This window comes from Bolinopsis microptera, chromosome 2, assembly GCF_026151205.1.
Source record: "Bolinopsis microptera isolate Bmic1 chromosome 2, MBARI_Bmic_1.0, whole genome shotgun sequence".
Taxonomy (NCBI): domain Eukaryota; kingdom Metazoa; phylum Ctenophora; class Tentaculata; order Lobata; family Bolinopsidae; genus Bolinopsis; species Bolinopsis microptera.
The window spans coordinates 9,289,153-9,401,996 of NC_087073.1; the positions used below are offsets into that span (position 1 = coordinate 9,289,153).

Genomic DNA, 112,844 nt, shown 5'->3' on the forward strand with positions numbered 1-112,844 from the left:
AAATGAGCTTTTGTCATCATTACAGTCTTATATGAGAGCGAATAAGTTACATATAAACATGTCCAAGTGCTGCTACATACACTTCAAACCCACCATGGCAGGTTCTAAGTCAGAGATTTTATCACACCCTGAAGTTGTACTAACTATAGACAACTTTCCAATCAAAAAGGTTTCATCCGCAAAATTTCTGGGTGTTATAATTGACGAGAACCTATCATGGGAAGATCACATTAAAGCTCTTAAGCGAACTCTAAATCATTCCACATCCACTTTATGTAGATTTCGCTGCTCTTTTCCAGAATTCCTACATCAACAATTATATTATACCCTGTTCGAATCACAACTTTCTTACTGTATATCTGTATGGGGTGGGGCAGCGAAGCAACGTATAAGCTCAATATTTACTGCTCAGAAGTACTGTCTCAGAGTACTATTTGGTGATAGGCTGGCGTACCTTGATAAGTTTAAGACTTGTGCACATACTTGTGCACATACTTTTGGATCTTTTACAGCAGCAAATACTGAACTGAGGGCCAAGGCTCTCCGTGCTCTCTATGGCCTCAAAGGCAATATCGTCAAAGATGCCCTCTCTCACCGTTCCCTAAACATTCTATTTGACTCTCTAATAAAACCGATACTGCTCTATGGCTGCCAAATCTTATGTCCTCACTCAAAAACCATGAGATACCTCTCCAAAACAGATAGCAAAGCCAACCCCCAGCATACTCTCAGGTACATCTCACAAGACCACTATGAAAGATTCCACCTCAAGTTTATCAAGTGGTCCTTGTCTGTCCATTCAAAAGCATCAAATATAGGCTGCTGGGGTGAAAGTGGGCGCCACCCCCTCTTCTTTGAAGCCTGCAAACTTGCAATAGATTTCTATAGTCGTCTTGAAAGCACTGAAAATGAACTTCTCTCCGCTGCATTTCACGAGCAGATTATGCTGGGCCTTCCATGGTACACCAACATCTCTAATCTTCTCACCAAATATAACTTCCCCCACTCATCCTCTTCAAAATCCAAGCTCTCTACCCAAATCAGTCACAACATGAGGGAAGAATTTGTGGATACCTGGAAATCTGCCAAGGCATCCTCACCTAAATTAGAATTCTACAATCAAATTAAACATGATTTTGAACCAGAAACATACTTAGGAGTGGTTAAGATCCCCGATGCTCGGAAAAGCTTAACAAGGTTTCGTATTAGCTGCCACAATCTTTACATTGAGAGGGGCCGTTACGAAACCCCCCTAGTACCAAGAGAACATCGATGGTGCACTTTTTGCTTTTTCAGCAAGGGGCTTAAGCCTATTGAGGACGAAATTCATGTTCTAACTGACTGTTTACTCTACTCCTCAGTTAGAGAAAAATTTAACTTCCATCCCAAAAATATTACTGACCTAGCCGGTTTGCTATCCGATAAAACACTAGACCCTACAAAATTTACTGCCACAGCAAGAGCAATCCATTCAATTCTCTCTGTGAACGAAAATTTTACAGCCTACTATAAGAGCCCAGATTTCCACTCAAATACTGGCCAATGCATAATGCTATAGGACCTCAAAAATAGTATTATAAAACATTTCTATTTTATCCCTACACATTTGTAAATAACTAGAATTGTGTAACCTTAAATTATTTCAGAATTATAACTATTGTGAATTCAATAAAATAATTATCACTTTTGTATCCTTGTATCCTTGTATCCTTGTATCCTACTAGGCCTATAGGAAACCAGAAACTTGACCAAAACTTTTTCATAAAAGAGCACACCAAACCGATATTCAAACATAACAATATTCTAGCTGTACAAAATCTCTATACATACCGTGCAGTTACCTCGAGCTCTACAAGATAATGAAATTCCGTGCTCCAATATCTCTACGTATGAGGGTTACACATGTTCGTCAAGGAAACCCTGCCTTCTAATCTGTCAGGCAGACCCACCTGACAACCACAACACTAGATCAACTAAAATGTTTAACATCTTAACCCCAAAGTTCAGAATGACTGACTTTACTACTAGTGTAATGTGCTTGCGAGGAAAGCTAAAACATGCGCTATTAGCTGTTTCACGTTGTAGCCCTGCCGCGCACTAACTTGCGCGGCTTCGTCATTCGTGGCTTTCGCCACAAAACCACTTGTGCAATGACAGGGGGTCACGACGTGGTACAAATAATGCCACATTGGCATAAAACAATTTTAGTTGCGCATGTTCTGAGACCAGAAATGGGACAGTACTTGGACTAAAAACGGGTGGCAAAAGGAACCAGTTGCCTGTAAGAGCTTTACTAGTACCCAAAATACCGCTTCTAAAGCATCACCCCAAGCCTGATATCAGCTGAACACAAAAGCATAAATTGTTTCAGGATTTTCACAACAAATCAGCTTGCACATACTATTGAATATTGCATATTAGGATGTAAAAGTTTTAATACATAATGTATAATATAATACACGTTAAAAAGCTCGATTGAAATATCTGCTTAAAACACTACTACATGTTGTAAAAAACAATATATTTACAAAACAAAACGAGGGGAACACAGAAAAGAGAAGGACATATTAGCATAAAATGCCCGCAAGGCCTTCTACTAGTAATAGAAAGCCAATCAGACATAGATTTCGAGCAAGCTTGTCAGGCTTGTTACTTCACTTGTCAGGGCTTAAATATTTCAAACAATATACACGTATAATTACAGCAATGGTCTAAGGTTAGACACCCTCAACAATTTACAAACCAATTAAAAATAAATCAAATAAAACAGTAACCATTTAAAAAATCAGGGTCGAATTGATAAAAACCCCTGTGTTACATGTGCGCATTGATGATACAGAATTACTGTCCCAAGGTAAGATAGAACATTCTAAATGCCCACTGCAACGATCCAGGCCTTTCTCTTTAGAGCGTTCCGCATAGCATATCGGCACTTTAAGGCGTGTTTGAAATTGAGACCCAGTATCTTGCTAGTTTTTTGACGTACTTATACTGTAGGTAATATGTTGAAATAGTATACCTCCCCCGCGGAAAATTTCAAGTCTACCGGATTTGCAATCTCTTTATTGTACTATCATGTAAATGCTACCTTTCTTTGATATCATACATTATCGATCTAATCAAAATTATCGATTCAACTATGATATTTTTATTTCTTTAGTCATTTTTCCAGTCTACTGCTAATTTTTTGAAATTTTATGAAGACTTTTATCAAGTTTAAAGTTGTCAGCCTGTATGTCATAAATTTAACTTTACTTAACTTAAATACTTTACTTTATTTAAAGATCTCACGGCCAAAGAAACGTTTCAGATGTACTAATACCACGAAAACTGTGATAGTTCAGTTCAGTGTGAATCACAATTTTGCCTTATACAAATTATAAAAGAGCAAGCCTGTGTTCCCATCGTTTTGGCAAAAGACGGAAAGATTAATGGAAGGATTGACGGACGACTTATTAAGGCACACCTACCTTGATCTCCAAAATTTATTTTTCATCTTTGTTCGCTTTTGTACATTTGGATTTGTAACTATATTATTTTTAAGGTGATAAATGGATAGAAATCACAGATGCGTGTTTTGCAAAACTACCCAAGTGCCCGGGTTTCTCAACAAACTTGTTTGACTGTTGACGAATGGAGCAAAAGAAAAACTTTAATTTAAGTTTTATGGCATAGCATAAGTGATAATTGTCCATTGTTAATGGACTAGCCCGGCGCGCGCTACTACGTAGCACTTAATTTCCTCGGGCTACATTTCGAGAAGAAAGCGACGCGCGCACTACTTCGAAGAAATTTAGACGAGCTTAACATACAACATACGTCAAAAGTGATAAGTTTGTATCGCGATACATAACTGGGCCGTGCCGTGCATCCAATAATGCTTCTCGCAACCACGTTGGATCGGCAACCTTTTTTAGATTGGTATGCAAAATGCGCTACCGGGCCTCGCCGAGCTGCAAAAAATGTCACCTGACCATGTGTTTTCGTGCCACTGCGGGCTTAACGGGTGATACTCTTAAAATATTTGTTTCAAATATTATGGACCGTCGACTGTCGACGAGTCCAACTCGTCGCGCGTCCTGGTATGTTGTTTCGCAAGCGTAAGGTCTCTGCATGCAGGATAAAGCATAAGTTAAGCGCAAAGAATTGACATCGTCACATAAGACCAACGTCATGAACGTGATTAATTTCACATTACATTGCCGTGTGTCTACGCGTACTTGGTACTCATGCGTGACGCGCTCGTTTCACAAGTAGAGAGGGCTCTGGTTAGAGCTATTAGTGATTAACTTTTCAACAAATTTCTTTTTATTAGCAGCGCTCGATCCGACACTATAATTACAAATATAATTTTATAGGACGGTTCGGTATTACTCACTATTACTGCTTAACGGATGATACTCGTAAAGTCAACCGGGCTAAATCACTTTATACAGTTGAATTAATTCAAAATGTTTCTAAAAGCGCCTTGCCATACGTTGTATGACCCGCCGCGCACGAGTGCGCGGCTCCCCTGTATCGTAGAAACGCTAGTGAAACAACAATGGGGGTCACGACGTGATACAAAAAGCGCCCTCGACAATTTAAATCAACTTGGATCGCGATCGATGTAATTTTAAACACTGTGCATTGGTTCTAAATCACTCGACACTCCACATGACATATATTTTGCAAATGATACGTACTTTTTCATTATAGTACTAGTATAAGTAGCGCGTGCCGCTTTCTTCTCGAAATAGGCATGTGCTACGTTTAATTACTACATTTAGTTACCAGTTACTGGGCGGCACCCAGCCTGTAATTCCCACGAATTCCTTGTCATGTCATGTATGACAACTATTACCAATCAACTCACAACTATACCAGTATACCAATCAGCTTCCACTCATCCAGCATGCATTGACCAAGGCCAATCAAATCCCAAGATCACTGTCACGTGTCAAAACAATTATGTTCACCTTCCCACCGGAATCCACATTTATGTTTAAAACTGATTGAGTGTTCACTGTTCTATAAATAATAACTATAAGTAACATGACAATTTTAGGCTTAATATAATTATTGTCGGTGTTTTCATAATGAAAAAATGCGGTTTATCGAGATCGAGAGTCATCATATTGGGTTTCTTGAGAACGTATTCCTTTTTCGAGTCGTGTAGTACGAACCTGACAAGTGAAATTAATTGTATAATTGTCGCACTTGTTGTGTTTTAATGTTGGCATTAATATTAATAACTTATTTTTACCTGGGGACCTCAGGCCGGCTATTATGTTTATTAACATAGTAGAGATTCGGCGAATAGAGATTAGGCGGAATGACAGGCTGAGCGCGGCCCAGTAAGCCTTGAACGACTATTAAAAACACGTGATCGAGACAGTTTTTTGCCAATATCATATATATCTCGCCAGGGGACCATTTTAACCCTATTGCATATGTCATGGGGGCGTCCGAAAATACATCGATTCAAGTTTAGAACAATCTCGAAGATCGACTGTAGAGTGATTTAGCACGCAGACAGACTGCACGCTCGAAATTCTCTCCTTGACCGAAATTTCGCAGTTTTGACTGAATTTTCGATAATTAGTGACCAATCAGTGAGGTTGGTGAAAGTGACAAAAGTCACCATCAAGGTACTGGAAGCTGTATATCCGGATAAAACTTTGATGGAATCAAAATATTGAATATGTCCTACCGGTAGGACATTTTCAAATTTCAGCTTATTTCCGCGACCCAAATTTCACTGTTTTGACTGAATTTACTTCAATGACCAACTCACTGATGATGGCACCTGAGACACGATTGAGGTACTGAAAGTAAGTGTCGAACTAGAGTCCAGGTAGCGCACTTGAGTTCGACAGAGTCGAACAATGATACAAATAGTTTAGCAGCTCAGTTGTAAAAGTAACATGTTCTATTTATCAGTAGACTAGAGCGCTGCTATCCTAACCTACCATTGGTGGACGATCATGTGACCAGCAGCCAAGTGACCTCAAATAATGACTAATGTGCGAAACTGCATGGATACGTCAAGACTACGACATCCTTTATTGAACGAAAAAGCTTTTATCCATTGAAGTCATACAAATCGAAGATATATTACATGTCAGTCCTATTCTTTTTTCTTTTCTGCACCTCTTAACCATTAACCAATATTGCTTATAAATAGCAACTTGTATCTTATCAGTCATATTGTCAAACCGCAAAAATCGTTCGAGATGAAATTATTTTATGCTTCTTGCATCTGGTTGATGATATTGATAATCCGATTTGGTTCTATGAATATGACTAAAACGAATGGTGAGTAATAGTTCTACCACAATAGCACAATATCTAGTATGTGGAATATTTGAATGGCTGTCAAGTTGCTTTTTTTTCTTTCTTTTCTTATCGACAATTGATAATGATAATTTTTTGCTATATTTAATCGAAAGCAGCTAAATCATCAACTTGAAATGGGAATGAAATCAAGATTTTGGAATAAATTGGTAATTTACAATTTTGCTGGTTTTGATAAACTTTTATCAGTCTGAGTCAGAACTTTTGGGATATACTTATACTTATAGGCCTATAATCTATATAGGTATACTTATACAGTATACTGATACGGGCGTACACATAAAATCGTTTGTTGACAGCGGAACTGTGAAAGTTTACTGCGGCACTTCTGCAACAGTACTGCGAAAGATATTGTACATTTCCGTCAACCCTTTTTCAGAATGTCCTGCGTTTTTCCCCAACGTCTACCACAGTGGACAGTACTGTTGTAAATCAAACAAGGAGAAGGTCTACACTCCTCAGGGTACCAAGTGTGACGGCAGTGTGATTAAGAGTGACAGTTTGTGCTGCGACGGAAACCAGTACAGAAGGTGTCCCAGTAAAAATTGTGAGAGCTACCAAGCACCTGAGCTAGGACAACTAGGTGAGTGTTTGGTTGATCGTATTACTTAGAAAAATTAAAAGGAAGGGGATATTATTCTTTCAGTTTCACATTTCACAACCGAGGATATAGTCGATCAGAACAAATTGTGCATATTACATACCTTAACGGACGTAATTGACTGGACATTGCCTGAACGAACATAATTCTGAACGGACAATAATATGGACGCTCGATGGCATCTCACATGTTGACATACGGCTTTTTAATAACTCTTAGTCATCTGTATAAAACTTCCAGGCAGTCTTACTCCAAGTTGTGAGATCCAAAATGATAGAGGCTTTCTCAAGTACGCCTGCAAAGAACCAGAGAACTCAACATCATATCCTAGTAAAAATTCTTTTTTACATGGTATCTACAAGTGTGTTAACTCATCACAATTCTATAAGATCTTCCATGCCACACTCGGCAGGTATTATTTATATATTTTCTCCGTCTTCATGTCTGTATCTTTGTACTTATAATTATCCGTATAAAAAGTTGTCAAACACCCAATTGTTGATGTGTGTTACCAATATCTACATTATCAAATAAACTGACACAAAATGGGAACTGGGAAGGCTTTGATATGTTGATTTAAGTTTTTAAACTTCAGATCAAGAGGGACTATTCACCGTATTACTAATATTTGAAGCACTATCCAGTATAATAATTGTCTAACATTGTACTCAAGATCACAATGTTGTAATAGCTACCTGTGTTATATTCTCAATTTCAGGACTAGCTACCCTACAGTCGATGAGCTATGCAGAAATGACTTACATCACTACCAAGCCTGTGGAATAGAATCGGCAATTCGTCACATCAAACCTTTTTCTAGTTTGGCAACCAGTTCGATGGCAGGTAATGATTCTATCATTAAATTAAATTACCTTATCGGACCTTATTTGGACGGACATTACAGGAACGGACATAATTATGAACGGACATTAATATGAACGCTCGAAGGCATCCAAATCCATCAAAAATCCGAATTTTTTTCAATTTTGTTGACTTTTTTTTAATTTCAGCAAATGATTTTTAAATCCATTTTTATACAGTAAGTAAGAAAAGCAGTCATTAAGCAGTAAAAATATGTGTACATGATCAGTGTCTAATATCACATGTATTGTTTTTGTATATTAGAGCTTTAGCCACAGGTGGGAGGCCGACAAAGGGCCAAGGGGGGCCCCGATTATTAGGGGTCAGATCATATGACGTATAATTAGTGATGTGACGTATAATTTGTGATGTGATCCATCAGTAGAATTTAATTGACCCAGAAATGAGCTAGATATAGGGTAGAGTTCACATGTCAATTCTGAAAATCATAGCTGTACATTAAGAAGTAAACATGATCTGACTGCTCGACTCGTAGATCACATAAGGGACGGGATCGGAGCTCTTGCTAAAGGGGGTTCTCGTATGGATGTGATGGTTCTACAGATCGGGGAGTCAGATTCATCGTATTCGCCACTAGCAGGAACATGAAGACACTGTCGGAGCACTCAGTTTATACTTTTCAGATAAACTGTTTGCCAGAGCTGCAAGGCTTGTTGTTGTATTTCTTGCTTTTGTTCCAGTGGCTGATGTCGAGGAAGTCTTCTATGAAATAACTTACTATATGCAGACAAACTATCCTAAGCTAATGTATATAGTGAATTATTTAGAGAAGACTTACCTTGGGTCAGTCATTGTGGACAATCATTATCCTACAAAAAAATGTCTATTGTCTTGTTAATTTAAATCAAAAGTACGGAATTAAACTGGGCTAAATATAGGGTAGAGTTCACATGTTCTGTAAATCATAGCTGGTGGATCACATCACTAATTATACGTCAAATCACTAATTATACGTCATATGATCTGACCCCTAATAATCGGGGGCCCCCCTTGCAGCCCCACAGGTAGGTTGGTCTTCACGGAGCCCCACGCATATCATCTTCATCAAATGGGTTTTTGTGCATGAAATAGTCCATGCTTAAAGCATCAATGATTTCTAGTTTTATGGAAACCTTTTTTTATCAAACTACCCCGCACTGTTTCATTACCTCCCCGGATTAATATGAACTATAACTGATAACAACGTCGGACAAGGTCCTTGGCAACACGATTCACCGTAATATCTAGAGGCTGGAACAAGTTTGTCATGTTGGCGGGGAACTATGTTGTTGAGTGCCATAATTTCGTTGACTTTTTCCGCCAAGTGACCCTTGAAAACATCATATACTAGTAGAGTTTTATGTGCCTCCGTCAGACCAATTGGAGAACCTTTCCGTCGTTAACTTACGGCACAATAAAGTTCTCATAGTTGTCATATTCTGGACAAAAAGTTCGAAGTGAAAATTTTTGAAAAAAATTCAACGGACTTTAACTTGGACGGACCTTAAATGAACGGACTTTATTTGAACGGACATTAAGATGAACGTTAGGGCCTCCAACGTTCAAGTAATGTCCGTCCAAATAAGGTCCGATAAGGTAGTTAATATACATGACAATGTAAACACACGTTCCGCTTGGTATTTACATAGACAGACACCTCGTGCACTGTGTAATGTGAACTCACGGCTGTCTAGGGGTCATCAGAATTAGATAGGTTTGTGTGCCGTGTTTACTGTCTCTATAATAAATACACAACTTTCCCAAACCAGGTGAATACCCATGTGGATATCTTTGCCTGACAGAAATGTATCAAAGCAAACAAATAAAAGTTATCATTCACATGGCTGACGTCTACTCTGACGGGAAGTTTGGAATTCGTTCCTGCGACGGGAAGAATGACTGCCTTAATACAGACCTCGATGAGGCTTTCTGTAAAGATCAAAAAGACTCTGAGCTGTGCGACCTAATGTGCCCCATATTTGAAAATTGCAGGGACGAACAGTTTTGTAATGGTTTTGAATACGGTTTTCAGTGTGGGGACTCTCCGAAGAACGATTACAATTCTTATGTTACTGCAAACTTTGTGTGTGACGGAGTAAAAAACTGTCATGATGGGAGCGATGAAAAGGATTGTGTGATCGATGAAATGACAACAACGTGCTTCAATTTAAGAACATGGGTTATAGTTCCGCTTCATAATTATACCCGGTGTGCCGCAAGAGTTCGTACCAGAGTTGATTTGAATTTGCCAAACGAAATAATACAATTTTGTGACGATTACATTGACCAAACCAACTGCTCGGACCCATCTAGAGTGGGTATAGAATGCTCAGTTCGTGGATACAGTACCACTGTTGCTAAACAGATCATCTGTCTGAGATTGCAGAGTATAGATAGGAATGAATTAAACATCGAAACCATAATTTCCATCAATTCCATTCCAGAAATATGTGACGATGGGATCGATAAAGCATGCGTTGAAAGCAGTGACTCCTGTTTCATCCACAAACACCTCCTATGTGATGGTCACCCAGATTGCGGTGATGGTAGTGACGAAACTCTGGATCTATGCCAAATTATGACCACACAGAAATGTATGAGAAGGCATCTTTCCCAGGTTCCAAATAACATTATTTACCCTTTTGCATGGGTCCACGATGGATTATCCGACTGCAAGGATGGTGAGGATGAAAATCTTAATTGGCCAACCTGTGGAAAGGGGTCAACATTCTACCTAGTAAAACACGATGAATCTGAATGTGACGAGGTATTCCTATGTTACAACTCGGACCAAAAGTTCGTAAGCTTTTCCAACCTATGTGATAGGAAAGAATCTTGCGGTAATGAGAATGATATCTGCAGTGTGTCGAGAATTCAGTCTGTACCATTTTCAACAGCCATAAGAGATAGCAAGATGCAACTGAGAATGCTTCATTGCCTGAAAGGACTTATTGAAATATCAAATCTTATTAACCACCATTGTTCAAAAGCAAGTTTCCTTTTCCCCGACACAGACATCTTTGGACGGAATAAAACTACTGAGATAATTCTCCCAGACGTAAAAAAAGACTGCAAATACTTTTATGGAGAGTATTATGTTTTTTTAAGCTGTTTGGGACGTTGCATAAATACAACCTGCCCACTTAAAGGATCAATTAGGTGGGACTCGTGCAGAGGACAATTCGATATTGACAAAATATTCACCCAAGACAAAGGGGGTAAACTTACTTTCCTGATCAAAGATTTCAAAACAGGAAAACTCGGCAATGATTTATTCCTTTGTGAAAACAGCAAATGTATCACTTACGACAAAGTGTGCAACCTAGCTGATGATTGTGGAGATAGTTCAGATGAGTCAGAGTGCACTAACCATTTCAAATGCCAAAAATCTGGCGTGTACCTTCCAATCACCCAGAAATGTGATATAACAGTTCACTGCTCCGACATTTCAGACGAATGCAATGAAAGTTGTGGTCAAGAAATTGTCAGCAGCACTTTTCTTAAGCTTGTTGCTTGGGCCATTGGCGTGTCAGCTCTCATCTTAAATTTCTTGTCAGTGGTCATGAACATTTCTAGTATCCGAACTACCAAATCAGAACCTGCACTTCTTAACAAGAGCTTGGTTATTCTAATCAGCATGGGCGACTTCTTGATTGGAATCTACCTTACCATGATTTCGATTTACAATTCTTACCACAATATAACGTACTGCTCGATTCAGCTAAACTGGCTTTCTAGTAACACTTGCGTCGCTCTAGGAATTTTAAGCACTACCGGCTCCCAAGTATCCCTACTATCCATGACTACTCTGGGCTTACTGAGAGTTATCGGTACACAAAACGATTTCGCGATTCCTAAAGAAATCACACAAAAAAGTTGGATGAAAGTGGTTGCAACAGTTTCCTCTATTTTATTGGTTTCATCAGTAATTTCGTGGCTGCCTTTAGTTGAACAACTCGAAGATTTCTTTGTGAATGGTGTCAAATATGAAGACTCAAACTCATTGTTTATTGGCTGTCCGGATAAATATGTACACCGAGAAATACTACAAAAGTATTATGGCAGGATAGCAGCTGAGGACCTCACTTGGGCTCAAATAAAAGTTTTTGTAGACGACATGTTCTCCAATGACTATGGAGGGATTTCTCGTTACAAACTTTCGTTCTATGGAAACGCACCGGTTTGTTTATTTAAGTATTATGTAAAAATTAAAGATCCTCAGCTGGGTTTTGTTTTCGCGATCATTTGCCTTAATTTTGCCTGTTTTGTGACTATAGCAGTTTGTTATGTTGCAATAGTTGTTAAGGCAAAGAAATCTGCGAGCACACTGAAAGTGAAAGGCAATAGTAAAAAAACCGGAGGATTGGACAAACCGGCGAGAAAAAGAAACGCCAAACTACAAAGAGTTACTCAATGGATTATTTTCACGGATTTTGCATGCTGGGTGCCGTTCATTATTACTTGCTGCCTTCACTACGCCGACATTTTAGATGCAACACCGTGGTACCCCCTATTTTCAATTCTTGTTCTACCAATAAATTCGGTGATAAACCCTCTTATGCACGACATCAGTCTAAGAACATCACTTCATTCCAACTTAAACAAATTCAAAGATAACACCTTCGACCTTTTCTCTTTAACGTTAACAAGAGCTAAGACCAGAATTTTAACTATTCTTGATTGGACTATGGGATCTATGGATCATTCCAGTTCTAGACAGGAGCAGGAGCAGGAGCAGGAGCAGGAGCAGGAGCAGGAGCAGGAGCAGGAGCAGGAGCAGGAGCAGGAGCAGGAGCAGGAGCAGGAGCAGGAGCAGGAGCAGGAGCAGGAGCAGGAGCAGGAGCAGGAGCAGGAGCAGGAGCAGGAGCAGGAGCAGGAGCGGAGCGGGAGCGGGAGCGGGAGCGGGAGCGGGACCAGGACCAGGACCAGGACCAGGACCAGGACCAGGACCAGGACCAGGACCAGGACCAGGACCAGGACCAGGACCAGGACCAGGATCAGGACCAGGACCAGGACCAGGACCAGGACCAGGACCAGGACCAGGACCAGGACCAGGACCAGGACCAGGACCAGGACCAGGACCAGGACCAGGACCAGGACCAGGACCAGGACCAGGACCAGGACCAGGACCAGGACCAGGACCAGGACCAGGACCAGGACCAGGACCAGGACCAGGACCAGGACCAGGACCAGGACCAGGACCAGGACCAGGACCAGGACCAGGACCAGGACCAGGACCAGGACCAGGACCAGGACCAGGACCAGGACCAGGACCAGGACCAGGACCAGGACCAGGACCAGGACCAGGACCAGGACCAGGAGCAATAGCTGGTTTATCATTAACATTTACATATTTGGCTGATCCAAAAACAGAAACCGATTTGACAAATAATTTGTAATTGTGCGTTCACTATCTTACTATATATAAAGCGGCTCCTCCACAGCCCCTTCATTTTCACTTTTTCTTTACACTCATCAAACACCTTAATGGTAACGGATTTTCTATTTGGATTTCGGACTTTGACCTTTAGCTATGCTGATCTGACATTATCTCACTGTAATATAGATCTATTTTTTGTAAACCTTGTAAACCTTGTAAACCTTGTAAACCTATATGGATGTGTTTATCCGTACCATTTTACTGACACCAGGGCATCAACTTTAACGTGACTTTCCGCAAAAACCGTAAAAGATATACAACTGAAACTTTTTTGACTGGGTCAAATGCTTTAATGGCTTTCAAATCAGCATGAAAAAATAAAAAATTGGCCAAGGAATAGGAGTTTTAGAGCCCAAAATTTGGACCCCCAAGTGGTGTCAAAAACGCGAATTAAATAGGTAATAATTATTTTAGTCTCTTGAAGTTGAGTCTTGACACCATTTTAGGGTTATACGGGTTCCTGCTAGTGTTATATAACGTTTGAGGTTATTTGAGACGAGGTTAATTGCCATTTTTCATGTTTCAGACTTGTAGCTTTTCAAATGGCATACTGTTACAACTCATGCGAGGAATATGTCACAAAAGTTTTAAAATTCGATTGTAGGATGCCACGTCCTTCCAACATTTAATTGTTTATAGTTATACCCATGATTCTGGGTAACATGCTAGCAGCTAGAAACTCCATAGCTCCATTTTTACAAGTTGCAAATGCAATCTCAATAAATGAAAATCATAAAATGTGGATTAGGAACTGAATAAAATATGCGAAACGAAGTTTTTTAAATTTTTTATCTCAAACTTTATTTTACTTCGGACATTCCAACAGCCACAATGTTACACAAGTGTAACTAGCCAATTACAGGATTCAGGAAGCCGAAGGATTCAATTAAAATTATAAATTAGGCCAGTGCACACTGCACAGTGACGGTTAAGGTTGTGTGTACCATACTTTAGCTTTCTTCGCCCGAGACTTTGCTGCAATGGGTAGCTCCTCAGGCTCATATAAACTACATGACTCGACAACTAATTTAACACGTTCTCTAGATCCCAGGAAACCTTACTGGCTGGGGCCTAACTTCGAAAGTAAAAGAGATAGAGACTTCCGGTTTTTTTGCAAAATGTTCGCCTTGTAAAAATAACGTCACCTCCCCAGGAGGTTTTTTTACACTTACAGGAGGAAAATTAGGGACATTTTATAATTTAACGGGTGATAATAGGTGATACTATTACATATTACTCGTAAAATATTTGCTTCAAATAAGACCGTCGACGAGTCCAACTCGGCGCGCGTCCTGGTAGGTTGTAAACCTACAAGATAGATTATAAACCTACAATGTAGAATTAGATTATGAGTTATCCCAAAAAGTCTTATTTTGCAGGCCTAATATTAATAATAGTGCACAGCTTTAACTTTACGGATTTTTGACTTTTGTCCTCGGCTCTTACTAATTCGCTCGCCCAAAAATTTCACGTGACTTTGGTTTTTATGGCAGCCGTACAAAACGGTTTTACATAAACCCTAGTAGTAATCCCAACCCTAACCATAAACCCGAAGCTATCCATAACCCTTACCACAACCCTAATCCTGACCCGAGCCCTAAACAATCGAATTCATGTTTTACTAGCCTGTCACGTGACCAAAACGGTTTTTTGCCGCCATAACTCTCCAGGGAAGCATTTTACCCATACGTCATGGGGGGTGATTCGGAATCAGCGTCCAAAATACACCGATTGCAGAGATCAATTTCATTACCATATAAGGGCCTTTTCACCAGAATTTGGGCAAGCGATTAAATTTAGTAAAAGCAGTTCTCCGCAACAAATTGCGCATTTTCCTTTAAATCTGAGGGCCAAATATTACGTTCTTTATTTACTGGGCGGCGCTCAGCCTGTCATTCTGCATTCCGCCTAATCTTTATGTTTATGAACATTATATTTATACTTATATGTTATAGTCGTCAACATATTTTTGAAACAGTTACACAGGGTACACAGTAGTATAGGCACAGTACCTATTTAACGAAATATAGGGAATATAACATCAAAAATTTAACATTTTATGTAGCAATTTAGGTGTCCATTAATGTCCGCTAATGTCCGCCAAAGTCCGTATATGTCCGCCAAAGTCCGTCTATGTCCGTCTATGTCTTGTACTTGTAGCGCGATGCGTTACTGTGCCGCGCCGCGCACTCAATGAGGCTTCTCACAGCGACATGCGCTACTGTGCCGCGCCGAGCTGAGATGAATTGACATCGTCAATTAAGTCTATGTCCGCCTATGTCCTGTCCTGTCCTGTCCTTTTTGGATTTTATGAGACAAGCGGACATAGACGGACGTGACACCCCCCCCCCCCCCCCCCCCCCCCATTACAGTTTGATGATTACGTAATATTGCTGTCAGGAGGGGGGGGGTTGGGTCTTGATTACGGGGGGTAAAAATTGCTAAAATATTAACGGGTGATACTCGTAAAATATCTGTCCAACTCGGCGAGCGTCCTGGTAGGTTGTAAACCTACAACTAAAATATTGATTACGTAATATGTGAACGACCCCTTTTGACAAAAACCTAATTGTATCAGGTTCTTGGTAGCTGACACAATAGCCAAAACACATCACGAACATTGGTTCAAACTTAGCCAGCGGTGTAACCTTGAGAGACAAATTTATTTGCTACTAATTGTATTAGTGCAGCTGAGGAGGATTATTTTTAATTTAAAGGAAATAGTAGTATGTATGATATAACGATCGATAAACAACAATTGATAAGACCAGATTTTGATAAAATAAAATTGTCAACATTAAAATACAATTTCAATTTTTAAGAATAGTCATGGCAAGCACGATGTTCGTACTTGACCCAGGACCCCTTGCGTGTTGGCCTGCTTGAGGAAACATTTAACGAATTTACCCAAACGAGCTGAAGTTTGAAAAATTGTTACTACCATTTGGACGCATAAAGCTTATCGTTTTCGTTGAACCAAAATGCTAAATGCATATGAAATATTTTCATTTTTCAATATGTGTCAACAAATTTAGAATTGTCAAATTACCAAACTCCTGTAAACCGATGAATGGCACGATATTGAAAATAGTTCAGCCAGGAATATGATTCACGATGTATGTTGTGATCCATCAACGATCAATATTTATTCTTGAGATGTTAAAATATCTGTGTGAAACATTATGGAACATAGCCAGCAAAAATATTGTTAGTCGGTGGTGACATGCACAAGCGAAAGAAGCAAGCTCCATAGTGTTTCTTTATCTATTATATAGCTGTTCTCTCTGTTAACAACTATAAAGTGGATGAGCAAAAAGCACCGGAAATGACAAACAGCATTCATTGATTCATTATCAGCAGGGGAAGCAAGGGCAAGGTTTCGATTAGCGCACGGACAATAAGTTCTGAGCTCAGCCACAATCAGCATAATCAGGGACTGAATCATCCCATAGAATCATCATTGGATTAGGGTTGGCAAGTCTGCCAGATGGTTGAGAAAGTTTGTTGTTGTAGGCAAAGTGCTTGCTGTTGTGCACTAAGAAGTGGATGTGTCCATGGATTCGCCTTTTTCAATACTAGCAACGATCTGTAGAGGTTCCTCCGTTCGAGCCGTTTCTTGCTAAAATAACTCTCATTAAAACAGTGAATGTAAATCTGACAAGGTGCAAGGTAAACCATCAGAAAAATGAAATGCAATAGGCACTAATTTTCACAAGATGAAAATAGAAGTTTGCAAACCTCAGTTTCAGTTTCATCTGTCTGCTCCCCGTCCAATAACTCAATAGTCAACTTCGATCCTTGTTTATACTGAAAAATAGGAAGAGTTTACGGCGCTGTTAAATCTTAACGAATCACATGATCAAGTTATCATCGTGCTTAATCTATTCTTATTCAAGTTATTTTAGTATGTTATTATCGTATTTAACTTCTCTCGAACAATCACATGTTTACATTCAAAACTTACAAAATGTATTTTGTAGAGGTTGTGCTCAGACAGGAGTTGTTCAGCGTCCTTCAAGTAGTTGCTCTCCACAGTTGCCCGAGTAAGCTGAGTAGAAAGGCTGCCCCCAGCTCCTCCTAATGCTCTCTGTTTCAAGTAACTGCTCTTTATCTGGTTACACATGGTGTCTGTTGCAAGTGTGTGGCTCTGGAAATACGTTGTTAGTTTTTCATCAAGAATATGAGTCAGAGTTGTCATCCAACATTAAATAGAATAAAGATCACAAATGATTAAGTGGCAAACATTTAGCGGTGAATTGTGGGATATACTAGATTAGACACTCACCTGTCTGACGATGTTTGTAATGAGTTTGTCGAGAGTAAAGGCAATGTAGGAATTAACACCAAACATTTCACGCAGTTTATCCTCGTAGACAGCTGGCTCTACATTACAATCCAACAGATCTTTAACAAGGGACAGAAAGTGTGTGTAGTAGTGCTCCACTGGCATAGGATCTACGGATATAAAACAGTTAAATGTTTGAATTTCGTGACCTTCTGTGTGTTGATATTCAAAATATTTCCTACAATCAAGTGGAGCAACCACACTATAGCAACCACACTATAGGCTCGCAATTGTTCATATATAATATGGCGATTGTATAGTAAAGATTGTATAGATATTCAATTTTGTGTTGTACGATATCAGACAGATACATCTGTATTGTATACATTTAGTTATGTATACAGCTGTAAAATTCACAGCTCAAAGTGCAAAGAGTCACAGTTGAAACAATTCTTTCTATACCCAGCCGTTTTTGCCGCCGGTGTACAATGTTTTGAGACGATATAATCTGATTATGTGCTTAAATTTCTATTTCAGAAAAATAAAAAGTCTCGTGCGCGAACTCCTTTCGTTGAATTTGATGCAACGCGCGCTCCGTATTTAGTATCATATCTGTCACTTTTGGTACCACGCATTTGGCTGCGTTCCTAGAAGTTCGTATTCCGTTGCTACAACTTACTATACCGAGTTTTCAATATCAAATTCAAAACGTACTTGGTTGCCGCATTTTGATGGCTTGAGCAGTTGGTTCTTTTCGGTTCTTCCTGTCTTTCAATTCCTGCTCCACTACAGCTGTGTTGTATGTGTAGATTTGGAACAATCTTTCGCACAAAATCTAAGGCAAATTCGATGTTACAAAATACCATTTTTTAATAGGGGTACTATGTGAGCGAGATAAGTTCGCGTAAAATTGTTTATTCTAGAAGAGGAAATGCTAATACAGAAACAACTGATAAACTTACTTGATGCTGTCTGAGAAAGGCGTACCATTGGTCGTTCGTGAAAAACAAGTTGTAGGCGTCGGGCTGAAATAAAGCTTATTTTATCAGGACAGCCTACACAGTACACTTTGAAATAAGTCTAACCTCAAGTTATACGAACGAGAGACAGTAAGCCTACAAAATATACATGTATGATCTCACTACACACACAGAGTTTTAAAAATATCATAAAATCCGGACAAAACAAGATTAACTCACAGCATCACTGTCTCCCGGCGTCAGTTTAACTGATTTAGCTGGTCTGTCTGCTTTTCTGCTGGACCTGCGAGTTCCCCCCTTGTTGGAGGCCCGAGACCCACGTGACCTCGTCTCGTCATCCTCTTCTGAGGAATCCTCGTCGGTATCATGGTCGTCATCACTAACATCTCCTGATGATACAAATTAAAAGATTTTTACTAAAATTCTTAGAGGGACAATAACTTTCCCGAAACTTTCAGTAAAGTTTTTAATGCGAGACCAGGGTGGCAAAACACTTCAAACTATCGTGCTTGGAACAACATTTCCAAACAAACCTCTAGGAGCAAAGAAGAAATCTTGTAAGAATCCGTTCAAAAAGAGTTTCACTTTCGCTTTCTCCTCGTTTTGTAGATGACTTTGTCTACGCAGGTGATGTATGATCAGTGCTCGAGCGTCCTCTAGAATATGATGATCTTTGTGGGTGATGGTGATATGTGGGCCGGTGACCGTTTTACTTTGATCTGTTACTTGTTCCATTCGCTCGTCATAAAGCGTCTCTATCTGAAATATAGGGCTAAATAGTAAGCTAACCTAATATCCGCTATTCATATCGAGCAATTCGTTACAATTAGAACAGAATGTTTCAATTATATGCCAAGAACAAACGGTGTTTAGTCTGTATACCTCCGTGACAAGGTTTTTAGGTCTGATCGACTTGATATCAGTCTGCTTGAATGTGACACTCTGATGGTCCAGTGATTTGAGGTGGTACTTTTTACACTGTTCGTTCCAAATCTTACTGAACTGCCGTCTTGCTTCACACCACTCCTCGTCTTTACTCTTCAACCTGGTGAGAGTATTTATTTTTAAGGGTTATTTATAGAATTTATTACCTTTCATAATTTGTAAATAAACGATATGGTCAACCTATTTTGCACAAAATAGTTCAAACAGCAAACAATACACATCAATCTTACCTTTTGAGAACAATAGGAATAACAGCTTGTGGCGATTTCTTCAGCCCGTCTATAATACCACCGTGTTTGTCTCCGTATATCCGCTTTATCGCTTTCCTCCCAATAACTTCAGAAGTTCCTCCTAGTTTGTTATCGAGCCTAAACCTGGCCACTTCTGAGAGAAAAGGGAGAAATATTGTTAGTTGTCTGGTAATCATGTCACAAAATTAGACACATTTCATTGGAATTAATTGTCAAACGTAGCAGTACGCTGGTTCAGACAGTGGAGCCTCTGAACTATGTTAGTAATTACCATCAGGAGTGAGTTTTGCCATTTTCTTCTGAACAGCCTCCAGCTGTTTAATGCACGCTAGATTGGTTTCAATCACCACATCCAGCTCGAATCTCTCATCATCACACTTGTTAATATACTCCTCGTACGTAGACTTCTTAGCTCCTGAGAAGGTGCTGTCTTCAGACCAGCAGGGGTAGGATCTCCAGGTGTCGTTCAGAACCTGTTTTTGGGGTAAATGATATCAATTAATAATTTAAAAAGATCTCTGATTGCTGGTCTTACGGTTATTAAAACATTCTGTCAATTCGGTAAATGATTGCAAATGTAATTAAGAGTAGAGGGCGAACTTTAAAATGAGTGGAAGTAAAGATACCGACTAATTTACCTGTTTGCACAGTTCAGTTCTGCCCATACATTTAGGAGGAATGTAATTAGGAGGATGTGCTCGGTACGAAGCACCGTACCGCTTACACGACGCGTAGTTGATCTCGAGCTCCCCTACCCTGTTTTTACGACCCTGATCAGTGGGAACTGCATCTTTGTAACCCACATAGTTCTTAAACCAGGCGAAGAGCTCCGGAAATTTACCGATAAAGTGCACCACTATGTGGACTATGTCTGTAGCGTTGAGAGTTTCTTCTGTGTATAACACCAAGCATCTGATGAACGTGGAAACATTTATTAGAATTGATAGCTTGCAGAAACACTTTTGGTTTTGACGGATAATTATGCTTTTTGTAATCGAACACCAAATATTTTCCAAACACACATTTATTGAATATTGAGTACTTTATGGATTGTGTGAAGTAAATAAAATCAACTAGTTACCTCAGAAAGTTCTCGTACACCTCCTGACTCTTCAGAGCCTTCTTTACTCTATCAAAGAAATCCTGCTCAGAATAAATCACTATCTTCTCGTCTTTAACCTCGGCTTCCTTCTCTATCTTACCGATGTGAAGTCGTGGTAGCTGTTTTGCAGCTTCGTTTGGCAAAGTCTGGGCTGGCGCTGCACCTGTTACAAAATTGTAAAACACATTTTCCAAAAATACAAAGTTTACTTAAGCTATAAAACAAATTTACTTCAGAATAAAGCTGAAGAATAGCTACTTGTACTGTTAGACATATCATCTGGACTGCTCAAAATAACAAACTGACCAGGAGCAGCTCGCTTGAGAGGGGGAGGTCCTGCACTGTGCTTGGTTTCAGGACCGTTTGTGGACTGTATGCTCATCTGTTTAGTGTGTTCCTGCTGGAGGTGAGCAGCTACCACGTGCGCTTCAGGGAGGAACTGGGAGAAGTCCTTGAGCAGATCAGGCTGGTCCTTGAACAGGACTCTAACTTTGTCAAACACCTGGTGGATAATCAGATTGTAGGACCTTATATTCAAGTTAATATTTCCTTAAAATAATATCTCAATTGTAGCAGTGAACTTGGAGTAGCTTTATAACTTGGAGATATTATTTATCCCTTGTCAACCATCAAGGGAGAGGTTTACATTACCTTTTAAGGAATAAAATCCAGTATAAATACCACAGACAATACAACAATACGGTTACATGCTACTAGCCCAATACAGTACACACAGTACACACTACACGGTACACACAGTACACACAGTACACACAGTACACACAGTACACACAGTACACACAGTACACACAGTACACAGTACAGTAAACACTAACCTCAGTTTCACACATTGGGCCATGTTGTGTAGTGTCCTTCACCGTCTTCTGATCCTTCTGGAACGTGTGTAAAATCTCCATAAACGTCTTGTAAACCTGTAATGTGTTGAGCAAATAAAGTCAGAGTATCTCTTTGCCAAAAAGCCAAAATTTACTCTGCTAAATTTAATCAAACGTAAATTTGTGCTTAGGGTCCGGGACTTGCAATGTAAATTAGTCAAAAAACAAGCTGAATCTTCTGTTGCTTTGATTCGTAAACAAAATTTTGTGAATGAATTATTAAAGTGGTAAACCATCAAATAAATCCCAAAAACTAAATAATCTTTCCTTCCATTGCTGGTAGTAAGATACAGTGTTAAAAATTCAATCGTATTTAGTCGTATTTGGAATGAACAATTCCTAAATCCTATGTTAAAACAGTTTCTAAGCACCTCAGGTTCGGTCTGGAACCGTGTTTTTATCTTGTTGACGTAACTGATTGCTTGGTTGAATTCAGGCTGGGCTGGAAGCCCGTTTGCAGAACCCTACAACGATAAAACATAAATAGAACTAATCGATTTACATTTTAAAGTTAAATTGTATGGTTCTTAAACCAAGTTTTGATACGTCATGATTAATAATTATTATATAATATGCGTTAGCTGAAAAAAATCAAGAATTAAAATATATTACATTTCAGAATATAGAATTGATAGATACACCGAACTAAACCCACTTGAGGTTTGGGAGGGGGAGGTAGCGGTTTAGGAGGTTGTGGCAGTACGGGAGCAGACAACTGTTGTACAGTCTGGGGTGTAGTGGAGGTCTGCTGGAGCTCAGGTCGGGGCGCAGGGCGTGTGATGGGGGTTGTAGAGGGCACTGTCTGCCGGTCACTTATTATGTGATACGTCTGAAAATAATAGATCGTTTTTAAAAAGCCTTAATTTTCCTCCTGTCAACCAAGTCTGCTGTTGATAATCGCTAGATGCTAAAGTATAATTTTTATTTCACGAATGAAATTCGAAATAAAGGGTATAGGTACTTAAATTAAAAGTATATGAGAATAGTTCCTTACCGACACTCTGTTTGGTTGTCCATTGGGACCACCATTTGAGGAAATATTGAGGGTAACATTAAAAGCGTGACTGTTACTACCAGCACCGGTAGCTGGCTGCACTTCGATCTTATATCCAGGAGGTAGGAAAGTATTGAAACCCGATATCAGTTCCGGTCTTCCTCGGAAGAGGTTGGAGACTCGTGTTATTACTCCTGGCGTATCAATGCTGGGGTAAAAGGGATTTACTTTTTAATATAACATTACAGCGGGAAAAGTTAATTAAAGTTTTAAAATGGAAGCGAGCTATAACACTATCTTATGAACATTGACAAACCTCTGAGACTTGAACTCCTTCATAATGTCCAGGAAGTTGTTGTAAACGTGTGGCTGATCCCCAAACTGGGCCTTGACTTGGTCCAAATACCAGAGCGCATCATCAACCTTCCAAGGACCGATAATATCAATATCGTATAGTGAATAAAATGAGAAAATGCTCATCACATCTACGTAATTTGCTCGAATTTAGTTTAACCTATTATCAAAATGAACAATTTAAGGGAGTTTCAGTTTGGCTATACGTGTTGCAAATCTGAATATTCTAGTCGTAACAAAGACTATCATGACTCTAAAGATATCAAGGAATTGAGACTCACCCGAAGACGTTGGTACTGTCCCTCCTGTCTTGGAGCAGCAGTGTTAGCTGTCTGGGGTCTGGCTGGCCTAGGCCCTGCTGCATTACCACTGAAACAAAGTAAGTGAGGTTCCAGCCTCAAACAAGGGATGGACAGGAATGTTTTAAAATGTAAACGAAATAAGAATAAAACAACGATCTGATACGTTCGATGATATCAGATATCCAAGACCGCACTCACTGGAATTCCTGAGGTCTGACATGAGAGTTAAGGACGGACTGTACGAAGCCATGATTGGAGGGAACCACAGGATGAGTAGCTGCAGCGTAGTCCAGTCTCCCAGAGTGAGGAATTCCTCTACCATCTGGAGGCCGCTCTCCTTCCCTCCTGTTTGCTGGATTCATCTCCTACATTAGGATGTTAGTCAGTGAAACCTCGTACTGATTCAAATGTAATTAAAGCACCTTCAATCTGGAATTTTTACAATAACATCAATGGTGATAAATTTAGAACCAAACGAAACTTTAGAAAAGATTTTCTACAGATTATTCTACAGATTATTCTACAGCAAATTTTCTACAGAATCGATTTAATTATATAAGACCTCTTATCGACGGGGTAAATATTTGTCTTATATCATTAAAAGCACCTGGAGAAAATGCCGTTCAATAATGGCGGCACTCTAAAGCTTATTTTATGGTTCTAGGGTCATAAATCATATTATGATACGAGTGATCTCAGCTTTCATTTGCATATCAGTGAGCAAAACTTGGTACAGCTGATGAAGAATGAAGTGCAACGGTTTGTAGAAAAGTCACATACGACGAGAGAAATTAGAGTTTATCTTAATCCTGAGTATCGAATTCATTATCAGTAAGCTTAGCATACCGTATTTAAGTGAAATACTCAAATTCTGTTTCTCTGCAGCCAGTATGATGCTATATTTTTCAAGTTATCAGCAGGGAAAATTAAGTGGAAATTCTAAATGAAAACTGAAGGTGGTCTACGACCGGGTAAAGGCCTTGCCAATTTCTCGATTGCATTGATAAGGGACAAATATTGCAGAGCAAGTGAGCAACGTCCTTATCAGTATTTTGTTATAATGATAGGTTAATTTGTGATAATAAGGAAGCCACGTCTCCATATTCACTCATTTATCGTACATTGCTTTTAAAAGATGTTGGTGGTCGTTCTCTTTGGATTTTTGCTTGCTCTATTAGAAGGGGTACCAACTCCTCAACAATGCTCTCGCGATAGTGTTGATTTTTGGGGGGCCGATATTGGATTCAATACTGCTGGAAGTTTGGAGAAATGTGAAAAAATATGCAGAGAGATGGCTACATGTGCCTCTCTGACTTTCAGGTCAGTCAGTCAGTCAGTCAGTCAGTCAGTCAGTCAGTCAGTCAGTCAGTCAGTCAGTCAGTCAGTCAGTCAGTCAGTCAGTCAGTCAGTCAGTCAGTCAGTCAGTCAGTCAGTCAGTCAGTCAGTCAGTCAGTCAGTCAGTCAGTCAGTCAGTCAGTCAGTCAGTCAGTCAGTCAGCCAGTCAGTCAGTCAGTCAGTCAGTCAGTCAGTCAGTCAGTCAGTCAGTCAGTCACATGTTAAGATATAAGATATGTTCTAAGAACAATATTGTTTATTCAGGGCGTCTAGCGACTCCTGTTGGCTGAAGAACAAAAGAGGTGGACTCAGAGGACCTTATGTAAAAGGTGGACTAGTCAGTATGAACATGGATTGCGGAGACAAAAAGTTTGACCAGTCTTGTATCGAGGAAAACACGGATTACTGGGGAGCTGATATTGGAGGGAGAAGAGCTCTCAACTTCGACCAGTGTGAGACCTTCTGTAGAGACGCCGAGGAGTGTGTCTCTATCACTTATAGAGCTGCTGATTCTCAGTGCTGGCTAAAATACAACCGCTTTGGAGCTTACGGTCCTTCGCCAGGCGATGGACTTACAAGTCTGAATATGAACTGCACAGAACCTGCTAAATCTGATGGTGGCTGTAAAAGGATTGATGTCGATTTTTGGGGGACTGACATCCGTTATAAGAAAACTGACAATTTGGAGGAATGCGAAAAGTTGTGCAAAGATACTGATGGGTGTGTTTCATTGACATACAGGTATGTTTTTCTTATTGCAGGAAACCCGTGAACTTAATTTCTTTCATATAGGCTTAAAATTTGATAAAATTAAAGATCCTATCTCATTTATTTGGTTTCAGGACTTATTGTTTATAGAGTTAATGAACTGAATTTCAGATCGTCAAACAGATTCTGCTGGCTAAAGAACAAAAGAGGTGGACTCAGAGGACCTTATGTAAAAGGTGGACTAGTCAGTCTCAACATGGATTGCGGGGACACAAAATCTGATCAGACTTGTATCGAGGAAAACACGGATTACTGGGGAGCTGATATTGGAGGGAGAAGAGCTCTCAACTTCGACCAGTGCGAGACCTTCTGTAGAGACGCCGAGGAGTGTGTCTCTATCACTTACAGAGCCGCTGATTCTCAGTGCTGGCTTAAATACAACCGATTTGGAGCTTACGGTCCTATACAAAATGACGGCCTCACAAGTTTGAATATGGACTGTGCAGCACAACTTAGCTTTGAAAAAGGATGTGAAAGACTTGATATAGATTTCTGGGGGGCTGATATTGGGTTCCAGACTACTGAGAGTGTGGAAAGTTGTGAAGAATGGTGTAAAAAGTCTCTTGGCTGCGCTTCTCTTACTTATAGGTTTGTTGATTTTATCTTTTAATTTTGTCCAGTGATATAAACCTAAGCAAAATCCATTTCGATTTTTCGTGGGTCTACTTTGACACTGGTTATCATACAACATATTAGTTTTAATTTGAAACTTTGATCAACTTGAATTAAAGAGTTTCTTACCACTTTTATCCCAAATCATGGTTTTTAGGGAAAACCATAAACTTCTCTATTTCATATGCTAATTTCAGGGAGTCTGACTTCTCTTGTTGGCTGAAGAACAAAAGAGGGGGACTCAGAGGACCTTATGTAAAAGGTGGACTAGTCAGTCTCAACATGGACTGCGGAGACAAAAAGTTTGACCAAACTTGTATCGAGGAAAACACGGATTACTGGGGAGCTGATATTGGAGGGAGAAGAGCTCTCAACTTCGACCAGTGCGAGACCTTCTGTAGAGACGCCGAGGAGTGTGTCTCTATCACTTACAGAGTTGCTGATTCTCAGTGCTGGCTAAAATACAACCGTTTTGGAGCTTACGGTCCTTCACCAGGCGATGGACTTACAAGTCTGAATATGGATTGTCCGACTGAAGCATAAATATTCGGACAAAACTGTCAGTCGGAAATGCAAATTAAGTGAATTGATATTTGATACATTCCTAATGATAAACTTTATATTTTGACATGAGATCTATCAAAATTCACAAAAATTAATAATATTTTTTCTGATTCTATGTATAATGTATGTTTTATCCTTCCAAAGATTCAAATCTCTTTTTGAATGGGCTATTATTCCAATAATAGATATTGTGATATCAGGCAACGATGAGATTAAACTAATCTTCATTTTGAAGTCTTATACTTCAGTAATATGGTATCAAGGCTAAGGCAAACTGTTCCCTATCCAACGATTTCGATCAAAACTAAATTCATAACAAATCACTGGTTTTTGGGCTAGATATTATTATTAAAATGAGGATTAGAATTAAAATCAAATTTACACAGCAATTACACCATGGGATAATTAAATAGTTTAAAGCAATAAATTATGATTATACAATACAAATTTATGAATGAAAATTAATAAGTTACAATATAGTTGATTTTTCGATAAAATGTAACCATTGGAATATAACGAAAATTACATAAATACCCACTTTTAAAAATGAAAATTTATGTACCAAGATTATGGTTGTGAGATGTGACTTAATTAAAAATCTAAGATTATATGTTTGTAAAAATTCACCGTTTATTGCACCAAAAGTTGACATCACAACAATGTGACTCATAATTAATGTTCCTATCTGAATATTACATCACTTAATAACATATGCCACAAGTCTGCATCTGGTATCATCATCGACAACATTCCTTAGGTATCTCGAATTCAGCCCGCCACTTCCGACTAGAGCGTTATCCTCTTTTAATTTGTAATTTGTATGAAATGTAATGTATCCCCAGTTCCACAATTTCTTTGACATATCACACGATGGCTTACCACACCATGATATTGGAAGTGTCTTAAATTGTTTATTTTCATCATGTCTCTCAAGGGCAAAATGAAGTTTGGGTACAATTGAGCGATCGTCAATAACCTCCAAACTATTCCATTTCATACAAAATGTATCGGGATCATTCTTTTCCATTGAATTTATTGATAGCATAAATTTATGCTCAGCTAAATCAGGATCAGACACTCGGAATCTGAAGTCTCCATCTTTCAGGAACATATTTTGGACAAACTCTGTACCACTGAGTTCACATATAATAAAGCTTACATTCGGTTTGTCTGTCTTTGTGACAAGTTGTTCACTGTTTTGAACAAGTTCTGCCAGTTTACTAGCATTTAATGAGGACTTGACAATATCAACATAATCATAGTACATGTTGCTCCATCCACGACGCTCCTTTACTGCAATAATTTTTTTGACAATCCAAGAAGAAATCTTAATATCATGGCGGCCAAAGTGTCGTAACTTAGTGTAAAGTCCATCAAAAAACATGTAAAGATTTGTGATACTTTTGCATGATGCCATCTTCTCGAATGAAGCAACGAAACTACAATTCCAATGTTCTTGGAGAGAGAACAATTGAACTGGAATAACAGAGTTGAACCGTTTACTTGTGCTATCCTCAAGCAAGTGGATGTAAAGCTTACAGTCTTCTTTGCTAATGTCTTCCAACTTTTTTAAAGTAGAGAAGAGTTTAGCATGTACATCGTTTCTGTTCAAATAGCAAATACTCAGATTAACATTCTTAAGAATGTATCTACTGTTATCATCCAGCCTGTCCAAACCTTGTTTCTCAAGATGTGCAATAAGCATATTCACCAAAATATGAACATCAGATTTTACAATTGCTACAGACGTGTTAATGTGAACTTTTGTCAATGATCCCAAATCAGATAGGAACTGTTCAACGAAATTATTTCGTTTAACGGAAGAAATAGCTCTCATTTTGGTTATAACTAAGTCCAGAGAATATCGCTTCTTCAGAGCAGACATCATATAAACAGCTTCCTCGACAGCAAATAAGATATCAGGATAGCTACTCTCACTGTCTAGTTTATCCAGATAGGACACGAAGTACTTCTCACATCTGGCACTCAGCCAGGAGATTTCAAACACATGGCTCATCTTGTTCACATCTCTGAAGTTGTCCAGGTTCATTGCCTCCACCTCTCCAGTGTAAGAAGCCTCGATAAAACAGTCAACCGCCTCCCTGCTAAAGTCCTCGACGTCAAGTGATGTCAAATGAAGGTCAGTGGTAAGGTTGTCAATCACAGGACTGTTCAAGGACAATATGATGGAGTTTGCTTTGATTGGAGACCCCTCTTTCATGTTAAAGGTAAGGTTACCGTGACTTGGCGCTCCAATGTGATGTTTTCCGAAATCTGCTGGTACACAAACTTTGGGGGCCATTTTTAATATCACCTGTGAAAATTAGGTCAATGATTACTGATTAGTTACAAATCGTTCGATCGATCTTCAAACTTCGTTTAATCAGATACGTAATTAAGGCCAGATAGAGGATCAGAAAGTTGATTATATATTCTTTAGTTATGTTTTTTTAGACTTTCATCATGGTGTGCACCTTAAATTTCAACCGAAAAATGTTACAACAATCAGACACAGTAAATCATTAAACAAGAAATGCGGCCGCTTTTTTTGTGGATGGCCGCTCAATTTCCCGATCCGTGATGGCGTATTTTATCATATTCCATACAACCTGGAGATCCCAGTTTTAACTGTTTATAAGCATGCAGATATAGCGGAGTGACAGGCCGAGCGCCACCAAGTTAATATAATTCCATATTGAATTTGAAAATCGTGTATATAATTTCTATGTAACCATATGCTTATTGTTTATGCAACCTGACACCCGACACGGATCTGTGCAAAATAGTAATAGTAACTCAAAATAATAATAGTATGCTATCAATTAGTGCCTAGTGGGATATGTACAATGTGAAATTAATAATGTACTTGGTCAGTTCAGACTTCAGCGCCGCGCGCCAACAATTATTTAATTCAGATTTGTGCGCAAAATAACTTTGCGCAGGTAGTCACGTGGGCGATAACAGTGCGCGAGGGCAGGTACGGTCGCACACTCGCAGGCACGGTCGCAAAGCTACCATATATAAAAAAACCTCAATCGCTAACCCTTGTCCTTGACTCTTTTGTGCCTTCGGCACTTTGAGTCATGGATCGGGAAAAAATATAAACTTCGAGCATAGAATTGATTCAATTATTAAAAACCGATTCACTTTGCAACTGCATTGTCCATTTCCTCACCTTAAAAACTTAATAATGGCGGACAGTGAGCTAAATTCTGAAAGAAATGTAAAATAAATTAGCAATATTCAAAATAATCTCGTATCTTGTATCTTGTCTATAAAAGAGCTCTAGAATTCATCATAACACCGCAACTTTACGAGGAGGAACTACTCGTATTACTGCTGTTTCTTGGACTCATAACATGTCCAATACTATCAACTACTTTAGATAGAATCAAGACATCAGATAGAGAAACTGCCCTCCTTGAAGTTCTGGAAGAAATACTGTGAGCTCTGGAAGGTTCTGTTCTAATAGACAAGTTGGAGATACAGAGGAGAGGCTGGAGGAAGTTTGTGCTGGAGTATTAACGTTGTGAGGGTTATTTTATCAACGCTATATCTGGGGGAAAATCAAAATTTAGGCAATGATTTTTTTAATTATCATATTATCACGATATGTTATTGAATTCTTTGCAACCAAACATTCTGACATATTACCACTTTATGAACATTAAACAATCATCATTTCACTTAATAATATATGCAACAAGCCTAAGCTACATCTGGTAGAATCAGGAATTACACAAGCAGTATATCTCGTACTTAGCCCGCCACTTCCAACTAATGCATCATCCTCGTTTAGATCGTGATTCGAATGAAATCTAATGTATCCCCAGTTCCAGAATTTCCTTGTCATACCACACGATGGCTTACCACACCATGATATTGGAAGTGTTTTGAATCCGTTATGATATTGGAAGTATCTTTCGAAAGCAAAATGAAGTTTGGGTACATTTGAAGGATCACCGAGAGACTCAAACACATTCCATTGCATACAGAATGTTTCGGGATGATCACCTTGCATTGCGTTTGTAGATAGCAAACATTTTAACTCAGCTAATTCGGGGCTGGTCACTCGGAATCCTAAGTCTCCGTCTTTTCGGAATATATTTTGGACAAATTCTGCACCGGTATACTCATATAATATGATGGAACCTGTGCTTACATCCAGTCCATCTGTTTTTGAGACAAGTTTGTCACTTTCCTTAACAAGCTCTGCCAGTTTCTTATAATTTACTGAAAATTGATATATCTTGTCCACATAATCATAGGCCATATTACTCCATCCACGACGCTCTTTTACTGCGATAATTTTATCAACAATAATTGATGATGCAATCTCAAATTGGGCTTGCCGTATTTTAGTGTAAAGTCCATCAAAAAATATATACAGATTTGTTACACTTTTGCTTGATGCCATCGTCTCAAAGAAAGCACTAAAACTGGTATTCCAATATTCTTGAAGAGATAATAATTCAATATGAGTTGCAGAGTTGAGACGTTTGCTTGTGCTTTCTTTAAGCAAGTGGAGACAAAGTCGGAAGTCTTCTTTGCAAATGTTTTCGAACTTTTCTAAAGTAGAGAAGAGTTTAGCATGTACATCGTTCCTGTTTAAATAGCAAATACTCAGATTAACATTTTGAAGAATGTACCGACTATTATCATCCAGACTGCCCAAACCCTGTTTCTCCAGATGTGCAGTAAGCATATTCACCAAAATATGAACATCAGATCTGACAATTGCTATAGACACGTCAATGTGAACTTTTGTCAATGAACCAAAGTCAGATAGGAACTTTTCAACAAAAGCATTTCGTTTAACGGAGGAAATAGAACTCATTTTCTTTACTACTAAGTCTAAAAAATCTCTTTTCTTCAGAGCAGACATCAAATAAACAGCCTCCTCGACAGCAAATAAGATATCAGGATAGCTACTCTCACTGTCTAGTTTATCCAGATAGGACACAAAGTACTTCTCACATCTGGCACTTAACCAGAAGATTTCAAACACATGGCTCATCTTGTTCACATCCCTGAAGTTATCAAGGTTTATGGCCTCCACTTCCCCAGTGTAAGAAGCCTCGATAAAACAGTCAACCGCCTCCCTGCTAAAGTCCTCGACATCAACTGACGTCAAATGAAGATCAGTGGTAAGGTTATCAATCACAGGGCTGTTCAGGGACAATATAATGGAGTTTGCTTTGATTGGAGACCCCTCTTTCATGTTAAAGGTAAGGTTACCATGACTTGGTGCTCCAATGTGATGTTTTCCAAAATCTGCTGGTACACAAACTTTGGGGGCCATTTTTAATATAATATACCTGTGAAAATTAGTTCAATGATTAGTTACAAATCGTTCAATAAATCTTCAAATTTTGTTTAATCAGATTAATAAGGCAGGTGAGAGGTTCAAAAAGTTGAGTATCTTTTTAATTGTGTTTGTGACATTCATCAGTGTGTGCACCTAAAATGTCAACCAAAAATTAGTATGTTACAACAATCAGTAGTGTGAAAAGAGCTATATAAAAAGAAACCAATATTAAGATTCAAATAAAATACAAGACTGAGAAAAACAAAGTACCGTATCGTGGCCGTCCTGTGGCCGTACTGTGGCCGTACTGTGGCTGTACCGTGGGGCGTGGCCGTATAGGGGCCGTTCATAACTTTATAGGCCTCATTTTAGCCAAACCTAATTTCGCAATTTCACCATTATACAGCATACTCTAGTTTAGTAAATATGTAAACATGTCGTAAGAATTGAGCTTCTCCAAATATAATTGTGACAAATTGAATAAGTATGTCTTTAAACCAATTTTTTAACATATCCATGGTTAATAACGAAAAGTGGTTTTACATTGAGCTGAATTCTGTAAGAAATTTACGTTGACTTGCAATAATATGCAATATTTGGAATAATCTATTATTTCTTGTCAAGAGCTCCAGAAATTCATCATAACACCGTAAATTTACGAAGAGGAACTACTCGTACTACTGCTGTTTCTTGGACTCATAACATGTCCAATACTATCAACTACTTTAGACAGAATCAAGACATCAAATAAAGAAAGTGTCCTCCTTGAAGTTCTGGAAGAAATGCTGTTAGCTCTGGAAGGTTCTGTTCTAATAGACAAGTTGGGGGAAACTTGTGTTGGCGTAATGTTGTGAACATTAGATCTCTGTGGTTTCAGATAGGTCGTATTATCAAAGGAAGGTAAAGTACGATTAGCTGATCCAATGTTTTGTACAGGATTTGTAGGTTCTTTAGTCGACGATCTGCTTCTTGGAGGGGGTTCTAGTGTGCTGTTCTCCTGGAGATCACAATATCACTATATGAAGGTGTAGAATGTAGATGGATAATTGGATATAGTAAACACAATTTTACATTGACATGAAAGTGGTAAAGACTGAAGGTGCATACACTTACTGAATCCGTTTTCAAAGCATCAAGCCTCTTGTAGCAGCAAATGCATAAATTTCCCATCTACTTTTGATCAACTTTTCAATAAACGACAGTTAAAATTTTTAGAAAAAGTAAAACGCATGGTTCAAATCAAACTAAAAGACAGAAATAACGGTACCATAGAATAAAATTGCTTATAGATTCTCCTTATTATGATAGCTAGAGACTTAACATGCTTTTAAGTGCCTAATCATAAACAATCAGGAAATGCTCACTTGTATAATGTACCAGTATGTATCTGATTCAAGAGTTGCTAAGATTAATATGCCATTATTTATTCTTGGATTTCACTTTATCTATTGCAGGCAATACACTCATAAAATTATTTTATGAGTGATCTGCTTTTCTTTCTCACCATCTTTTTAGTCGAGCTAGTCTGTCCATATTTAAGCGCCTTATTTTCTTGCCTTCTATCATAGGACATCCTTCTGTCCCTTTCCATACGAGATTTTATTTCGTTCCCACGATGATATTTGAGAAGGGAATTTGTCCTCTTGGAACTCTTGACATCTTTCTCAAAGTTTCTATTATCTTGATTCGTCTGTCTGGAGTCTAACATAGTCGAGGCAATACTGACTGTTGCGAAAGCGTTTAAAACTTCTTTCCCTGATTTATGTCTGGATTTGGTTGAATAGCTGGACTTGCGTGACAGTGTAGGAGAGACAGAAGGAGTTCTATCGGTTTTAGATTCGTCGCAAATAGAGCTGGGCATGAGGAACGAGTCTGTAGAGACACTGGGCTCGTCTCCGTCCACAGTCGATAAAGCGTTTCCTTCGCCACTAGGATCTCCGAAACGCCGTTTTAACTTTTCAGTCATCGATCCTTTGTGATCGGTAACGACAATGTCTGGAACATCGTGTAGAACAGGAGCACTAAAAGCTCTTGTCATGAGATGACCATCTTTAACTTTGAGAGTAGATTTATTAGCAGGTTTGTCTGGTGTAGGCTGACTGTTGAGAATACTCGTTGAGACATCCGATGATGTTACAGAAGGAGTTTTAGGAATGACAGTGGTTGGTGAGACTGTGGTTGGTGAGACTGATTCTTTCTCTGGCTTCCTCTCAAGGTACGGTAAGAACTTTGCAGTCGGACCCTGGATATTTTAAACAGGTTAAAATATTTAATTTCTTTATCACCTAATATAACGAAAACCTCTTAAAATGCATATTCATTATTTATATTTATTTGTGAATGTTAGGTATAAATTGTAAACACTCACATCAGATTGTGTGAAGTCGTCTGTATCGAATTGTGTCTTGAGGTTTTCACGCCTAGTATAGCAGCATATGAAAAGGTTCCCCATTAAAGCATTAACTGTCAAAGACCATCTGATCGCTTGTTCTGCGGCTGTTTACAAGTATTGAAACCGGTCGAGCAAATGCTTCAGGATTCTTTACAGATCTACGATTCAGCAGCTGAGCAATTGTTGTTTCTCTTCAATTGTGCGAAGCGAAGAACTAAAAACACAACAGAAGCGAGCACAAAAGGGAAGCCAAGCCAAGATAGAAAGTCCAGGAAATGCTTGTTACAGACACTCAATATGACATTGTATAGTGTATGCGGTAATAGTTAGTTTAGTAGGTCTTTGTGCTGGACTTGATTTTCATGAGGAACAATCGACACGGAGTTACAAAATCTGGGGATCATGAGCTTTTAGACTAGACATTCAGACTTCCAGGACCGTAAGTCATTACTTGGCATGTATTCGAGTAATCGTAAGATTCTGAGACTAATTACTTTGACGAGAAACAGGATTATTTAAGAATGGTTAATAGTATAATAACAAGCTTAAGTTTTCGTTGAGAATGGAAATAAATATTAAAGTAGTATTGATTACCATTATCATAACAGTGGTCTCGAACGCTAAGAATATAATATCTAGACAATTTAGATTAGTATTTATAAAATGTTTTATAAACTACTGTTTTATATTATAAGGCATGATAAAAAATAAACAATGGTTGTTAAAATAGAAATTCGTTGGTTATAAACTATCGAGTTTTACTGGTTTAAAAATTTACAGTACTACTCGTTTTGTCCGGTAGCCATTATTAAATCTAAGAAGATGGGTTTATTCTACACACGAAGTTCAATACCTAATAGGCCACACATTTTCCAAAACAAGTAAGCAATTATTACAACAGTGTTCAAACTTCTAGTATTTTCAATCTATGTACAGTTCAATTATAATAATATTTATTGATGTAAGCTATAAATAAGCCATAATCTCATCAAGACACACAAAAAACTTCTATGAAACCACTCTGATAGACCATTTAGTTAAGTTATCATAAAGAATTAATATCGAAAATCTGAATCACAACAAAATAATTTAGAAAAGCTTACAAACCCTGAAATATTGACATCAAACCCATTTATTTAAGTATTTACAGACAACTCAAACAAGGTCTTTATAGTTTCTAACAACAGCCAGCATGAAATAAACTGACAATAGTTTAATTCAGGTGCAAAAATCACCGCATTTTTGTTTGACATCATTATTTAAATCTAGCCTTGACCTGCTGAAAAAAACAAAACAAAACACAAAAAACCAGAAAATACCGGGAAGAACAATAGACATAGTACTTGGTTTAGGGCCAGTAGAGTTATCTTGTTTTCCCACATGTGTAGCACATCTCACCACTGCAAAGAAAATGTTAGAGAAAACAACATAATAACATCTCGCTTAAAATAACAGATCAGCTACATTTCACCATCCACCTCTAAAACCCCAGCTAGACGGTACGTAACGCGTTACGTAACGCGTTACAAGATGGATTCTTTGTACTAACTACTAGCTAGACGGCACGTATTTTAAAATTCAGTAATGTTTCGATCACGTAACACGTTACGTAACAGCATGAGAAAACACTACAGCAGCACGCATTACAAAACAGACAAAGTCAGAAACAGACAAAGTCAGAAACAGACAAAGTCAGAAACAGACAAAGTCAGAAACAGACAAAGTCAGAAACAGACAAAGTCAGAAACAGACAAAGTCAGAAACAGACAAAGTCAGAAACAGACAAAGTCAGAAACAGACAAAGTCAGAAACAGACAAAGTCAGAAACAGACAAAGTCAGAAACAGACAAAGTCAGAAACAGACAAAGTCAGAAACAGACAAAGTCAGAAACAGACAAAGTCAGAAACAGACAAAGTCAGAAACAGACAAAGTCAGAAACAGACAAAGTCAGAACCAGACAAAGTCAGAAGAATAACTAACCCTGAGAGTAGGTTCGTTGGTGGTGCCCACATTCTCTGCTTGTCTCCGTTCTAACTCATCCCTCTTCTCTTCCATTCTCTTAATACTTCCTGGATCCTTCACCCCACGTGCCTGCTGGCCCTCATTTCGTTTCTCTGCTGCCTCCGCCATCTGCCTTCTCCGGTCCTCCTGGCATTATTTAACTGTGTTATCTCATGATGGAAATGCCAAATATTATGTTATCTACACTTCTATTATATAATAATCTAAACGGTACAGTACAATCTAATTCTACCGACACACTCAAGACTATTTGAAGACTATCATTCTGAAAAATAAACTGAATGAGATTATGTTTTACCTGAGATGGTTGGTTTACAGGTTGGCATTCCTCATCATCGTCTGGCACATACAAGCACATACAATTCCCCATATTTACATATTATTTCTGCTACAAAATAAATGGTTGATAGTTATACGGCGTATAATATAAGTTTTCTGTGAATTAAATTAAACTTGAAAACTTCGATCTAAGTTAAGCTGTTGAAATATTGATTATAATTGGCTTAACAACGATCAGGTGATGGTGATCTCCCATTCTTTTGCGCAGTTAAACGACATGGGTTGACAGAACTTTACAATCATTTTAATCTTAATGCTTCATAATATAAACTGTGAGCCTGTAAAAATAAATTAAATAATTTAAAACTGTTTCAACTTCACTCTTTCAGTCTAGCCAGTTCGTCGTACATTTTGAATAAACCGTAAGCTGGACCATAGTCAATGTCGTACCAATAGTTTATAGCTGAAAATTATTTGATGTCATCTATTATTATCCCAGCTGGCCGAGTTAAGGAGTTAGATGCCTAAAATTCTTTTCAATTCTACTCAACAAGTTGTTTAGTGTTAAAACCACCAAATAACCTCTTGATTTTATTAATTACTCACAATATATAATTAGTACGAAAATGTGAACTGGGTAGTGCACGCTGCACAAATGTGAAAACTTAATAATTAATAATAATTACCGATAGTAGAATGCGTCTGTGTAACATGATGGAACCAGTAGGAGGGTAGATATAACGTCTCTCCAGCACGCACCGTCACCACCACAGGGTGTAGATTACTGTTATCACCGCACAGTGGGTCTCTCTGGTCTATATCAATCCAGGGTACACTTCCATCCTGATAAGATAAGGGTGCAATCAATTTAAATATGGGATTATTAAAGAGGTTTGGAAGAATATTGAGGTTCATGACAAGCGGAGAGTTTCGCATAACAAAACACTGACCATTGTAAATCACGTTATTACTTAGCATTATGCCAATCAGCTAGAGAGTAGAGCATGAAGATAAATTAACAGATAAGTGTAATATTGTATGCTATGATTCTAATTCTATTGAATTGGAATAAAGCCTAAGGTGAAAATATATTTCATGCTTGATTGGAAATTATACAGTTCACTGTACCTCAGGGATAAGATCACCGCCCTCGCCGTATCTAGATAAGGGATAATATCTGTATCTGAGATTGAGTCTATCGCAGGGTGGGTAGAGTGTAAAGGTTTTACTGCCTCTGATTACACTGTACACATTCTCATAGGGGTCTTTATGTACTGTGAGGAAGGAGTGTTAGTACAGAAAACTGTTAGAAGATGTAATGTAAAGGTGTATAGTTGAGGGTAACAACAAGTTCTTAATTTTGTCAGTTTTTAAACGCTTGTCTCACCTGACAAAGTTAAGAACCATATTAAAACCATATAAATTAAACCCATATAATTGATGCGGCAATCAATCTTTTACGGCTCATTACAAACTTGCGCTACCACCAATCACCATATACCAGTATTAAGGTATGTTATAAAATTTAGGTATGCAATTTACCCACGTTACTACCTACTTTTGTCAGTTATTGCTTTATTGAAAGTTGACACAGCTAACCACACTTAATTTATCGTCAGTTAATTTTCTCAGCCATAACAAACATTCCAAACATTAATTAATCATCATTTATTAATGTACACAATTACTTACAAGATGTTATTGCTCTACCATCGCCCATCCAGAAGTTTACTGCATCAAGATCAGTTCCTGAAAATAAATTTCAGTATAAGATGTGTATAATTTCGATAAAGGCTAAATATCTGATAAAACAATCGTATATTGATGGTATTAAATCAGCAGTGATTGTTAACTGCATTGCACTTAAAGTTTTATGCAATTGGAACTTACCAAATACCTGGGAACTCCACTCAGGAGCAGGCTCTATATCGTCCATTAGTTTGGGGAACTCAGTATTGAAACTATTGTTCTGTTGTTGCAAGTAAAGGACACGGTCCTCTGCAGGATTGTTTAACTCTGTAACTAACTCACTGAACTTTACTTTTCTGAAATTAAATTGTAGAATTTAAATAAACTTTGTAGTTTGAACTAATAACACTACAATTCCACTCTTAATCCTTATAATACACCGGGCTGTACTAAGTACTTTTAAGTTTAAGAATCATAATATGAACTGATATAAATATTGAGATACAAGTCATTGAATAACTAAGTTACTGACTTCTCGAAGGGTAAGGTGAACTGTCCATCAAAGATAGCGTCAGCTAGCCCATTAGGAGTAATAGCGACTGTAACCTCTGTATCTTCTAGTTTAGACGAGAGATATTCATCTGTCCATTTTGTTACTGCCGGCCAGTCATCAGTACAACCTAATGAAATTCAATGTTATGTGCAGTTAATTCCAGCATGTATTGCAACTGATAGTTTGCCAGTTAAATTGAAGACTTCTAGATTACTGAAAGCAATATTTATTAATTGTCGAGCGTGGAATGCGAATGTTTATTAATTATGGTATTTGAGTAAATTACCTGTTATCTTAACAGGAATGTTCTTCTGAACATATTTCCGGTAAAATGATAGTATCTGGGAGGGAGTGACTGGTTTCTCAACAGTACCCACTCCAGTTGGTATATAAAGATCATGGAGTTCATCGGTGACCCTTTTTAGAGCTTGGTCAAGATCTGCGTCCATAGGATGTAAAACATTCAGTTAACATGATGTTAACATGATGCTTGATATCTAATTTTAACATTAAGAAAATGTTATTAAAAAACTTGTCATAATCCATATAATGTACAATATCTTGGAAACTTTGCAGTTTACCTTGACAACAAAAAGCTGACTAAAACAAAAACTTTGCGTTAATTCGAAATGGCATCCTCTAATTACAATCGATAACAAATATAGAATAAATTAAGGTAAAAAGGTTTTAAAAGGTCAAATCTGACGAAGAAACTATGTAGCAAAAACACTAATTCTGGACCAGTTTTGCTAAACCAGGACCAAATTAGAACCAGAATGGTTGGGCTATACCATCTGTTGCAGTAGACGCTCAAAATCATTATGTAATTTTAAAACTTATTAACGCCCAACAATTTCCGATATTTTGGGATCAAACTGGTTCTAGGTATGAAGTTTCGTTGTAGTTGATTCGTTCTTTAACATTTTATAAATAACACAGGATTATTCCTAGAAAGTAAGACAGACTTCAAGATAATAGTTCAGTTTCCATTTCTTCAAGAGTTTTACGACGTTTCGAAATTCTTTCCCCCTGTTGTTGTTGTTGTTGTTGTCTCTCATCTGCTGACGATCCCTCATCACCGTCAATTTCAAGGCTTTTGCTGATTGCTCCACATTTAGCTTCTAGTTCCTGAACACATAATGGACATCATGAAACATCAATTACAAAGTAGCTACAAGAAGTCGATAAATCAATGCAAAAATTGATATGTAAGAAGTTCTTGCTTTTAATTGAGACAGAGCTTACCAGCCCCAGTTGTTTATGAAATGGTTCAATAATTTGTTTTGTCTCCAACCTTCAATTTAGAACTGCTGATTTGAAATTTGTAATTGAGTTGAAGATGTTGTCTGATCTTTGTTACAGTAGCTATCAGCTTATTGTGTGTGACAGTATCTGGTGTAAGTGACTTTATGTAGCCTCCTATCTCCACTTTGTTCTGTTCTGAGCTGAATAACATTTATAATTAATTAAATCCTTGGCCAAAGGGATTTCACAACAAAACTGAAGGAAATAATGAAATCACAACTTATTGATAGTTGTAGCAAAGTAAGATCTGATTATTTAAATCGATGAAAAATAGGTTGAACTTAATATTATATTAATTGCGATCATTTTTCAATGATTATTTTCAATAGTTATTCATAAAATTTATAATGTTTATACCTGTAAACCAGAGATGATAGAGCAATTTGGGATGGGGAATAAATTAAGGTAGCATCAGTTAAAATGGCATCATTAATGAAAGACAAGGCATGGCTTTTCAGACAGTCAGCTGATTCTTTAGAAAGTTTGTGTTCTAACTCTATTAAAAAGCCATCCAAAGGACGATAAGAATTATACACAGTCAGAGAATAGTCTAATGCCTCCATAAGTAGGAACTCATTTCCAAGGATGAATGAGCCAGTTTCAAATTGTAGACTTTCTTCCAACATCGAAACAAACTTGTCAATGCCTGAAAAATGGTATAGTTATAGTTTGGGTGTCAATGAAACAGCAAGTTTTTCAATTATATATTAAACAATGTATAAGAGATAGCAAAACTATAAATCGAAGTTAAATACCAAGAAGTGCTTCTCACCAATGGTGTATTCATCAACTTTGCAAGCAAAATACACACACAACAGCATGACATTCTGGGGATAGAACTCCATGGCAGAGTGTTTCAGATAGAACCTTTTAAGAAAGTTCATGGCTGTGCATTTGATGCTTCGGAAAAGTGGTGGTTCCTCAAATACCTGAACAATACTTTGTTATTATATATAAAGAAATGCTTTAAAAAGTATGCCACATATTTTTGTATCAGGTTCCTGGTAGAGGAAGAAACCCAGTTGAAATTTGGAAACAGAATTTAGTAAGTCTGTTATAGGTTGTGCATATTACAGGGTAAAATACATGTTACCTCGAATTATATCAGTTCATAGTTTGCACTTTGTCTATATTATTATTAAATCTAAAATAGCTAATAATTTTAATAAGTTAATTATTAACAGGCCCCTTAACGTGGGCAATAACATACTCTATAACTAGTAAAATCATACACATTTGCGCTTTACACTAGGGTTAGACATACATTACAAAATCGAAGCAGTTCTCTTTCAAACTTTCTGCAAAGTAAACGTTCATCCTCAGGAGAGATGAAGAATTCTGAACACTCTTGATTGGAATCTCTGAAGTTTTGATTAACTTTGTTCCTGATTTCCTGTATGTCTGACTCGCTTTTGAAAAGCATATTTCGTTGCTTGCTGCTGTGGAACATCGCTGGAAATTTTTAATTTATTGACGTTTGGTAGTACAATCAACATACACAGAAATTAACCATACAATTCCCCTGAGACTGCAATGACTGAAGGAAAAAGAAATATTTGAATAATAATAATAATATAATAATTTAAACTTTTCTATTATAGTGGCACAATAACTAAAAATGCACAGTTGTGCCTTGAAAACAATTCAGGACACAATAAAACCTGAAAAAGTAATCCACATTTATAATCTAAACCAGGTAAGGGTATTAAACTTGATACACTAAATAAACGTTGATGTGTATGCATTTTCCAGTAGAAACGTTTAGGGAAAAACTAGGATTAAATAAGAAAAATCATTAAGATAGTGAAACAAATTTAGTGAAACAAATTTAAAATTTTATCCTTCATTTTACAATCATAATATAATAATATTTATAAGCCTCCGTTTTGAAAGTTTAAAATTTCAATATATCCGCATTTCTATTTAAAATTCAATTTTATGTATAAGTCAATAACTGGCCGTCAAAGCTGCACATTCATGAAAACAACTCGTTGAGGGACACCTTTGCAGAACTAATGAGAACTGTGAAATGCAAGGATGTGCAGACTGAACCAGTTCTTCTTCCAGTTGATGGTCTAGAGCTGCCAAAGGGAACAGTCCTAGGAGACCAAGCTAGGATGGACATTTCTGCAAGATCGATTAGGAATGCTTCAGAGAGGGCATTTTTTGATGTAAGGGTATTCCATGCCCCAGCCCCTCCAATGCAAGCAAATCGATCCCAGCAATGTACCAGTCCCATGGAAATGAGAAAAAACGGTGCAAGGGTCCAGGAAGTAGAGAAAGGAAGCTATCCTTTATTTTACAATCATAATATAATAATATTTATAAGCCTCCGTTTTGAAAGTTTCAAATTTTAAATATTCACATTTCTATTTAAAATTCAATTTAAGGTATAAGTCAATAACTGGACGCCAAAGCCGCGCATTCTTGAAAACAGGATTAACTTGTTTATGATTGTACGACAAATAGAAATAAATTTCAAAACTATCCAGTATCCGTGGTTTTTTAAATAAATTATAATCTTACCTAAATCCAAAGCCAGCTTTGTAAAATTTACTATTAGATCATAATATATCGTCAATTCTAAATATTTACAATGCAACATTTCATTAATCTACATACAAGCATACTCCAGCCCCTGCACGCATCCGTTCTTATGCGGCGCGGCTCAAGCCGCGCACGCACGTATTATTTTATACTTTTTGCTTTCTAATAAATATCGTGTCAATGTGTACGTCTAAATGTTCATGTTTTGTGTAAACCTAATCCAATTGAGATTAGTGACAAGGATAAGGACCCAAGTGCCTGTACGGCTTTTTCGGACCCCTGTGGACCACTACTCTTGAAATCGCTCTACACTTTTGAACATTTATAACTGTTATATAATATATTACGTCATTTGACAATTATAATCATTAATCTACAATCTAACTGTCTTGCTGAGGGGGAGGAGTAAACGCTTCACAAACTAAAATGCTTACAACATACAAAATTTAAAACCATCAACACGGTTATAGTTAATATCAGGGGCCTATTTGGTATACCTCTATTTCGTTGTAATATCTAGTATATCTTCACATCTTAATACTATAATGAAATACAATAGGATACATGTTTCGAGAAAGAAAGGTGGCATATTCTCAGATTGAAACTAGTGATGATGTTTATGTCATTATTCTTAATCTAATCTAATCTAATCTAATTGAAACAATTTATTATTTTAAAAAATTACAACTTTATTTTTAAAAATTGAAATAAATTCAAAAAGCATCCCCAAAAGATAACCCTATTCATACTTCCCAATGGAATAAAGATTTATAAATCGCTTTTTTGCCACAAAAGGGTGGAAATAAAGATAATAGTTATGCTTCTCTTTATTAATAACATAGCTAGGCTTCAGGTATTCTACTCAGGTGTGAAATAATGGATGGATGGATATTACATTTTCTCCAGCCTTGAAAAGTAGACTCAACACAACTTAACTTCACACAACTGCTGATGATGATAAACAGTCGAGTCACAAAAGAAGTGAATTACGCATCACACAATAGAATTAGTCAGTAATTAATCAAGCATGACTTTGAATACTATCAGCATGCATCTTAACCAGAGGGTGCCCTTAAGAAACAATATGTAGTGAACAATGAACAATATTGCTCCACTACATTATACCGTAATTTTGTATGACACACTATTCAACTTAAGGTTTACGACCCCAACAGAGTTCAACATTTAACTTTGAACTTGTAATGAACCATGCTGATGTTACGATTCGACAATAAAATTTAAGTTGACATTTCCTGTAACCACTAAAATTGTTGAGGGATCGATATTTTGGCATGCCTTTTGTCTTGAATAGGATAAATTAACAGTGATTGACGATGTCAACCCATCGAGATCGTTGCTCGCAAGAATGCTAGTTCGCGCGGCGCGTCGAAGAGGCGAAGTCCTCCAAAATAAACATTGCAAGCTTCTGCCTATTCTCCGACCCTCATCTGGACTAACGTTTCGGTGCATGATCAAAAGCTTCCAGGCCCGTACATTCCTTCATGTCACGTTAGTTGTTCGTCTGTTAACGGCCCAATAATTGGCAGTTTAGTTAAGGACAAAAAGTTGTACACCAAATGAGCGTTATATTTTCATTGTTATAACTTTGTTGATTCTGTAAAATTTGCTAAAACTAAATTTCTTGTTTAGTTGAAATTTGTTGTTTCATACACCTAATTTTTACTTTAAACCGCAGTGACGCTAAGCTTTTTTGTTTAAAACATAAAAGCTGCATCATGTTAAATGTTATTTTATTCTATTTTATTTCAAAAAATGTGTCTACGCGTACTGCGTGACGCGCTTGCACGAGGTCACGCGGCTACTGCAAGCGAGAAGGCACTGATTAGAGCAAAAGCTTACCTATGACCTAGGGGACCTCGGGTTATTATATTCATAAACATAGCCTAGCTGGCGTAATTGAACCCTCTAAAACGCGCAATAGGAGCGTTTTATGCGAATATCACCTCTTAACATACAGTTAAAGTTTTGATAAATTTCTTACCAGCTTACCTCGTTGAAACAAGTAAAATACAATTTTTTTAAAGTAAAATACAATTTTTATTTTCCACAGAAGAATCAATACATATTGAATTATAAATATCCGATAATTCCATTAATAATCATTAAAAGTTGCTTTGTCATTTGTAAAATCAAAAACGAAAAGCCGTACGCTGAACTGTGAACGCGCGCGGCGCCTTTTCTGCAGCTGCCTAGCTTCAAGCTTGTAGCCGCTAACATCAAAGCCGCCGCGCGCGCCCAGTGCTGGGGTGCATTCTCATTAACAATTAAACTTGGTCAAAGATAGTTATATACAATTCCTAAATTAAATCAATAATCATGTTAATATGAGTATTCAACACTACTCGACAACAAATATTTGCCGGCCCATCAACAATTCAGTCGCCGAAACAAAAATCAAATGTTTGCTTTTACGTTTCGGGGACTGTTTGAACTCAGTACTATATCCGACTAATCATACTTTATAATGGTTAAAATACAAAGTAAAAAGATTTTCCTCGATGGGCCGGCATTCGCAACCGCGAAACGTTTTGAGTACGACAAACGATGACACCACCACCAGCCGTTAATTAATAAGTCCATGGGTGACGGGATAAAGTTAAAGTAAGATGTGTAATTTCATATTGCCTATCAAAAGGGATTGTGGAAGGACACGTACATTTTTCATTAACACGTGCCCTGATTACCCCCTCCGCTGAGCTACTATATGGGGAACGTTGACCGCCAGTCTGTAGTCAGGTCGTTAATAAATTTTACTTTAAAATTGGTTGCCGGCGATGGTGTCAGTGAGAAACGTTAAGTTAGGTGAACATTGGTACAAAAATATAATAATATAGCAGTTTATCTCAAAGTTAAAATCACTATTTGTTAAAGTATACAAACAGTTTACAGTTCTATTCAAAAGAACAAAGTCCGAGAGCAGAGAGAAGATTTGGAGACTATACACGCATATGTGGGGTTTAAATTTGGTATTAGTAATTTTAGGGTTCGACCGAAAATGTTGGTCGGTTGGTTAATAGGGAGCAGTCACTGTCATTAGAATTATCAGATTAGGAGCAACAATTAGAATCAAATTGGACATATTGTGTATTGTGTATTGTGAAATCAGTGAGACCTAGAATGGCGGTAAAATGCTAACGCGCCTTGTTATGCGCGCTAACATACTAGCTGCTGAAAATAAAGAAGTATATGCATGATAATGTCGTTTGGCGGCAGCGCCTGCCGATACCTGGATTATATTGTGTTTAACTTAGAATTCAGTGAAATTTTTGTCATTCCATTCAGCACCATACCTGTTTTGGGCATTCATCAATGACTTTTGTAATTTATTCTTAACAGAAGAACAAGAGGACTTAAAATTAAATGAGCCAATTTTACAAAACTCATTCCACAGCCACGCTGATTTATAGATGAATTGTTTAGTTGGAGAAGGTGTGATTAACATATTGTCTTTCCTATGAGATATGGTGAACAAAGAGAACATTGAAATTGGTACTCTTGTCTTAATTATCTTAAAAAATTCCATTAGGCAACGTAGTCTATATAGGTTCTCTACAGCTAGTAATTTATGTTTTGCAAATAGAGGTTTGGTAGACTCCTTAACATAAAAATCGCAACCCAAACATTGGGAGCCGAACGGTCTAACTCTAGCACATGTTTTGAATTTGTCTACATGATTATTCGTAATTTGTAGCACAAATATAAAAAAAGCATTTGTCGAACGTTTATTTTATAAATTACATTTGATCGGAGCGTAATAGAAACTTTATTGAATTATAAATTATGAATAATGAATTCCATTTTGACGGATGTTATAGTTACTCGCCTAAATTTTTTGATTGAAGTACAAAGTAGCGCTAGTGGCACTAGCCTGAGGCAAGTGCCACGAAGTAACGCGCGCCGGGCTAGTCTATTATAACAATGGACGAATTCCCATCTCAACTAGCTTTCACCTAACCATGTACTTTCTCGCCACTGCGGGCGCGCTTGTTTCACAAGTCAGGCGGGCGCGCGCTACTGCAAGCGCAAGGGCTCTGGATAGAGCAACAACTAGCCAACAAAACTATTACAGGTGGTCTTGTGGTTAGAGTTTTCGTCTTCTATGCAAAAGGTTCGGGGTTTAAATTTCAATGTTATGTCACCTGTCACCTTGTAGCGCGATGCACTAGTGGGCCGCGCCGCGCATCAAATAATGTTTCTCGCTAGATCTGTAAGAAAACAACAATTTCAGGAAGGGCGAGATGCACCACTGTGCACTGAACATCGCCAAGCTTTGAAGGATTGACATCGTGAATCAATATGTCACCTAGTCGACCGTTTTTGAAATCATGTGTGTAAATTGTTTGAATCACTTTCCTAGTGTGAGTCTTGGGGCAGAAAAAAGTCTAGGTAGCTGTATAATATAAGGCAGTAGCTAGGGTAGAGCTGAGGATCCATTACATATTGGATCCATGCGAAATCATACATCTGTGTAATGTCTCCTCGGTCGACTCAGCCGAATTATCGGAAACGTGACCGAGGGTGAAATTTGAGCAGTGTAAGGGCCTTGCCAAAAGATCAAGAATTTTTAGGATACACCTTCAGTACATATACAATATACATTGTAGTGTAGTCTAGTGCTGTGAACATAGTACTCAACTATAGTACTCCACTCGATTCCTCTATCTGCAATTAACTTAATCTACTGCATAGATCTATATACTAGATTTTACTCGGATTTTTCAATTCAAATTTATTAATTTTTCGAATTTATTGACAGACGTTTATTTTTAGGTGTCTAACCTTTAAACGTTTACAGATTAATAATGGGAATAATAAAAAACAATATACACATAATATAACAATTACCCTATATAAAAATTCAATATAAATTCAATAGAAAACTAAATAAAATTTATAAACTTACTAAGTAGTATAAGTAAGCCAGTTTAAAGAACTGGCTCCAAATAGTTAGACAATTACAATTGTTGTATTTAAGTATATTGTTTGAAATTATATTGAAAAAATCGTCTACATACTAGATCCTAACGGACTTCGTGAACTATAATAGTGTCCATGTGTAAAACACAGCACTATAAATCGTTAAATCACGAACTTGCGATGATGGTTAGGTCTATGTACAAGTTTGTAGAACAGCTTTCTTCCATCTTCATGAAGGGAAGAATTTGAACTAAATCCCTGACCTGTAAATGTAGCCGAAATATCTCCTTGTTTATTGTTTGTCTCCTTCTACCTGATATCTGAGGAGAAGAGCTATGAGAGATATATGATATTTATTGCTCATGATTTACGATTGTGATTTGCTAATTGCATCACTTGATTTAATTTATTGTATATCTCTTTGTTTATTTTAACATAAAGTTGGCTTTCTAGGAGCTGCAGCTAGCTGGCAAGCTGCTGCTAGGATCAGATGGTGAGGGTGCAGAACATTTTTATTAAGTCCATGATTAGGGACACGTTTTTTTTAAAGTGTGGTGAGTTGCTGATTTCACCTTTTTCAAAGTAGAGTGCACAAAATGAGGAAAAAGTCGCAATGCTTTTTAAAGTGCAAACATACATTTGTACATAGGATGAAGTGAAAATATTCAGCAGTTGTGATTTGAAAAAACGAAGTGCCAGGCTCAAGCAGAATATGACTTATGAGCAATTAAACTGAGTGCCAAAAATCAGCAAACCATTTTAACATCCAATTGACTAATTCCATTGATTTCGCCATATTTTGCTCAAATATTGTTCACATAACACTAGTAGATTGGAGCGAGTAACTGTTTTCAGCATTTTAGTCATTATTAGCAATTCCAGTAAGTGACAGAATCCAGCAAAAAGTCATTTTTATATCTGAATACGACTACTCTATTGATGGTTCTTGTCAAAATATTAAAAAGATCAAGGCGCGACTGTGCTATTTTCTGGATAAGATAATGTTTGGTTGTGTCTTTAAACTTATTCTTACATGTCTATGTGCGAGTCATCAGCAAAAAGTCACACATGTATCAGCTTGAAATTTATCTTTTTTTAATTGATGAAATAAGTATCGAAATTTCAGTTCTCTTTTTCAGTCACCTTATTGACTTTTAGATTGAAGGTGCCATTAAGGTGCCACATAAGATCAGCTGAGTCAGTTACATCTTTCAAGACCAAACTTAAAACATACTTCTTTTCTCTAGCATTTGATTGATTTTGCATTTACATAGGTAAAATGAACTTGTCATGTCTAATTTTCAATTAAACTAAGCTCAGTTAATGTAAGAGCCGCTTTAGAAAGCACTGGAGTTTATTATGGAGAGATAATATTGAGCGACCGTGAGGAATCTGAAGGTACAGAAGAACCAGAGGAAAGCGACTGTGAGGAATCGGGAGATACAGAGGATCCTGTAGTGCAGGTGTTGAATGAAACTGAAGACAACACTATTAGTCGCGTGGTTGAAGAGAACTTGCCCAGAGTAGAGCCAGTGAAGATTGAAGAAGACTGGACCAATGTAGAGCCGGTGAAGAATGGAGCTCTCAATCTCAAGAAGGATGATATAGTGAGATTTAGAGGCCAAGAAACCGAAGACTGGACAAAAGGACTCGTGACAAGTCGGGCAGGAAAATCGACAGGTCAGTACAAGAATGAGTATAACTTGGAGATAGAAGACGAAGAAGAAACCCTGGCCGTGGACTTAGACGGGATGACAGTGGAAAGACTCATGTTTTTGGAAGACGAAGAAGAGGACAGTGATGAGGAACTACTTTTCATAGAAGAAGACAGATTTGTATTTAGTGTGAGCAAGGTGTTCACAGAAGATCCTGGCGTAAAAGAAGCTAAAGAATTAGAGTTGTTAAAGTTTCGTGAGTTTGGAGTCTATGAAGAAGTAAGAGATGTGGGACAACCGTCAGTATCGTCTCGTTGGATAGTGACAAAGCGTAAAGAGAAAGTACGTGCGAGACTAGTTGCTAGGGGTTACGAAGAGAATTATCCCAGAGCTGACGCCCCGACATCAAACAAGACGAGTTTGAGATTACTGTTTGCAATAGCCGCAAGTGCAAGATGGAGTCTAGAGTCGCTAGATGTTACTGCAGCTTTTTTACAATCGGATGAAATGACTCGTGAGGTGTATTTGAAACCACCTGCTGATATCAGAAAGCAGGGTGTGATGTGGAGGTTAAAGAAACCGGTGTACGGTTTAGGAGATGCTGCCAGAAGATGGTACATAACGCTGAGCAAGTATCTAACAGAGAGAGGATGCACCATGTCTGTGCTAGACAAGTGTGTATTCAGATATGTGAGGAATGATAAGCTACACGGGATTGTTCTTACTCATGTAGATGATTTGTTGTATGCAGGAACACCGACTTTTCATCGAGAGATTATTGACAGAGTGAGACGAGATTTTAAAATCTCGAGGATCCACGCAGGAGTTTTCACATATTTAGGATGGAACGTGAAGCAAGACACAGAAAAGGGTGTAATTCGTATCGATCAGAGAGGATATGGACAGAGCATCACAACAACAGAGCTGTCGATTGAACGGAAGAAACAGCCAGAGTCGAAGCTGACAGAAGAAGAAAAGAAAGTGTACCAGAAACAACTCGGGAGAATGTTGTGGCTTAGTGGCCAAACCCGTCCAGATTTGAGCTTTGATACACTGGAGCTGTCTACGTACAGCAGTAATGCTTGTGTCAAGCATGTGAAGGTGTTGAACAAAGTTACTAAGAAGATCGCAGGAGGACCAAAATCACTGTGTTTCAAAGGCTTGGATCTGCAGAGAGACAACATTTCGATCACATTCTACACTGATGCTAGTGTTGGAAACACGTTCACAGAGAACGGAAGACAGACACAGAGTGGGAGAGGTTACCTTGTTTTTCTAACTAACGGAAAAACGGCTAACTTAATCGACTGGAGTTCTAGGAAGATAAAACGTGTCGTGCACTCGGCGTTTGGAGCCGAAACTCTAGCTTGCATAGATGCCATGGGAGCTGCAATCTATGTCCGACAAATACTGTCAGAGATACTGTACGGAGATCCGAAGAGTGAAGTCATACCAATCAAAGGTTTCGCTGATTCTAAACAGTTACATGATCACGTTCATACATCGAAGCAGTGTGAAGAAAAGAGACTGAGACTCGACCTAGCAGAACTTCAACAAGCACTCTCCAACAAGACACTGAAGTCATTAACATGGATACCTACTGACATCATGTTGGCAGATTGTTTAACAAAGAAAGATGCAAACTGCGAGCAGTTGTGCACTGTGATCGAGAGAGGAGAGTTTCTGGAAAGAGATTAACTTTGTTTGTTTGAATAATTTATTATTTTTTTAGCGTTTTTAACTTGCTAGTTACTTTTTTCCCTGACTACACGTTTTGAATAACGTATATTTTGGTGATTACACGTATTGAATATGATTTTATTGCGTGATTACACGTTTTGAGTAGCTTACTTACCTTATATTACTCATATTACGAGTATAGTTTACCTTACCGTATATAATTTCGATTAGAATAATGTTGCAAAATCACCATTTCTACCCTAACATTTCACAATGACATTCATTCGAATTAGTATGTTAGTACATGTCAGTACAAGTAGTTTCACAGTTCATGGTACTAGTGTGGTTTATGTGACAGTAGTAAGGTTCGTATAGAGTGTTACACTGAGACTGTGACATGAGTTGTGACAGATTATATTTAGTTACGATATGAAAGAGGTGAAAAGATTGGTTATTTACTGTGAATTTACCAGTAGATAATGTTAAACACACGTTTGCTACGTGTATGGCAGTCAAAATTTTCTGTCTGAGAGATTGGGACATTTTCTTTGTTTGAAGTAACTAACGACTAGCAATTTTCTAATATTGGATTGTGAGAAGTTGAAATATTTTTACCGCGCACGCGCGTTCTTTTAAGCAATTTGAAGAATTCAGGATGACTACGTGTCAAGTGTTTTTAAGTGTTTTTAAAGAGCTTCGAGCTATTTTCAAAAGTTTTTAAATAGGGGGGAATGTTAGACTTAGCAGAATACTAATCATTATATATTCATAGTATGAGAACCGGTTGAAGTTTGTAGAAAGAAGATTAAGTTTGTAGAAAGAAGATTTATGTTATTGTAGAGTATCAACCGGTACGTATTCCTTTAAACTATATATTTACAATGATCTATATACTACTATATATTTACAATGGATAATTGGAACTTTATATAACTATTTGAGTTTATATTATTAATGTAATAAATCCTATTTATTACAGGTTCTGTTTCTATTACCAACCCAGCGAGTTTCTCTTGTAACACCGAGTGCCCAAATTCAGCATATCAGTCATATAGATAAATGATGTAAAAAGACAAAAATTGTCCATTTCTTGATCCATGGGTGTACAAGTGTTAGTTTAAGCATCTATTTCGAAAAGTAATGTGTTCATAAAGGGGTCAAAAACAGATAATAATATTAGAGTACCACTAATCAGCTGTAGTGACTGCTGCAGCCAGCGTGGGAATTACCAACTATTGGAAGTCAATATCAGCATTATCAATCATCTCAAACCACCAAATTGTTTATGTTGCAGATACGAATCTTAGTTTAGTTATATCCTGAAAATTTAAACAACAAATGTGTCCTGAAAATCAATTAAAAAGTGACTTATTTGACAGAAATAGTCATTCTTACTGCTAAATGGCACTCCTTTTAGTTCAGAATATTGTTTGAGGGAGCGTTGTGCCTTTTTTGTTTAATGTGGCACAATTTTGTTGCACTGTGTGCCATTATTCAGCTTAAAATGACTTATTTTTCTAGGCATATACCAATGGTAAATCACATAAAATTTGTGCTTTGTAAGCAGTGTTGTGATAACCTGCTATAACTAACTTAAAACTGGCACAATGAACTTCAAACATCAATAGTATGTCCCAAATTTCCATGATGAACATGATATTGTTGTCAGAAATCTACTTTATCGTGCCAATATTCAGCAAAAAGTCATTTCTATGAAGATTTTAAGCTAAAAATATTATTTATAAAATGACTTTTTGCTGAATTAGAACACACAATATCGTTAGATTTTGTAAAGAATCATCTTAATGAACCTGCTTATGCTGTCAGACATCAATTGTATAGTGCCAATATTCAGCAAAGAGTCATTTCTTTCTAATTTTTAATCGTGATGAATTTGACCTAAAAATGACTTTTTACTGAAAACTGACACACTCTTAAGTTGATTTTCGGACAGAATGCTGTTGAGCAGACTTAATCTCGACAGTATGATTGAAAAACGTTCTAATTTTTTGCTTTCTAGCTACTGCAATGTAAAAAAACTCAATTGTAATTTTGTGAGTGAATTTTTACTGAATACAGGCACACAATAGGTTTTTTCTAGGTTACATTATTACAGACCAACGTTTCTTGAAAGTTGTTACAGTTCATTCACAAGCTGATCGAAAGTATGGGCCTTGTACAACCCCTTCAACCAAACTAGAAATTTGACCAAACAAATGACTTTTTGCTTATTTTGAGCACAGTTCAAGTATTCCTACCCCAATCCAAATATTCTTTGAATAATTCTGAGACATAATCTGAATTTTGAACAGAAAAGTCGCAAAATTCAGTTTTTTACGTGCGTTTTAAACATTATAGTCCAAAATGCTGAAAACTGGCACTACCTTGGTACTATATTATGACATATTAACTAACTAATGGATTTTCCTTACAGGGGCAGTTAAGATTGAAGGCATTTCTGTGCAACACTTTCTAGTTACTAGTCATTTTACTTTCATTGTCAAAAGTGTCATGGCACTCAAAGTCATTTTCACCACACTTAAAAAAAAACGTGTCCTTAGCAATAAATTATTGTGAAAGCATACTATAAATAATGGGCAGATCCAATTACGTTGGGTAGTCGGAAAGATGCCCTAAATTACAGGCCAGTGTCACTTACATGCATTTTATGTAAATTATATGAAAAATTAGTAAGGAGGCATATTATGAGTTTTGTTAGTAAGAAGATAAATCCAAACCAGCATGGATTTGTAGAAGGTAAATCTTGTTTATCTAATCTATTAGAGAGTGTAGAATGTATCATCGAACTATTAGAAGATGGTGCACCCGTAGATGTGTTTTACTTAGATTTTTGTAAAGCATTTGATAGTGTTCCACATCATAGACTACTTACAAAAATGAGAAATTTGGGTATAAGTGGTAACACTTTAGATATTGTGAAAGACTTTTTATCTGGAAGAAGATTTAAGACATTTGTTGGTGGAGCATATTCCTACCTTCGTGATGTTTTATCAGGCGTCCCACAAGGGTCTGTTTTAGGTCCTTTATTGTTTGTCATTTTTATCAATGACTTGCCTGATTGTATTAATGGTATATCAAAACTGTTTGCAGATGATCTTAAAGTTATTATGGATGCCAATGACACTGAAAGCACTTTCAATATGTTAGAAAGCTTGCAATACTGGCAAAATGTGTGGCTGTTAAAGTTTAATCCTAGCAAATGCAAAATAATGCATGTTCCATTTAATGAAAATCCCCTTCAAGAATATGTATTTAGTGGTGTTACACTTGAATGTATTGAAGCAGAGAAAGATCTTGGAGTTTTAACTTCTTCAGATTTGAAATGGTCGAAACATATTAAAAGTTGTATTAGTAAAGCAAACAGTATGATTGCATGGGTTACAAGGAATCTCATTATAAGAGAAATTAATGTTATGAGAAATGTTTATAAAACTATAATAAGACCCCACTTGGAGTATTGTGCTCAGTTGTGGTCTCCACCTGCCTGCCATGGGAATTGGGCTACTATCATTGAACTGGAAAATGTCCAGAGAAGGTTCACACGCCTTATTGATGATATTGGAACACTTCCTTACAGTGAAAGGTTGGATGCCTTACAGATTACAACACTCGTGCAGAGAGACGGGTTAGAGGAGATTTGATTGAAGCCTACAAAATTGTAAATGGATTGGTTGAGTATGGAAAAGATATTTTCAATTTAAGTAGATCGGGAGATAAAATTGTTAGCACTAAATCTAACAATATTGATAGAAATATTAAAACCTTGTCTAATAATTTTTTATCAGAGCGTGTTATCAGCTTTTGGAATAAATTGCCATCTTTTGTTAGAAATTCAGTGTCTGTTATTGATTTTAAAATTAATCTAGAAGAATTTAAAAAGACTAATAATTTAGTAGACACAGGCAACTTTTGGGAAGTGTCAAATATAGTTTTAGCAAAAATAGAGGGTGTAAATTATATCGAAAAGAAGAAGCAACAAGTCCAATATTTATATAAAAATCCGTGTGTTGCCAAGAGAAAGGGAATAAATATCTCATGAATTTGTTTTTATTTATTTATTTTTTAAATTAACGGTTTTTAACTTTTAAAACTTTTTTATATGTAAATAAATTATGACAATTATGTTAGTTATAGAATTTGTTTGTTTTTTAATGACGAAGGCTGTGAAATGTTCACAGTTCTGATAATGAGGAAATCAGAAAGAATGTTTAAAACTAGTGATGATGTTTATGTCATTATTCTTAATCTAATCTAATCTAATCTGAATACCGTAACGTGGTAACAGTCAATGGTAAATAAACAAAGGTTTCTTTGCATGCTGTAGTAATAAGCATTAACTAAACCCCATTTCTCTCAGCTGACCCCTATTTCTCTCGAACACCCCCAAATCTCTGAACTTGATGATAGCTCATTGACATTGTTGGTTTTTATACGAAAAATCGTGCTGGAAGTTCCAAATTGTGCTAAAACGTGTGGAAAACGACTGCTGGTGAAATAGCGTGTGGAAACAGCTTTTAGTTCGAATTTGTGTGAAAAACCTTTAAAAGCGTGATTCCGCACTGGCTTTACTTTAAATAAGTTGCCTCTAGCTATGTATCATTAAATGAAACAAAATTTAAGTAAAACAAAATTTAAATTTTATTGCCATTACAATGAATAATGATATCATAATAAATATAAGTAGACATCGGATAATAAACTTGTTAAGTACCATTGTGTTATATATGTGATGGTGTGATGGCTAGCATGGCTAAGTCTCTCTCCTAGCCGGACAGTACTGTAGAGAAGAGAACTATGTGATGCCAGATATGATGGTGTCCTACGTGATTCTAAAAATCAACTTTTGGATGTGCGTTCAGTTCTTGCATGTTGACAATTAATTGACACATGATGACTGGCTAAGGGAATACATTAGAGAAGTCTCCCAGATTTTTAACTACTGTATGAATATCTATGATATATAAGTTGATGCATCAAACATTCTATTTTGGGCTATAATTCTAATGTACCCAATCTCCAGGTTGAAATTATATCAATTACATTCTCAAACTTCTTATGCTTTCTTGAAAATTTAATAGTTTGTGGGTTTGTTAAATAGAGCCCTCTTTGCTGTACAATTTCTCATTGTGTGAGAACAATCTGGTTTTGTGTTTAGGAAATTCCTAAGATACACATTTGTGCATTGTTAGATCCCTACCATAAATAGCAATTATATCTGTTTTCTTTTGTAAGGCACTGAGACCCTACATACTACAGAGTTACCTCAATGAGTAAATCATCTCCGTACTTTGATATGTGTCACAGGTTGAAGCTACAGCTTGTATTGCTGTAACCAACGTGTTATGCCAACATGTGCTATTCAAAGATAGTCTTTTAACAAATTTCTAACTCATTTAACTATTACAATTGATCAAATTGACCACACTAGGGTTCAGAATGAGTAAAGATGACGAATACGATTACTTATTTAAAGGTAAGATTATTAGAATCTGGAGTTTATTATTTGAGCATTCCAGGACCTTGTTTTAAAGCTGTTGTTTGAAATTGTTCAAAATCAAAATTTCTAAACATGATCTATTTCAGTTGTATTAATAGGAGACAGTGGTGTCGGAAAATCAAATCTCCTCTCACGGTTCACCAGAAACGAGTTCAGTTTAGAAAGTAAAAGCACAATAGGCGTAGAATTTGCTACCAGATCAATAGAAGTAGATGAAAAAACGATAAAAGCTCAGATATGGGATACAGGTAATTTCGCGTGGTTTCTTTTTAACGTTATTTAAATATTATAATCCTACATACGTATTATATCTTAAAATTCTAAGTGTACAACCTAGAACCTAACAGTCTCTATTGCATAATGTTGGCATAATGTTATGATACCCAGTGTTGCCAACCAATATCAAGTGCTGATAAAGTTAGCTCCTATTTTAACAAGAAGTTAACAGATATTTAAATGCCATTGTAAATATGTACATGGGCACTTTCAAAAACTATGTTAACGAATCTGTCACGGGAAAAATTTCAACTTCTAGAAGCTCTCATTTGGTGGATAAACTCAATATTTTGATTAAACTTTTTTTCAGCATAGGATTTGCGATAGTTCAACTTTTACAAAAAGAATAAAATGTCTACTATGTCTATGAGCAGAGATACACGCATTTAAATCAGGGCTAATAATGGTGGATATACTTTTCAGAGGGGTTTGGTGGATATATCATTTGTTGGCCTGTAACTTTACGTGTGGTTAATTTATGGTGATTATTTAAAGATAGAATTGTAGCAAATCGATATGCCTCTATGATAAAAGGCGAAAATAAAGAAAAATTTCAATTTTAAGGCTAGATATGGTGGATAATTAAACGATGAAATAAAATTCAATACCGAAAATCTTCAACTGAAAAAATTATATTGGTCAACAAGTTCACCAGCTTTACTCAGTGAACGGATCAGGTTGGAAATCGTTTCAAGTTTATGATAGCATAGAAGATTTAATTTTTAGGCCATTTTTGGTGGATATATTGGAGCTTCAAGATTGATTTAATTTTAAGTCAATTTCTGAGTCAATAATGCAGGTTATCCATTGTTAGACCCCAATTATCTCGTCTAGAAGCTGAAAATGTATACAATTATTGCTCTAGGGCCATAATGAATGGATATAGTTTCATACGAACTTAACAAACTGTTTCCTTTCAGCCTTTAGAGCTGTTTTTGGTGGATAAAAGTACTAAAACGGGAAAATTTGCTTTTGTATCCACTATTTTTGGCCCTAGATGTGTTCTATCATGAAACTACAACTGTTTCTAGATAGAAAATCCCCTTTGCTGAGTCAGTTCAAAAGAATTTTCAGTCCAAGACGACTTTTAAGGTTAAAATTGGTGGATATTAAATGTGAATAACCTACCTCAGTGATTGAAATAACGATTTCTTGACTGATAACGTATGTGATCCACTTTCAACGCCCAATAATTATATCTTAAGGTCGAAAGAGCTGAAAATCATTGCTCTGAGGTCGAAAAGAAGGGCTATAGTTTCAAGCAAACGTTCCAAACATTCTCCATTTAGGGCCGTTTTTGGTGGATAAATGCCTAAGAAATTAGCTTAAAAACGGTTAAATTTGCTTTTTTATCCACTATTTCTGGCCTTAGATTTGCTCGATTATGAAATCATACACTGATATTGGTTTGTTTAGACCTTTTTCTTGTTCAGCACAAAATGTGATAAGCTCAAGCCGACTTTTAAGGCCAAAATTGATGGATATAAAAATATCCAGGTCGATATTTTAAGTATTTTTGAGTTAATTATCCACCAAATTGGCCCTGAATGCTTAAAATGCCATAGTACCTTATGCATAAATGTTCAACATCTTATATTTCATCTTTTTCAACTGTTTCTAATCATGATGATGTCTTATTTATTGATATTTTGGTAACATTTACGTGTTTAACTAATTAATATTGACTTATATCCACCAAAAATAGCCTTTTAACCTGAATCTTGTACTTCATAGTTGATGCCATAGATTTAACATTGCCTTTGCATCATTTTAAGACCAGTAAATTGATGTTAGCTAACAAATAACAGTCTTAAAAAAGAGGTAAAAAAATATATCCACCAAATTTGGCCCTTAAGAAAAATCCCGGCCCTACTTATGAAATTATGAAGTTATAACGATTATTGTTAAGTCTCAATCATATTTTAGGAGTTTAGATGGAATTAAATATTTTTAAAGGCCACCTGAAGTGGATTGGTCTGTTTCACTTTTATCCACCAGATTTAGCCCTAAATCGAAACAAAAAGTGGCAGATAGTAAAGGTTAGGGTATAGCACACCATATCCTGGAGTTTCATCCCGTTCCAAAAATTATCCACCAAATTATGCCACAAAAACTGATTTTTGGCAAATTTTAACATTTTTTCCGTGACAGATGTTTTTGAAAGTGCCCACATTTCGTTTAGGCCAACAACTTTGCTAACCTCAATTTGTGATATGTCGACCCTCTCGTGTAGAGAAAACAAAAATCTCTATAATATTCACTATTCAGTGTTGTGTAGTATTTGGATGAGTCATGTTTATGATTCAATAATGTGTTTCGTTCAATCTAATTTTCTGCTGTTGTCATCGAAGAGAAATAATAGATCGTTACATGCTCTATATTTTTTACCATAGCAATATTGCTTTCATTTCTAATTTAGCTGCCAATTAAATTCTAATTTCCTGTAAAATCCAGGGTAAATCAGTGCTTTAATAACAGTGAAAGTAAATGAGATTTACTTAAATTAAAACTTGTTGAGTGTACTTGGCTGAGATTCAAGCAGAATTTACAATCCTGAAATTCCGATCGGATTAAGAATGTTTCGCAGTCACGCCAAATTTCAAGTCAGTAATTTGGGCATAAGATGTCTATAATCTTTGATGTATCGCTTTAAAGTTTAATGAGGTTTTTGCCGGGGAAAATTCAGAATTTGGCCGCTAAATATTTTTGTTAGCCTAAATTATAAATCGCCGGTTGAAATGGGATTCTACGTCGGCTTCTAAAATTTCATGCTAAAATATTAAAACTGATTGAGTTATTTAAAATTTGGCAACATCACTTTGGTCAATATCGCGAATTGGGATACGGGGCACAAGCACCAGTGGGCGCCTGAAGTCCGGGACCGACTCAATAATCACGGGTCCCAGGGTCCTATGTTGTTCTCCAAAACATGTTTGACACAAATATCAGGGTGAACCTCCGTGCGGCACTTGCTCAATAATTCGTTCCATTACGTCAAAGAAACATAACAACAGGCCTAATAATCAGCCAGAGGATATAATATAAGTATGGCAGAAATTAAAAAATTAATCTGGTGTCAGATGATAAAGTGTCTGACAGCCAGGGAGATTGCTCCTTCTGAGGATTATAATTTAAAAAATCAAATCCAATATCATCGTCACCAATGCGGCGCTAATCATGACCTGTAAATCAGCCAGGCCACGGATCTAAACATAACATTATCACGGCCTGTATTATAGATCAGCCCTACAACCGTGCGTGTTAGCAAGAAACACGTCCCTATCTTGCTGTGATTTTATCGGCGAACTCTAGTAGGATGTGTAACCGTACACCAAGCATATTGAATTTCTTCTCCCGTATCAGCCCACTTATACGTGTGTGAGGAGGGGAAACCACCACCTTTAACTGTCACATTGTCTGATGTAGGAATTACGCCACCTCAGCTATATTACATGTTTATTATCTGATAAATAGTTTGATAGTATTTTCATGATGAAATGTTTATACTGTCGCAGATGTTGCTTCAGTGCAGTGAAATGATGATGGACAATATGTGTTGTGAATAGATATGTGTTGTGAATCAGATTTACATGACATGGAAAAGATTTCTTGAATATAAATATCGAATGCAAGTTATTAAACTGCAGTTAATGTTCACATAAAAACATATTTCAGCGGGTCAGGAAAGATACAGGGCTATCACAAGTGCGTACTACCGGGGCGCAGTGGGCGCACTCTTAGTCTACGACATTGCTAAACATCTGACATACGAGAACGTTGAGAGGTGGCTGAAGGAGCTGAGGGACCACGCCGACACTAACATTGTTATCATGCTGGTGGGAAACAAGAGCGATCTCAGACATTTGAGGGCGGTTACTACCGAAGAGGCTAAGGCTTTCTCAGGTTGGTTGCAGATAGGTTCATTTTTATCATGACGTACGATCTGCCCACTGTCTTATGCTGCTTAGAATTCGATTAGTCTGATTTTGGGAGTACAAAAGGCGTACGATACTCCTACTCGAATGGTTGCCATGTTGAATATTTTCTATCTATACTTTTAAAAGTACAGACCTGTTCCCATCTGAATTCTAAAAGGACTGGGGGAACACAGCTAGCTGGATCATCTTAGGAAAACTATTATCAAGTTTAAGTAACCAATGCAAATGACCAAAAATGGCATTCCATCGATTATTAGTCGTTTAGAATTAGAGAGATCGTCTCATTTAACGAATTCCATTTTTAAGTAGTTATGTTATCTGACTCACATATTATGTATTTATGCAATTTAGTAACCAATATATGAACACAATTCAACTTCACTACATGAGCTTATTTTGAGTTGTGCTTCTATATCAGGAGTGTTTGCATATAATGATTATAGCAATCGCAAAGTATATTACATATCTTTAAATTGTTAATTTTCCGATCAATAACGTTCAACAATTTCAGAACGGAATTCACTATCGTTTATCGAAACATCAGCTTTAGACTCCACCAACGTTGAAACAGCTTTCACCAATATACTTACAGGTTTGTCAATACTCAACTTTACTAACACATTTAATGACAGATATATATATATTTAATCTATTAGAACTTGAACTGAAAACGATTACATGTCTATCAACACCTCTCTGGTCAGTAAACTAGTGACGTAGTTAAACTGTAACTTTAGAGCATTCTGGGTACTGTAATAACTCAGAGTGGTGGTAGTTGGTACATATCCCCTCTTCAATTACCGTTCAATTAGGGACAAGATTCCGCTGTTGATTATTACTTTTTTAGACTAATTGTTTTCCATTTTAATTGGTGTGGCCCACTTTGTGTAACTGTACATTATGTTGAGATAGTATGTAATAGATATGTACATTATTACTGCAAGTGTAGAACTCTGCCCTCATTTGATGAGCACTGCTCTAATGAAATTGTAAGACAGTTACAATGTAACTTATACACACTGTGTAAGATACTCCATGATATCCTATACTGATTGTTCCGAGTTCCCATATAGTCATTCGCAAGATCCAATTATACACAAATGAGAATATCCCTAAATAGTTTGCCCAGTGCGCATCCTTATAAAATATAAATGTGTTTCATTTTGGTTTGCAATTTTGCCGGTAAACACGATGGGAGAGTAGGTCGGGTACAATGTGAGAGTGCAGTGAGTGACAAATAAAATTACCAGCTTCGCGGAAAGGCTTTTAGAATGTTGGTCACCATGCTAATGTTCATTACAGTGTTGATTCTATAGCGGCAAAATAAACATGGAGCTTCCTTGACGCACTATTGTAAATGGTGCTTCCCGTGAATGTTAATCTACTATTGCAGCAATTTCAAATTTTACGACCTGTGATTAGAAGGAAAAAAAGTGTATTTTATTTTATTTAGGGAATCTAAGTCCATTACAAGATTTTCCTGTTAAAACGTGGGTTTTGAACACGGACAGGCCTCTCAAGTTTCCGGTGGCCTCAATTAATGTGAATAATGTAACGCGCAAATTGCTTTATCGCACACGATTTGCACTCCTGTTAGCATTCTAAAATGCGCGCGACGAATTAATTCTTGATATATTCAAGTATTCCTCTACTGTACATGGTGGCAATGGCAACCTTCTTGATAACGATGTCATGTGTTTATTTAAGGCAATATCGTATGTCATTAACGAGATATCATCCTCTTGTCAACTTTTTAACGTCATGACCTCTTGATTATCTCATGAGCACGTACTGTTTGTAATCTTCATGTTGAGTTTCACGTGATTCTGGGTTTAAAGCTGTCAGATGGGAGCCATGTTTGACTGCATGCTCGCCCCCTTTATGTGAAGTGCGCAAGTGCGCGACTACGACGAGATTTATGAAGTGCAATGTGTATTAGTGCCCAGGTTACTGACTATCGAGGGGCTTATTTTGTGACGAATATTCAGCTAGAATATTAAAACATATAAACTTTTCAGAAATTCACCATATTGTCTCTCAACGACAGTTGGAAAACGAGGACAGAGAGGATGTTCCCGGTGGATCTTCAATCGTGATAGACAAAACCGAGGAGCTGTCAAGCAGCAACAAACCAAACCCTTGTCAAATGTGCGGATAGGTGGATCAGTCACATGCCGATATTATGATTAACTGTATCTGTAGCCCTAGCGATTGTAGCGCGACTAGGGGTGCTTACTTTATGGTACGCGGTGTGTCAATGTTAAATAATCTGGAAGGCGGGTCTTTTAATTATGTTTTCTCGAATATATTGCGGCTGGACAACTTGCTTAGTCCATAGTATTAATCAAACATAGCTGATATAATTCTGCATATTAACTAATTAATAATTCGCTATCGGATTGTGTTAATTTCTTCTCAGTATATACCATGGTTTAGATTCAATAACATACTATATAATTGCAATTCTGGAAATTAATACTGTAAAATTAAATCGATAATCGTGTATTTGTAACTTATTCTTGTAGATATGATACTGGTACTATACGTGTGGCTTGCACGTGTGATATTACCGCATCATTATAACATGGCACGGCAATTGTTTAGTGTTTATGTTCAGTTTGATAACTTTAAATAGTTCAAAATACCCCAGTTTAATTCAGGAAATGATTGGTTAGCGCATGTCATTTGAATTTTCAAATATGATATACTTTTGTTAATTGAACTTTCGTTTATTAAGACATGTAAGCACAAATGATTTTTAAAATTTTGTGTGCTTTGATAGTCCAATATGTTATAAGAAATTTGTCGTAACATGATGTTTTATTTGGTCCAATCGAAAGCTCCATTTCCGAATATGAGATATTTCCTAAAGGTGTGAGACAAAACCGATCTTACCAGAATATACGTCAAGTTAAATCATCATCAAAAAAAAGCATCAAATGAGAATAAATATTGATAAAAATGTACTTAGCTATTTAGTTTTTTCGCTCTGTTCACTGTTATGCTGCACACGATTCATGTACTCTAGTTCGACACGCACTATAGTTCGACAACCTAAGTTCTTCAGATATCACCCTTGTCGAACTAGAGTCCAGGTAGCGTACTCTAGTTCGACAAATGGTTTTTGCTTGTGATCCAACGGCTATTACCGGTCCTCATCATAGGATCACAGCCCACAGGTTTCAATAGCAGATAAAAAGATTTTCTGACATCTAGCAACCAGCGGTTAGAAATTCCATAACCTTCCAGTATACCTTACAAGACATATTTATAACGTACGAAATGTGGCGGTTTTCCGAAAATTTCGCCATATTTTCGGACCGCCAAAATTTCGGTCGTCGTAATAGAATCCGTCGCATTATCTTTTAGCTTATTTCAATGACTGTGCCTTCACTGCTTTATTTTGTTTCTAAAAAGTAATATCAAGTAAAATAAATAAATAAATTCTGGCATCTTGGGACAAATTATCACCACACCAATGACGAATTGAATGTCAAGCAATACAGTTTAAATTTGCATTAAAATACATGTATGTGCTAACATGAAAGTCTTACAGTCTTAATACAGACTAAATTTGAACATGATTTTACTGAATTTCAGAAATTTCCTTACTGCTTACTGTCACAAAAAATGATGAAAAATACCCTTATTTTCTGTGACGTCCGAAATTTGACGGTTTTTGTTCAATTTCGCCATATTTTCGGACCGCCAAAATTTCGGTCGTCGCAAATTAGGCCGCCATAAATATGTCTTGTAAGGTAGTTTTAATTCTCCTGTTTGCTACTCGGTTCTGGTCTAGCTAATATAACAGGAAAATGGATTGATATTTCCGACTATTTCCGGTCGGTTCAGCAGCCAAATTTCTAGACTGGTACTCGATAATATAAAATGTGGTATGTGGGACCTTATCAGATCTTATTTGAACGGACATTAATTGAACGATGGAGGTCCTTAGTCCTAACAGTAAAATTCATCTTAATGTCCGTTCAAATAAAGTCCGTCCGTTTAAGGTCCGTCCAAGTTAAAGTCCGTTGAATTTGTTTCCATAATTACTCCACTGCGAACTCATGTCTTATCTATACTACTACTAGGATATGATAACTTTTTAATTTCTGTCATCGGAATAAACTATATTATCGTATAACTACTATAACCAATAACGTATTTCGATTCGTAATTTGAATTTTGGCAGTTCTATCCGCGGTGATTTCCATCCAAAAGAGTGTATTAACTGATTGACAATGACATGTATAACAAGCAGACCAACTTATTAACTTGATTACCTTAATATCAAAGATGTCACATAAGATACAGCTTCATGTCATATAACACAGGGGCATCTGACAAAAACTATTATCTGCCCGTATTTGGTATTATATTTGCAAGTGAATGATGGGATCCAGAGGCAGAAGAGACCCTAATAAAAATACCAACAAATAATTCCTTGCATAGGGGTCGTTCACATATTACGTAATCAGCTGAGGGGCGAGGGGGGTTTCCAAATGCTTACGGTTGATTACGGGGGGGGGGGTTCGGTCGTTGATTACGTAATCTAAATTTTCTTTTTTATCTTCTAGAATAATAACAATTTGATATTTTAATTCAAATTTCACCCTGATAGTGATAAAATTTAGAAATTGATCGAATATCCGGCTGACCGGCTATAATAGTAAGTAGTTTAGAAGGTACTTGTCCGCATATCATAACAATGATTTCGGCTCATCATGATAGCATGATCAGGGTAGCATGAAACGTAGAGAAAAGTGTTTTCTAGGGAAAAAGTCAAGGGGGGGGGGGGTCAGGCCATGATTACGTAATATTGCTGTTAGGAGGGGGGGTTGGGTCTTTATTACGGTTGATTACGGAAGGGGGGAGGGGGGTAAAAATTGCTAAAATATTGATTACGTAATATGTGAACGACCCCATCACTTGACGGATGTTACTCGTCTAAATTTCTTCGAAGTAGCGCCAAGCGCGCGCCGCTTTCTTCTCGAAATGTTGCCCGACGGCAAGTGCTACGAAGTAGCGCGCGCCGGGCCAGACCATTAACAATGGTCAACCCCATCACCCATATTCGATAAAATTATGGATTTTAAATTGTCCCATCATACATCGATAAACGACAATGACTGAAGTCGGAAGACTGCAGGACAGAATTATGCATCCCCACGGGGCAATAAATCCATTGTAAGTACTTTTTTATTGGATTGGATCTTCTACAGGGCACAGCGCAATTTAGTATGGCTGTCGATGCCGTGGTAGCACTGGTTGTAATTGTAATGCGAAGCAAAAATTCGCCCTTGTTTTTCAATTTCGTTACGTCTCAATAATCAATATGAACCTTAAAGCACAGGCGTTTTACTAACAGTAACAGTAACGGGTGATGAATAAAAAATGGGACTACATGTTTTTAGCCCTCAGCTTCCACCTGAACAAAATTTGATATTTTGCCACAACCACCAGTTACTCTGAGTCTGAACGATACTCGAACAGTTTCCGCCCCCATTTGATCAAATGGGTTGATCTTTGTCCCCGATAATGGTCTCGAACTAGGGGAGGGTCCTATAAACATTTTACAGTAAAGCACTGTTCATAGAAGTCGCCTCACAGGTAGTTAAAGCTTCCATACCGAACAATTTTTAGCAGAGAGTATGCCTAAAGTTCCTATCTATCACATCCTAAAGCGATTTTAGCAGAGGTCAGTAGCCAGAGCTACAGAGACAAAAAGGCCATCCTGTATTATGGCACTTACGAAAATGACCCAGTAGGAACTGCTGGTGAGCCACATAACCGGCACCCTACCGAGATCCCGGGTGATCCGTATTGGCTGTACTCTCGGTTATATTTCCAGTGCAGTCACATGACTAAATGTTTGTTGTCTGAAAGGTGTCAAAGCCCCTAGGATTAGATATAAGACCCAAAAATGGGAAGTCGCGAGCAAATTCGAAAATATGTATAATCTTGACTAAACGGGTTACCACGTTAGTCTCTTATCTCTCCGCTTAGTCTACAATTCTGCTAACTAACAATTGAGTCTGAGACCTGCAATTACATGTTCGTAAGTATGGATTATAGAGATTACATTAACACATAGTTGAACAGCATGAGACAAGTGGAAAACAAACAAACGAATAAATTTCAAGCTCGTAAAGGATCGTTGCTTGAGATCGGAGATTTCAAAGCTCTAGTTCGACAGTCGAAGTTCTCTTATCGAACTTTAGTACGTGTCGAACTTGAGTCCAGGTAGCCCACTTTAGTTCGACAGAGTCGAACCTTAGGGTTTGTCGAACTTGAGTGCGTGTACCGCTGCACACAACCCCAATCAGAACCAAACTTAACACTAATGTGACCTGAACCGTTATGTGGGGGTTCAGGAATGCATCACACCCATTACCAATCGCAGAGTCAAACATGCCGCAGCCAAGAACGATTGCATTTGCTTTAGCTATAAGTATAGTCTCTGTGCCGAAGAACGTAGGATCGAATGAAAGGAGAAAAGTTTCATATCGCATCATTGAGTAAACGATCTTACACCATCCCATCGACTTCGAGCAAACAAGCAAAATCATACTTTTATTCTTGAATAAAAGAAGGAGATATCCGATGCAGAGAGGATTAATGCCAGAGTTGGTTGGAGGATTCCGAATCTAATCTTTCTAATAAGAAGATATCGATATCCGACAAAATTTTCAGGAAATCTAAGTTTGACCCATCTTACTATATAAAAAGATCTTACTATATAAAAAAATCTTACTATATAAAAAGCGAGACCAGAGACGATATATATGGAGGGTTCCGTACCATTTTACTGACACCACGGCATCAACTTTAACGCGACTTTCCGCAAAAACCGTAAAAGATATGCAACTGAAACGTTTTTGACTGGGTCAAATGCTTTAATGGCCTCCGAATCAGCATGAAAAAATAAAAAATTGGCCAAGAAATAGGAGTTTTAGAGCCCAAAATTTGGACCCCCAAGTGGTGTCAAAAACGCGAATTAAATAGGTAATATTTATTTTAGTCTCTTGAGTCTTGACACCATTTTAGGGTTATACGGGTTCTTGCTAGTATAATATAATATATAATATCTATATTCCCTAAAATTAGATATTAGATATTTGAGCAATTCTGATACGAATTACGTAAGTTATCGAAGGGTTGCGTGTGGGTAGTTGCTTCTATTCTGGGCTTCTATTCTGGGCCACCCTGTATATAAATCGACATGATTAACTTTATGTAGTACTTACAATGTACGACGAAGGGCTAGGATTCTTTATTTATACAATAATCGAAAGTTGAAGTTTCATGTTGGCGCCAAATTGACGATAAAATACCTACAACTACAATACAACTAGAATACAATACAACTAGAATCGCACTATCATTATCAATCTGATGTTGAGTTATTTATTTGTCATGTTTCTAATAGTGGTTACACCCTGTTTTACCTTTTTATCAAATATTATAATTAAAAGTATCGTACAGACAGATCCATCTAAAAAAAACGATCTGCCGACACACAAAGCTTTCAAAGGATTTTGACGTTTTTGAGTCCCTTTATGGCTGACCAACTTTTCCAAACTTTTCCACGTGTCTTAAGGCAATTTTTTGCCACTTTACCACTTTTTACCACCTTTCTTGTTTGTCGAATATCTTTACTTGTGAACATCGTAAAAGGTTGCAGATTAATCGAGGGTGTTCATATTATCAGGAAGATCAAAAACTTTTGTACAGACAATTTTTACGTCAATTAATTGGATTATTATCAATTAGCTGATTAGCATAAAATTATTATTTTTTATTGGCTCAAAATGATTGGAATAGCTTAAAACACGCTGAAAAGTAGTTTTTAGAAAAACTTCGAAAATTTGTCACTTTTTTTGTTGCCAAAAGTCATCAAATTGCATGAAACGTGGAGAAAAATGCTTTTTTTAAACTTTGTAGTTGGAGTTCAGTAAATCTCGGCAGATTTTAGTAACCAGGAATTGCTAAGTCGAAATAAATAAAAGGGCTGAAACTGAAAAACGTTAACCACAGGAATCAGGATATTAGAGTTTCATGATTAATTACAGTACATCCTTATCAATTTTCACAGAAACTGCACCAAAGGCACATTTATAAAGATCAAACTGATAACCTGCTGTACTACTACTAGGTATCAGTGGGGTTAAGATAATCGCATAATATGTAATAAATAAAACCTCTCTGAGTCTGTACCGTCAATCGTGCTAATCTGAACCGGCCTACCTGGATTACCATCTACCTCTTCTTTTCCTCAATAATCAGACCGAGTTGTGCAAGAAAAAAATTTTAAATTTTTGCTAATTAGCTAATTCAAATTGATAATTTTCCAAATAATTGATTATCTGACGTAAAAATTGTCTGTACAAAAGTTTTTCTTCCTGATAATATAAACACTCTCGATTAATCTGCAACCTTTTACGATGTTCAAAACTAAAAATATTCGACAAACAAGACAGGTGGTAAAAAGTGGTAAAGTGGCAAAACGTGGCCTTAAGACACGTGGAAAAGTTTGGAAAAGGGCCTTTGAAAGCTTTGTGTGTCGGCAGATCGATTTTTTCAGACAGATTTGTCTGTACTAATACTATAAGTTTATTAAGGGGGGGGGGGCATGGATATTTTTTTGTGAAACTTGATTTCGAGATAGCAGTTGATCAACAAACTAGGACCAGTGACCGAACTTTTGAGGGGGTCCATGACCCCAACCGCCAAACGGTGCCCACGGGGCAGCCACGCCCATATTTGGTCCAAATTAGGCCCAATTTATCCAAAAAATGACTGAGTTAGCCAAAAACCATATGCCCATATTTGGGCATACGCACCAAATTTGGTAGATTTCGTCCCATAAATTGGTCAAATATCAATATTTTTGAATGAAACTTACTTTATATGAAAGGTTAGCCTAAACTACATATTCTCTGTAAGTTATAGCTTTATATCTGTTTAAATGTGGATACTAAGGCGAAAAGACCACAAAAATAAACTAAATTGCCTGTAATTGTATCTTGGTTCGCGATATTTGCATTTGCGGAATTGATCTCATTAAAATTGTAACAACTCAATCAGTTTTCAAAATTTTTCCATGAAATTTTCGGAATCGACTCGAAATCGCATTTCCACCTTATTTTGAGAACGGCCTCCAAAAAAATTTGGCGGCCAAATTCCAAAATTTACACACAGTCCTCTTACACACAGTCCTCTGCTCCCTAAAAACAAAAGCTTCAAATAGTCCTGTCATTTGTAAACTACTCCCTTCAGTTACTTCTTCTTTTAGTAAAAGGAGGAATCTGTCCTCTTACACACAGTTCTCTTACACACAGTAATTGGGCCTAATTTGGACCAAATATGGGCATGGCCCATATTTGGGGCGTAGCTGCCCCGCGGGCACCGTTTGGCGGTTGGGGTCCGGGACCCCCTCAAAAGTTCGGTCACTGGTCCTAGTCTGTTGGTCAACTGCTATTATATCTCGAAATCAAGTTTAACAAAAAAATCGCTCCTACTAAATCGCTCGCCCAAATTTTAAGAAAATTCTTGTGAAAAGGCCTTGGAGGACTTCGCCGCTTCGACGCGCCGCGCGAACTAGCATTCTTGCTTCGCATCCGTCGACGATCGTTGCTCTGCTTCGCAGAGCAACGATCTCGACGGATTGACATCGTCAATCAAGAAAAGGCCCTCTAGGCATGAAAGTGATCTCGATCGGTGTATTTTTGGACGCTGATTCCGAATCACCCCCCATGACGTAGGGTTAAAATGCTTCCCTGGAGAGTTATGAGCAAAAAACCGTTTTGGTCACGTGACAGGCTAGTAAAACGTGAATTCGATTATTTAGGGCTCGGGTTAGGGTTAGGGTTGTGGTTAAGATTATGGATAGCTTCGGGGTTATGGTTAGGGTTAGGGTTGGGATTAGGGTTTATGTAAAACCGTTTTGTACGGCTGCAAAACCAAAAAAACCAAAGTCACGTGAAATTTTTGGGCGAGCTATTTAGTAAGAGCCCAAAAAAATACCCATTGGCCCCCCCCCCCCCCCCCAGCAAAAATACCTGAATTTTGCCAAAACTTATTTTATCCAAATTCGTTTTTTCGAAGTCCGCACCTATATAAAGCCTAAATGCTACATCTTCTGGATTTCCTTTTTCTACAAGTACAACCTTACTAAAAGTAGAAATCGCGAGTTTTCAATTCCATTTGCGAGCTGAATTTTCAATTTGGTGACATGATCGAAGGGTTAGTTTTTTAGTCAATTTTCATTGTATTTGAATTTCTGATCCTAGGCCTATGTCTTTCACATATTTATTATTTATATTGCGTAATTGGTAATCACATATTTATATTACTGATTACGTAATCACTGAGGTGGTTTCTAAATATTAATAATCACACTAGTGTAAATTTAATTCGATAGCTATCAAGCTATGCGTAAAACTGATTACGCAGGGGAGGAGGGGGTGGTTAATAATTTGTCAAAAATGATTACGTAATGATTTCTAACAATTTTTATTCAAAGTTCAAGTCAAGTTCGATCAGTCAGTAGTAGAATAAATAGAACTAAAAGCAACCTGTGGAAATGTCCGACGAAACAAAGCTAACCAAGAAACCACCTCCTTCCTCCGCTCGTGATTCCTCCGGATCCCACTCGTGGACTAAACAAGATTACCTCATCGCTTCACTGGCGGTCCTGGTAAAGATCGGTGATGGTGTTGAGGCTTACCTCCCTGGAATCCTAAGTCAGACAGTTTCTTGTGACCTTGGTATATCGGACTTTCAAGAAGGAATCCTAGCAGTTATAATGTATTTCTTTTGGGCAATCGCAATCATGGTTTCAGTCTCGATTTCAAAACTGCTGGGGGAAAGATTTACAATGCTTTTATCACTCTATCTGTCCATTGGGTTTGCTCTCATATGTGCGGTGGTTCCAAATTACAGCACCCTTCTTCTCTCCAGAGCTTTAACAGGTATTTGTATTGGATTGAACAGTTGTACAACTGGGATTTTTCTAGCCAAGCTTGTTTCCTCCAAAGAAGTCTTCACTCAAGTCACATTTCTTGCAGAAGCATTTGGTTTCGCTGCTGGAGGAACTTGGGTGTCTTTACTAGGATGGCTGATCCTAGACTTCGTGGACTGGAGAGTCTTCATTCTGCTGACTTCTATTCCACTATTTGTTCCTCCAATCATAATGCTCCACTTTTTCATTGGTGGAACGCCGGAGGAAGTTACAGAAGAATCACGTGATCTAGAGCTGATAGAAAGAAATGTTGCCCCGACAGAAAGTGACAAACTGGTTGACACGGCATCGCATAGTGTACCGAATTTTGCCGCAAGAGTCCTTAAATCAAGCCTGTTTAACTTCTGTCACCTCTGTTTTGGATATGGAAGCATAATTCTTCTTCCTTGGCTGCTAAGAAAGTACAAAAGAAGTCTTCTTCTCAACAGTGAAGGTGGTAACTGTGAAGAAATGGTGCAAGGTAACGATTTCCTCATTCTGGCGGCAGTCAATGGTGCATCAAACATGATAGGGAGACCACTGGGGTATTTTCTTTGGAGTCGTGTAAGGTTCGTGATACTGCAACCTACAATCACCTTAATAATGGCTGTGAGTTTTGGTGCTATTCTGGCAAATCCTGGCCTGGTAGCTTCAGTGGCTATGTTAGGACTGGCACAGATGTGTTACTCCATACAGGCAGTGGAAGCTGCTATATTAATATTTGATTACGATTACTATGGAAAGTCAAAATTAGATCTGGGAAGTAGCGTGACGCAATCATCGGGTATGGTTGGGAGCGTAGTGGGGACTTCTCTGGCTGCCTTCCTGGATCCTTACACTGCAGTTACAATCACCTTAGTGTTTGTGTGTGTCGAGTTTTTTGTCATAACCTTCATGAGGGAACGATTTTAAAAACTAGACTTTACGATTTTTATATTTTCAGTTGGCGAGTTATATTGTAATACCAAGGTTATTACCTTAGTTTTAACCCCATCTTATCTTGATGGGTACTACAGAGGATGGACGAAAATATTTTACCGATGTTGTAAAAATTTAGTTGGACATTTTTGGAACTCATTCGTTGTTTGATTGGTGGAAACATTGATCTTGAGGTATATGTGAAAGTATAGTAATATAAGTCGATGTATTTTTGGACGCTGATTCCGAATCACCCCATGACGTAGGACTAGGGTAGAAATGCTTCCCTGGAGAGTTATGGGCAAAAATCTGTTTTGGTCACGTGACAGGCTAGTTAAACATAAATTCGATTGTTTAGGGCCCGAGTTGTGGTTAGGGTCATGGGTAGCTTCGGAGTTATGGTTAGGGTTGGGATTAGGGTTTATGAATGACCGTTTTGTTCGGCTGCAAAACCATAAAAACTAATGTCACGTGGTAATTTTAAGCCTCGTGGCAGGCTCCCACTTGCTCTGAAAACGGTCAGTTCAGCTCCCTCTATTAATATTATAAATGTAGTATATACTCGTTCTTTGTGAAGCATATATAGCATATATAATAGTTTATAATATAATAAGCATATATAATAGTTTTTACGTAGGTATGTTATGCATATATAATAGTAATAGTCTATAAGTCTTTAGACTAGAAAGCTTTATTGTTTATGAATTATCTATCCTAATAAATATCTCGCCTATGATCTTAAGTCGAAGATGATTATCGTCTTGATTCTTGAAAAGCCACAAATCAGAAGAGTGAAGAGGTCAGGACCTTATTTCCATGTTTCTTTGGTTCGCCTTCGGCCCGAAGATCGTCGTCTGTAGATCGTGATAATTATACTGTATAAGTTATAATGATACAGTATAGGTTAGACTTAGAATGACTTACGATAAGTAGTAGTAGTACTAGTACTAACTCATACTAATTGAATGAAGCTATATGTGGTATATCATGTTAGCTAACATGATATACCACTAACAACGCTGAATGGATGTCATGAATAAAGATTGGTAAGCTCAGCCAACCGTTTTCTTGAGAACCCGTCGCGTGGCGAGCCCATGTTTAAACTCAAAACTTAGCTAACGTTAGCTAAGTTTTGAGTTCTATCTTCAATAGCTACAAGTACAAGTACTAATTATAAAACTTGTTTGCTTCATAGTGTTTGATCGCCTATTCATCGCATCAATTAATTTACTTAGATTGATATTCATCGCGTCCAAGTTTAATAGCCGATAGTCATTTTAGTAAAACCTTGTCAACATTTTCCCACTCCCCGTTTTGGCCCAAGTAAGAATGATGTTTGATTTGAGCACGTACTGATTTAAAAGATAAAACAGGAGTTGGTATAATTGTTATATTTGCCAAATGAGAAGTACAATAATGAACTATTTCCTGTACAGATTGGTTAAAGTAATGAAAAGTAAGATAGTGGCTGGAGTACTGGTGTTCACCTGCATGTTGGTATCAACTGAAGGGGTTTGTAAAACAGATAGTCTTACTGAAGCGGAGCAGGCGGTGCTGGACAAACACAATGAACTGAGAGCACTGTACGAGGACACGGATCCTCTATGCTATGGAGAGTCAGGAGAAGATGTCACCTTTACTGCTGACAGACATGCTCAGGAGACAGCAATAGAGGCCAAGAAAGATGATCACAGTGTAGGACAAGCTTTTGGTGAGAATATTGACAACGCAGGAAAATCTGATGGATACACCCCGAAAAGTGAGGCTTACATCGAATCAACCGGAGATTGGTACAGAGAAAAGTTGGAAAGTCCTAACGCTTACAACCAGGTTCTCTGGAAAATATCTAAACAGTTAAACTGTGGACAAGGAAGCTGGACAATCACACTGGACCAGGGTACCTGGTACTTCTACAAAGTGGTGTGCCAATATTACCCTCCAGGAAATACTGAAGCAGGAGCTGAGGTTATCGGAGATGCAGCTGACAATATCGGTGCCTTGAAGCCAGTACCATGCGAGAAGCCGACCATAGCTCACGGAGATGTGACACCAGATTCTGATACAGTGAACGAGGGAGAGAAGTTTACTGTGACATGTTTCCAGAAACACAAAATCGAGGGAGAGGGAAACACACTCACTTGCAATAAAGATGGGGGTTTGACTCCAGCTTCTCGCACGTGCAAATCAAATGGAGCAGCTCCGGGAGAAACTTTGAGACTGGCTGTTCTTTTCATGTTTATCACTATTATTCTCAATTAACTTAGATCTTCCAAGCTGTGAATTGCTTCTATGCTATGCACATAGTCATTACGGACCTATACTTTGATCCACATTTTCAACTGATTGAAGGAACAATAATTTTTCTGTTGAATAAATGACTTAAGACAGAACAGATATTTTAAATATTAACTAGCAACTTTCTTAACTGGGCTGATGCTGGATGCGTGTTATATAGAAACGATTTTTTTTCTGAAACATAGTACAAAATCATTTATATCGTATCAAAACAATGTCAAAACTCAAAAACATAATCTGAATCTAAACGTATCTCTAAATCTAAAATTGTAAAGTGTACTGTACATGAGCACGGATCAATGAACAATGAACATGTGAACACTTATTGCAAACTGATAATCTCCGAATAAAACAAAACAACTAAATTACAATTTCTCTGCCAAATTCGTCATTAGTTACAGAATGTTTACGTTTTCCATCAAGAAAATAGATATCCGAATTGAGCTGGGCATCAGGGATCCTTACTTCGTGAATATCGTACTGAGATCCAGCTTCTATCATCAGCTTACCTGAGATTAAATGCTAGTAAGTATCGACCATTGCATGGCGCTTTAAACACTGTAAAAGGAAAACTAAACAATGAAAATATCAGATCTACACACCTCGTCTGTGATCTATAGACTTGACGACACAAGGTGAATATTTATTGCTCAGGTAGGAGAGTTTAGCCAGGATTTCTGTGCCCACGGCTACATGGGTTGGGTGGGGAGGCTCGTCCCGGATAACATCGTTCTTTGCTTTTGACTCGTACGTGGTCGTGAAGAGTCCGGGAACACGTACTTTGAGCGCTCTGTCTGTGCCTGGTAACCAGTTAAGATTATCAATACTGCTTTTCTGTCACCATTGCGAATGTTAATTTCAGCACTTACAGATTCTGCGTACGGATACAAAAATAATTAGAGTATGTTTCGTAGTTCAACGGAGAATTTGCTAATGTGATTTATAGAACCATGATCGGATTCAAAACATCCAACTTATGATGAATTGTTCCGCTAATTAATAACTGCCTTAGCTGGCAACTGCCATCTTACTATATACAAAGCGAGACGATATATATAGGTATATCCGTACCATTTTACTGACACCACGGCATCAACTTTAACACGACGTTCCGCAAAAACCGTAAAAGATATAAAACTGAAACTTTTTTAACTTAAATGGGTCAAATGCTTTGATGGCCTTCAAATCAGCATGAAAGAATAAAAAATTGGCCAAGGAATAAGAGTTTCAGTGCCCAAAATTTGGACCCCCAAGTGGTGTCAAAAGCTCGAATCAAATAGGTAATAATTATTTTAGTCTTTTGAGTCTTGACACCATTTAACTATTTTAGGGTTAGACGGGTTCCTCCTAGTAACAAAAAAAGCATTAAGTATGTACATTTTCATCACAACCAACTACGCACCAATGTGATCAATTATGTTTCTAGACCAAGTCCCATCGCTGCCTCGGATGAAAACACGATCGCCAGGAAAGATTTGAGGACAAAATCTGTGGTAGTCCATCCATCTAGTATCCTTCAGTCGGTTCTCTCTGAGCTTCACCCAGATCTGGGTCCGGTATCTTGTCATTGCCATAGACGTCAACTCATCAATCTGAAGCGGTTTTACTGTAACATTTACTAAATATTAACCAATAGACCGATTTTGGACAAACACCTGGAAATACTTTTGATACACTACTCTCTGCATGTCCTTGTTGTAGTTTTAGAGTATTAGAAGTTCTGTACGAATACTGACCTGATCCCAATGATGTTGCTGAGTGGTGGCAGTAATACAGATATTGGACCAAACATCCTGGACCACCCTGCTCCACTTATCTCCCTTTAACTTGTCACCTATAACTTCAGTTGCATTCATATTAAATCGGTAGAAAGGCATTTTAGATGTTTACCGAAAACAGTTAAGAAACTTTACAAATACATACATACAAAGTGACATCTGAAGGCATGCGTCAATTTAGCCGGAACACATAAAGAATTAAGATGATCACTATTCAGTTTTAAGTCACTGATTAACTACGATTCACCTGAAACACCATCCCTTGAAACGACAGCTCTGTTCACCTCTGTGATACCGAATACTTGGTCACTCCCACTCACTGATATACTACACATAGGCTCACTATTCACCAAGCTCCAGGATTGCCCGTACTCGCGGATAGAACTTATCTTCGTTCGAATGTAACAGTTTCCTGAGGGTTTTAAATTGAAGTCTCCTTTCTTAATAAGAAAATTCGCCCATGATTACATACCTTTTCGACGAGTAATCTGAGTCAAAATTGTTATACATTAAGATAGGAAAAGACAATCTCAACATGCACAAACCTGTAGAACCAAGGGCCCAAACAGCATACTTCCCCGCGGCTATCTTTACCAGATGATCCCGCTCTGGTTTGACAATGTGCATCCAGCGGTTACCGATGGGAACCTGTTCCGATATCCCCATACGGAAGTAGGCGCTACCATCACTACACACCGCCCACAGGTTACAAAAGGCGTCCAGTGATACGTCCACTAAAGGGTGATCTATATCTACATGTACCTGATTATTTGGAATGATAAGAGGCCCTCTAAAACCTATATCTGTCGACAAACGTGCGAAGTATTAGTTATTGGAACTAAACGGATGAAGTAAAGTCTGTGAAAAACTTGAAAAGGATGTCTCGGAAGGTTTTAAAGCATACCCAATCTTCACCCTGAGGTTTGTTAGGAGTAACACCGTGTCTGTACAGTAAACTGCCGTTCGTACATAGCGCCCAGGCGACGACAAGCTCGTCCCCACTTTTAAAACAATACGGCTCCAAAGTAATTCGGGCTATTTTAACCTGGAGTCAAGAGTAGGGTCGACTTATATTGTCGGTTTATTTATGAAGTATAAAAGCCTGCTCAGAAGATATGTCAGATATAGCTATATCACGTTTAATTTGAAAGGAAATGTACAAGAACATTTTTCAAAATTTCCAATTTTAATCTGCTAAGAGTCAGTCAAGATCACAACTATAAATACTCAGTACAGACATACCAAGTTGACAGGAATCTTCTTCCACGGGGCAGTGCAGTTCATCTGCGCTAATCTCACGCAATGTCTCTTCCTAGCACCTCGACCTGGATTAGCTGAGAACGGACTGTGGAAGTTTTTCGCATAATACCAACCATCAGGGTCGCTATCAATTAAATTTTTGACGCTCCAGTCCCCGATCCACCGCCAAGATGAGAGAGGTAGTCTGTATTGGTTTTGGCTTTCAATAGTGTTTCCCAAGTCATCAACCCAGTTCGATCTATTATCTCGGCCGCTGCAAGGCTGGAACTGGAAGCCGACCAGTTTAAATCTCTCATTCTCTGTGCATTGAAAGTGTCTCTGAACTGAAAAGTTCTCCAAATTTTCGCCCATATGATGACTTCCACCACCATACCCACGAGTGAAGCAGTAAAGGTTATTATCGGGGGCAACTCCCCAGACTATGCTCCTTGGTCCGGCTGCTATTTGTACAAAGTTACCTTCAATAGGAAGCCAGGCTCGCTTAGAGTGATTGGTAACACAAGAAGGAGCAGGAGGCGAAAAGTACACAGTTCCATCTCCTGACAAAGCCCAGACAGATTGATTAGGGGGGACATCAGGAATTTCATGTACCGAACGGACATACTCGTTAACTCGGTCAAACCAGTTGTTGCAGTCAGTGTCTCTTTCAAATGTCAACTGGTAAGATCGCTTGGCTGTAAAAAGGAGAAGAGTATGTTGCTTCACATTTGGAGATATTCTCTTAATTCCGAACAAGTTTACTAGAGGCACTTGTTCGACCTGTTCTATTGTGGATGTCTGGTTTATCATTACAGTCGGTTCATATTGGAGCATCCTTCCTCTTCTTCCCAACCTCCGCTGATCGTCCTCGCCCATGTCTAATGAAGCAGCACCAGGGGTATATATCCTGAACCTTAGGTGACCATGGGGGATGTTTTTTGACAAATAAACAGTGGCGTTTTTAGAAGCGCCGTCCATTTCTATCTTTGCGTTAGATTTTAGTTTGAAGCCCCCATCGTCCACTAATTCATTGTAATTGTCAAACAGTTTACTCCTGATCTTCATGCTCTGTTCTCTGAGTTTGTCAAGGATGGAATCACGTGACTGCTTGATGACTGCAATCTGTACTTTTGAAAGCTCAGCTTGTTTGAGGTTCACATCGTCCCGTTTCACACCGACACCCTGACAACCACCACAGGATATCATCTTCCAATAGTGGACACCTGGAGTGGAGGAATGATTGGTAGAAAAAGAAAACAAAACAAAAAGTAAGAATAAAAAATATTCATGTATACATATTATGTATAATGTATATGTATATCTTACTATTATCAATAATTCCAAATATACTAATTCACATTAACATCATAAACGCCATCAAACCCACTCCTAAACCTCCCACACCATATACCTAAGCTACTGGTCAAAGAGTGTTCAGATGGCTCCTCTAAAACATCACTATCGGAGTCATGAAACAAGTCGTCAGGCTCACACAGGTTCTTACTGTCAACTGACCCTTCATCATAACTGTACCTGATAATTAAGTTAAATTCATTCAAATAGTTTAACTTGTCAAACTTGGGAGGGAATCAAGATTCAAGAAACAAAAAAGGTTTAGTACAACACCGTTAAAATTCATTGAAATATCTCAGGTCAGCATTTAATTGCTTGATCTCAGAAAAACAAAATTTTTAGACTGAACAAATATTACAAAGTACAAACCTGTCTGGCTCGTCCATTGCGTACTTAGGTAAATAATTGGGATCAACGGGCAAGGTATACTGGGAGGACATAGACTTTGCTGTAAGGAAGGAACTGTCTCTTCTGAGAGGACTACTGAATGGCATGCAGGGCGGAAGAGTGGAGTTCAACTCTTGGTCTGAATCTGGATCTGAGTCTACCCCCACATCTCCATTCTTAAGCTTCGGATCTGATAGAGATACAAACATTTTCATATCTTAAGATTGGCATACAAATATAACGACTGCTTCCTCTACACATTAGGGGGTTGTTATCACGGTCATTGAAAGCTTGATTCGACTAAACTAATCACACAACGCGTGACTAAGTGCAGCTTCATAGATTCGACCCTAAACTTGAAACTAACAAAAAAGTATGTCTGGAAAGCCAAAGGGTCTATATTGGGCATAAAGAAAGTATCGTTTCGCCAGAAAGTTTACCTTCAATGAGCTGCCAATTTTGGCCAGATATCTGAGTAATTGAGACGTCCGTTCTATTAAATATTTTATCCTCATTGTCGAGACCCCAGACCTGTAGAATAGAAAGAGCTTGAACAATTGCATAAATTGGTGCAATCGTAAATTTCAAGAAACTAACTTTCCATAAGCATTAATTAGTTTTTGAAGAGAACTGTTGAGAAACGTGATTGTCAGTTTTATTTATCACTGTATTTTTGGGATGACATAACAGTTTCATATAAAATGTTGAGTCACAAGATCCAAACAAAACATGTACGTAATCAAGTCATGAGGCACAGCGCGCGGCATAGTGTGCGCGTTGGAGTATGGACTGCAGCGTTTTTTCTACCCAAAATTTGCTGTGACCTGTTCCAAAAATATGAAAGTTTGAGGAAGTGAAAATATCTGTCCAACAAAAAACGGTGGTGCAAATTTGTGGAGCAACTCTGCTGGGTTTAGCGTTTTTAAGGAAAGTAGAAACAATGAAATGTACGCATAGAACAATTCGTTATAATAATAACAAATGCTAAATTATTCAGTATTTATTCTACATGTTAAAAAGTTCATTACATAACATATTATTATATTATTGTAATATTTTATGATGTAAAGCAATAATCAGGCCCTATCTTAATTTAATGTTTGGAACACGGGCTGAGGATAAGAAAGATAAGAAAAGGGGAGGTCAGTCTAGAACTGGACTTATTTTATATTGCTTGAAACAATGTATTAACTAAACTCAGCTCTCATCAGTTAATTACAAAATGGGTGAGGTCCAAAATTTCGACAAAAATCAGTGAGTTTGGCCAAGTTACACGAGCTCAATAATTTATAAGTTATAATTTTTTTAAATACAAAATTCTAAATATTATAACTACCTGATTTTCGGGGCCACAAGACAGAGATTTAAAGTTGATGATATTATCTGGCTCCATAACCATGTGGACCCACTTAGATGTGGAGCGGGTGTCGTGTCTATCTGTCAGCAACAGAGTGTTGTGCACGTATAGATCTGCTCCTTTGTGGAAAAACACCTGCCAAGGTAATGATGCGATCAGTTTGAGGATATTTTGAGGGTATTTTGAGGGTATTTTGGAGGTATTTCGAAGGTATTTTGGTGCTGGCAAGTGAGTTAGTAGGATACCGACATTTAATACATATTATAATCATTTTAATAAATACAATATTCTAAGAGGTGAGGAATTGGAATTATCTAATTTAATACATTATTCTGAGAGGTACTGGCATATTGTACAACATACACAGTACACACATGGTACATTATCTTGAACTGTGCACTCACACACGCAATTAAGTGTCAAATTACAACTCTAAAAAGGGTGCTTAATTTGTGTCCTGTAAAGGACAACGTATATTGTTATATTCTGGGAATAAAGTATGAGATCATATAAATGTGAACCCGAAAGTGAGTTCAGATAAGAGGTTGGCAGTTACCCTTCCTTTGCAGTCTATCATCCAGACACTGTCAGCTGACACTGTCAGAGCTGTGGGGTAAATATCTTGCATTCCGGGGATTGAGATTGAAATTTCCAGCCATTCAGTCCCTGAGGAAGGGGTGGAAACTTCTAAAACACAATGTATGGAAAAGTTTAATAATTACACGAACATGACAAGATACTTCATTAATGTCAGCTAATTTTATACTTCCCGTTGACTACGGGGGCAAATAGGTACAATGCCGACCGGATGTTACGCTGTTACGCTAACATACCTCTAATAGCCGGTCAGTATTGTACCTATTTGCCGACTACAGGTCAAGGGAGCACTTAGCATTTCAAAACGGAGGATAAGAGGATTGCATAAAAGTTTCATTGATTTTTTATTATACTTATAATTCTATATTACATAATGCTCAAGATCGCTAATTATATCCGATTGAACTCCCTTTACCTGTTAGATTGTCACTATCAATGCCCGCTCTAGTGATAAGTTCCCCTTGAGTTGTAATACCCCACAGTTGACCTCGAGGCCCTACACTTAGCTTTGCGAGACTGAAATCTGGCTGGCAAACCTCCTTCCATCTGAATAAAGTTTCAAGCTTAAACGATTTAAATTAAGTAGGTGATAAGGGGTCATGCCAATATGCTTTAAATGTTTTATTTAATTTTATGGTTCCAAAGATAAGGAATGTTTAGCAAACAATGTTTACCTGTGTTCGGTATCGAAAGCTTTATTTAGAGATGGCCCATGGCTCTAATTACAGGTCCCAATTCGCAAGATAATTAAATACTTTTAAACCGAAACTTAAGATAACAAATCTCAGCTTTTTCACGAACAGTCAACAGGCGTGACTTCATTAACCATTTAGGCATTTATCATTGGGAGCTAATCTTTCACATCAGGTATTAGCAATGCCCACATGCTGTTATGCAACTTTTTAGATGATTTGTATGAAGATTGAAGTGCAACTTAAAGTCAAACGAAAGTGCAACAATTTAAATCTCCGAAATGTGTGTATATTTCATAACAAAATGGTGGGGGACCTTGACGCATCTCACGTATTTATCTCATAATTGAACCCATGAGTAATTAGAGGCCTAGATGTAACAGAGACGATAGATATTCATTTAGCAAGGTGGTGCTACTACAATTCAGAACGCAGTACGTACAGCGTACTCGATTAAGTGTGTCCCATATCTGCCGAATTGTCCGGTATACAGGGCGGTCATTCTCATTATATTTATGTACATTATTACTCTGGGCCACCCTGTATACTTTGATTTCGATCCTGGACTTATCTGGTGAGTTTCTCCCTAAACCAAAATCAAAACCAAAAACGTACTCGATAATGTAACCAATTTGAAATAGCATTATTATTGATTAAGTAATTAATTAATTAAGTGATTAAGTATGAACCTCACCTGTCTCCCTCAGGGTTTATATTACTGATGTTTGTTCTGAAGTAAACTTTACACTCCTTTGATACACCCCACACGCATATAGGCCAGTTTTCACTTCCTGTACGATAATGGAATTAAAAAACGGTAGATATAACTTATAGGCTGAGCAGGGATAATAAAAGTAAGTAATCTTTGAATTGAATTAGTAAATTGTAATTCAGAGCCCAGTTTCTCTGAATTAGTCTAGTAAACAACAAGAGTAAATTAGACAGAATACTTGATTCTTCTAGAATAACAAAACAATCTTTACCCGTTAACATAGTGCCTCCAGCAGCAACGTCCATAAATTTGATTTCTTCATCAGCTGTGATCTTAGCGAAGTTACCCATCTTGTTATACCTAAGAATTTGTTTAATGTGGTGAAAACTAACACAGTTCCATTGAGAAAGTAAAAGTGGTGGGCAAGAGAAAGAGCAGAGAATATAGACAGTGCTGTTAAGAAAGTAAGAAAAGCTGTATTACAAATGAATGTAACTACTCACGTGTAGTATTTTGCGAGACGTTTTCGTCTGACGACTTTTGTTTGAGTTTCTTGATTTGAGAATACTGAGTTGAAACCTGACGCATACTGCCATCCATCACGGTCAGTGGGGACTCCATCTATATTTCTATCTATCCTCCTGTCGAGAGGAAATAAATTTGTAAATTTACTGTAAGGAAAAACTTGAAGTATCATTAAGCATGTAACAGCAATGTATATTGTCTGTATTGCTTATAGTTAATCTAAAGTTACTTATAGTTATGGTTATGATGTCTATTGTCTAGTAGTATGTACTGTTACGTAACCAACAATGGCCATGCAAAAAGCTAACCGTGATTATAATCTCATTGTATCAACATACAATATTAACGTACAAAATAATGTACAGGCTAGTATGATAAAAGAAACATAACCTACCACATAACCTATATAATATGTATAACCTACCATACACTGTCAGCAGTCCAGTGATGAGACAAGTTCCTCTTTGGAGATTCATCATCCCTTTCAACTGTTTTCCAGCCACGTCCTAAAAACCAGCGCTCAAAGCGGAACTTATAATCCTGACAAACAATTCAATGATAGAATACTTCTGCATGCATGATGATTAATAAGTGAACAGCCTAAGTATTTCGATACAAATTAATTCCTGAAATCCTGATCGGACAATCGATAATTGGTCAATAGCGACATTGTTGACTGTAGTCAGATAAAAATTGATCTACCAATACTGCGACAAAGAATATTTTATTTCGATAAGCCGACCGTTTTTAATTAACAGATTAAAGAATAACGAATTGTTTTAAGTGAGTCACGATTTAAATAGAATGCACATTTAACAAACCTGGAATCGTATAGGAATGTCACATTCCTTTACAAAGAGGTACACATGGTATTCAAAGTCAACAGCCCAAACACAGGTCGAAGCAGCATCAAGCATATTGAAGGAGACCCCCGCTTGAATAGGAACCTGCCTCCAACATTCCTGAAAAAAAAGAGAAGATACATATTATGAGAGAAGACAAATATTTTTTTAACTTTGAAACCTATTTTGCCATCACATCATTATTCATAAGTCAACGATTTAGTGTCAGAATAATCCTTTTTATGACAGAAATTTTATATTTAAATTTTAGTTCAGGCATATCTAAAATGAAAGACAATGTGGCAGAATACAATCTTAGTTGAAATTCTTATGACTGATTGATTTCTGTTGAACATTCTTACTAACATGGTTGTTCTTCTTGCAATTGTAAGAGAATCCCTTGCATCTCCAAGGAAGGGACCCACTATCAAGTGCCCATATATCTTGTCCAAGAATCATTTTTCATTGCTATATCCAGTTCATTATAAATTCCTTGCAACAGTGACAAAATTATTTTCAAAGTGACTTTTCTATTCCAAATTCAAATTTGTTAGGTAGACTCCATTTTGAACTATACTGATTCCTTTTCATATTACAAAGGACGAACCATCAAAAAAATATGTGGTTGTACAAAGTACAAAAACCCCTTGAGTCACTCAAGGGGAGCTAAACCCACTCACGCTGAATCACCCTACCCACAAGCTGCCTCAGCAACTTGTAGATATTGTTTTGTCTCCGTTACCATCTGTATTCTATCTATAAACCAAGAATAACATCAGAATTCATTCGATTCTTGTCAATAAATGTACAAAGATAACCACCAAATAAAGCATCTTACTGGTAATTCTGTAATATAGATTCCCATCAGACAAGATAAAGTTTTTTTTGTGAAACAAGTGAATGAAGACTCCTCATTACTCATTAGAGTAAAAGTAATGCACAGCCCTTTTTCTGACCTAGTACTCTCAAAATTCTCTTTCGCAGAATTCTCTTTCTCTCGGCAGTGAAAGTCAGCACAGCAATGATTCTCATGAAAATCAATTGTGTCACTTCCAACAAAGGGACTAAGGTTCTCGACATTCAAGGCAACCTATTTGCAATAGGAACACTCGAGATACTAATTGAAGTAGCTCAAAATGGTGAATTCACTTGAAACTCACTCTAAGTGGCCAAGAAACCATTTGGGACACTTCATGATAGAAAACTTGTACAGCAGGGTGTCAGAATTATTGGCGTGTTTGAAATTTTATTTGTATTTTATGATGAAATCAATATTTTTCGACGGGTCATAACTTTACTTCTGAATATCGGAATTACAAAATTCAAAAACTGGTCTGTAAACAATCGTCTGAAATTTTTCTTAATTTCAGAATTTTTGTGTTGATGTACCTCAAAAACCATAATTTAGGCCGTTATTTAAAGGGTCGATTCCATACTTGGTTAGATTTACGAAGGAGTAAGGGATTTATGTGTAATTTTTTTCGGTGATTTTTTTCTGAAATTATTCTTTAGACTAAAGTGCACAGCTCTTCAGGCGATAGCGAAACATATAGAAAACTTTAGATTTTATAAAAGCTCTCTTTCTCCTCTAACTGACGCAATAAAATATAGTCAGGCGGACTCATCCCGGAATTCAGGGGAAGCAGCCAAAGGCTTCAAGTCCAATAATCCAAATTTTTCTCTTTCGTCGTGATTATCGACGAAATTTAACTTCTTTCGGACTTCGTTTTTAGACTGAACTGTAGTATGAAGGATTATTTCTCGAATGATCAAGACTCCATAGGAAACTGACCCTCAGAAGTCAAGTAATGATCGTTTCTAAAAGCTTGGGTGAGCTAAAATTTTACGCCAAATTGTCTAAGCGCCAATAATTATGACACCCTGCTGTACACAGTGGCGTAACGAAGGGCACCGACGACCCTGCCGGGCGCTTTTCGAGCGGGGTGCCAACAGGCAACGTTACGCCACTGCTTGTACATCCGAAACATCAGCAGTGAAAATCCGTTCACAGAATTAAAGATGAGCACTGTAATTATGTTTTATGAATGAACAAAACTTCTCTTAATCAACGCACAATCAAAAATAAATAGGATCGACTGATACAATACTTAATTGAAAATTAAAAGTTATTATTGTTGAATCAGTGATGATTGTATCAGCGCTCGATTCTTTGCATATCTATTTTAGGGCCATTTGCGCCTTCAACAATCATTCTTTGCGCGGCGCGGACTTTACAGCAAAATAAGTAACATGAAGTTTTTTTACTAATACAAGTTTTTTTAAACTTTTTAAATAAAAAAATTACTTTTTATTTGATTGTATAAAATTATAAATAGTTTAAGATATTTTATAAGCAAAAAAATTGTTTTTGAATCTTTCACTATATATTCAATGCCTGTGCTATTGCGCCGCGCAATATTTGACTTTGTACGCTTTACCAAATAAAATATGGAATCGAGCGCTACTATTTCATTCGATTGTGCTACAACCATCAATTTGTCAAGTTTGCTATTTCGGCATCCGTCACCTCGATGTGATCACAATAGACAGTTGCAGTGGTCACCTACTTTTCGTGGACGCTATAGATGTAATTTGACTTGGTTGCTTGTGGTGGTTTGCTATTTTATTTAATTGCCCTCTCCATCTTTCGGCGAATGTCGTGATTTTTTAGAATTAGAATAAAGAATATTCAAACAATATACACATAATATAGCAATGGCCAATTGGCTGACTATAAGGTCATGGCCTGAACAAACAATTTTTTTTAAAATAGTCAAGTGATGCTAAAGCAGAGCACAAATGTGTAATAAGTTAATAGATTAAAAAACTGATTCATGTGATGCATTCGCAGAGCACAGATAAAAAAAACTGATTCAATGATTAAAATTATAGCTGTGAGTGTCAATAAATTACTGTGTCGTAAAAAAAGGAACGATGTACACGTGATCTGAGATACCAATATCTCAATATCAAAAGGATAGTGTCTAGAAACATTCATAGTCCATGGTGGCAGGTATCAAGTTAAACGAAGTTACACTGACTGGCAATGTATACGATTGCCGTCTCCCTCTCTCACCCCTGACCGCTATCAGGGTGCTCCTGAGGATTGAGAATCTAATCCTGGTGCGCATGTAACACATAATAGCCGCATAGTCTTCTCCTCTCTTCTGGGATAGTTTACAAAATGTCGTGATTTTGTATTTATATAAGCAAGTCACTCATCCTAAAGCTTCGCAAATTTAATTTGTTTTCGTACTTTGCGATATATTACACTGTCCAATATTCGATATAGTTCCAATGGTTATGGTTTTTAGCGAGGTTGCTGGTTGTCTCGAAAGATTATTTATCATTTCAGTCTAAGGGAGTAAATGGTCATCCTAACTAAAAATTATTCAAACAATATACACATAATATAGCAATGACCCTATATAAAATCTTCCCTTTAAGAATTAAAAAAGTTTCCTTAACAATCAAAAATTACCCTTGGCCTTGTGGCTCCAAGTTAAGATCTAGACTGTTTTTATCAACAATGTTTTTTCTCGCACCTCTGTCTCCACGGAGAGAAATCACTGTTGTTCTTAGGATTTCAAAGCGAAGGCGCTTTCTAATGTATCCTACAGCATCCGAGTACCTCTGGCCAGTGTGGTACTCCATCTTACTGGCCAGCTTCTTAACCAGTCTTTCAGCTTCACCACCCATTCCACCAGAAGACTAAAGGTGTGAAGCTTCCTTTCTCCACTTCAAGAACCCTTGCGTTGTAACATCGCTTTTTCTCATTTTCATGGGAAATCCTAATTCCTAAATGCTGTCTTAACCAGTATGTCTTCACTTCATACCGTTCAGTAGTCTTGTAGGTTATGTTAAACTGATATCATAGCCTGTGTTATCATCAGCGTGGAAAGATGTAACAAATATAAGAATTACATCCTTTTCGACGGTTTCCATTCAGTGATACAAGTAACCCGATGGTTCCTGGCGGGCAATGCTACAAATTGAAATCTCTAACAGCGATTTTTTAAAAAGGTCTTCATGGACGTAACATTATCACGGTTCCTAGTAATCTATTTTTCATAGCTGTTTAAATCCATTTCGTGTACGCTGAGATTTTCTTGCCTCTAAACAACCTGATCCAATGACTTACAATTTACTAGTGAGATTTTGATGGAGTTGGTAGATGAGTAATGTGTCAGAGGAAAAAGAAGGGAACTTGCTTCGTAATGTCAAAGCATTCTACACTAAAGGAAGCTTCAAGTCTGAGTCCCAGGTATAGCATATTATAATACGAACTACATTTTTTGACTTTTTTTATCACCTCTTACAGTATTATAACGGTAGATCTAGATTGAAAGTAAGATTGGACAGCGATAGTCCTGAAAGTCTGAGTCCATAGAGATATAGAAAGAGAGAGAGAGGCTCCTGAAAGTTTGAAGGAGAGGAAGAAGACAAAGAGAACCTCTAATCCTTTTGCTTTGATTGTAATTTATGTCAACTGGAACTCACTGTGACAACTACAAACCACACCGGGTACGGTGTTCTATTCTTAAGTCTTAACCACAAATTGCTGGTGAGCATTTAATTGAATCATCTATACTAACTATTACTGCATTTCAGAAACGCGAGGTAGATTCTCCAGAAAATGCAGAGAAGACCCAGTCTCATGAGGTAAGCCTCAGTTTATGTTTAAAATTTTTAAATATGCACAACATACTGGATTTGTGGATTTGTGACAAACGACATGAATTTTTTTGCTGATGGCAAAGGTATTATACCTAATGAGTCTCTAATGAGTCTCATTGTTGCTCGCTAGCGAATAGCTCCCGATGAGATTACTGATTGGGTGACGAAATCACTGATTAAGTGCCAAGATCACGTATCTGCAATATCTTAAAAGGGTCATAACTCGGTTGAACAACCAACTTGAAATTTTGGGAAAGCACTTCAATTATCAAACCAAACAGGTCTAGAAACTTTGAAGTTCATAGCTGAAAGCGTTCTCACTTTATGGTGACAATAGCGAAAAAAAGGGATTGGCGTGCCACATCCACTGTAATTAATTAAATTTGACGAAATTTCAGGAAATCTAAGTTTGACCCATACGTATCTATAATCTCTGAAATTTCTGTGCAATTTTAAGAAGAATTACGTGAGTTATTAAAGGGTTGCGTGTGGGCAGTTACTTTTGGGCCACCCTGTAATCTGTATGTACTGTAGTTCGACACACACTAAACTTCGAGAAGCCTCTAAGTTCGACTGTGTTGACTGAATTTCACACCCGCAACCAATAAGGCCGTTAACTATTGATTGCATATGACACGATTGAGGTGCTTGAAGTTTGATTTCGGTCGGAGGAAGCTCACCGCAGAAAGCTTAACAAAACGAAAATTCATATATTTTCCAATTTCTGTCCCATTTTCAAATATGAAAATTTCTGAACACAAAAAAATTGACAGATTGGATGGACTTTTTGCCCGGAGACCAATTAATCTAGTTAATTGATGATGTTATGAAACCAAATTTAGCTACTGGAAGTCAAAATCCATAAGAAAATTGAAAAATCATATTGTTGCATTCTCTGTCCCATTTTCAGTTTTTGAAGATGAAATTTCCAGGGCCGAAATTTTACAGTTTTGACTGAATATCTCGCCTGCAACCAATTAGTCAGTCAACTATAGATGGCATATGACATGATTGAGGTGCTAAAAGTTTGATTTCGATCGGAGGAAGACCGAAATTGTCCCACACATCCAGAAACACGCCATCTTGCCAGACATCCTGGAAGGAAATTTTTTTTGGGAGAAAAAACGGGAGGAAAAAGAGGACATTTTTGAGAAGTTACTCCTGAATTTCGAAATATTTTTTTGGAATAAAGACAAATTAATTGTGGAAATTTTTGAAGAAAATGTTTCGATTGTATAAAAATCAAAGAGGAACATCCTGTCAGTTTTGGAACACAGTGAAATATACTCTATATAACCAAATTGCTTCCATGGCTTTTATGCCACAGAATTTAGAAAAAAACGCATCTGGGAGGAAATATAAAACTTTCTGGATGTGGGGAAATTGTACAGTTTTTATTGATTTTCACACCTGCAACTAATTAGTCCGTTAACTATAATAGATGGCACAAACTTAATTACGAAGATAGCGCAAAGAGATATATGCAACAACCTAAACAAATGTGTTCTCGAATTTGGGAGCCGAAGTTATTCCTCTTTAAGTTCCAAATTTTAGACGGGATCTGGAATCCGGTTTTGAGCGGGAACGGTTTAGATAAGTAGTGGTTCACCCCTAGCTGTTGAAGAGTACTCTGTATTGTATAAATGTAAATGTATTGTACAATATGATAATATTACTGAGTGGAGTTGGGTTAAAAACATATAAGAGATACGATGATTTAACTTGTGGAAGCTTTCAATAAACATGTGTTAATCGTCGTCAGCTGAATGTGATGTGGTGGACAATGCTTATATGTGATTGAGTGGTGTCAGGGATGGAGGGTGGGGGAGGTGTGGGTGGGAAAGTGAAAATTACAGTACAATGTCAATAAAAATTTAGTCTTCTGTTGAGGTTGAGAAGGAAATGCCAGATGGTCTGGACTTTAAGGATTTGGCAATTTTAGGAAGAATGGGGTCCCAGAGGGAACTACATTTGGGTGCGCGGTCTGTTCTGTTCATAGCTGGTTGTCGTATTTGTATAGCTGCGTGTTCTGTGAGGTCAAGTTGGGAGCGTGAGGTGAGGGATTTGAGGACTTCGATGTTGTTCCAGGAGATGGTGTGGCCGGTGGTCAGGGCATGATGTGCAGGGGCTGATTTGATTCTGTCTGTGGATTCGTCGATGGCGTTGTTGAGTCTGTAACATCGTTCGTGTTCTTTCATGCGGTGGACCAAGGGTCTGTAGGTCTGTCCGGCGTATTTGGAGGGGCACTGTGAGCAGGAAATTTCGTAGATGGTGTTGGGAGTGAGGTGAGTAGGGGGTGTGGTCTTCGTTTTGGTGAGGAGGTTGCGGAGGGAGGTAGCAGAGGAGTGGGTGACTTTGATGTCGTGTTGTCCGAGTATCTTGGAGATGGGTTTGGATAGGGAGGGATGGAAAGGAAGAGAAACACTAAGGGCATGTTCACGGGTCTGTCGGTTGAATGAGGCTAGGGATTGGTGGCGAGAGGGGTTGGTGAATTTCCGTTGTACTTCGTCCATGATGGTGGTGATGCGGTGAGGAGGGAAGCCGTTCTGGAGGCAAACGTGTCGTACTGTCTGGAGTTCGTCGTCAAGGTGTTGGGGTGAGCAGATGTTGTGGGCTCTTCTGGTCAGGGATCGGATGACTGCGTTCTTAGATGAGTTGGTGGTGCAGGAGGAGTACTTGGTGTAGAGGTTGGTGTGGGTGGGTTTTCTGTAGACTGATGTGGATTTGTCAGGGTGGATGAGAACGTCAAGGAAGGGTATAGTTCCGTCTGTAGAGGGATGTTCTTGGGTAAAGTTGAGGTCTTCAGTAAGGGAGTTAAGGAATGTAAGGAAGGATTCTGCGTGGTTTCTGTCTCTGAAAGATCCAAGGCCGTCGTCAACGAAATGGGAGTAAGTGTTCGGAGGGTCAGGACATGAGGATAAAGCTAAGGTCTCGATTTCAGCAAGACGGATTTCAGCTAGTTCAACAATGAGGGGGGATCCCATTGTACCACCTTCGTCTTGGGAGTAGAAGGAGCCGTTGAATTCAAGGTATGAGTTGTCAAGGCAAAAGTTGATAAGGGAGCCTATGGTGGTGGTGGTGACATTGGAGGGAAGACGAGAGGGGTTCTGTTCAAAGGAGGAGATGACAGTTTTGAGGGCTAGGCGCATGTCACAGGAGGTGTACAAGGATTGGACGTCTAAGGAGGCGTGGTAGTGGAAGGAGGGATTGAGAGAGGAGTCGAAGCGATGTTTGAAGTCGGAAGAGTCTTTGAGGCGTAAGGGGTTCTGGGCTAGGGGTTTGAGGAAAGATGCGAGGACTTTGTGGAGGGCTTGGAGGGGGGTGTTGTAGAAGCTGACTACGGGACGGATAGGTGCGCCGGGTTTGTGTATCTTAGGTTGTCCGTAAAGTTGAGGCCATCTAGGATGTAGGTTGCGCATCTTGTGGTATAGGTCGGTCGTGATCTTCTTGTCGGTGTGTAGTTTCTTGAGGACTTTCTGTAGTTTATGATAATATTGTTTCATCGATTTCTGACATTGGAATGATTATTGAATATTCATACCATGTTATCTAAATGGGTCACGCGTGGTTGCCCCAAATATTCTGTCGGTACCAGATTCAATGTTATTCCTCACGGATACGGCCGGCGCGAAAATGATTTATTGTACAGAAAATATTTTTCTTCGCCAAATGCTTGTTTTGCCGGGTATATGTAGGTACGTGCGCGCAACCATGTGATTTTCATGGTAGGTTTCCCTGGCATACATAACCCATGATACTAATTTAAGCCACGATACACCCAATTGACTATTGAGTGCAAATACCATACCTTGCACGACAAACTGCATGTTTCAATCTCTGATGTAGTACCATTTCAGGTTGTTTCTCCGGATCGGGGGAAACGACGTCGAGTCAAAAGCAAGAGATATTCCGGGTTCCAGATAGAGTCCCTGAAGCGAAATGAGCTGCAAAATGACAAACGGTCTTTGAAGAACTCCCCTCTCAAATATTCTTCAGGAAACACTGTTAAAGCTTGTCCTAAAAGCAGAAAACAGCAAAAAGTCTGCCAAAGCCTTGAACTAGTGGAACCCAAAATATTCAATAAGAGGCAGCAACGAATCTTGACGGTCCCTCTTGATCGCATGTTAGAGTATCCAGATTTTGAAACTGCGTCCACAACTTTGGGTGCCCAGAAAACTGCGAAGACAGAGAAAGCGCCCAAAAATTGTTCCTTGCCTGGAAGTCTCATCACTAGGATATCACCTGCAGTTTGTAAAGACTTAAAAGGGCCGTCTGTGCCCTTATCAAATTCCAAGGACAAGAAAATTCCAAAGAATCCGACCAAGATGAAACGAAAACACGCATTATGTGGTATCTTCGATGACATATGGGGTACGAAAACTAGCGAAGCAGCTGAAAAACCTCAAATCAACGGATTTAAACAAATGTTGAATGATGCATTCAACAAAGCGCCCCAAGTTTTAACTGACCATTCGTCTTTTCATACCACAAACGAGAATCAAACCGAGACCCTCAAAAAAGAGGATTACTCATTTTATGGTGAATCTTCTGAACCAACTCAAGCTAATTTGGTTCCCGTTGAAACCAAGCTCTTAGATTGCCCCTTTCCGGAGGTCATGAACTCATCTTATGAAGTGCCTTTTCCCGAAGACCTAGTCATGAACTCTGATATACAACCATCTCATGAAATCCCTTTTCCGGAAGTCATGAACTCTGACATACACCCATCTTATGAAGTGCCTTTTCCGGAAGTCATGAACTCTAGCTCTGATATACACCCATCTTATGAAGTGCCTTTTCCGGAAGTCATGAACTCTAGCTCTGATATACACCCATCTTATGAAGTGCCTTTTCCGGAAGTCATGAACTCTAGCTCTGATATACAATCATCTTACGAAGTGCCTTTTCCGGAAGTCATGAACTCTAGCTCTGATATACACCCATCTCATGAAGTGGAGATAAAGACTGAAAGTTCGTGTCCGTTTGACTTTGTGGACGATGACCGTCCTGCCTCTTGGCTCCACTCTGTTCAATCAAGGTGTGCTGCTCAATCTAAACTAGTGTCACTTCAACTCTTTATCAAGAAAACCTTTATACCGGTTACCGCGCTGACGGAGCACAGGAAGAAGCGGAAACAGCGGTGCAGAAAACGGAAAGCCCCGTGTCACGTGACAGATGCTGACGACGAGGACTCAGATGGGCCGTCCTCCTCAATACCCAGACCCTGTACTGTCCTATCCGGACCTCTGAAACTGATGACGTTGGAAGATCTGTGGATTCAGAAAGAGTTTTATCTGCGGTATTTGTGTAATTATTATCATGTCAGCAGTGAGGGATGTAAGGGTTGGCTGATCAGCAGACTGCATCAGTTTATCTTGCAAAGTGTGGGGAGCAGTTTCTTGTCCAAACACAAAACTTTTAAATTATTTCGAACCCCCCAACAACGTCCAAACCGAAATATTTCCTGGGTAAAACTTACTGTAGAGCGCAAAACCAAACTTTTAGATGAATAGTTTTTTACTTTTCTAGTAATTAATTAAATAATGTCCTTCTCAGCTTTTAAAATTGATAGTCATAGGTTTTTAAAATTCTCAGATTGAGGTTTTTGATTTATTTTCTTAAATGTAGTTCAATAGTCTCTTAGTGTGTAATTTGATAAAATCAAAAATTTTCCCAGTAAAGCACAGTCGATAATAAATAGCGCAATGTTTCATTTTCCATCGCAACTTAAACTCTAATAACTGTGGATCGGAATCCATTTCATTTAATCATTCGACATTTTATATCAAGACGAGTATTCTTGTGCTACTGTCTAATTGAGTTTGATAGTCAATAGTTAGTTTTTTTACTGTAACTGTCAAGTGTCAATTTAGTGTTATTTCAGAACCAACCCGAAAATGAGTATATTTTCTTTCTCCATATGCTATATAATAATAATAATATGCCATATAATAATATGCCATAGCTTTTCTGTCATTCGGTTCGCCCAAATAACTTAAAATGATCGTATATTTTAGTTTTTAAAGTCTACTGTCAGTGCACTGAGCAGCGAGTATAGTATAACTACAATGTGAATCAAGTGTCCCCACGAATCACTACTATATATAATACGCGCGCACTCAACCCTGATCCAAAAACGTTTCATCAATATTTATGAAAGTGGTTAAAGCCGTAGTACATACATATTTGTTTGTTTATAGAACCCGTCCCCAATCTCGTATTGGAAAATGACTAAACTCAGGTCTGAGTGTGAATACGGGTGGTACCTGCAAGAGTGTTCATTAAGCATTTAGAGTTCTGTAAAACTGCAGTTACAATTGTGCTAGAGTATTTTTAGTATATACGATTGGTATCAGATATATATCCCTACATACTTCCAAAATTTATAAAGCCGTAGTACATACATATCACATTACACCGGAGCCTACACAGTGCAATCTCCTCCAGTCGATCTGCGCCGCGTATGTTTATATAAGCGCGCGGCGCAGACTGGAGGAAACCACACTCTGCAAGTTCGATCCAGTGCAATGCTACATGTACGTACTACGGCTTCATCTCCAACTTTCTGCACAATGTACTGGAATGTTTTGAAGGAAAAGAAAGAACAAAAAAAGTGATATATATAAATAAAATCAGCGTTTAATGTTAGCCTTAGGAGGGTAACTTTAATTCCCTGGTTTCTAAAATCAGCTTTTTAAAAAAAATAATAAAGTATGTAACGTCGATACCAAACCGATTATTTAATTGAGCGATAATAACTGAGTAGTTGATTCCTGGGTTGCGGAGTCATTCAGATGTTCCAGTTTTCGAATGTGGTTCTTGTTCAGTTCTTGACCAGAAGTGTTTAATGAAGTAAGTCAGACAAGCAAACTCTTCCTTAAATGCTATAAGTCGTCTCAATCCCAGAAATTATGATCATGATGACCCAGTGTAAAAGTGCAGAAATCGGCCGAAAATAACAAAGACTAAAAACAGCTAAAAAGTGACAGGATTCAAACACAAGGAAAATTATTAGCTTAGAGCGTAATAAGGAATATCTCCAAACGGAGTTTTTTTTTTCTGAGAGGGTGAGAGGTTCTTTAATTAGAGCTAATGATTAAATGAGACCCACTAAAGGTACTAAATTAACCGGACTGCTAGCAAGGAATCGAGAGTGGGAATAAAAATAAAAGCGGAATAAATTTTAAGATAATCAAATACAAAAGCCTTTACGGGTGATACTCGTAAAATATTTGTTCCAAATATTACCGTCGACGAGTCCAACTCGGCGCGCGTCCTGGTAGGATATAAACCTGCAAGAAAGTGGGTGATATGTTTATAGTTTCACCTAATATAACCGACCACGTGCTTTCGCGCCACTGCAAGCACAAGGGCTCTGGATGGAGCAAATGTTTAGTATCTACTAGACCTTTTCTAATTAAATCCTCTGATGAACTTGGCGCAAAATCGGTCCGTAGCCAGGATTACCTGCCAGAATATAACAGGTGGAGCCTCTGGAAGATTGGACTTTGGAGCATTTGTCACATTATAATTATATCCGTGATCTGGCATCCTGAGCACATGGCACAGAAATAGCCCTTGAGACATAATGTATGCTTTTTGGGTCATTTTCTCAGGGGCATGCAGGCAAGGCTATCATCAGAGGAGGCTTTGTCTGCCATGCCTCATTGCTGGCTATTTTATATACCATATACTGTACTACGTGACTGTCCAGAATTATTAAATATGCGACTTTTCATGATACTACCAGTCCCACCGTGCGACACAATTATTACACAAGAGAAACGTCATCTTAGGACGAGGAGGATTAAGACTCCTCGGGCCTACATAAAACCAGTTAAGTTCCTTCTGTTACTTAATGTAACGTCCTAAATCATCAATAAATATATTTGGTATTTAATTTTAGTTTTTTCGTACACTTAGATAACATAGTTTGCCTTTGAACTGGCTGAATTTAATTGTGAACACTAGCTCGGTTTCAACAATGGAACGGAATTACTATCGATAATACTAATCTCAAATTTGTGCGCTGTGCGCGCTAAGCCTTACTTACAGTGAGTATCGTTTGCTATTATATCTACAATGTATGCAATATTGACCACAGTACATTGAATTTTGCCCAATTAGAATTGTTCTGCGTGTAGTAGCTAGAGTTGAACTAAACATAATCAATGTGCGCCTTTGATCATATCGAAGAGTCTTTGTTCCTACAGTGCTGTGCACAGGGAATGTTTGCTTTGGTGGTGTTAAGCAACAGGGCTTTCAATAGATTTAGTAGCTCCGTGCCGTCCGTTTTTATGGTCAGTAGACCTTTCCGCATGGTACTCTATCGTGAAGCTAAGTTTTTCAGCAGCGGCATTCGCCAAAACTTGATTAGCGGTTAAGTATTTTTCTGTGTAATTCGTTGAAACGAACCTTTATTCCACCATTCATAATGGACAAGTAAAACACTCTTATCTGCTCAAAATATCATTATAAATATAAAAGCTTAAAATGATCGATTAAAAATGGCAATTCGACACCATAAAAATAAAGAGGTCCCTTAATTCTCTCTACGCTAAAATAATCTATAATCATGCAATCTCTGACCATCAATGACTCAAACTAAAAGTTCCTAGTATCGGTAGTATGAAGGCTTGAAAGGTCCCTCTGGTTTGACTCCAATGTACTCTGCCTGATCTTCTTCCAGTATGGTCAGCTTTACTCCCAAGTGATCGAGATGCAGAGCAGCAACCTTCTCATCCAGCTGAAATTGGTTGGTGTGATTACCATGTCGGATTTAAACACAAAAGATGTTGGATTAAACTTTGAAATAAATAAGGTGAACTGGCAAAGCAGGTAAAACGTATTTCATACAAGTAGAAAGTATCATATATTATTACAAACCTCTTTGGGCAGGAAATGGACGTCAACGCTGTATTTTCCAGGGTTGCACCACAATTCAATCTGAGCCAAGACCTGGTTGGTGAAGGAGTTGCTCATGACGAAAGAAGGATGTCCATGGGCACATCCCAAGTTGACAAGTCTGCCTTCAGCCAAGATGATGACGTGTCGGCCGTTGTCTAGGGTATATCTGTCAACCTGTAATATATTGGGATCAGGATTTAGGGTCAACTGGTGACTGGGAATAGACAGGTCAAACATAATATGCTGCGGGAAAGGAGGAATTCTTGGAAATTTTTGCAAGAGGATATCTTGTTCAGTTTTGTTTAGCATGGGCTTCGAACTGGAATATTTTAAACAAACTGGAAATTAAAGAGTTTCTTGCGACGTTGATATTTGCAAGATTTCTGGAATCAAATTGTTGATGCAAGGGAGATAGTTAGAAAATTATACAGGAGCATTTTTTTGTCCGGTCCTGTTTACCTCCGGCTTTGAACTACCGGAATGTTCCAAAGAAACTTGAAATTAAAGATTATATTTCGACGTGGCTACATGCGAAGTTTCGGGAATACAAATTGCTCGACAGGTAAGACAGGGTTCGCTCGAAATCGAATATATATTTCCGGATAATTGAATATATATTTGAGGCTGGACTGATCCAAAAATAGTCCTGTAATTCTATTTAGTCTTAGACAAACATTCTTCTGTTCAAATTTGGTTAAACAGGTATTTTTCTTGTTTATGTATAGACACATTTTTTTTAAATTTAGCAAACTGTAAATATTCCAGACAAGTCGGAAACTTGGAACAAAAGTGAAATTATATTAACATTTTCCTAGAATAACATCAAAACTCGTACTGCTGGTGGTTCATAAAATTCCAGTAAATGGGGAAATTCCAGTAAATGGAGGCAGAATTAGATCTACCACTTTGTTTGGATAAGTCATAATTTTATATGTAATTAAATTTGGAGACTAGAGAAACTGGAATTCCAACAAAACAGCCTTCAGCTAGGATGTAGTTATTACAAAATCCGGTTGAGCAGGATTTGCGAAACCAAGAAGACCTGGATTGCAGAAATCTAGGAATTCCAGGAAAACGAGTTTAATAACCTGACGTGGATACTCAAATTTGCCTCCACTAAAGGTCTCATGAAGTAACTGAATTTTATCTGCTGCGTTAACTTTCATGAGCAATAAAATTCAATCCTAAACAATCTTTTCCCACCCAAAATATGTGAAACTGCAGTTAGGCTGACATGAATGTGCTAAAACAAAACTTTCAAGGAGCAAAGGATAAATGTTGATGGGAATTGGGAATTATTTAGTTGGCCTCATGACTCATTCTGTAAACGTTCAATGTCCATTATTCAGTTTGAATCATTAGCTTGGCCCACTGAAAGTACAGTTCATTCATCCTACACTGATACTTATTGATTGTCTGTTTACTGGGCCTTCAGTCGAGGCTGTTGACATCGTGGATGAGTTAGGATTTTTGATAAAGTTGATCAGCTGGATGCAGCTCTTTCGATAGAGTATAGTTCCAGAGAAGGTTTGTTTGGAAAAAGGCTTCCAGAAAATTTAAATAAAGTTCTAGCAAGATTTTGTTGAGCCTATCTGAGGTTTAGGGGGTGTAGCCGTAAACATTTTCAAAAATAGTTTTATGTGATGAAATATAGTGATGAGAAATGACAGCTGCAGCGAGTTATTTCGAAAATTCTGGGACCTATATGATAGGACAAATATCGTGAACATTTGTTGGATGGTATTTGTAGACAGGAGCTTGTAGTTAATGTAGAAGGACAGGAGCTGAAGCCCCGATATATCTTTAGATTAATATCTATGAATGAAATGTAGCAATGGGAATTTGTGACGCTAGTAGCAAGTTGCAACCGAAAGGGTGCATGGAAAGGACACCCTGTACAAGAGTGGGTTCTTAGTTATGAAATCGGATATGAATAAGCCATAGTTGTTAGTAGTAAGTTTTTATGCCAATATATGGGACAGGCGGAGGGGACCTCGAAATTTAGGGATGGAATTTAGCAATGAATAAATTTGACATTTACAGGAACCTTCAAATCCAGAAAGTATGAAGGCAAAGAAGACTGCAAGATTTTTGCAAAATATCCTTTCAGGAATGAAATCTTCCAATGAAACATTTAAATTTAAAATATTGCACCTTTGATCTTAACTTAGGGGGATTCCCCCAGCCCCCCTTATCACGTGCCTGAAGACATATACATGACTAGCTAATTCTGCATCCAGTCACTGTCAAATGCAGATTTCGATGCTTTTGCCTCGGTAAATTTCTTAACTTATGTTTTTGTGTAGTTTCTAGGCCGTAGCTTGATTTTTCATGGAGAGAGTGAATGGACAGTTTTTCCCTAGGAAATTTTTGAGAAACAAATATATATATTTTATATAACACTGTAATCACTGTTCAGGCTACCTCAAGTTAGGTACCAGGCGACGTAACATGACACGAGACGGCAGTGAGTGATTGCTCGAATACTGGCCCCGTGTTCAGGGTTAATTCAAACTTCCCGCTATAAAATAAACTTAAAACGGAATATTCTGAAGTTACCACGAAATCCACCTATCGAGCTAGCGAAAAAGCACCCGATCTTAACACTTCTTTACACCATAGCTCGCAAAGAACATATCAACAATGACAGCTGTTCACGCGAGGCGGCGATGTTGCAGTTTTTAACCAACCTTTAAATATCCATCCCCCTTACTATATAACTATAAGAGTCAACTTTTCTACAGTGCCGAGGAGCCCTAACTGACAATCTGCCTCCATATTGGGACTGTTCGTGTACACGACTAATTAGTCTTAGTTTAGAATATTTATAGCTAAGCTATGTTAATTGTCAGCGGGGGTGTTGATCTATTTTTGAAAATTGATAATTTTCAAATTAAATGCACGAAGCAAAGTTTCTGTCTTTTTTATTCCTATCTCCCGTAAAATTCCGAGGCTGTCACATTGATTTTGAGGGAAAATAAAAACGATATATTTTTAACGTCACTTGCCTGTTAGTCAAGCACGGCTAAGCACATTGCCGTACAACTAGGTGGAAACCTCTCATGTACTAGTTTTTTAAATATCTCATGATATTTGTGGGCTTACTTAGTTCTGCTACTGACACTTTGGCCTCTGTGCTCGTCCCTAGTCTTATTTTGCACTCGATTCTTCAGAAAAAATGCTGTTTTTGCAAAAAGGTGTGGCATGTTTTAGACCGCTATAATCTACATGTAGCTCGTATTTGTCACTACGAGATGTCGGAAGTTCACCACAAAGGAAACTTTATCCCTTTTAAAGCACAGCTTTAATCGTTTTTCTCTCATTTTTGTGAGTTATTTTATGATCCGTTAAATATTTTGTGTCGCACCTCGAAACAAATTTCCTGCTGGACAATTTCTTCTGGTCATGATTCGATGCAATTAGAGCTGCCATTATTGGATTGGAGGATTTTCCGGTTAAAAGAACATGAAAAATATAGAGAAAGGGACTAGACGCTTGAAACAACTCGAAGGACTTCATATATCCAATATCTTATGATTAATCATGTTACTGTCTGGAATAAGATAGAAATTTCCAGGTTTATTTTATTAGGGACCGGGTTGCAATTTGAGACGAGGAAATAACAAACATTGTCTCTATCTGCAATTGGCACCAGCATACTTCCATAAATTCGAAAAACATTTTAATAAAACTAACCTGAGGCTTGACTTGCTCTCTCTTGGCATTGGTGTTGAGATAATCGACATCTATCTCACAATCGAAGTGACCGATATTGCAGACAATCGCGTCATCCAACATCTGAAAAGTAGATGATTATAAGTATATAATCATTAGTCGGGATACCCACAGGTTTTAGATTACACCAAATTTGCTGGTTCTCAGGAGGAGTCCCGGAATGTTTGATTTTTCCGACTGTATGAATCGTTTCGTATTGATTCCTAAAACGTTTGACTACTTCGGATTGTGTTAAAATATTCCTGCGAAGAGAAAATACTAACCCTGTTTATATTATATTACACGTTAGGTTACTGAAGGCTAAGTATTTACACATATTTGAATGTCTCACCGAAAAATTAACATTGGGATAGAGCAACGTGTGATCGTAGTGTAAATTCGTTATTTAATTTTAATTTCCTTATGCAATTTGCACACTCATAGTCCTAGAACAGGATTTTACTAAGGGGGCTTTTCAAATTTCCACCATATTTCAGTCCACCCTGAAGGGTGGACTGAAATATCGTAGAAATTTGACGAGAGCGTTACTGTGATGTGTCTGAAGTGAACTTTTATTCAGAATTTTCTCATCGTCTTACATTTTTTGTGAACATTAGTTCAACCCACCAGTAATTGTTTAATTTCATGTGGAGGCCCCAGAATGGAGCTGACGCTTTATTTTGGAATTTACCCTATGATTGTTAATATATGAACAACATTAGAATTATTAATGTATAGATGATGTAAAGTAGATTTGTGCCATTCCCTACGATACGGAAAATGTCACATTTATTTGCCCCTTCCCCTTTTCGTCAAACGTGGCCGAAGGCCTTGATAGATCAGTCAAGAAGTACTACGATCTTTCGTGGACTAGATAATTTTAACTTCTTCGACTAACTGAATTTTAAGAAGGGTGCAGTCAAAGACTTTTATAAAAACTTTTTTGATCAGTCACGTTCTTTTTCTTCGTCTTTGTCATTGCAAGCTAAATTCATATCTCTACTATATATGCGAAGTGCGAACCTATGATACGACTATTTAAAATACACATCAATACCCAAACTGCCGGGTAAAATAATGCAGGTCTGACTTGTGACTATTTATATAGTCAGATGTGAGATGTGCCCCAACGATAATTATTATCTAAATATATATTTAATTATCATAGGGGATCATAGGTATCACAAAAACGATAAGCTTAATATAAAATGTTGGTAATACAATTTTAGCGCCTACTTTCATGATGGGACCGTTTCATTTCAGCTACTTTTCATTTTTATTTCTTAATAGTTCCGATTATTAAGCGGGAGAGGTGTTTAGAGTCGGTTTTACACAGAGTTAATATTAAAATATCGTCATTAGCCCTTATTACTTTACAGTAAAATTATTCCGTTGCTTTTTGTTTACATCCCATATCCATAGGATGATGGATTAGCAACAGCCTGGTGCACTTCAAGCTATGAGTAATGCTCGTTTTCCTGCTTCTTTTTTCAACAAACATACAGCTAACCCAGTGTGAGCCCTGCCACAAACGCTCAGTACACCAGATCTGTACTTCCCCCTCGAAGTGTCCTACACGGTTTAGAAACCTAAGAGAGGAATGCGCCCGGAATAAACCCAGTCCCACTCCGGAGTTGCTTACATCCACGCTGAGTTCCGGGGTAGTCACCTTCCCCAGTGTTACCTATCCTACGCTTAACTATGTTGAGGAGGTCACAGAGGTAAAACACAGGCCTATTCTTTCGGATTTTACAGAATTTTCATGCCCAGAGAAAACGCGAAGGATCTTTGTTGAATAAAGTATTCACAAATTTAGGGTGATTTATTTTTGGTCTGAATTTAACTAACATATCATGAACTCCCAAAACATTTCAGACTCCCCACGAAGACTGCAGAAGATCAAGATGTCCAGTACCGAAGGTCTGTAATAAGAGAAATGGAGATTGTTCGTGTCCGAACCATTGCAAGTCCAAGTTACCATCCATGGACCTGATGTGCGGTTCTGACTGCAGGGTTTACTTCAGCTCGTGCCACTTTGAAACTCAGCAATGTTATGTTATGCCCAGACTTCTAACAATATTCCGACGTGGGTTCTGTCCTCCTCGGATGAACCCGAGAGTGAAGATCAGCGCGGGGGACAGTACCAAGATCACGTCCACTGTCAGTGTTTTAGGAACCTTAGTATCCCTGACGTGTCACGTGGTAAGCTCGCAATATCCCGAAATAACGTGGCAACATAAAGACAATAAGGGTAACATTCGCACTTTGACACCTCGTCAAGTGGAATCAACTGTGGAGACAAATGTTCAGGAGTACGTGACCAGTGTGTCAGTGCTGGAATTGTTGGACTTCAGTGAGGAGCATGATGGAGACTACATGTGTTCAGCAGTGATGTGTGACATACAGGAATCACACACAGTTACACTGGAGAAAATTAGAAACCCTGTTTGTTCCATCCTCAGCACATCCTTTCTCAGGTCGTTTGATGGAGTCGTTTACAGATCCAGGTTTCAGGGTGATTTCATCCTTGCAATGGACAGACAAGACTTCAGGTGGTACATACTTGGTCGGTTTAGGCCCTGTTCTAGGGATGGGTCAGAATATTGCCTCCACTCAGTTACAGTACACGACTCAGTACGTGGTATGGCAGTGTACCGGGACTACTGGATACACGGTGACCAGCTGTGGAAGGAACTGGAGACGGGGGAGGTGGTGTCACGTGAGTTTAAGAAGGCCTACAGAGTGGGAAACACCACTGTGGTGGTGTTGTACGGTGGTGATGTTATTATCGAGTGGGACAACATGATGGGAATTCATATCACTGTTTTCAGGAATGTTAATACTGGAGGACTGTGTGGGAATAATGATAAGAATTTGGAGAATGATTTGTTGCCGAGATATCGCCATTACTCTGCAACAAATTTCGGGGATTTCCTGAAAAGCTGGAGAATCAGTCACCACCAGAAGGATCCAATGAACTGGATACCGATTGTTGAGAGAGACATTTTACTGAACGAAAACACGGAGAATTTGGGCCACTGCCAGCGAGTCATCAAAGAACTGTTATTGATGCTGGAGTGTGTTCCGGGGAAAGATAAGTTGGAATTGTTGGTCAGGGTGTGTGTGTATGAGAGACACATTGGGCTGAGGTTCACTGATCGGCAAAGATGTGATCTGAGGTGTTATTTGACGGAACAGTTGAGAATCATGTGTTACCCTGCTTCACTTTAAAAGTCTCAAGTTTTAGCTAGATGACTATATTTTTATCGCTATTTAACTTTAATAGATTGGATAATTCTAATTACGTATTTAACAATTTGAACCTTATTTATTCGTATCCATTCTTATTCTATTTTCACTAATCAGCATAGATAATTAAAATAGCCGAGTAGTTTACCCAATGGGTAGAAAGTGATAGTAGGACCTGATTGTTCTAGATTTGTTTAAATTTTGTCAATTCTTAACTCTGCGGTTTAACATGAAGGACTGAAGGTGTTCAGTAACAGTAGCCGTTAAAAGCAAGCTTAATTGATGCACGTTTTATTGACCACTTCAGACCTCACTTTACAAAACTTTTAAATTTACAAGACTTCACGAAAAGTATTAGTATGCTTTTTTCATTTACCACGACTAATGCGCATAACGTGCTTACCAAAAAGCCGGTGGAACAATCCAAGAATCTCCAGTAAAATATGAAAATACCGTATGACGCATAAAAGTGATAGATTTTACAGATTATCAATATTAGAATCAGTTGACTCAAGCTGTTTGTATACTGCAAATAACAAATTTATGTTCCGTTTAAATGTAATAATATGTTTTAAAACGCCAGCTCAGAGAGTACGTTGTTGGTAATTGTGCGTATCAGCCACGAATGAGGTCTAAATTCTCAGAGTTTTTCCCATGCTGATAATGCAGGTCAACTCCGTATTCAGTGTTTAGTGCAGTTTGTATTGCTAAGAGATCGTGAGCATTTTTAAGACACGTGACTTTTAACTGACATAGGTCATAGGTGAAAAAAAATATTTAGAATGTTTACGTTAACGTGTTTGTACGATGCAGTTGTTGGTTCTGAGTTTTTCTGTTCTTAGTCTTAATTCGTTACCGCAAGGAACCAAATACGGTGTTTTATTGACTTTTATATTACTTGATCAAATTATTAACCTTGTCAGGAGGTTGACGGACTTCGTACATCTCAACATTTCACATCATGACAATTTACCCTTTATTCGTAGGGTTTTAATTAGGTTTAGGGACATAGACAGGGTTTGGGCCAGGGTATTTATTGTTAGGTTTATGAAGGCTATCTATTTTAAGATTTAGTAGGTCCATAGTGTTTATAAAATGTTGAAGGGAAGGATCATGTAGACTGTAGAGGATACAAGCAGGAAATCTAAAATACCGAATATACCAAGTTAGTCTTCCATTCCAGATACAATCAACTTAACCAAACAAACCGCATACATGTCGAAATACTGGAGTCTTGACAAAAAGTCTGGCTAAAGACTTAAAAAACGTTTAATCTATTGTCCGATTTACGTTATGTTTCAGTAACAATTGACAAGCTTTAAACTTAGAGCATCTCTCATGCTTGCTATAACTTTAATCAACAGCAATTTATAGTTCTAGACTCTAGAGTCGCACCCAACTTGCTTTATTTTCTTGACTTTTAATCAGCTGTTGATGATTTAAACTATCAAAACCTGCCCGATAATACCGGCCAATCGTTTTCGTTCCAAGATTTTACTGGCGACAACTTTATTAATGTAAATTTGTGGTCCATTGTCCTTGATTCAGCTGACGTAATAATAATAACGTCAACTTTTAAGATTTAATCCGAGCATGGGCGTTTATTATTACTTCTGATCAAACCTTTCACATGTTCGATGAGTCAATAACAATGGATAATTGACATGATGACTATGTAAAAACTTAAATAGTTGCTAATGAAACTTGTCGATTGATTGGCTTGGATTAGGGATTTTGATAGTAAGCATACGAAAACATAGCAAGAAAGCAGATTCTATATGGTGGTCACTGCCATTTTTGCAAAACGGATCGTGCTTATTGCTTAATTTTGTCTACTTGTAATTATTTAACGCCCACTTGCTGCTTACCAGCTTACTGGGTTTAAGTGTTTTAATATTTTCCAAAGTATTTAATAAAAAGAGTCAAATGACACGTGCATCATCCGGTAAACCGGCCTCATGATCGAACTGAACTCTTCAAGATCTAACGAGACGACTCGGGAAGAAATAGAGAATAAGAAATAGTTTTAATATTCCTCGCTGACGGTCGGCTGATCACGTTTCTCAGTTAAAACTTCCTTCTTTGTTTGGGCTTTAAATGTAAAGTATAAGATGTATCACTCTGGACGATTTGCAATCATTGTGGCACGGACAGACCATTTCACGTATTATTGTGCTTCATCTCGATCGTTTGTCACATTTTGCTTATTACGGAACTTTATCCTATAACCGAATCAGGTTTTGAGGCTCAATAACATTACACTCCTAAAAATCGAATTATTCACAGAGCAAGCAGGATGAAGGCGAAGGAACACTTTACCAAACCCAGTTTGGCGAGAGTAGCAGAGCGTTGCTTCAAGTAAGCCGTGTAACTTCCAGACCCCAAATTAAATTTTAACTTGCATTAGTCCACGAAAAACGAGATTAATTTGTTTTTTTAACTCGCACATAGCACAATACCAAGTAACGCTGGTTAAATTTTATTATATAAAACTCGTATTTGTTTAAAACTAACAGGTCAACCAGAGCAGTAATATTATTACGGGATGTAATCCGGTTAACTTGTTTGTTAAGGGTAAAACCAGTTTATACAAGTTTGTTTCAGGTCGTCGGTTATGTTTGATCCCTTTGACAAAGAGGGGGGTGTTCTGAGATTCCAGACCAATTCCATGAGCTTTTACCAGAAGATGAATATAAGACAGAACTGCATTGAAGGTGATCGTAGTTTCCTGATTATCTTACTTTGTAATGATATTCTTGCACAGATCAATAACTGGTTTTATCCAAGTATATAAATAGGAGATTTCCGTAAATGAAGAACCTGTTGTCTGAGATTTAACTGGTAACTTAATACAGGTAACCTGCTCAAGAATGATCAGGTCAAGCTGGAGAAGATGAAAAACCAGAATTTGAGAGCTTTGAAATGGGAATTTATCGAGTTGAGACATGACATGAGGCAATACAATGATCACATCCGATTGAAAATAAAGCGACGAAAAGAAGAATATGCGATGAAGAAGGAGAAGAAACGGATGGAAGAAGAACTGAGACAGAAGTTAGAGGAAAAAGTAAATGAAAATCAGTCATGTTTATCACCTCAACTTTTTTCACCCCCTAACTGCCTAACTCCATCCGGGAATTCATGTGAAAACTCTAAAAGAGATAAAAAAGATAAAACTCGGCAAAGGAAGAAAATGCCACGTCCCGCTGAAGTCAGAATCGGACCAGAGCTGATGAACGAGCTAGGACTGACTGGCGTAGAGGTCCCCCAAGTCGACGGGAGCTGGGGTAAAGTCAGCAGGACTGCACTCAGCTTGCATCGTAAATGGGACCGTGAGAGAAACGAACAGCAGCGTAAAAAGCCACCTAAAACAGCAGTCTCAGATCCAGGAGCGACTGAACGCAGAGGAAGCAATGGATCCATAGGTTACGAACCAGCCAAATCTCCTGACAGAATACGAACCTCCACCAAATCAAATAAATCGTACTTCAGCTCCTGTCTAGCTCAACCCTTCTCTTACGAAGAGTTTGCTGACAGGAAGATAAGTTGCAAGGAAAATGAACAGATGTGGAAGACACAATTAAGAGACCCTCATCCTCGCATTTACAAACGGTTTACAGTAAGCGGGGAGGAAAACTCGATAGCTCAGCGGCAGTTCACTGAACGGAACCTCGAGAAAGCAAAGCAGACTCGCACGGAGGAGCGCCAAGACCGGAGAAACACCAAGGTCGCATCAAGCGGGGTGAAAGATAAGATCACAAGGATGAAATTCACCAGCTCCAAAATGTTGGAAGAGAGGGCAGAGTTAGATAGAAAGCAGGAAGAGGGAAGATTGCAGACTGATAAGCGAATTCAGCGACACAAATATCAAGATAAAAATATAAGTGTGGCGGATATTAGTGCGTCAAGACCTTCTTATTTAAGGTACAGATTTACTGAAACAAACTGTACAGAGGCTGAGAGGTGGTTCCAAACTTGATCTTAGATTTTGATAAAAAATAACATGGGAATTATTGTCTATTTTGTCGAGAAAACATATTTTCGCTTATTATTGAGTCAATTGGATCATTTCGGGTTTTGCCAGAAATTTTTAATACAGTTCCATCATTAACTACCAGGTAGCGCTTTCTTTGTTACCTGCGGAGCATGCAAGGAAATGTCGAGCAGCCTATTATGTATTCACTTGTTGACTTATATTCAGATTTAATAAGCACTGTATTTTATTTACTGAGTGGGGGATCAAGTAACCAGGAAATGTGTGTCACACTATTACAGTTTAGTCAACAGGCATATACTATAATACACGGTCATCTTAGCTCTAAGTTCCAGACACGGAACACATTATCGCATGTAATAGTAAGAGAATTACCTCTAATAAAATATTACAACACTCCGTATATTTGTGGTGCGGCCATGTGTCTCACACAATATTAATTTATTCTCTTCTATACCATTGATTCCGTTACACAGCTCCTCTAATATAATTAACAGACTCCCTGAGGGAGAGTTACACCTGGCAGTACGAACTGTTCACAGTTTAACACCGCGTCCTTCAAAGCAATTCAGTGTGCGAATTCAATCATGATGAGGTCTAGTATGAGGGGTGATGTACAAAGGGAACCGGCCAGGTGGCTCAAACATCGCTTATCCAACGCATCCCATGATGGGATTGTTAATTGTACGTGGTTTATAGTCATTGAGTGAACTGTTAATGTAGTTCTCAATAACCTTAATTAATACGAGCACCTAAGCAATATGCAGTGACTTCACAGCGTCTGGTAATCAAGTCTTTTATTAGACGCGTAAAGAATACTTACGTTACATAATATGTATTGGTATTACAGTTCACATTCACGAACTCTTATGTTGTGTAATATGGGTAATCCTGTTAAAACCTGTTTACCGAAACTCAAAGAATTCAAACCTGTTCGAAATGATAAGGTCGGATGATGCTCTTGTTTCCTGTAGCAGTCACATAGATCCTAGCTTCTTTTACAGCCTCGTCCATTGTAGTTACTTCGTAGCCTGAAAGAAAAATCAAATGTTACTCTGGGAAATCTAAATCTAAATAAAATTCAAACGATAATCATACAAGGTTGCAGTCCAAGAACGTACGACGCCAGGCTCATTATAATTTGTGGTGCCGAATGACATGGATTCAGTCAACTGTGACAACGATCATGTTCTTAAATACTATTCAATAAATTAGAAATTAGAAAAGTAAGAGTACTGATTCCATACCTTCCATGGCGGCTTGAAGAGCAATGATTGGATCAATCTCTGTGATCAGGACTCTTGCTCCGAATGCTCTGAGAGCCTGGGCACATCCTTTTCCGACATCTCCGTATCCAGCGACAACAGCGCATTTTCCTGCCAACATGACATCGGTAGCTCGCTTGATACCATCAACAAGACTCTCTCGACATCCGTACAAGTTATCAAACTTGCTCTTTGTTACACTGTCGTTAACGTTGATGCAAGGAAGCTTCAGTTCTCCGTTCTTGTGCATTTTGACGAGAGTATGGATACCTGGAAACAGAAGTCGCAATAGTTACCAATGACGACATCATGAGAAAAAGTTAACTTCATTCGCATCAAAAGCCGTATATTTAATGAGGAAGAAAGAACCTGCGAATAAGAAGAAAAAGATTCTCACCTGTGGTAGTCTCCTCACTCACTCCCTTGACTCCATCAATAAGATGAGCGTATTTGTTGTGAACCAGAGCAGTCAGATCACCACCGTCATCAAGGATCATGTTAAGTGGCTGTCCGTCAGGGAAGAAAATGGTCTGCTCGATACACCAAACGTACTCATCATCAGATTCACCTGAGAAGTTTAAATTTAGTTATATATCTTTGCAAGTTATCTTAATTCTTAAAAGAGAAGGAAGAACCGTGCTGAAATTCGACACCAAATTTGATAGCGAATTTGATTGATATATGCAAAACATTGTCGAAATAATATTAGACCTAGCTATCAAACAATTTACTAACCTTTCCATGCGTAGACAGGGACTCCAGTCTTAGCAATTGCAGCAGCAGCATGGTCCTGGGTACTGAAGATGTTACATGAACTCCACTGGACATCAGCTCCGAGAGCAGTGAGAGTCTCGATGAGGACAGCAGTCTGGATGGTCATGTGAAGACAACCAGCGATACGTGCTCCTTTGAGTGGTTGGGAATCCTTGAACTCCTTACGAAGCATCATCAGACCAGGCATTTCAACCTCAGCCATTTCGATGGTCTTGCGGCCCCAATCGGCGAGCTCGATGTCAGCTGAAAAGTCGAAGAGTAAAAACGTGGCCGAAAGTGGGGTTAATGGCTATACTGACTTGACTTACTGACTTAAGGCGGCTTCAGCGTCCGAGTATTGATGCGCTGTCTCCATAAAACTCTATCCGCCATAAGTCCGCCCATTTCTCCAGTGTCGTTGAGACCCGTGTCAGCTCGTAGGCTATCAACATAGGTCATGGCTGGTCTCCCCCTACTCCGCACCCCATGAGTTGGTTCCCAGAGTAGCAAGCGGTTTGCGACTAGTTCTGGGTGCCGGTGGATATGGCCTGCTAGTCGCATCCTGCGCTCTTGGATCTTCATGGTTGCTCTCGGTAGGTTGCCATAGACTTCTTTGTTGGTTTTTCGCTGCTTCCAATCCACATTAAGTGCCATCCTTAGCATTCTAGTGTAGCAGCCATCAATGCGTTTCTTCAATTGCTCTGTCAACGTCCAGGTTTCAGAACCATAAAGAAGTATTGACTCCACAGTAGCAACAAATAGACGGATCTTTAGTCCTCTTCTAAGGTCAGACTTCCACATCTTCTTTAGCTTGTGGCAGGCTGCCCAAGCCTTAGCTATATATATATATACTAACAATGCTCAATTTATTACTTTTACAAGAGCATACACGGATATAATGGTTCGAGATTTTGTTTAAAGATAGGATCGAAAGAAAAGTCAACTAAGTGCTGATTTGGGCAGCGATTCGAGCAGCAGGCTGATCCAAGATCAACTTTAGAAGACGCAGTCAACTTACCGACTTTGTAGTTAAGTTTCTTGTTGTCAGCCATGGTTAAGCAGATAAACAAAGTTCAAAGTTCGGAGTAAAAGTAGTCAGAGATGCTAAGCTGTAGATGCTGAACTAGCCTTAAATAGTACCGCATGGACTCATCGCACATTGAACTGATCGAATATTATCCAACGCGAAACAATTTTTTTGAAACAGGTACAAAAGTTCAATATCCAGTTAGCGTATGCGCGGCACTGACAAACTATGCTTATAAAATTATATACATAATACCAGTAAAACAGGTATTTTACCTTACTGTACTGACAGGCTGAGCGCCATCCAGGAAAACAGGTACCACTTGTATTCACACTCAGTATTGAGTTGGGTCATTTTACAATACGAGATTGGGGACCGGTTTTATAAACAAACAAAGGAACTGGTATGGTATGGTATGTGGTAACATTTTACATTGTATAGTAAAATACAAAAAAGTTTTAATGGATATCGATAGTTGTAATATTTTCTAATTTTATGTATTTTTCAAAGTTATTTATTAAACCGAAACGTAATATCGCGTCGAACGGTTGTGTTGTGTATCCGGATTAAATAAAGTATTTATTTAACATTTATTTGACATTCAAAAATAAAGTTAACAGTTAAATTTCCCATTTTGCACTTTAAGTGTAAATAAAACAAACTAAGCGCGCGTTAAAATCTCATTTATGATTTATAATTTAAATCATAAACAATTAACAATATACATTTTTTAGTTGGTGCAACTGATTAGGTGTACAAAATGATTTAAATCGACAATTCATCCTTTTTTTATTTGACAGATTTAATTTTGTGTTCAGCGTTAATACTTCATAA

At 37.8% G+C, this 112,844-nt stretch overlaps 11 protein-coding genes across 13 annotated transcripts; 5 read left to right on the forward strand and 6 right to left on the reverse strand.

Annotated features, from left to right (window-relative positions):
- Positions 1-13,183: 13,183 nt before the first annotated feature.
- LOC134811543 (ras-related protein Rab-11B-like) lies at positions 13,184-63,538 on the forward strand. Its single transcript, XM_063818478.1, has 6 exons — positions 13,184-13,194; positions 56,443-56,489; positions 56,600-56,761; positions 60,465-60,692; positions 61,239-61,319; positions 62,746-63,538. Exons 2-6 carry the CDS (start codon positions 56,453-56,455, stop codon positions 62,883-62,885), a joined length of 648 nt encoding a protein of 215 aa, XP_063674548.1. The 5' UTR covers positions 13,184-13,194; positions 56,443-56,452; the 3' UTR covers positions 62,886-63,538.
- On the reverse strand, positions 16,011-23,708 carry LOC134811540 (paired amphipathic helix protein Sin3a-like). Of its 2 annotated transcripts, XM_063818474.1 has the most exons (21): positions 23,546-23,708; positions 23,327-23,414; positions 23,008-23,114; positions 22,692-22,899; positions 22,353-22,526; positions 22,069-22,161; positions 21,638-21,733; positions 21,108-21,303; positions 20,781-20,964; positions 20,338-20,611; positions 19,971-20,172; positions 19,679-19,832; positions 19,386-19,548; positions 19,037-19,262; positions 18,723-18,892; positions 18,486-18,548; positions 18,238-18,358; positions 17,524-17,693; positions 17,203-17,385; positions 16,977-17,045; positions 16,011-16,857 (listed from the first exon to the last, which is right to left on the reverse strand). In XM_063818474.1, the coding sequence occupies exons 3-21, from the start codon at positions 23,028-23,030 to the stop codon at positions 16,774-16,776; spliced, it is 2,853 nt and encodes a 950-aa protein (XP_063674544.1). In that variant the 5' UTR covers positions 23,031-23,114; positions 23,327-23,414; positions 23,546-23,708; the 3' UTR covers positions 16,011-16,773. The 2 variants fall into 2 exon arrangements, with proteins under 2 accessions (XP_063674544.1, XP_063674545.1); XM_063818475.1 differs by lacking the exon at positions 22,069-22,161.
- Positions 24,436-26,777, forward strand: LOC134811015 (micronemal protein 4-like). The gene is made up of 4 exons (XM_063817722.1): positions 24,436-24,667; positions 24,947-25,423; positions 25,562-26,038; positions 26,260-26,777. The coding sequence occupies exons 1-4, from the start codon at positions 24,483-24,485 to the stop codon at positions 26,603-26,605; spliced, it is 1,485 nt and encodes a 494-aa protein (XP_063673792.1). The 5' UTR covers positions 24,436-24,482; the 3' UTR covers positions 26,606-26,777.
- Positions 35,230-36,744, reverse strand: LOC134811544 (small VCP/p97-interacting protein-like). Its single transcript, XM_063818479.1, has 3 exons — positions 36,648-36,744; positions 36,308-36,475; positions 35,230-35,726 (listed from the first exon to the last, which is right to left on the reverse strand). Exons 1-3 carry the CDS (start codon positions 36,717-36,719, stop codon positions 35,721-35,723), a joined length of 246 nt encoding a protein of 81 aa, XP_063674549.1. The 5' UTR covers positions 36,720-36,744; the 3' UTR covers positions 35,230-35,720.
- Positions 36,913-39,490, reverse strand: LOC134811542 (bifunctional peptidase and (3S)-lysyl hydroxylase Jmjd7-like). Its single transcript, XM_063818477.1, has 7 exons — positions 39,157-39,490; positions 38,850-38,997; positions 38,519-38,673; positions 38,321-38,377; positions 37,757-37,902; positions 37,315-37,471; positions 36,913-37,091 (listed from the first exon to the last, which is right to left on the reverse strand). Exons 1-7 carry the CDS (start codon positions 39,317-39,319, stop codon positions 37,006-37,008), a joined length of 912 nt encoding a protein of 303 aa, XP_063674547.1. The 5' UTR covers positions 39,320-39,490; the 3' UTR covers positions 36,913-37,005.
- On the reverse strand, positions 39,474-41,640 carry LOC134811541 (cyclin-H-like). The gene is made up of 5 exons (XM_063818476.1): positions 41,440-41,640; positions 40,948-41,104; positions 40,533-40,821; positions 40,165-40,315; positions 39,474-39,998 (listed from the first exon to the last, which is right to left on the reverse strand). The coding sequence occupies exons 1-5, from the start codon at positions 41,623-41,625 to the stop codon at positions 39,837-39,839; spliced, it is 945 nt and encodes a 314-aa protein (XP_063674546.1). The 5' UTR covers positions 41,626-41,640; the 3' UTR covers positions 39,474-39,836.
- Positions 63,539-75,191: 11,653 nt separating the features above from the next.
- LOC134811942 (tectonin beta-propeller repeat-containing protein 1-like) lies at positions 75,192-84,951 on the reverse strand. Of its 2 annotated transcripts, none has more exons than XM_063819111.1 (20): positions 84,791-84,951; positions 84,404-84,544; positions 84,007-84,122; positions 83,561-83,698; positions 83,329-83,417; positions 83,040-83,136; positions 82,069-82,199; positions 81,613-81,722; positions 81,036-81,191; positions 80,140-80,230; positions 79,682-79,889; positions 79,371-79,492; positions 77,963-79,182; positions 77,625-77,765; positions 77,266-77,482; positions 76,968-77,132; positions 76,679-76,776; positions 76,345-76,534; positions 75,545-75,742; positions 75,192-75,451 (listed from the first exon to the last, which is right to left on the reverse strand). In XM_063819111.1, the coding sequence occupies exons 1-20, from the start codon at positions 84,881-84,883 to the stop codon at positions 75,303-75,305; spliced, it is 3,870 nt and encodes a 1,289-aa protein (XP_063675181.1). In that variant the 5' UTR covers positions 84,884-84,951; the 3' UTR covers positions 75,192-75,302. The 2 variants fall into 2 exon arrangements, with proteins under 2 accessions (XP_063675181.1, XP_063675180.1); XM_063819110.1 differs by having other exon boundaries at positions 76,679-76,782.
- A 3,609-nt stretch (positions 84,952-88,560) lies between these two features.
- Positions 88,561-94,934, forward strand: LOC134811099 (titin homolog). The gene is made up of 3 exons (XM_063817822.1): positions 88,561-88,688; positions 89,036-89,086; positions 92,959-94,934. The coding sequence occupies exons 1-3, from the start codon at positions 88,599-88,601 to the stop codon at positions 94,612-94,614; spliced, it is 1,797 nt and encodes a 598-aa protein (XP_063673892.1). The 5' UTR covers positions 88,561-88,598; the 3' UTR covers positions 94,615-94,934.
- Positions 94,935-97,554: 2,620 nt separating this feature from the next.
- LOC134811905 (adenosylhomocysteinase B-like) lies at positions 97,555-112,293 on the reverse strand. The gene is made up of 8 exons (XM_063819050.1): positions 112,002-112,293; positions 110,966-111,247; positions 110,628-110,798; positions 110,213-110,500; positions 109,896-109,996; positions 101,705-101,806; positions 97,988-98,182; positions 97,555-97,847 (listed from the first exon to the last, which is right to left on the reverse strand). The coding sequence occupies exons 1-8, from the start codon at positions 112,033-112,035 to the stop codon at positions 97,716-97,718; spliced, it is 1,305 nt and encodes a 434-aa protein (XP_063675120.1). The 5' UTR covers positions 112,036-112,293; the 3' UTR covers positions 97,555-97,715.
- On the forward strand, positions 103,130-105,322 carry LOC134811341 (uncharacterized). Its single transcript, XM_063818128.1, has 2 exons — positions 103,130-103,443; positions 103,598-105,322. The coding sequence occupies exons 1-2, from the start codon at positions 103,189-103,191 to the stop codon at positions 104,951-104,953; spliced, it is 1,611 nt and encodes a 536-aa protein (XP_063674198.1). The 5' UTR covers positions 103,130-103,188; the 3' UTR covers positions 104,954-105,322.
- Positions 107,192-109,181, forward strand: LOC134811343 (uncharacterized). The gene is made up of 3 exons (XM_063818129.1): positions 107,192-107,329; positions 107,576-107,685; positions 107,827-109,181. The coding sequence occupies exons 1-3, from the start codon at positions 107,268-107,270 to the stop codon at positions 108,948-108,950; spliced, it is 1,296 nt and encodes a 431-aa protein (XP_063674199.1). The 5' UTR covers positions 107,192-107,267; the 3' UTR covers positions 108,951-109,181.
- Positions 112,294-112,844: the final 551 nt, after the last annotated feature.

What these genes read in the sequence shown, in the direction of transcription:
- LOC134811343 (XM_063818129.1), top strand. Translation starts at nt 107,268, where the DNA reads ATGAAGGCGAAGGAACACTTTACCAAACCCAGTTTGGCGAGAGTAGCA. An exon ending in GTAGCAGAGCGTTGCTTCAA is followed by an intron (nt 107,330 to 107,575) that starts GTAAGCCGTGTA and finishes AGTTTGTTTCAG; the next exon opens with GTCGTCGGTTATGTTTGATC. An exon ending in AAGACAGAACTGCATTGAAG is followed by an intron (nt 107,686 to 107,826) that starts GTGATCGTAGTT and finishes AACTTAATACAG; the next exon opens with GTAACCTGCTCAAGAATGAT.
- LOC134811540 (XM_063818474.1), bottom strand. Translation starts at nt 23,030, where the DNA reads ATGAAGGAGTTCAAGTCTCAGAG. An exon ending in CCTTTCTCAGACAGCATCAA is followed by an intron (nt 18,359 to 18,485) that starts GTAAGTTTATCA and finishes AATTTGCCTTAG; the next exon opens with ATTTTGTGCGAAAGATTGTT. An exon ending in ACCTCTACAAAATACATTTT is followed by an intron (nt 17,046 to 17,202) that starts GTAAGTTTTGAA and finishes CCTATTTTTCAG; the next exon opens with TATAAACAAGGATCGAAGTT.
- LOC134811942 (XM_063819110.1), bottom strand. Translation starts at nt 84,883, where the DNA reads ATGATTCTTGGACAAGATATATGGGCACTTGATAGTGGGTCCCTTCCT. An exon ending in ACATTCCTATACGATTCCAG is followed by an intron (nt 84,123 to 84,403) that starts GTTTGTTAAATG and finishes ATTGTTTGTCAG; the next exon opens with GATTATAAGTTCCGCTTTGA. An exon ending in TGGACTGCTGACAGTGTATG is followed by an intron (nt 83,699 to 84,006) that starts GTAGGTTATACA and finishes TCCTCTCGACAG; the next exon opens with GAGGATAGATAGAAATATAG.
- LOC134811015 (XM_063817722.1), top strand. Translation starts at nt 24,483, where the DNA reads ATGTTGGTGGTCGTTCTCTTTGGATTTTTGCTTGCTCTATTAGAAGGG. An exon ending in TGTGCCTCTCTGACTTTCAG is followed by an intron (nt 24,668 to 24,946) that starts GTCAGTCAGTCA and finishes TTGTTTATTCAG; the next exon opens with GGCGTCTAGCGACTCCTGTT. An exon ending in TGCGCTTCTCTTACTTATAG is followed by an intron (nt 26,039 to 26,259) that starts GTTTGTTGATTT and finishes TGCTAATTTCAG; the next exon opens with GGAGTCTGACTTCTCTTGTT.
- LOC134811341 (XM_063818128.1), top strand. Translation starts at nt 103,189, where the DNA reads ATGCTCGTTTTCCTGCTTCTTTTTTCAACAAACATACAGCTAACCCAG. An exon ending in ATGTTGAGGAGGTCACAGAG is followed by an intron (nt 103,444 to 103,597) that starts GTAAAACACAGG and finishes AAAACATTTCAG; the next exon opens with ACTCCCCACGAAGACTGCAG.
- LOC134811541 (XM_063818476.1), bottom strand. Translation starts at nt 41,625, where the DNA reads ATGTTCCACAGCAGCAAGCAACGAAATATGCTTTTCAAAAGCGAGTCA. An exon ending in AGTTGATGAATACACCATTG is followed by an intron (nt 40,822 to 40,947) that starts GTGAGAAGCACT and finishes ACCATTTTTCAG; the next exon opens with GCATTGACAAGTTTGTTTCG. An exon ending in TCAGCAGTTCTAAATTGAAG is followed by an intron (nt 39,999 to 40,164) that starts GTTGGAGACAAA and finishes TTATGTGTTCAG; the next exon opens with GAACTAGAAGCTAAATGTGG.
- LOC134811544 (XM_063818479.1), bottom strand. Translation starts at nt 36,719, where the DNA reads ATGGGGAATTGTATGTGCTTGTATGTGCCAGACGATGATGAGGAATGC. An exon ending in CTGTAAACCAACCATCTCAG is followed by an intron (nt 36,476 to 36,647) that starts GTAAAACATAAT and finishes AAATAATGCCAG; the next exon opens with GAGGACCGGAGAAGGCAGAT.
- LOC134811099 (XM_063817822.1), top strand. Translation starts at nt 88,599, where the DNA reads ATGAGTAATGTGTCAGAGGAAAAAGAAGGGAACTTGCTTCGTAATGTC. An exon ending in GCTTCAAGTCTGAGTCCCAG is followed by an intron (nt 88,689 to 89,035) that starts GTATAGCATATT and finishes ACTGCATTTCAG; the next exon opens with AAACGCGAGGTAGATTCTCC. An exon ending in AGAAGACCCAGTCTCATGAG is followed by an intron (nt 89,087 to 92,958) that starts GTAAGCCTCAGT and finishes GTACCATTTCAG; the next exon opens with GTTGTTTCTCCGGATCGGGG.
- LOC134811543 (XM_063818478.1), top strand. Translation starts at nt 56,453, where the DNA reads ATGAGTAAAGATGACGAATACGATTACTTATTTAAAG. An exon ending in ATACGATTACTTATTTAAAG is followed by an intron (nt 56,490 to 56,599) that starts GTAAGATTATTA and finishes GATCTATTTCAG; the next exon opens with TTGTATTAATAGGAGACAGT. An exon ending in AGAGGCTAAGGCTTTCTCAG is followed by an intron (nt 60,693 to 61,238) that starts GTTGGTTGCAGA and finishes CAACAATTTCAG; the next exon opens with AACGGAATTCACTATCGTTT.
- LOC134811542 (XM_063818477.1), bottom strand. Translation starts at nt 39,319, where the DNA reads ATGGACGCAGATCTTGACCAAGCTCTAAAAAGGGTCACCGATGAACTC. An exon ending in CATTCCTGTTAAGATAACAG is followed by an intron (nt 38,998 to 39,156) that starts GTAATTTACTCA and finishes GAATTTCATTAG; the next exon opens with GTTGTACTGATGACTGGCCG. An exon ending in TGGTAGAGCAATAACATCTT is followed by an intron (nt 37,903 to 38,320) that starts GTAAGTAATTGT and finishes CCTTCCTCACAG; the next exon opens with TACATAAAGACCCCTATGAG.
- LOC134811905 (XM_063819050.1), bottom strand. Translation starts at nt 112,035, where the DNA reads ATGGCTGACAACAAGAAACTTAACTACAAAGTCG. An exon ending in GACCTTATCATTTCGAACAG is followed by an intron (nt 101,807 to 109,895) that starts GTTTGAATTCTT and finishes TCTACTTTTCAG; the next exon opens with ATGTTGGATGACGCGATTGT. An exon ending in TCCATTTCCTGCCCAAAGAG is followed by an intron (nt 97,848 to 97,987) that starts GTTTGTAATAAT and finishes AACCAATTTCAG; the next exon opens with CTGGATGAGAAGGTTGCTGC.